The sequence below is a fragment of the Rana temporaria genome, chromosome 11 (assembly GCF_905171775.1).
Source record: "Rana temporaria chromosome 11, aRanTem1.1, whole genome shotgun sequence".
NCBI classification, from domain to species: domain Eukaryota; kingdom Metazoa; phylum Chordata; class Amphibia; order Anura; family Ranidae; genus Rana; species Rana temporaria.
The window spans coordinates 135631602-135757296 of NC_053499.1; the positions used below are offsets into that span (position 1 = coordinate 135631602).

Consider the following 125695-nt stretch of genomic DNA (forward strand, 5'->3'; position numbering starts at 1 on the left):
TTGCGTTCGGCTTTTTCTGGCGTATAGTTAAAGCTGCTATATGGTGGCGTACTCAATGTTAAGTATGGCCGTCCTTCCCGCGTAGAAATTTGAAATTTTTACGTTGTTTGCGTAAGTCGTTCGCGAATAGGGATTTGCCTAGAATGACGTCACCGTCGGAAGCATTGGCTTGTTCCAGGTTAATTTCGAGCATGCTCACTGGGATACCCCCACGGACGGCGCATGCGCAGTTAAAAAAAAAACGTTGTTTACGTCGGGTCACAATGTATTTACATAAACACGCCCCCATCACAGAGATTTGAATGGCGCGCCATTACGCCGCCAAAGATACACTATGCCACCGTAACTTACGGCCCAAATTCTTTGAGGATTAAAAAAACAAAAAAAAGTTACGGCGGCGTAGTGTGTCTTAGATACGCTGCGCCTGTCGTATTATTGCGCGCAGGTACGTGGATCTGCCCCTAAGTATTTTAGAGTGTTTTCTCCTTAAGGACTGAAAAGAAACATTATAAATATAAAAACATTATTGTTCAAGGAGAAGTGAATAAATCCTAAAGGCTTAGTTAAACAAGTATCTCTTTATTAAATCTGACAAAGGATAAAACCTTGAGGACAGTAGGGAGTGAAGTACACAGGACCTAAGATCATTTGTGTACTGGGGGGAAGGGGGGGTTAAGCCTTGGGTACATAGAGGAAATAATTGGGCTTTGCATGCAATGCAATCTGGCAAATTATGTATAGCAAAGGTGTGCAAACAGGGGGAGGTGCTTAAAATTTAGGCCTACTCATTATGTATTTTTGTACCCAAATAATATTCTTTAACCAGTTTCCACCTGGCCTATAAACAAAAGACGGCTGGGCGGGACTGCTCTAGTTCTGGATGGAGGTCGTATAACATCCTCCCCAGACCCCGCCTCACGTGAGCCCCATGGGCTGCGCTGCGGCACAATTTGTCCACTGGTCACAGCCGATGACAGATCACTGTACCAGGTCAGTGCCATGTGATCGCTGTGACCAATCGCAGCAGATCGTGTGACAATTGTACACAATGAATGGCTTCCATTTATGGCAATCATCGTGTACTATTGTGTTGCTCGCAGTGATTGGTCACAGTGATCACATGGTACAGACAGGGTTAATTACAGCCTATGTATACCATGTGATTATCTGTGGCCAATCATAGCTCATCACAAAATACACACTAAATTAATCGATTTCAGAAAAAAATGGTTGCTTATACCAGTGAATATCAGTGAAATGCTGAACGCCTCCCCAAAGTAGTACAGTGTTACTATGGTAACACACACTGTATAACTCTGGTCAAAGTATGTAAAAATAAAAATCTTAAAATATAAAGAAAAAAAATGAAAATATATATATATATATATATATATATATATATTTTTTTTTTTAAAAACATTGAAAATAGTTAAGTTTTCTTGATCAACCCCACGCCAGATATATGATGTCGCTGTACTGCAGTGGTAATAGTATGTAAATATATATATATATATATATATATAGAGAGAGAGAGAGAGAGAGAGAGAGAGAGAGAGAGAGAGATTTATATATAGATTTATATATTTAATTTAATGTTTGTTTAGATGTTTAATGTTATGCATTTTTTTTACAATTTTGGACTTTTTTTTGTTTATTTAGCAAAAAATGAAAAACTCAGTGATGAAAAAATATCACCAAAAGAAAGCTCTATATGTGGGGGGGGGGGGGGGTCCCATTTGTGGACCGTGCAATTGTCATCCAAAGTGTGACAGTTCTGAAAGCTGAAAATTGGCCTGGGCAGGAAGGGGGTGAAAGTTCCCGGTATTGAAGTGGCTAATTATGAGCAAGTTTGGGGTGGAGGAACTTGACTGGCCTGCACAGAGTCCTGGTCTCAAAGAATGTGAGCCAGGCCTTCTCGTCCAACATCAGTGCCTGACCTCACAAATGCGCTTCTGGAAGAATGAACATTTCCATAGACACACTCCTAAACCTTGTGGACAAGGGCCAACTCAATATTGAACCCTACAGACTAAAACTGGGATGGCATTAAAGTTCATTTGCGTGTAAAGGCAGGTGTCTCAATACTTTTGGTAATTGAGGGGGTTATCCACAAAGCCTTGGCGCAACGTAACTTTTCTGATTTAAGTTACTCCGCCGCAAAATTCCAAAGTTAGGTGCCGATCCACAAAGCACTTACCTGGAATTTTGCGGCGCTGTAACTTAAATCCGTCCGGCGCAAGGCGTTCCTATTCAAATGGGCGAGTCCCATTTAAATTAGGCGCGCTCCCGCGCCGGACGTACTGCGCATGCTCCGTCGGGTAAATTACCCGACGTGCATTGCGCTAACTGACGTCGCTCCGACGTCATTTGCTTAGACGTTACCGTAAATGGCGTCCAGCGCCATTCACGGACGTCTTACGCAAACGACGTAGAATTTAAAATTCGACGCGGGAACGACGGCCATACTTAACATGGCTTAGGACAACTAGGGCTTAGCCCTAGTTTTACGCGGCGGAACTCGACGTAAACGACGTAGATTTAGAGCGTCGGGCCCGTCGGAGCGTTCGTGGATCGCCGTAACTGGTCATTTGCATATTCTACGCCGGCCTCAATGGCCTCGCCACCTAGCGGCCGGCCTAGAATTGCATCCTTAAGATCCGACAGTGTAATTCAATTACACATGTCGGATCTTCGTCCTAACTATGGGAAACTGAGTCTGTGGATCAGTTCCATAGTTAGGACCAGGGATACGACGGCGTAACAGCAGTTACGCCGCCGTATCTCTTTTGAGGATCTGGCCCATAGTGTATATGTGAAATCGCAGTATTTCTGCCAACTTTATACAGATATGGGAGTTATAAATATGATTAGTGGCTCTTTCATGCCGTGGAACTTTGCTAATGATTTAGTTAATCTTGGCTCTTCTAAGTATGAATAGATCTTTTGGTCTGGGAAAATGACTTGACATGATTTTGTTTCACTTCTAATTTGATTTTTAAAACTAATTTTAGGGTTTAGGATTTGCTCTGTGAAGTCGGATCTCTCTGCTCATTTCCACAGTGGTAACATCAAAGCGGTGGAGAAGTCTGAGAAACATCATGCTATGTTGCTTTTAGCAAAATAAATATACAAAGATGCTGTTTATTGTAAGTAGAAGTAATGAGAAACAAAAGTAAACAGTTTTTCACTCAAAGCAGAACTTCACTCTACTTTTGTAGATTGCATTATCCAGGCCCCCAGTGGCGGCTGGTGCTCAAAATTGTTGGGGGGGGGCGCAAACAAACAAACAAAAAAAATACATCAATTTAAGCCTCACTGTGCCCATCAATTGTTGCCACTGTGCCGTCAAACGCTGCCACTGTGCCGTCAAACGCTGCCACTGTGCCATCAATTGTCGCCACTGTGCCATTAATTGTCGCCACTGTGCCATCAAACACAGCCACTGTGCCATCAATTGTTGCAACTGTGCCATCAATTGTCGCCACTGTGCCATCAAACGAAGCCACTGTGCCATCAATTGTCACCACTGTGCCATCAAACGCTGCCACTGTGCCATCAAACACTGCCACTGTGCCATCAATTGTCGCCACTGTGCCATCAATTGTCGCAACTGTGCCATCAATTGTCGCCACTGTGCCATCAAACGAAGCCACTGTGCCATCAATTGTCACCACTGTGCCATCAAACGCAGCCACTGTGCCATTTTCGCCACTGTGCCATTAATTGTCGCCACTGTGCCATTAATTGTCACCATTGTGCCATCAAACGCAGCCACTGTGCCCATCAATTGTCGCCACTGTGCCCATCAATTGTCGCCACTGTGCCCATCAATTGCCGCCAGTTTACCCCTTAAAATGCGGCCAGATTGCCCCCTAAAATGTCCCCCGCACAGCACTTACCTTTCTTGGGTCAACCATTCTCAGATCGATCCCTCGAAGTAGTCCTGCCCTCGATATCACTTCAGCCAATCAGGTTACCGGTAACCAGAAACGGTGAACCTGATTGGCTGAGACGCCTGTCAGTGCTTGGCCAGAGATCTACTGCAGAGTCAGCTGGGTGGAGCAAACTGAAACAATGGCAAGTATGTGCCGTTGCTTCAGTCCGTGTGGCATTACCGATGGCTCCCGCTCATTACTCATACTAGCTCATAATGCCTTTGTTCCACGACGGAGACGCGCTCTAACTCTGCCCGTTGTCTCTGCTCTTGATTGGATAGATTGATAGCAGTGCAGCCATTGGCTCTCGCTGCTGTCAATCAAATCCAATGACGCAGTCGAGGAGGGCAGGGCCGAATCCTACATTCTGAATGAACACAGAAGCAGGACTCGGGAGCGCACCTGCACTGGTGTCCACCTTAGGAGAGCCTTCTCCAACGCGAGCACTCAATTCGGGGAGGAGCTACCAGCATGTTTGGGGGTTCTAAGTAATTTTCTAGCAAAAAAAAAATTATTTTAACTTGTAAACAACAAGTTTAAAAAAATAGGCCCGGTCTTAAAGTGGTTAAGTACCATAGTTTGTCGCCATTCCACGAGTGTGTGCAATTTTAAAGCGTGACATCTTTGGTATCTATTTACTCGGCGTAACATCATCTTTCATATTATATAAAAAAATTGCGCTAACTTTACTGTTTTTTTTATTTTTTATTTTATTAATTAAAGTGTATTTAATACAAAAACATTGCATTTGAAAGACTGCTGTGCAAATACAGTGCGACATAAAATATTGCAACAACCGCTGTTTTATTCTCCATGATCTCTTCTAAAAAATATTTATAATGTTTGGGGGATTTAAGTTATTTTCTAGCAAAAAATACAGGGCCAGATTCACGAATATCTAGGGCGGCGTAACATATCCCCTTTACGTTACGCCGCCGCAAGTTTTCGGTGTAAGTGCTTGATTCACAAAGCACTTGCCTGTAAACTTGCGGCTTCGTAGCATAAAGCCGTCCGGCGCAAGCCCACCTAATTCAAATGGGGCGTGTACCATTTAAATTAGGCGCGTTCCCGCGCCGAACGTTCTGCGCATGCTCCGTTAGAAAATTTCCCGCCGTGCTTTGCGCGAAATTACGGCGCCCCTAAATGTTTTTTGAACGGCGACGTGCGTAACGTACTTTCATATTCCCGGACGTCTTACGCAAAAAAAAAAAATTTAAAATTTGACGCGGGAACGACGGCCATACTTTAACATGGATGGTGTAATTTAACACCATCTAAATAGCACTCTTAACTTTACGACGGGAAAAAACGACTAGCGACGACGTAAGAGATTGCGACGAACGCGCGTATCTTCGTGGATCGCCGTAATCAGCTAATTTGCATTCCCAATGCTGGAAAACGACGCAAACTCCACCCAGCGGCCGCCGGAAAATTACACCTAAGATCCGAAGGCGTACAAAGCCGTACGCCTGTCGGATCTTAGCCAAAAGCCGTCGTATCTTTGTTTGTGAAAGACAAATAAAGATACGACGCGGCAAATTTGAAAGTACGCCGGAGTATCAGCAGGTACTCCGGCGTACTTTTTCTGTGAATCTGGCCCACAGATCTTTACTTGTAAACAACACACATCAGAAAAAGGCGAAGTGGTGTTTTTAATCTTTTTATTGATGGGAATGTTTACTATTCATTTGATATGTAATATGATTTATGTTCTGTGCGTGACGCATTGCTTTTTATGTTTTTTTGTATACTGTGGGGAGTAGTTTTGAAATTTCCTTGTTAAATTAATTTTTTACAATGACAATGAATCATATCTAATCTTATCTTGTCATGCCATTTTGAAAATGTTAACACTTACAATATTACTGAGTCAATAAAGGATGTACATTTGAGTGATCTTCGTGTAATGGGTTTTATCAGAATATCAGAATGTCCCCAGGAAAACAGAATTGTTTATATGCTTCAATAGTGTAGTTGCTAGGCAACATGCAGGGAAAGTTGTCGGTGACCTTGCACTGCTTCCTGTGTTAGTATTTATATTCTTTTTAAGTGTTTATTATGTTCGTGTGATATTTTACAATTGGAACAAAGGTAGCTTTGTTCGCAAATGTGCCCACGCTCATTGTGAGTGCTTCAGAACAGAAGTGCATAGTTCAGACATCAGTGGTTGGATAGGGTAAGTATCAAGTATTTCTGATTTTGTATTTTTTTTCTTATGTGCTTGCTTGGTATTACTTGGTATTGTTGATGTTGCTGTCATTGGTGATCGTTTACTAGGTGTTGTTGAAGCAATTGCTTATACAGTAGCTGATTAAATGTTGGAGTGCTGGGTGTGTTCCAATTAGCATTAGACATGTGCACACTGAAATATTTTGTTTTGGAATTTTGTTTTCGTTCGAAAAATACATTTATTTAGTTACTCCCGAAATTAGTTTTTATTTATTTTGTTTCGTTAAAAAATGCATTCATCCGAAAATCCGAAGTTAATTAACCACTTCCATACAGGGCACTTACGCACCTTCCCGCCCAAGCCAATTTTCAGCTTTCAGCACTGTCGCACTTTGAATGGCAATTGTGCGGTCATGCTATATTGTACCCAAACAAAATTGGCGTCCTTTTTTCCCCACAAATAGAGCTTTCTTTTGGTGGTATTTGATCAACTCTGCGCAACAACTAAAAAAAGACAAAAAAATTTGAAAAAAATTACGTTTTTATTTTTTTCTGTTATTTTTTTTGTGAATAAGTAAGTTTTCTCTTTCAATTACGGGCACTGATATGGCGGCACTGATGAGATGGCACTGATGGACATCGATGAGGTAGTACTGATGGGCACAGATAAGGTGGCACTGATTGGCGGCGCTGGTATGCGGCACTGATGGGCACACACACTGATGGGCACACATAGGCGGCACTGATGGGCACATATAGGCGGCACTGATGGGCACACATGGGCGGCACTGATGGGCACTCATGGGCGGCACTGGGCACTCATAGGCGGCACAGATGGGCACTCATGGGTGGCACTTATGGGTGGCACTGATGGATACTTATGGGTTGCACAGATGGGCACTTAAAGGTGGGCACTGGGCATGGATGGGCACTGTGGGGTGGCACTGATGGACACTGTGGGGTGGCACTGATGGACACTGTGGGGTGGCACTGATGGACACTGTGGGGCGGCACCTATGTTGCCAGTCAGTGCCCATTTGTGGGCACTGATTGGCATCTTTTATGGGTTTTTTTTCCAGCCTTTTTATTTTTTTTAGCATTTTTTTTTTTTTTTTGGGGGGGGGGATTTTTTTCAGTTTGCCCTTCCCTGGTGGTCCAGGGTGGGCTTCCCTGGTGGTCCAGTGTGGCGATCCGAGGGGGGGCTGCGCTGATAAACAATCAGCGCGAACCCCCCCTGTCAGGAGAGCAGCCGTTCGGCTCTCCTCTACTCGCATCTGCCAGACGCGATTCATCAGCCGTGGTTGGACACGGCTGATCACGTGGTAAAGAGTCTTCGTGAGAGACTCTTTACCGAGATCGGTGTTGCGGGATGTCAGACTGACACCCCGCAACAACGATCGCCGCGATGCGCGCCCCCGGGGGCGCGCAGCGGCTCAGAATCCTGAGGACGTCATACTACAACCACTTTGCCGACGTCAATCTGTCATTGGCGGGCGGCAAGTGGTTAAGGTCGAATCTGTCATTAAAGGCTTATGGTGTCTGTCGAATGTTCTAAGAAGATTCGACGGAGCAGCTAAACTGTACGACGCCGCAATCGTACATTTCCGGTGGAATGTTCCTGCCTACAAGCTATAATAGAATTCTAATGTTGTATGACACTAGTAATAATTATATTTATAAATTCTTATTACTAGTCAACCAACATTCAAATTCTTCTATAGCCTATGGGCCGAGCATTTGACCGGAAATGTACGATTGCGGCTTCGTACAGTTTAGCTGCTTGTCGAATCTTCTTAGAACTTTCAACAGACACCATAAGCCTTCAATGACCGATTCAACATTTGTGTGTTTTTTGCTGCTTCGTCGATCATGTCGAATGGTCTACCCCAACACTGTCTCTATAATGAGATAGCAGAGGGACTCCAGGGACCCCAAAGGACCCAGAAGAACCCCAAAAAAACCCTAAGCAAAAGGGAGGAAAAGGAGCAATAGTCCTCCTTGCCCACTCCTTTTCCTCCCTTTTTGCTTAGGGGGTTTTTGGGGTTCTTCTGGGTCCTTTGGGGTCCCTGGAGTCCCTCTGCTATCTCACTAGATTTTAGACGATGGTACTGTTTTAAAATCTAATATTATTTAGCTCACCGTGAAGGGAGGCTTTACTACGGTGGTCAGTGATGTGCTCGCCCTCTCCTGGGAACTACATCTATGCGGTAGGACGCTCTCTACGTGTTAGGCCCCGTACACACGACCGAACATGTCTGCTGAAACTGGTCCCCGGACCAGTTTCAGCGGACATGTTCGGTCGCGTGTACGGCCTATCGGACAGGTTTCCAGCAGACATTTTTCCAGCCGATCGTTTTCCAGCGGACAAAAATTTCTTAGCATGCTAACAAACATGTCCGCTGGAAGCCTGTCCGTCTGACATGTTCGGTCGTCTGTACAGACTCACCGTACATGTCCGCTCGGCTGAAAGCACTCGCATGCGTCAAAGTGATTCGACGCATGCGTGGAAGCATTGACCTTCCAGGGCCGCGCACGTCGCTTACGTCGATTACGCGGCGACGGCGCGGCCACGTCACCGCATATCGTGTCCGCGCGGATTTCTGTTTGATGGTGTGTACAACCATCAGACAGAAATCGGGCAGCGGAGTGTCCGCTGAAAACGGTCCGGCGGACCTTTTTCAGCGGACAGTCCGTCTGTGTGTACAAGGCCTTCAAGGAGGTGTGAATTACTGGGCGTGCCGCAATGCATACTGGGAAATGTAGTTCTTACATGAACGAGCGCCGCAAACCAGGAAGTGAATGAGAGAACAGAAACTAGAACGCCGGAGGTGATACAGATGAAGGAATTTAATAGGTATTTACTTGTTTTTTAACAGAATCATTACACTATTCTGTCTGTCTACCTTGCAGACATTAATTTTAGGCAAACATTTTTTTTCCTTTACAACTCCTTTAACCTTCTTGAGGACATTTATTTATTATTTATTTGTTTACTTAGTTTACTACCACTTTACTATACTCCTCTTTCCACGTTGTATCTGCACAGTGCCACCTACAGGAAAGAAGAATGCCTGCACCTAACTACTGCTTACAGTATGTATCCATTGGGATATACTGTAAACACTTGCACAGTCCTTATCAGATTCAGGTGACACAATACACTGCTTACTATAAGCAGCCATGAACAAACATAGGGAGAGTGTCATCATTTTGAAACAAGAGGCCAAACAATAACCAGACAGAAGGTTTGTATAATGATCCTGAAAAGAAAGGACAATATTGACTCTGAAGATGGATAAGTCTGTGTTTACTATTGCACGCAATATTGCTTTTCACATTTTGTTATTACACTTGCCCTATATATTCATATTTTTCACCTTAAAAATGTGCATATGTAACCCTTTGATTGCCCCTTGTCTTAACCCTTTCCCAGCCAGTGTCATTAGTACAGTGACAGTGGCAGTTAGTGTATACAGTATAGACTCAAAAGATTGTAAGTGTAATTGCCATCATCCCAATGTGAAATGTAACTGCTTATCCACCGCCCGCCGGCCGGAGGCAGACCCTCTTGTTCTGGGTGGACGTCATGTGACGTTGCACTTTCTAAAGCCACTAGGGGGCGCGCACCTGCCTGCCGCGTCACTGGGGACCCAATGTTTCTTCTCCTTAACCATTGTGATTTTTCGCAGATGCTTTGCTACAGTACTGTGACTTGTGCAGATCCTCTAGCTATATATCTCTATTAGATTATTGATTTATTATGGATTGTATATGATCTCCCCTGTTCACCATCCCCCTTCTTCTTTTGTTATGTGGAAAAAATCAATAAAGATGGTTAATTAAAATAAAAGCCTTTAGAGGTTACCACTTTATATCTACATAAGAGGTCTAGTGCTAGAATTACTGCTCATGATCTGACGTTCGCGGCAATACCTCACATGTGTGAGACGATCGCTATTTGTGTGCGTGCGGGACGGACGCATTCGCTCGCCCTTGCGTGCTAGTATGTGGGGACGAGGGCACTTTACTTTTTTTATTATTATTAATTCAGATTTTTTTTTTACACGGTTGCTTTCAATTTTTTATTTCTTTTTTGTCACTTGTATTGCTGTTACAAGGAATATAAACATCCTTGGACATCAATAGGCAGTGACAGGTACTCTTTATGGAGGGATTTGGGGTCAATAAGATCCCAGATCCCTCCTTTGCACTTTAAAACTCCAATATCTTTCTTATTTGTGGCCCAAAAATATTTGTAAAATAAATGATCTATCTATTCTATAGCATTTCATTAGGTATTGATCTAATCAGTCTTAGGCCCCGTACACACGACCAGTTTCCTCGGCAGAATTCAGCTTCCAACCGAGTTTCTGGCTGAATTCTGCCGAGGAAACTGGTCGTGTGTACACTTTCGGCCGAGGAAGCCGACGAGGAGCTCGACGAGGAAATAGAGAACATGTTCTCTATTTCCTCGTTGTTCTATGGAAGCTCTCGTCCCGCCGAGCTCCTCGGCGGCTTCAGGGCTGAACTGGCCGAGGAACTCGATGTGTTTGGCACGTCGAGTTCCTCGGCCGTGTGTACGAGGCTTCACCTGGAGGTGATGAAGCCGTATCATTACTCTTACCTGGTGTCATGAGTGCTTCAGATATTTCACTCTCAACAGTGTAGTCCCCCCCCCCCCCCCATAGAAAAGATGCTTTCTACCATGGAGGATCTCTTCTCTGTCTCTGTTTGGAGTTCTGTTTTCACTTTTTATTTTTAAAATGATCCTCAATGGCAATAACGACTTTTTCTCTGTTTCCAACGGATGATTGTATATCCTCATCTACGATTTTTCTCCATCCCGCTGTTCTGCTAATCAGTTCTACAGTATGGCCCGGATTCTTAAAGCACTTATGCCGATGTATCTACTGATACGCCGCGTAAGTGCAGGGATGCGCCGTCGTATCTATGCGCCTGATTCTGCTATTAAGATACGCCTGAATTTTGGCTTCATACGACGGACGTAAGTTTCCTACCCCGTCGTATCTTGGGCGCATATTTATGCTGGCCGCAAGGGGCGCTTCCATTGATTTACGCGTCGAATATGCAAATGACCGAGATACGCCGAATGTGCTTGCGCCCTTCGCAGTAGTATACGCTGTTTACGTAAGGCGCACGTCCGGCGTAAAGTTATTCCACCTATAGGAGGTGCATCCCATGCAAAGGTTTGGACGACGGAACAGCCGTCAGATTTTACGTCGTTTACTTAAGTCGTACGTGAATGGGGCTGGGCGTAGGTTACGTTCACGTCGTAGGCATTTGTTATTGTTATTTTTTTTATTATTATTTTTTTTTTAAATGAGATTTTACAATATATTTAAGGCTTATTGCAAAGTTCCAGACTGAGCGAAGAAAGCTGTGTTTTTGGTTTTCTCTGGATTCTGTTGTTCCAGATTGGGGCCTAGAGCTTAAAGGTTTCAAAATGTCTTGGACGGGACAGAACCTTTAATCTTGTGTCTGGATTTTACTTCTGCGGCCTGTGTAAGTAAACAGGTATGCAGGGTCGTTATATACTCAAGCCTGAGTATAGCTCAGAGCTTCCAGTTTGGAGACAGCTACCATATTGGAGACAGGAGGTCTCATCCAGGAGTATGATCAGCCTCAGCCAAGAGTCAAGAGACAGGAGGTCTCATCCAGGAGTCAGAGGAGCCCCAGCCAAGAGTCAAGAGCGGGGCCGATCCCCCATACAGGCTCACTATGCAAGCCGCTTAGGGCCCCGCAAAGCTGCGGAGGGCCCCCCAAATTACTAGAGGCCCCGCCTGGTGAGAAATTATTTTCGGACCCTCACCCCCCTTCTCAACTCGCTGGCTGCATGGGAGAGGAGGTAAGAAGTGTCAGCCCCCCCTGCTTCTCACTTTAATGTAAGATGTCATTTCCGACAGCAGAACACCCCCTCCCCCCCGCTTCTCAACTTTAATCTTTAATGCGACATGTCATTTTTCGGCAGCCCCCCCATCCGCTTCTCAACTTCAATGTGACATGTCATTTTGCTTAGGGCCCCAGGGTGGTCAGGATCATCACTGGTCAAGAGACAGGAGGTCTCATCCAGGAGTCAGAGTAGCCCCAGACAAGACTCAAGAGACAGGAGGTCTCAATCAGGGGGTCAGCGGTGTCCCAACCAGTAGCCAGGAGACAAGAGGTTTCATTCCAGGGGTCAGTTCAGCTCTTATTAGGGTGTCAGGGGAACCCCTATCCAGAGGCCAGGAGTGGGCCATGCAGCAGGACGCTGTGACTAAAGGTTAAGTGGGTCAAGTAAACCAGGAGACAACACAGTCAGAGGGACTGGTAAGGGGAGCAGCGGTGCTGCGGACAAGGAAGCCAGCTGGTTTGGTACTTTCAGTTGACTTTTCATGTTGAGGGTGGGAACCCCTGCATGGGCATTAGGCAACTGATGTTTATGTGTGTTTTGTTCAATAAAAGTGGGCTGCCATACCCTAAAGTACAATTTGGACTTGTACAACTCATTGCTCTAATACAGATTTTTCTCTTATTTGGGCATTTAGTTGTAGATCAATTTTCTAATTCGTCTGTATAAATCATATAGTCTTCCAGCCAAATGTTTTCTTTGTATACACATGCCTGAAATTAAGTTATGAATATGCAGGTTGAATAAATTTAGTTTTCCTATTATGAGATTACTGTAAATTTAATATTGGATTATTGATTTACTGTTATTTAATAAAATATTATAGATTGTAATCCTTCAATCTTCCCTAAAGAAGTGGACTATATTTTTCACAAAGCACATTCAGTATCCAGTATAACCCCATCATCAAGGAATAATGGGCTAGATTCACAAAAGGGATACAACGGCCTTTCTCCTGATACGCCGTTGTACCTCTGTTTCTATCTATGCGACTGATTCATAGAATCAGTTACGCATAGATATCCCTAAGATCCGACAGGTGTAATAGTTTTACACTGTCGGATCTTAGGATGCAATACCGTGGCCGCCGCTAGGGGGAGTTTGCGTCGTAAACCAGCGTCGGGCATGCAAATTAGGAGTTACGGCGGATCCACAACGGTTTTTCGCGTTCGCTACGTCGCCGCTAGTCTAGTTTCCCGTCGCAAAGTTACACTTTTTTTTTGGTGCCTTAACTTTAGTTAGTAAGTGTATTGCTGTCTAAAGTATGGCCGTCGTTCCCGCGTCGAAATTCAAAATTTAACGTTGTTTGCATAAGCCGTCCGGGAATACGGAAGTACGCTACGCGCGTCGCCGTTCAAAAAAATGACGTCACGGCGCGCAAAGCACGGCGGGAGTTAGGAAACGGAGCATGCGCAGTAGGTCCGGCGCGGGAGCGCGCCTAATTTAAATGGCACACGCCCATTTGAATTGACCCGCCTTGCGCCGGAGGCCGCGGGAGTAGTTTTCATCGCAAGTGCTTGGTGAATCAGGCACTTGTAATGAAAAATTGCGGCGGTGTAACTTATCTAGGATAAGTTACGCCGCCACGATTCTACGTGAATCTGGCCCAATAACTATAAGGAAAAAATAGATGCATACTATGGGGCAGATCCACAGACGTAAGTCACGTCTATTGCATGAATCTATCTATTGTCGCCACTGGTGTTGGGCGCCAGGCATCTGAATTACAGCAGCGGGGGTGTTTTTCGGAAGTGCCTGATTAGAGCCGTCGGCTCTAATAGGCATCCTTTTTAGAGCCATGGGCTCTAATAGGGCTTCCAAATTGGTAAGCACCGGTCGTACTGCTGTGTGTTCCCTACTTACGTAGTGCTGTGTTAGGCTAGGGTGACCAGACATCCCCAGTTTCAGGGGACAGTCCCCTGATTGAGGACACTGTCCCCAGGCCAAGTCTGTCCCTGGTTTTGTCCCCAGATTGGATTTAATAGGGGAATGGGGCAATTTCAAAGACAGTCAGTGCAGAATTAAAATAAAAAAATTTGAATTGCACAGCCCGCTCTGCCGTGCCTACTAGCATAGGGGGGTTGTATTTTTCACATTATCTGTGCCCCCTTCTGATGATCATGTGCTGGTCGGAGCGGAGGGAATATTTCTTCAGTTTCGGGCGCATGCCCATTCAGCTCCACTCGCATGTTCTTCTGCCTTGGCTCAAATCCTGGCCAGCCACCTGCCTATCTCCTTGCCTTCCCTGGCGGAGTGATCTTCCTCCACTCCCCACCCAGTAGTAGCCGGGGCCCGAAGAGTAAGACTTGAGAGGCTGTGAGGTGGGCGGCTGATTGTTGCCATTACTAGTAAAATATGTCCCCGGATTTCATTTTAAAAATCTGGTCACCAATGTATTTGTTACCCTAACACTGACCCACCTCTCAGCCAATCAGGTGCACCCGGTCTGGTTGCCCACTGTCACCTGATTGGCTGAAGTGACAGGCGCTGTGATTGGACACCTATCAGGCATCCATTTATAGCAGAAGAGGATGGGAGAAGACATTGAGGACTCGGAGGGAGCGTGGAGGACAGCGCTGATCTGAGACAGATAAGTGCCGGCCCGGGGGGGGGGGGGGGGCACACTGCCAGCATTTGATTAGGGAAAACTGGTGGCAATTGATGGGGCAAACTTGCGGCAATTGATGGGGCACAATTGATGTTTACAGTAGCTGTGTTTGATGGCACAGTGGTGGTAATTCATGGGTACAGTGGCTGCATTTAAAGGGCACAGTGGTGGAATTTTTGGGCAGAGTGGCTGCGTTTGACGGCACAGTGGCTGCGTTTGATGGGCACAGTGGCTGCGTTTGATGGCACAGTGGTTGCATTTGATGGGCACAGTGACGGTAATTGATGGGCACAGTGAGGCTGCAATTGATGGGGGGTTTTTTCAGTTTGTTTGCGCCCCCCCCAAAAATTCTGAGCACCAGCCGCACTTGCCCTCTGTGGGGTAGATTCAGAGAGAAGATACGACGGCGTATCTCCAGATACGCCGTCGTATCTCTGAGTGTGCGTGGTCGTATCTATGCGCCTGATTCATAGAATCAGTTACGCATAGATCTCCCTAAGATCCGACGGGCGTAAGTGTCTTACACCGTCGTATCTTAGGCTGCATATTTACGCTGGCTGCTAGGTGGCGCTTCCGTATATTTACGCGAGGAATATGCAAATGAGCTAGATACGCCGATTCAGAAACGTACGTCCGGCCGGCGCATTTTTTTACGTCGTTTACGTTAGGCTTTTTTCGGCATATAGTTACCCCTGCTATATGAGGCGTATCTTATGTTAAGTATGGCCGTCGTTCCCACGTCGAGTTTTGAAAATTTTACGTTGTTTGCGTAAGTCGTTCGCGAATAGGGCTGGACATAATTTACGTTCACGTCTAAAGCAATGACGATTTGCGGCGGAATTTCGAGCATGCGCACTGGGATTTTTTCACGAACGGCGCATGCCGAATACGCGGGGTCACAGTTAATATACATAAAACACGCCCACATCATCCACATTTGAATTAGGCAGGCTTACGCCGACACAGATACGTTACGCCGCCGTAACTAAGGGCGCAAGTTGTTTCTGAATACAGAACTTTCGCCCTAAATTACGGCGGCGTTACGCCGGGCGGATAGATAGACCATTCTATCTGAATCCAGCCCTGTAGCTTTATGAAGGTCACACTTGCCTTCAATATTAAGGCAGAGCACGTCAACAGCCTGGTTGTTCTGGATCTCAGAACAGGTGCTTGCTTGTAATTGTATTGCTTTAAATAAAACACGTGTGAAAAGAGCACCCAGTTAAATCCCTGTAACAACTCGAGAATGTCTTGAAATTGCCTGCAGCTAATGCATGAATCTCATAGCAGTTAGATATCTGAGTAAACAAAGCATTGCTTGCATGATTCAGCAACTTATCCACAGAATTCTCCTGTACGGAAAAGGTTAAGGTCAGCAGATGATATTTTCTGAAGATCTGTTGCAGAAAACTGGCTCACAGAGGAGAAAGACTCATCCAGTGATTTATTTGTTGCCTGATCCAGACATATAAGCCACAAAGAGAGAGAGAGAGAGAGTGCGAGCAAGCGAGAGAGCGACAGAAATATAATGTATTCTGAAGCTGATGAACACCAACAGCCAATGGGAGGGAGTCAATTGTTAATCAGTAGGAGAGAGGTGGAGGGTATTCTTCAAGTGTGTAAGTGTTTTAAGCTACTGTAGTGGTGCATGATCGTAATCGACGTCTCTCCTTTTTTTCTGACAGTGTGGCCAGCTGATATGAAATCCGATTTTGGGAGACAGAAATATGACGTGATATGCTATATTAAGACGTTTGATTTTTGCCTCGTGCTACAAGATTTTAGCAGAAAGTATTTCACTATGATGCTGCATTGAATCAAAAGCTGTATGGTACAAGTTTGGACGACCAAGTCTTCGGGGAGCTGGCCACTTTTCCTTTCTCGTGTTGGAAATTATGGAGAAGGAGCAAGGCCACTTGGATAGTGGACAACAGATGCATGACCAACTTGCCGTTGACACAGCCTTAAGCACCTTGGTAGTTATTCTGGTATATATTGTAGTGAAGGTGAGCGTGGATGGAATTCGTCAATGGAGAGCCCGGGTGTCCATCCTAGTGGTAGGTGCCGGACCTGTTGGGTTGACGGCGGCACTGGTTGCTGTCCGCTCCAGGAAAGTGCTGAATTTAACCATCTTGGACGAGCGCACAAGGACTGCCCTGTTCTGCAGACCTCAACAGATCGCCTTGGACCCCCGAAGTGTTAAGTTTCTTTTGACTTTGGGAGTCGATTTTGACAATATTGAAGGATGTTGGGACAATGACCACTTCTTTACCAAGATTGGTGTTTTCCAGGAGCATCTTCTGAGTATTCTAGAACAGAGGAAACAAACCCTGGACATTAGAATTCTACTTGGAACCAAAGTAAGTGTTTGGCACAATTATATTTATGTCAAGTTATCTGTCAGTCAGTACAATTTTTATATATTACAGGTACTTACCGTATATACTCGAGTATAAGCTGACCCGAATATAAGCCAAGGCACCTAATTTTACCACAGAAAAATGGGAAAACTTATTGACTCGAGTATAAGCCTAGGGTGTCCATCTGCATGCCTCACCGTGCCTCACTTTGCCTCACTGTGTCCATGTGCATGCCTCACTGTGCCTCACTTTGCCTCACTGTGTCCTTGCCTCACTGTGCCTCACTATGCCCATGCCTCACTGTGTCCATGCCTCACTGTGCCCATGCCTCACTGTGCCTCAAGTACGGTACCTTGATCGGTGTTATCTCCTGGAGCTGGGCCCATCTTTAGTCTTATTATGTCCCAGCGCTGTGCCCATCTTTAGGCCCCATACACACGAGAGGATTTATCCGCGGATACGGTCCAGCGGACCGTATCCGCGGATAAATCCTCGAGAGGATTTGCGCGGATTTCCATGCGATGGAGTGTACTCACCATCAAATCGAAATCCGCGCCAAAATCCTCTGGCGATGACGTGTCGCGCCGCCGCCGCGATTATGACGCGGCGACGTGCGCGACGCTGTCATATAAGGAATTCCACGCATGCGTCGAATCATTACGACGCATGCGGGGGATCCCTTCGGACGGATGGATCCGGTGAGTCTGTACAGACCAGCGGATCCATCCGTTGGGATGGATTCCAGCGGATAGATTTGATAGCATGTCATCAAATATTTATCCGCTGGAAATCCATCCCAGGGGATAAATATCCGCGGAAACAGATCCGCTGGAGTGTACACACCATAGGATCTATCCGCTGAAACCCATTCGCTGGGATTTTTCAGCGGATGGATTCTATCGTGTGTATGGGGCCTCAGTCTTATTATCTCCCGGCGCTGTGCCCATCTTTAATCTTATTATGTCCCGGTGCTGTGATACATTCAGTGTAAGCCATGTAGTGTAACCAAGTGCCGCCTCCTCCTCTTCCTCCTCTGTGACGGAACACTGACTCGGTTTCCCAACAGTGAGTCAGCCTATCACAGACGAGGAGGAGGAGGTGGCGCTTGGTTAAACTACATGGCTTACACTGAATGCATCACAGCGCCGGAACATAATAAAATTAAAGATGGGCACAGCGCCGGGATATAATAAGACTGAAGATGGGCACAGCGCTGGGGGAGACAAGACTGAAGATGTTTCACAGCGCCGGGGGATTAGGCTGCAGATGGGTACAGCGCCAGGAGAGACTGGAGTATAAGCCGAAGGGGGCATTTTCAGCACAAAAAAATGTGCTGCAAAACTCGGCTTATACGGTACATAGCATCAATTTACGTAGCGATTTAAAGCGGGGGTTCACCCTTAGAGGGCACTTTTCCCCCTTAGATTCCTGCTCGTTATTACTAGGGGAATCGGCTATTTATTTTAAAATATGTGCAGTACTTACCCGTTTACGAGACGCATCCTCTCCGTCGCTTCCGGGTATGGGCTTCGGGAATGGGCGTTCCTTCTTGATTGACAGGTTTCCGAGAGGCTTCCGACGGTCGCATCCATCGCGTCACGATTTTCCGAAAGAAGCCGAACGTCGGTGCGCAGGCGCAGTATAGAGCCGCACCGACGTTCGGCTTCTTTCGGCTACGAGTGACGCGATGGATGCGACCGTCGGAAGCCTCTCGGAAGGTTGTCAATCAAGAAGGAACGCCGGCTCCCGAAGACCCATACCCGGAAGCGACGGAAGAAGATGCAGCTCGAAAACGGGTAAGTACTGCACATATTTTAATATAAATAGCCGATTCCCCTAGACCGAACGAGCAGGAAGCTAAGGGGAGATTTTTTTTTTTTTTTTAAATGGGTGAACTCCCGCTTTAAATATAGTATACATTCACATCAGTCCCTGCCCTCACAGAGTTTACAATCTAAGGTCCCTAACTCCCATTTACACATACACATACTAGCGACAGTTTAGACAGAAGCCAATTAACCTACCAGAATGTCTTTGGCGTGTGGGAGGAAACCCGTGCAGGCACAGGGAGAACATGCAAACTCCAGGCAGGTAGTGCCATGGTTGGGATTCAAACCGACAACGCTAGTGCTGCATAGCGTCAATATACGTAGCGCTTTAAATATAGTATACATTCACATCAGTCCCTGACCTCAAGGAGCTTACAATCTAAAGCCCCAAACTCCCATTTACACATACACATATTAGGGAAACTTTAGACATGAGCCAATTAACCTACCGGAATGTCTTTGGCGTGTGGGAGGAAACCCGTGCAGGCACAGGGAGAACATGCAAACTCCAGGCAGGTAGTGCCATGGTTGGGATTCAAACCGACAACGCTAGTGCTGCATAGCGTCAATATACGTAGCGCTTTAAATATAGTATATATTAACATCAGTTCCTGACCTCAAGGAGCTTACAATCTAAGGTCCCTAACTCCCATTTACACATACACATACTAGGAAAAGTTTAGACATGAGCCAATTAACCTACCAGAATGTTTTTGGCATGTGGGAGGAAACCGTGCAGGCACAGGGAGAACATGCAAACTCCAGGCAAGGTAGTGCCATGGTTGGGATTCAAACCGACAACCTTAGTGCTGCTATGCGGAAGTGTTAACCACTTAGGCCTCGTACACACGGCCGAGGAACTCGACGTGCCAAACACGTCGAGTTCCTCGGCCAGTTCAGCCCTGAAGCCGCCGAGGACCTCGGCGGGAGGAGAGCTCCCATAGAACAACGAGGAAATAGAGAACATGTTCTCTATTTCCTCGCCGAGGTCCTCGTCGGCTTCCTCGGCCGAAAGTGTACACACGGCCAGTTTCCTCGGCAGAATTCAGCCAGAAACTCGGTCGGAAGCTGAATTCTGCCGAGGAAACTGGTCGTGTGTACGGGGCCTGAGCCACTAAAGTGAATCTCTGCACAGCCAGTATATAGTCAAGTACCATTCCTAAGATAAACTATCCTTTCATCTCAGCACACTGCAGTCAGTTCAAGAAAACTGATGTAATTGAAAAATGTAGATATTATCAAATCAACCAGGCAGATTTTATGTTTCTAATCAATTACAGCCTGCTGTATGACCAATATTTAACAACCTAAATTTCAGGAATTACTAAGGACCATGTCAAATGGAATATTATAGCAAGTAAAAGTGACAAAATCACTAAACTTCAGTCTCATTATTCTGAAGTCACTTCCTAGCTCGCTCACTGCTTTCTCATTATCCTCATCCATGAATTAATTTCTAATTTAAATTTAGTTGATTTTGTGGGAGGTGAAGCATTGCCAGCAATATAATCCGCTGCCTGATCAGGCTCTAATATTGCATATTTCCTAAATTAATCTCTTTACAAAATCTCAAGTGAAATAATTGGTCTGGAACTCCTTAGAATGTTACTAATAAATATATATGTTCACCTATGAGTAGAAAACATACACTCTTGGTAATCTTTGGTAACTGTTTTAACTTACGTGATCATGATATAAGGCTTTCCATACGTCAAAAAGGGTCACGTGTGTCAAATAGACACACTAAACACTACACTGATTTACTAAAATTGGAGAGTGCAAAATCTGGTGCAGCTGTGCATAGAAACCAGTCAGCTTCCAGATTTTTTGCCAAAGCTCAGGAAGAACTTACACCTACAGGTAAGCCTAGGTAAGCCTAGATTAAGGCTTACCTGTAGGTGCTTTCAATATCTCCGAGACCTACATGGTCTCGGAGATATTTGCAATTTCCCCTAGCGACGTCTTTAACGGCACATGCGCTGTCTTGAAAGGGCACGATGTGCCCTTTCAAGCCGGGGTCATGTCATTAAAGGCGGCTCCTGCGCGAATGCGCGGAAGTGACGTCACACGACTCCGGCCAGTCACAGAGCCGGAGTTCGCAGCCCCCTGAGGAAGATTGGTGAAGAATGGATGCTCGCTGCCATGGAGGAAGACGGTGACATTGCGGGCTTCTCATGCAGGTAAGTGCTATGCATAGTAGCCCATTATGTTTTACCTTTGCAGGGAGACATAAACAGGTTGAAATTAGAAGCTGCTACCATGCAAAGCTGCACCAGATTTTGCACTCTCCAGTTTTTGCAAATCAATCCCTAAGGCCGGGTACACACGGGCAAACATGTACGATGAAACCGGTCCGTCGGACCGTTTTCACCGTACATGTCTGCCCGGGGACTTCTGTACGATGGCTGTACTAACCATCGTACAGAAGTCCGCGCGTAAACAATACGCGGGGCTTCTCAGAAAAGAAGAGGACACAGGAGACACTGCCAGATGCCCGCCGCAGCCTGATCCCCTACCCAATTTGCCAGCTAATCCCTGCTGATCCACGATGTGCCCGCCGATCCCCGCCGCTGATGAGGTAGATACCGGTGAACCGGCAGAGAGGGGGGGGAGCGTTTGAGGTGCAGCAGGTGGGGGGCTGGTTGTTTGCCACCCCCCCAAATAAAAAAAACACCAGCCGCCACTGCAATGTACATTAAACAGTGTGTGTTTAGCAGGGCTCAAATGTTCAAGTCCTGAGCTACTAGCCAGGCCTCAAGGGTTACTCACCACCAGTAGCCCCACCAACCCCACCCTTGCCCCGCATGCCACCCCTAAACTCGCCCTCATAAATTATCTCATGAAATGACACAAATGTTTTATGCAGAATTACGTTATAAAAATAAATATTACCAACAACTTTATCTGTGCCCAACAATGCAGCCTACCTGTGCCCAACAATGAAGCCTCACCTGTGTCCATCAATGCAGTTAGTGAGCATGAACAGCCAACATTTGTTGTCGTTAATTCAGCCAACAATTGTCTGATGGAGCGTACAAACGGTCCAATTATCTGACCCAACACGTCCATCAGACAATTAAGGCCATAAAATTTGATTGTGTGTACGAGGCTTTAGTATGCAAGACAAGATCCAGGCACACGCCCTTTTGACAAAAATCAGACGTTCGGTTGGCCAACAATCGTACCGTGTGTACTGACTGGCCTTTAGGGTAAGGAAAACACATGCAATTATTATTTTTTGGTACACAATAAAAAGAGTTTTTATTTTTATGAAATGTTAGAATTGTTCTTTTTATATTTGACTTTACAAAGCGGCTGTAACGTGAACACAAATCTCCCCATTCTAGGAGATGGGCAGTCATTTTCTATGACAACAAAAACAGGGACCCAGGACAGAATTATATAACCGTAAAAGATTGGCTAGCTTATATTTTATGGCAGCTGAACTGCAAATATTTGCCATTATGTTTGTTATAATCAATGACTGCTAACACTCCAAGGACGCTCCCCGGTTGCCCTCCGATCTCAACGATCCAGATATGTCACATTATCTGGAACAAGCTGACACATCACACGTTCTAATTGCCTTAATGATTCTATGTGTAAGCTCTATAGAGGGAGTGAGGGAAAAGCACTCTGGATTGTGTTAATTAAAGCTGAACGCCGAGCAAACATCTGAGGACACAGCAGAAATTACTATGTGCCCATTGTTTTAGGCTGCATTCACACCTAAGCGACAGGAGCGTTCGCGTGTAGCGGCAGATTTGCCGCGATTACAAATGTTTAATTTTAATTTTTTTTTTTCCTAAAGTATTCCCATTGCTGTCTATGGGAAAACGCGCCTGTCGCGTGAAAAAAAGGGTCCGGGACTTTTTTTCAGGCGACAGGCGTTGCGCGTCTATGAGATGTGAACCATCTCCATAGACGGCAATGGGAATTCTCCCCTCTAGCGACAGAAGCGTCCCGCGTCGGGTGTTTTGTCGCTTAGGTGTGAATGGGGTCTTACCTGTTATAGGGAATTTAATTCTGTAAAGGCAGTCATGTGATCTAGGCACCCCTGCTTGATGGCGCAATTTGTTTCTGGTGCTGCCTACAGTCTACTCTGCAGCTAGGTATTGGCTGACAAGGATCAACTCTAGCCTGTGATTGGATAATTATTTCCATGCTTATAGTATTAGACTATTAGCACTATGCAAAGTGGTAAAGCCCTGATTGGCCCCTAGTGCGGAACCCCCACTCCCACTCCCAGTATGAGTGCTGCTGTGCAGGGACCAGGGGCGGACTGACCATTGAGTTACTCGGGCACTGCCCGAGGGCCCCATGCCACTTTTTACATCTGTCCCTGATATGTCCGAAACTGACATGCTTTTGATGTGAAAATCCAGAGATTTTAGCTGCCCCGCCTCTGCACTGCCTCCTGGCGTGGTGGCCATCTGTAAGCCCGGGGGCCCCATAATCTTCTATTGCCCGGGGGCCCCGTGAGTTGTCAGTCCGCCCCTGACTGTATACAGTATATACTGACAGACACACAGTTGGGCAGTGTCAGTAGTCTTTAACCCTCCTGGCGGTAACCCCGAGCGTGACTCGGGTTGGATTTTTTCTGCTGCGATCGGTATCCCTGAGTCACGGTCGGGGTAGCTGTGCAGAGCCTGCAGCGTGCGCTGGCTTACCTTGTCCTGGATCCAGCGATGTCACCGCGCTGTGTGAGCGAGCGGGACCTCGCTCGATTCACACAGCGTCCTCCTGTGCCGCCGATCTCCGTTCCCTGCGACGTTACGACGCACGGGAGCGGAGATTGGCGCCAAATTCAAAAACGTAAACAAACACCTTACATACAGTATACTGTAATCTTATAGATTACAGTACTGTATGTAAAAAAAACACACACCCCCTTGTCCCTAGTGGTCTGCCCAGTGCCCTACATGTACTTTTATATAATAAAAACCTTTTTTTCTGCCTGGAAACTGGAGATTGTCCATAGCAACCAAAAGTGTCCCTTTATGTCAAAAATGGTTTTAGATCAGCTAGAAAACAGCGATAATAAATTATAATCACTTGCAGAATTGTGCGATAGCGATTTGTGGGGAAATTCGTCATAAAAAAAAAAAATAATAATGACAGCAACAATTCTGCAACTGAGAAAATTTCAGTGATTTTGAGTTGATTACATTATTGAATAATTTTTATTTTAATTATATTATTACTTGCTATAATTATTTATAATTATTTATTATGTTATAATTTAAAATTTTGTTTTTAAAAAAATGTCATACCCGGGATGCCTATTAGACTCTTGTTTGGTCAGATTTAAGTGAGTTATTCCTAAGAATTACAGGCCTACAGTATAAAACACCAAATTTCCTTGCAAATAATGGTACCGCTTTCGGTACGTAATTCCAGACAGAATCATACCGCCAGGGAGGTTAATTTTTTTTTTTTAAAACATTAGTTATTTTCTATTACAATCATTTTATTAAGATGTTATGAAAAAAGGGAGCGTATACAACTCAACAATAGAATCAAAATAGAGATAAGATAAGGTTTCACGGCGCAGGTGGGTGATATCAATATTTTCTAGTGGGAGGATTTCTTTAAATCAAATAAAGAGTCTTCCCTAGTGAGTTCAGATAAAGATCCAATTTTCTATCAAGCTGAAATTGTCAGAAGGACCCAAAATAATCTGGCAAGAGCCTCTGCTCTGAAATATCCCATTCCGGGGCCAATGTTGTTCCCCAACTGATGTCTCACTGCTGTTCTTAATTAGCCTTGGTTTCAAAACATTATTTATACTTTATGTGCCAGCATTAAACCTTCACTATTTTCTCTTCTCCATTCTGCATCTTGTAGAGAAAATTTCCAGTGTTTTTCAAGCATGCTGCTTAGAAGACAAATAGACTTTTATCCAAGCTTGTATAACTGGATCAACATATTCATGGAAAAATCCTGACCTGTGAGGCCGGCAATACACAAGCACCTGGAATGTCACTGACTCGAGACTTTTATGAGTCTTAGGTTATAAATTTACTTAAAGATACTCTGCAGTTAAAGTTCTAATTAAAGCTGTAAAATGCATAGAAGGAATAGCCGACCTGCCCAAGGTTTTTTTTTTTTTTTTTTTTTTTTCATCTGGGCGGTGCTAAAGGCAGTCAGGCCACAATGCTTGTGAAAAAAAAATACCTTTGTTACTGGTAACCTTGTGCTGGGAACTTGTGACTTCAGTGCTGGCTTCTCTAGATTAGGGTTGCCATCAAACCAAACCCAAATAGGTAGATTCAGGTACGTGAGCCTAAAGATGCGGCGGCGTAGCTTAGCCTGTTTAGGCTACGCCGCCGTAAATTAGCTAGGCTAGTAATGATTCTAAATCAACTTACCTGCTAATTTACGGCGGCGTAGCCTAAAACGAGCGGGCGTAAGGGCGCCTGATTCAAATTGTTTGGAGAAGGCCGTGTTGTATGGAAATGAGGCTTGACCTCACGTTTTTTGACGTTTTTATACACTGCGCATGCGCCGGGCGCCTACATTTCCCAGGGCGCATTGCGGCTAAGTACGCCGTACCGGCCTATTGATTTCGGCGTGGACGTAAACGACGTAACTCCCGATTCGCGGACGACTTACGCAAACGACGTAAAAAATTCGAACCTCGCGGCGGGAACGGCGGCCATACTTTAACATTGTTATTCCACCTCATAGGTGGAATAACGTTAGGCCGCCTAAGGCCTTACGGAAACGACGTAATTCGACTGCCGCGGCCTGGCGTACGTTCAGGAATCGGTGTACAAGCTCATTTACATAATCTACACCGGCCGCAATGGAAGCGCCACCTAGCGGCCATCCGAAAAATTGCAAGCTAAGATAGAACGGCGCAAGCCGTCCTATCTTAGCTTTGTTTAAGCGTATCTCTGTTTGAGCATACGCTTAAACATACGGCGGCGTAGATTCGGAGTTAGGTCGGCTTATCTACTGATAAGCCGGCCTAACTCTTTCTGAATCTACCTAAAACACTTTAACGGCACAGGGACAGTCAGCCTAATCACCACCTGCTCCTGAGCCAATCAAGTTTGATAAATACGGTATTCACATTTACTACTTCTTCTTTCTCAAGCTTTTCTTTGAACTTTACTTAAATAACAGGAGAATTACAAAAATCTGATAAATTGGTATTGCAATCCAATGTTAGGTGACCAGATTTTTAAAGTGAAATCCAGTGACATATTTTTTTTACTAGTAATAGCGGTAATCAGCGACTCTTTGCCCGTCACCGCCGTTGTCCGCCTCACAGCCTGTCAAGTCTTAGGCCTTGTACACACGAAAGGATCGCCAGAGGAGAACGGTCTGAAGGACCGTTTTCATCAGTCCAAACCGATCGTGTGTAGGCCCCATAGGTTATTTAACCTTCGGTCAAAAAAATGAGAACTTGCTTTAAAATTGAACCGATGGACGCCTAACCGATAGGTCAAAACCGATGGTTAGTATGCAAAAGCATTGGTTAAAAATGCTCAGAATCAAGCCGACGCATGCTTGGAAGCATTGAACTTCGTTTTTTTCAGCACGTCGTTGTGTTTTACGTCACCGCGTTCTGACACAATCGTTTTTTTAACTGATGGTGTGTACGCACGACGGACCATCAGTCAGCTTCATCGGTTAACTTAAGACAACTGTCCTTCAGACCGTTTTCATCGGATGGACTGATGGTGTGTACAAGGCTTTACTCTCTGAGCCCCGGCTACTACTGGGTGGGGAGCGGAGGAAGATCACTCCACCAGGGAAGACAAGAAGATAAGCAGGCAGGCGGCTGGCCAGGACTTGAGCCAAGGCAGAAGAACATGCGAGCAGAGCTCAATGGGCATGCACCCGAAACTGAAGAAATGGTCCCTCCGCTCCGACCAGCACATGATCATCAGAAAGGGGCACAGATAATGGAAAAAAAAATGTAATTCAGATTTATTTATTTTTTATTCTGCACTGACTGTCTTTGAAATTGCCCCAGCCCCTATTCAAATTCAATCCGGGGACAAAACTGGGGACAGACTTGGTCCAGGGACAGTGTCCTCAATCCGGGGATGGTCCCCGGAAACCAGGGATGTCTGGTCACCCTAATCCAATGTGCATGCCATGAACAGTTCCCAAACAGTGTAAGGAAGGTGCATAATATAATGCCCCGTACACACCATCACTTTATGTGATGAAAAAAAATGACGTTTTTAAAAACGTCACTTTAATTGACCGTGTGTGGGGGAAAACGTTGTTTTATGTCTTCTAAAAAACGACCAAAAAAAATTGAAGCATGCTTCAATTTTATGTGTCGTTTTTCAAAACGTCAACTTTTACTTCACAGAAATTGACCGTGTGTAGCAAAAACGTCGTTTAAAACGACGTTTTTTCACCCGCGCATGCCCAGAAGCTAGTTATGAAGCAAGCTTCAATGGAAAACGTGGTGGAACGTAACCTCGCTTTGCTAGAACATTGTGAGAAAAACGATGGTGTGTAGGCAACTTCGTCTTTGAAAATTGAAGTTTCAAAAACGTCATTTTTTACTTCACAGAAAATGTCGTGTTTTTTCATCACATAAAGTGATGGTGTGTACGGGGCAAAAGAGTATCCACATCCTGATTATATTAGCAATAAAGTCCCACAAGCTTGAAAGAAGGGAGTGCTGTGGCGCCACTTACTAAGAAATTATCTCATCATTTCCTCTCCAGGCCCTAGGCCTCACGGCTTTCCTCTCCCAGGCCCCGGGGAGGAGTTCTCCCACTTATTACTGAATCTTCTTCTCCTGCTGCAGACCGAAGCCTAACATTGGCTCCTGCTCCTACTATATAAAGGGACAGGGCAGGGCTGATACAGAGGACACACCTCCAAGGGGAGTAACCTCACATTAAAGGGGAACACCTGCCTACACTCCTCTCCTCTAAAATCAGGCACGTCCCCATACATGCAACTACCACATGACACATAAGATAACTACACAATGTACAATATGCATAAATAACTTGTTCTGGAACAAGCATTAACCATGAGCATACAGTATATACAGCACAAGCCAATAGCCAATAACTCTATAACATGAATCACATAGTCTTAGTAGTTATTTTCCCTTTACACATAACATAGAGCGTCTGGCATATGTTCAAGTTGTCTGGTAACGGGATGAGGCCTTTGAACATAAAATATCAAGTCCACTCCAATGTTGAAGAACAAGATCTCTTCCCCCACATCCATTTCCATCCAGAAGAAGGTGGAGGTTAAATGGGCTGATCCCCACTTTTTTACATTACAGGCAGCAGGTGGGAATTCGGACAACCGATTAGCCTCATTAGTTCAGTGGGTCCGTAAACAGTCTGGGTTCACCCCAAACCCATGTCTGACCCAAACTTCAATCTCATTCCTACTTCTGTCCTTTAGAAGCTGGTGGTGCAGATGATAAACCATGATGTGTGAGGTGTGTCTGTTCACAGGAGCCCAATAAATACAGTATGCACTAAGCAGTCGGTATGTTTATGTTAACATATAAAAAAAGTTTCAGCAGGAGTTCTGTGTTAAAGAAGTATCAATACCGTTAATAACCATTGTTAAATATCCCAGGGGATCAAGTGCACTTGCTCATGTTACTGATCCTAAATATGATTCTGCAAATAAAGAATATAGTATTGTTTTCTGTTTCTGCTGGCTGTCAGCTCCACCCCAGGCTGAAGTCCAATTTATGGGCGTTCCTATGGGTGGAACCACAGCACTGTAGCTACCTCACCCTCTCCTCTCTGTGCTGTGAGCTCATTGACCATCTCCTTGACCCTTGGAGGCTGCAAGCGAAGTCCTGTGGATCTGGCAGATGTAAACACTGTCGTTTTTTTTGCTGAAAAGCTTGAGATCTTTTTTTTTTTCTGATCTCAGGTTTTCCAGCATAGAGGAGACCCCAGATTTCTCCATAAAGAGGACCTGCCATGCCCTATTCCTATTACAAGGGATGTTTAAATTCCTTGCAATAGAAGTAAAAGTGATTACGGTACATTTTTTTTTAAAGGGAAAGTGTACAAATTGCACTAAAAATGTTTAAAGTGTCCCCGCATGCCCGCATGCAGAAGCAATCACATACATAGGTTGCGCCTGCATATGTAAATGGAGCTAAAACCACAGGTATCGGCTCAAACTTTGGAACGAGCACAATAATTCTAGTGTATGACCTCCTCTGTAAGTCTAAACTGGTAACCTGTAAAAATGTACAGAAGTTTGGCGCAATTTTAAAGCATGACTTGTTAGGTATCTATTTACTCGGTGTAACATTATCTTTCACGTTATACAAAAAACATGGGCTTCCTTTCGTGGTTTCTTTTTTTAATTCATGGGGAAAAAAAAATTCCAAAAGAATTGCATTTGAAAAATTGCTGTGCAAATACCGTATGACATAAAAAATTGCAATGACTGTCATTTTATTCTCTAGAGTCTCTGCTAAAATTATATATATAAAATAAAAAATAAAAAATTACGATCTTAAAGAGTAACTCCACTTTTGTTGAGAAAAAAACATACCCCTGTAAACATACAAAGTGTATAAATGATAATTTTTTTCCTAGAAAATTACTCAAAACCCCCAAACATATATATATAATGTTTGGGGGTTTTGAGTAATTTTCTAGCAAAAAAAAATTATCATTTATACACTTTGTTAAAAATCCCCAAAAAGTACATAGATCACCCAGAGGGGTATGTTTTTTTCTCAACAAAAGTGGAGTTACTCTTTAAGATCGTAATTTTTTCATGCAAAGCCACTTGTGAAAGATCCCATAAGGGTGTATTTGGTGTGTGCATATATACAAAATATTCTGAACATACTGGGGAAGATTCAGATAGATTAGCGGATCTTTAGATCCGCGTAATCTATCTGATTTACGATCCGCCGGCGCAATTTTGAGGCTAGTGCAGTATTCACAAAGCACTTACCTCGAAACTTGCGCCGGCGGATCGTAAATCCCCTGGCGGAATTTAAATTCCGCGGCTAGGGGGAGTGTAGTATTTAAATCAGGCGCGTCCCCACGCCAATTTAAATGCGCATGCGCCGCCGGCTAAATTTCCCAGCTTGCATTGCTCCCAATGACGTTGCTAGGACGTCATTGGTTTCGTCGTGAACGTAAATTACGTCCATCCGTATTTGCGACCGACTTACGCAAACGACGTTAAAATTCAAAACTTGGCGCGGGAACGACGGCCATACTTAACATTAGCTACCCCTCATATAGCAGGGGTAACTATCCGCCGGAAAAAGCCGAATGCAAACAACGTAAAAAAAAGCGACGGGCGGGCGTTTGTTTCTGAATCGGCGTATCTCCTCATTTGCATATTTGTCACAAGTTAAACACGAAATGCCACCTAGCGGCCAGCGGAAGATTGCAGCCTAAGATCCGACGGTGTAAGTCACTTACACCTGTCGGATCTAAGGGAGATCTATGCGTAACTGATTCTTATGAACCAGTCGCATAGATCCGACCATCGGATCTCAGCGATACGACGGCGTATCAGGAGATACGCCGTCGTATCTCTTTCTGAATCTACCCCACTGTCACTACGATACTTGTTAAGCATAAACTGCAAGAAAAAACAACATGTATACTGAACAAAAATCCATCGTGCAGTCAGACTGCATAAAGGAGAGATGCCCAGATCATGCATTATATGGAAGGCAATCCAGGCAAATATTTAAACAGTAACTTCATGTTCCGATTAACTGATGAGGCTAAAATCTCCCATGTAATTACCATGAAATAACCATCCAACAATGCATCCAGTCAGACCGGTCTTCCCAGCAGAGAACAATACGTTTATTAAAAACATGCCAACACAAAGCAAAATTAATGACTTTCAAAACATTTGTCAACCACGATAAGCTCTCCCAGAGTGTGGATCTGCAGTGTACAAATTAAAGTCCAACTTACTAACGCAAACAAAAGTTCCGCACGTGGAAAACAACAAAGGCAGCTTCCAATTTAAAGAAAAAAAAATCTATATTTAATTAGATATTTTTAGCTTTGTTTTTCCCTGTAGTCTGCTCAGAATGCTGGTTAGCTGCCATAGAGAAGGTTGTTTGGCCTCTCCATTAGTACAACAGGCAAACACATAAAAATGCAGTTTGAAAGCCAAGTGGTTTTCAAGTTATTTATTTTAATTACCAATAGCCATTTTGTTCAAATGTGTTGAAACACTGGAAGGATGGGAGCCAATGTGAAATGACTGGAGTTTTTTGAGAACTTCATGGCGTTGTAGAAAATTTAACAAGGAAAATATTTAGTGAAGAAATTCACTTGATTTACGAGGTCTTAAATTCAAGGTTTTCTTTACGATGTGAGGAAAAGAAAATAAATACAATCTTGCTTACTTTGATTGTGTAGCACAGTGGTTAATGCCACAGTCTGGTTCATGTTCTAACTGGGTTTTAAAGCCCGACTCCATGCACTACAAAAGAGAAAACCCCTTAAAGGCTAAGGCCTCGTACACACGACCGAGTTTCTCGGCAAAAAACAGCAAGAAACTTGCTGGGAGATATTTTTTTGCCGAGGAAACCGGTCGTGTGTACATTTTCATCGAGGAAACTGTCGAGAAACTCGACGAGCCAAAAAGAGAGCAAGTTCTCTATTTCCTTGACGGGAATGGAGAAAATTGGCTTGTCGAGTTCCTCGACAGCCTAACAAGGAACTCGATGAGGAAAACGATGCGTTTCACCCGTTGAGTTTCTCGGTCGTGTGTACGAGGCTTAAGTTCACCTTCTGTTCACCTTTTTTTTTCTAAATTACAGCTCCCCCCATGTACCAATATAGCATTAATGTACTTCTTTTGACTGGCTGTTTAAAAGCACTGCTCCATTACTTCTGCCTTACTTCCTAGACAGACTTTAGGTCATGACACAGAAAGGAGTGGACCAGCTGACCTCATTAGCACACACTCTACATCATCTACCCTCAGCTGGTCAACGCCTTCCTGTGTCATGACCTATAGTCTGTCCAGGAAGTAAGGCAGAAGTAATGGAGAGGTGTTTTTAAACAGCCATGAAGCCAACGAGGTAAGGGACTGTAGAATAAATGGAAAGCTGTTTTATTTTTGCAAAAGAAGTACATTAATGCTATATTGGTACATAGGGGAGCTGTAATTTGGGGTGGAAAAATGGATTTACCCCCTTAATAACCAGGTCATTTTTTGCGATACGGCACTGCGTCGTTTTAACTGACAATTGCATGCTTGTACGACCCAAACAAAAGTGATGTAATTTTCCCTCAAATAGAGCTTTCTTTTGGTGGTATATGATCACCTCTGCGGTTTTTATTCTTTGCACTATAGACAAAAGTCTATTGTGCGTTGAGACAGGAGCAGATGCATAGTAAGGCTGTATACTGGTGCTGATTTTGGGCCCAAATAAATGTCAGTGGGCATCCGCCTCTTCTCGGGTCCCATGCCAGCGTTCCTGGCCCCTCTCTTCTGCCGGGTGTCCCCACAGCAAGCAGCCAAGCAGGCACCCAAGCAGGCGATCTTCTGAGCCGTGGCTCTGTTTGTCCATTCACACATGGAGCCGCGGCTTGGCAGCCACACCAAACTGAGCATGTGTAGAGTGACTCAAAAGGCTCTGTCTTATCAGGAGATATATTGGTGATAGTGGAAGGGGAGGATCAGAGAATACAGGATCAAACAGCCTTTTTACACAATTCGCAGGATTAACCCCTTAGGTTCTTCAGTGAGTATAACAAGCATGCTTTATTGCATATACATTCATGAATAAGTGTTGAAGTCCCTCTTGGATATGTCTTTATGGAGCTCTAAAAACTTGACACATTTTCGAGCTTCTATCTATTATGCCGCGTACACACGATCGGACATTCCGACAACAAAACCGTGTTTTGTTTTTTTTTAGACGGAATGTTGGCTCAAACTTGTGTTGCATAAACACGGTCACAGAAATGTCGGAAATTCCGAACGTCAAGAACACGGTCACGTAGAACACTACGTCAAGCCAAGAAAAATGAAGTTCAATGATTTTTGTGCGTCGTAATTGGCTACAGACGATTGGAATTTCCGACAAGAACTTTTGTTGTCGGAAAAATTGAGAACCAGCTCTCAAAATTCCGACAGCAAATATCCGATGGAGCATACACACGGTCGGAATTTCCGACCAAAAGCTCACATCGAACATTTGTTGTCGGAAATTGTGTGTACGCGGCATTACACTCTGGTCTGTCCCCATTGGGGAATGTATTGCCAGCTGCAGGAGAAACCAGTTGAGCAAACAACATATAGTACTCTCAAAACTCACAGCCTGATTTCTGAAAACTAGAAATGATTTGATTGCATGTGTTTAGTTTACAGAGGAGTACATGAGGAAGATGTCACAAGATGCATGGCCCAGAATCCTTATAGTTGCTGATGGATCTTGTGGAGAGTCAAGTTTTCTGCTGGGTGTCAACTCAGAATACATTGTGGAATCCTGTAATGCATATGGGGCCAATGCAGCATTTGAAAGATTAGACCAGCGGCAGGTAAGGAGTTTAATATTATTAATTAACATTAAGCAGTTAAACTAAACTGATCTGGCCTTAAAGGGGTTGTAAAGGTACAATTTTTTCACTTACCTCATCCTTCCATTTTGCTTTTAATTGTCCTTATTTCATCTGAGAAATCCTGACTTCCTGTTCTTCTGTCTGTAACTCCACACAGTAATGTGAGGCTTTCTCCCTGGTGTGATGTTGTGCTTGCCCCCTCCCTTGGACTACAGGAGAGTCAGGACACTCTCTACATTGCAGATAGAGAAAGGAGCTGTGTGTTAGTGGGCATCCTGACTCTCCAGTAGTCCAAGGGAGGGGGCGAGCATGACACTCCACATCAGGGAGAAAGCCTTGCATTACTGTGTGTAGTTACAGACAGAAGAACAGGAAGTGAGGATTTCTCAGAAGAAATAAGGACATTTAAAAGCAAAATGGAAGGATGAGGTAAGTAAAGGAGGACTGTTAAATGAGTTTGAGTGAGAATTATGGGCACTTGGCAGTTGAATGATGGGGGAGCCTTATAACAGGGTGAGGAGAAAAATACCACAAGAAAGACAAACAACAAAGGTTGCATTGGCCTAGTGAATTATCCCACGGATACTTTATTACAAGTCAAATACAAAATATATACTCACAAACCATGCAAGTTCACAGCACATCACGCCACTAGGTTGTAGTACCGTGGTACGTAAAACCCTGAGTGTTCCAACATCAAAGAGACGCAAACCCTCTTCAGAGTCAAAATTATTATTTCTTGGCTCTAAAGAAGAGGGTTCGCCCTTGAAATGCGTAAGCTAATTTGGATCCTAGACGGCATCTCTTTGATTTTGGAACTCTCAAGCCCTGTACACATGCTCGGTTTTCATGGCGGTAAAAAGTCAGGCCTCGTACACATGACCGAGAATCTCGTCGTAAAAGAAACATCGTTTTCCTCGACGAGGTTCTTGGCAGGCTTGTCGAGAATCTTGTCAAGCTTTCTTTGCGTACACACTGTCAAGACAAAATCTCGACGTTCTCAAACGCGGTGACGTACAACACGTACAACTAAATGCTTTGACTAAAGTTCCTCTTTGGGCCCATTCATACCAGAAACTGTTTTTGCATGTGCGGTTGTAAAGCCTCGTACACACGGCCGAGGAACTCGACGGGCGAAACACATCGTTTTCCTCGTCGAGTTCCTTGTTAGGCTGTCGAGGAACTCGACAAGCCAATTTTCTCCATTCCCGTCAAGGAAATAGAGAACTTGCTCTCTTTTTGGCTCGTCGAGTTTCTCGACAGTTTCCTCGACGAAAATGTACACACGACCGGTTTCCTCGGCAAAAAAATATCTCCCAGCAAGTTTCTTGCTGGTTTTTGCCGAGAAACTCGGTCGTGTGTACGAGGCTTAAGACCTCTGCGCAAATACCGTGAGACAGAAAGTATTGAAACAGCTGCCATTTTATTCTCTAGGATGTTAGGAAAAAAATCTATAATGTTTGGGGGTTCTAAGTAATTTTCTAGCAAAAAAAAATTGTAAAAAAATTGTAAACAAGTTTGAAAAATAGGCCCAGTCTTAAAGAGGAAGTAAACCCTCTTTTTTTTCCCAAAGCACCCTGCAAGACAAAAGCCGCGTACACACGACCATTTTTAATGTCCTAGAAAAAACAACGTTTTTTCAGTCTGATTCTTGTCAAGCCTGCCTTGCATACACACGATCGTGAAAAAAAAAAAATGCTGGAGCAAAGCGTGGTGACGTACAACATGTACGACAGCACTATAAAGGGGAAGTTCCATTCAGATAGCGCCACCCTTTGGGCTGCTTTTGCTGATTTTGTATTAGTAAAAGTTTGGTGAGAGTCGATTCGTGCTTTTCAGTCTGTAACAGTGTGACGAATGTGTTATCTCCATTACAAATGCTAGTTTTACCAGAACGAGTGCTCCTGTCTCATAACTTGCTTCTGAGCATGCATGTTTTTTTTCACGTCGTTAACCCCCCTGGAGGTATTCCCGAGTCTGACTCGGGGTGAGATTTTTTGCTACGATCGGTAACCCCGAGTCAGACTCGGGCTCGCCGCGCTGTGTGAGCGAGCGGGACCTCGCTCGATTCACACAGTGTCCTCCTGTGCCGCCCGATCTCCATTCCCTGCGACGTTACGACGCACGGGGGCGGAGAACGGTGCCGAATTCAAAAAACAAACACAATACATACAGTATACTGTAATCTTATAGATTACAGTACTGTATGTAAAAAATACACACCCCCCTTGTCCCTAGTGGTCTGCCCAGTGTCCTGCATGTACTTTTATATAATAAAAACTGTTCTTTCTGCCTGCAAACTGTAGATTGTCCAAAAGTGTCCCTTTATGTCAAAAATGGTTTTAGAGCAGCTAGAAAACAGCGATAATAAATTATAATCACTTGCAGAATTGTGCGATAGCGATTTGTGGGGAAATTCGTCATAAAAAAATTTAAGCGAGTTATTCCTAAGAATTACAATCCTACAGTATAAAACGCCAAAGTTCCTTGCAAATAATGGTACCGCTTTCAGCAACTTTTTTTCTGAAAAAATCATACCGCCAGGGAGGTTAAAGCCTGCACACGTCGAGAAAAATGCTCTGGAGCCCACACACGATCGTTTTTAATGACCATTTAAAAACATTGCATTTTTCACTTTATGAAAAACGGTTGTGTGTACGCGGCAAAAGGCATAATGAGCTAGTATGCATAGCATACTAGCTCATTATGAAGTACTTACCTGAGATCGAAGCCCCTGCAGTGGTGCTCGTTCCTCTCCTCCGTCTGCGGCATCTCTCCAGTAATCGCGGCTCCGGCGCTGTGATTGCCCCGGAGCTGCATGCACGTGGGAGCTGTCAGTGACGGCACGCTCAGTGCGCCTGTGTGTATTACCACTTTAATGTTTAGGATGTTTCTTGACAATTATGGAGTTAGAAGGAAATCACACTCTCAAACATTTCCCCGTGCACAAATAATTGCTTGGTTAGACATTCAATTGTATTCAAATGCTTTCCTGAATGTATTAATTGCACACACAAACATCCTGCTTACAGGAAATTGGATTCTCTACAACACATATTTTCATAATGTCCAACTCCTATCATATTCTGTAGATATGCCCTTGTGTTTTTCAATCATCATAAAAATTCCATTAAAGCAATCCTCTGCTTTGCCAGTGTACCGTCTATTTGCCTTTAGTAAAGCGGCTTCAATGATGGCAAGAAAGAATGTCTGATGAGCATTGGGCGTGATTTACTAAAACTGGAGAGTGCAAAATCTGGTGCAGCTCTGCATAGGAACTAACCAGCTTCCATTTTTTTGTCAAAGCTTATTTGAACAAGCTGAAGTTAGAAGCTAATTGGCTACCATGTTCAGCTGCACCAGATGTTTCACTCTCCAGTTTTAGTAAATCAACCCCATAGTTTGAATGTTTGAACATAAATCGACCAAGTACGGCCATCTTGAATCTACAAATGCAGCCCATAGTGCTGGGTCTTCCAAGGTACACAACAGTTAATTTAAAAAGGAAGGGAGAAACACCTTGTAGTATCTGCTATTACCCAGCTTAGTAGATTTTATAATGACTGGTTCACTTAACCTGAAGTAGCACTCTCTTAGCTTTTGGGAAATTTAGTTTGTGGTTCCTCTGTAGCCAGTGGAGCAAGGTTCAATTGCTTTTGGCTGTTCTGGGTTCTGCTAGTTGCAGTCTCAGCTGCTTTTCCCTGGTTTCTGGAAGGTTCCAGAATTTAGTGGGTGGAAAAGGCAGGCCCTCACATGCATATTTATACAGCCTCATCCAATTCCTGGCAGGAGTGATTGGCCAGTAGGGGGCTGAGGTGTGTATAAATAGGCAGGGGCCTGGAACAACATGGTCTATGTTCCGATGGGAGAAGACACAGCCTGAAGCCTCGTACACACGACCGAGTTTCTCGGCAAAAACCAGCAAGAAACTTGCTGGTTTTTTTTTTTTGCCGAGGAAACCGGTCGTGTGTACACTTTTCGACGAGGAAACTGTCGAGGATCTTGTCGAGCCAAAAAGAGAGCATGTCTTCTTTTTTCTCGAAGGCAATGGAGAAATTTGGCTCGCCAAGATCCTTGACAGCCTAACAAGGAACTCGACGAGCAAAACGATGTGTTTCGCCCGTTGAGTTCCTCGTTCGTGTGTACGAGGCCTAAGGGCTGACGCTCTCTGGGCTGATAGCTGCAGCTTAGAAGAGGCTATCTGGATCCCAGCTCCAGCTAGATCTAGTTAACCTACGTCTAAAATTCCTGAATAGCAGTGCAGGAAGTCTGCATAGGATCTAACCTGGATACATCCAGTACAGAAGCTGATTGGTACTGAAAGAAAGCATTGAAGTACACAGGGCACATTGAGTACAAACCTAAAAGATCCTAGACTGTCCTTGCTACCTTATTGGAGAGTTCACTCCGGTTTACCTTCGCAATGGGGTCCCCTGAGTTCTAGTTCACTAGACACCGAGATTGTTTTTCAATGTTCAGGTCAGGATCAATGTAAACTGAATTTTTTCATGTTTTTGGTGTGCCACAACCAGCTATAATTTGTATTTTTGGTTATGTTAACATTTTTGTATAATTACAGTGAAACCTTGAATTTCAAGTAACACGGTTAACGAGCGTTTCGCAATGCAAGCATTTTTTTTTTAAATCCTGACTCAGTTTGCAAGTGTTGTCTCGCAAAATGAGCAGGATTCAAGCCACATGGGAGGCCGCGTCATTGGATTTGATTTATAGCAGCAGGAGCCAATGGCTGCGCTGCTATCTATCTATTCGATGAAGAGCTGAGAAGCCATGGAGAGAGCGACATGGGGTCGCACCCAGGGAAATTCGAGGCTCAGGTTAGTAAAACGGGGGGCTAGGGGACCGGACACAGCAAGGTGTTTTTTCACCGTAATGCATCCTATGCAAAAAACACAAAGGTTAACCCTTTAACATCTAATATGCTGACTGTACTGACTGAGTATCACAGGACTGAAGTTATGATCCTAAATCTTAGCTTTGAGGAAATGAGTCTTGAGTCGATTCAGTGATTCGAATTACTTCACTGAACTGATCCAAATGATTCAAATCACTAAAATGAATCACTCTGCCCAAGTCTACTTGCAGGGAATGAAATCTGGGATAATACAGCCAGCCCAGTCTGGGGTCTGTGCTACACTGATAATATGTAAGTTAAATGGTTATGTTTATCCTTACTGGAGTTCAACTGAAGTAGACACGCCAAGCTGAACACAGTATAAGTGGAATATGGGTTCTATAAAAGTGTCTTATAACAGACTCCAGTGACCTCTGTTATATCTTTGTTTAAACAAAGTGTGTGTTCGGTCTCCTTATTTGTCCATGCATTCAGGGAAGATTTATAGAAAAATGTAAAGAGAATAATGTTTAGTTCAGGCTCTTATAACAAGTCACATAATGGACACGATCATTGTAAAAATAAAACTCCTTCGACTTCTATTGCGAGCAAAGCCGATGTGGGATTACTCAGACAGCTTGACGTGTCAGCGTTTATTCATTGCTTGTTTTAATAGAATGCATGAATAGATCTTTGGGGTGCCACGGTTAAGACACTAAGGTGTTTGTGTTGGCAACATAGAAAGTACATCTTAGGAGAGAGAGAACAGCATGATAGGATTCCTCCAGGCAATGCAACGAGCAATGCTTTTACCAAAGTTCATCTTCTATCATTATAGGGCAGTAAGGATTATAAAACATAATGGTTGATAACCTAAAATTCATAGTCTCTTTTTTGATTAAAGAGTACCTGTCAGTAGAGAAATATTGGAGTTGACTTGTTTTTGAAGGACCTTTGTTAGGAAAACGTGAAAAACCGTGCTATTAGTCCTCACTGGTCCCCGCTGTGTTCTGGGAGCCGTGTGTTTCCCAGAACACATTGGGGGGTGAAGCGAAGGGAGTCTATACCCGGAAGTGGTGCAAATACCTGTATTATACAGGTATCTGCACCCCCTCCCTCCTGAAAGGTGCCAAATGTGACACCGGAGGGGGGGATGGTTCTGAAAAGCGGAGGTACACTTTTGGTTGAACCGCCGCTTTAACTCTAAATTGATGAGCTGTAAAAACTTTTAAGGTGTCGTCTAGGAACAATTTTGGGTACTGTGGTTTTTCAGTGTTTCACAGGCACTAGAAATTGTGAGTTTTTACATTATCGGTATCCCTTTACTTGATGCAACCTAATCTTTAAGATGTCACCTTATTGTGCTTGTGTGCATTAAAATTAATTGGAGTGTATTTTCTTATCTCTCTGGCTGTACTTAATTCATAAATCTCAACCATTGCTACTCTCTACTGGCGTGCCCCAGGGTTCTGTCTGATTATAATCTATCTTCTTACTCTTGGTCTCATATTTAGTACATTTTAAATCCACTTTCATTGCTATGGGTACGACACCCAGTTCTACCTGTCCACTAAACCTACTACCACCCTTCCACCCAAATGCCTTACCAATTGTTTTTTCAGGAAAACAAATCCTGGCTCTCTTCCAACTTTCTCAAATTGAACAGTGACAAAAGCGAGGTTCTCCTCTTTGGTACGAAATCCACCCTGACAAAGCTTCAGGCCTCGTACACACGATCGAGTTTCTCTGCAAAAACCAGCAAGAAACTTGCTGGGAGATATTTTTTGCAGAGGAAACCGGTCGTGTGTACATTTTTGTCGAGGAAACTGTCGAGAAACTCGATGAGCCAAAAAGAGAGCAAGTTCTCTATTTCCTTGACGGGAATGGAGAAAATTGGCTTGTCGAGTTTCTCAACAGCCTAACAAGGAACTCGACGAGGATAACGATGTGTCGTGTGTACGAGGCCAAAGTCTGTTAATTTTCACTGAACAATACAAGTGGATTGCTCAGAGCTAGATTAACTCTGTGTGGCAAGACTGGGCACAGATGATAGGAAATCTTATTCTCTACAATGTGACATAAAAAAAAAATATATATACTTTGGGTTTACATCCACTTTAAGGTCATTCCTAACCTCGCTCCTCCGTATCTTTATGAACTCCTGCATATCCACAGACCCTCCCGCACTCTCAGGTCGTCTTCTTCTATTCATCTCAATGTTCTATCTGCCCGCTTGATCACTATAGGATTGAGAGTCCTTAGCTTATTACAGGTGCTGGTATTTGAGTGTCTTGATTGGGGATGGCGTCACTCCCAAGCAAGAGTGGGAGCCATTCAAGTAAACAAGTAATTCATATTTTATTGCAGAAGAGACTTTGCACCAACAATATGTTATTATTTAGGGTGCTTAAACCCCTCCACTCTCTTTTCACCACAGTTTGACTCAGCTTTCCTTTATATTACACTATCAAGGGTACTGAAGTCCTATACAGTGCCTAGAAAAAGTATTCATATATTTTCCAAATTTTGTCATGTTACAACCATAAATGTATTTTATTGGGATTTTATGTGATAGACCAACACAAAGTGGCACATAATTGTGAAGTGGAAGAAAAATGATAAATGGTTTTCAACATTTTTTTACAAATAAATATCTGAAAAGTGTGGCGTGGATTTGTAATCAGCCCCCTTTACTCTGATACCCCTAAATCTATTGGAACCAATTGCCTTCAGAAGTGACCTAATTAGTAAATAGAGTCCACCTGTGTGTAATTTAATCTCAGTATAAATACGGCTATACTGTGAAGCCCTCAGAGTTTTTTTAGAGAGCCTTAGTGAACAAACATCAGGAAGGCCAAGGAACACACCAGTGAGGGCCAGAAATAAAGTTGTGGAGAAGTTTAAAGCAGGGTTAGGTTATTAAAAAATATCCCAAGTTTTGAACATCTCAGGCCCCGTACACACATCCGAGAAACTCGACGGGCAAAACACATCGTTTTGCTCGTCGAGTTCCTTGTATAGCCGCCGAGGATCTCGGCGAGCCAAGTTTCCTCATTGACTAACGAGGAAATAGAGAACATGTTCTCTATTTGGCTTGACAAGTTCCTCGTCGGTTTCCTCGGCCAAAAGTGTACACACGACCGGGTTTCTCGGCAGAATACGGCTCCGATCGAGTTTCTGGCTGAATTCTGCCGAGAAACTCGGTCGTGTGTACGGGGCCTCACAGAGCACTGTCCATCATCTAAAAATTAAAAGCGTATGGCACAACTGTAACCTACCAAGACATGGCCGTCCACCTAAACTGAAAGGCAGAGCAAGGAGAGCATTAATCAGAGAAGCAGCCAAGTGGTCCATTGTAACTCTGGACGAGCTGCAGAGATCCACAGCTCAGGTGGGAGAATCTGTCCACAGGACAACTATTAGAGTGCACTCCACAAATCTGGCCTTTATGGAAGAGTGGCAAGAAGAAAGCCATTGTTGAAAGAAAGATATGAAGTTCCGTTTGCAGTTTGTGAGAAGCCATGTGGGGGACCCAGAAAACATGTGGAAGAAGGTGCTCTGGTCAGATGAGACCAAATTTAACTTTTTGGCCAAAAAGGAAAAGCTATGTGTGGCGGAAAACTAACACTGCACATCACCCTGAGCACATCATCTGGACCTGACTGGACATACTGGATCAGGGGGTTCCAGAGAATGGGAGAGGCTCTGGGAAAGTCTTGGAGACGAGCATGGGAGGAGGTGACAAGGGAGCTAGAGAGCAGGAGGTCCTGGGAGGAGCGGAGAGGACAATTTGGGCAATATCTGCAGATGAGGTTGGTGATGTAGCTTGGGGAGATGTTATGGACAGGCTTGGAAGGTTGTGGTTAGTATTTGGTGGGGTAGGGGAAGCCAGTGAAGGGATTGGCAGAGAGGAGCAGCAGTCATGGATCGGCTAGTAAGGTGTATAAGTCTAACAGCAGCATTCATAATAGACTGAAGAAGGGAATAGCCTGTGTAAAGGTAGGCCAGTGAGGACAGAGTTGCAGTAGTCAAGGCGGGAAATAAGGTTGTTTTGTGATGTTATTAGTCAAGAATGGACAAATTCTGGAAATGTTAAGGTGGCAAGAGGTAGCTAGTGATTGGATGTGGGGGCTGTAAATGTCTTGTGTGCTGCTCCGGGTCCAGAGCATTGGCACTGTTCCTCCAAGTCACACTCCAGCAGCCGCGGGTTGCTGCGGTGAATGAGCCCTGAATGTTGCCAGCTCTCATCTTTTTCCAACAGGTAAAGCTACCTGCTAACACTTGAATACTACGACAGCTACAAGGCGCATACATCTGAGTAAAACTGTGTGCAGAGATGTTAATAATAAGCTCACAAACAATGCAGAGAGTCATTTTCAGCATAGGACTTTGTAAACAGTCATTAAATGAATGATATCCTGCCTATGTGAATAAAGACCTCTTGTTCAAACAATTCTTATTTTTCCCCTCAAGTCTATTGGAATAAATGCAACTGTGTAATTATTCTGTGAGCAAGTCATTTACATCATACATGTACTCTGCTCTCACCTGTGAGCATAATACCTTGCTGCAAATAGATGCTGTTTTAGGCTTCATTCACCGGGGCCAATGTGTAGTTTCTTCACGGAATGCCGGTTCTTGCTGGCAGAGCTAGCAGAAGATCCTACGCAAAATACGCATCTAAAGTACTTGCGTATAGAACATACAATTCTTCTAATGACTTTAGGGTTTATGACTATGTAAAGCAGGATAAACCGCCTATTGAGATATTAACAGAACTCTACCTCAACCGAGGAATAAACAGGCGACATCCATTTTGGAGTAAAATTGGCCTTAACGGCCATTTTATTAACGAATTAACCATAACAATATTAACCAAACATCTTGTTTTACACTACACAACACTGATGTAGGGGAAGGTGAAGGGGGCAGAGGAGGACACTGATGTAGGGGAAGGTGAAAGGGGCAGAGGAGGACACTGATGTAGGGGAGGGTGAAGGGGACAGAAAAGGACACAGATGTAGAGGAGGGTGAAGGGGTCATAGGAGGACACTGATGTAGGGGAAGGTGAAGGGGGCAGAGGAGGACACTGATGTAGGGGAGGGTGAAGGGGGCAGAGGAGGACACTGATGTAGAAAGGGGGGCAGATGAGGACATTGATGTGGTGGGAAGATGAAGGGGACAAAGATGGACACTGATGTAAGGGAGGGTGAAGGGGGCAGAGGAGGACACTGATGTAGGGGAGGGTGAAGGGGGCAGAGGAGGACACTGATGTAGGGGAGAGTGAAGGGGGCAGAGGAGGACAATGATGTAGGGGAAGGTTAAGGGGCCAGAGGAGGACACTGATGTAGGGGAGGGTGAAGGGGGCAGAGGAAGACACTGATGTTAGGGGATGAAGGGGGCAGAGGAGGAGACTGATGTAAGGGAGGGTGAAAGTGACAGAGGAGGACACTGATGTAGGGGAGGGTGAAGGGGGCAGAGGAGGACACTGATGTAGGGGAGGGTGAAGGGGGCAGAGGAAGACACTGATGTTAGGGGATGAAGGGGGCAGAGTAGGACACTGATGTAAGGGAGAGTGAAGGGGACAGAGGAGGACACTGATGTAAGGGAGGGTGAAGGGGCAGAGGAGGACACTGATGTAGGGGAGGGTGAAGGGGCAGAGGAGGACACTGATGTAGGGGAGGGTGAAGGGGGCAGAGGAGGACACTGATGTAGGGGAAGGTGAAGGGGGCAGAGGAGGACACTGATGTAGGGGAGGGTGAAGAGGACATTGGAAGACACTGATGTAGGGGGATAAGGTGGAAGAGGAGGTCACTACTGTGAAGGTAGGCAGAGGAGGGCACTCAGATAAAAAAAAATGCATCACATCTGCATTTTAGTGTTTTTTTGAGTCACATGTCCGTGTGTCACAGGTGTGTGCTGGGAGTCAGGGAACCAGAAAGAGCACCAAAATACATTAACCACTTAAGGTCCGCCCTATAGCAGTTTTACTGCTGCAGGGCGACACCTCTGTGCCGAATCATGTATATATAAGTCATTTGGTTCCTACGGGTAGGGGGCGCAGTGGCTTGCTCCTGCTGTGATCAACCTGCATTCATTTTACAGGATATTTTTGCGACCCATAGAGTGGAACGGTAGGTCAACAAACAACCAGCAGAGTTTTTTTATTTTTTTTTATGCAAGCCCATGCAAAATGAAAACAGTAAAATTCCGAAGTCGATGTTCAAAAAATGCAAGAAAATACATGCCCCAAACCGCATAAACAACAAGCAAAGCCGCATACATTCTCACAAGGCAAGGTGTGAATAGGGCCTGTGTTATGGTTCCCAGCAAGGCAAACAAAGGATGACTGTAGTGATTGACACCTTTAGAGAGCTTTGTAAATAGTAAAAACTCAAGTTCCAAAAATTTCAGTACACAATCCTGGCAACCGTAATGTTAACCATTACCGACCCGCTGCCAGTGTTTCATTTTAGCTCCAAAAGCTTGTTGGATAACACAGAGATAATAAAAGGGATCTTTTATCTACATCAACCAATCCGCTTTGAATTGCCCTTGTTTCTAGTGCCCCCTTCTGAAGATGCTAGCTGCCTGGCAGTCCATTCTTTCTGAGCCACTGATCTGGAACAAGAATGAAGCACTCTTGACCTTCATGCCTTTTTTGGGGCCAGAAGCAGTGCCGGCGGGAGAAAGTCATCTAGAGCCCAGGGCAAACATGCCAACTTGTGCCCCCCCCAAGATGTATTAAATACCAATCTCAGCCCTAAACATAACTTTTCCTCCTCCCAGTACAAATCCGCTCCCCTGCTGAAATCCATAGGGTGACCACATTTCCAAACTGCCATTCAGGGACAACCCCCTCCTTCACAAAAATGTGCAAATTTTTAAGTTTTTCAGGAGCAGTGATTCTAATTATGCTAAAGTGCAACAATAAAAATGAACAATTTCTCTAAATATAGTGCCTGGGGGGGGGGGGGGGGGGGCCTTAGTCTGCCTGTAAAGTGGGGCATGTGTACCATGTATAGAACATGCTGCAGCAAAAATGAAATTTCTAAAGAAAAAAAAAGAGTCAAATCACATTTAAATTGACTTAGGCCTCGTACACACGACCGAGAAACTCGACGGGCGAAACACATCGTTTTGCTCGTCGAGTTCCTTGTGAGGCCGTCGAGAAACTCGACAAGCCAATTTTCTCCATTCCCGTCAAGGAAATAGAGAACATGTGCCCCCCCGCCCCCCCCCCAAGTCCACACCAGCACCCACGGGCTCTACCCCCCCACCGAAAAGCATTACGTCCCCATCTTACCCTGGCTGGTGGTTGTGGTGACATGCAGGCAAGGGGGGTTATCAGAATCTGGAAGGCCCAAAAGGATCCAAAGGTTCTTCAATGGACTAGGGAAGGGGGACCGCACGCCGTGTTTTTTTACTTTTTTCTCCTGGCAGCTTTATTTTTTATTTAGCTGTCAGCGGGAAAGCCCATTGACAGCTGAAGACTCATCAGTTGTTAGGGACGCCGGCTTCCCAGCCCCGCTCTCTTATCGGGTGGCTGTGTCAGTTTAATTCCGGGACACTGTATTGTCCTGGAATGAAGGGACCCGGGCAATCCGGGACACGTGGTCACCCTACTCCCAGTACAAATCTTTACCCTCCCATCCCCCAAATCCAATTAGATTTTGTACATGTTTTTACTGGATATGTATTATAGCAGAAGTAAAAATATATATATATATTTTTTTTAATTGTCGCACTTTTTTTGTTCATATCGCAAAAAAATGAAACTGCAGAGGTAATCAAATATTACCAAAATAAATCTCTATTTGTGGGAAAAGAAGGACATACATTTTATTTGTGTACAGTGTCGCACGTCCGCACAATTGTCAGTTAGGCTCCATTCACACCTAGGCGTATTTACGCCCGACGCTCGATACGCTGGAGGGGAGAAATACCATTGCCCTCTATGGAGATGGTTCACATCTCCACGCCGAACGCCGAAACGCCGAACGCCTGAAGCTCAAAACAAGTCCCGGACCCTTTTTTTCAGGCGGCTTCGGCGTTCGGCATAGGAGATGTGGACCTGGGGGTTAATGGGGGTTAAAATCGCGGCGTTTTGTCACCGCAAATCGCTGCGATTAGGTGTGAATGCAGCCTTAAAGTAGCACAGTGCTGTATCGCAAAAATGGCCAGGTCATGAAGGGGGTAAAACCTTCCGGTTCTGAATAAATGTTTGTGTTCCCGGAGTTGATCTTTAAGGGAGCAGGCAGGAAATGTTCTTATGATTTGTTTGGGATCTTCTATTTATTTTCCAGTGTTTTTTTTCCTGTATAGTCAGTTAAATATTTACAGCGTATCCGTGTATGAATAACTGCGTACGCGTCTTGTATGCACTTATTATAATAAACTTTGTTTCACAGAAAAAAGGTCTCTGCACCAGAGGAGATTAGACATCGGCAAGCATAATGAGAAACATCGCTTTCTTCTTATAAATATTCAAATGTGCTGCCAATATAATTACTTGTCATCACATTGTAATTGGCGGATTGAATCACTTACTTCTTTTATTTTAAGTGATGGAGAGAATTAGCTTAAAGCCAAACTGCAGGAAAACAGCTAAATACGCCGTGTAATTACACCTATGTGTTCTGTCATATCTGCAAAATCATTTCTTATTCTCTCCAGCTACTGACCGGGTCTGAAGCTCCGTGACCGCGGACCCGATCGCCGCCGATGTCCCGCGATCGGTCACAGGTGCTGAAGAACGGGGAGAGGTGTGTGTAAACACACCTTCCCCATTCTTCACTGTGGCAGTGACACTGGCTATACACATGGTCGGTTTGGACCGATGAAACTGAACCTCAGTCCATTCTTATCGGTTTTGTCCGACCGTGTGTACGGGGCCTAAGCCGTAAAAATGTAAATAATATTTTTTCTTTTTCTTTGCAAGGGAAATATTAACTTTTGCATATGTTTACCAGGCTAAATGTAACTGATCTGCTAACTTTGTTTATAGAGCTGAATAGCAAAAAACGTAAAAGTATTTGAAGGTTGTAAATTAAATCTGTTTTGTTTGACTTTTATCAACACAGGTGCCGACTCCAGAGATCCGAGCCCACAATCTACATTTTGATCTGTCAGCCTATGGAATCGATGTTGCCAGTGGTGGCAAGGATACTTTAAACAAGCCAGGATTTCACCTGAAAATCTATGGGACTTTTCGCAATCGATATATGGCTTTAGCCTGCCCGGCTTCAGACGCCAAAGTTGTTCGGTTTCTGAGATACACTCCAAATTCTGCTGTAAGTAGAGAAACTTTATTTATATGAACAGAAAATAAATAGTGATAGTGGCGGGAGCATGTGTATAGGTTTCTAGAGGCTCTGGCATTAACTCAGCAACAGGGGGGACACAGGGGTTCGTACATGGCCATAGTACCATCTATAGTTGTGCTCATAAGTTTACATACCCTGGCAGAATTTATGATTTCTTGGCATCTTTCAGGGAATATGAATGATAACACAAAAACTTTGCTTTAACTCATGATTAGTGTTTGGCTGAAGCCATTTATTATCAATCAACTGTGTTTGTTACTCTTTTTAAATCAAAAGGAGAACAGAAACTACCCAAATCACCCTGATCAAAAGTTTACATACCCCAGTTCTTAATACCGTGTATTGCCCCCTTTAACATCAATGCCAGCTTGAAGTCTTTTGTGGTATTTGTGGATGAGGCTCTTTATCGTCTCAGATGGTAAAGCTGCCCATTCCTTTGGCAAAAAGCCTCCAGTTCCTGTAAATTATTGGGCTGTCTTGCATGAACGGCACGTTTGAGATCTCCCCAGAGTGGTTCAATGATATTAAGGTCAGGAGACTGAGGTGGCCACTCCAGAACCTTCACTTTATTCTGCTGTAGCCAATGGCGGGTCGACTTGGCCTTGTGTTTTGGATCATTGTCATGTTGGAATGTCTAAGTACATCCCATGCGCAGCTTCCTGGCTGATGAATGTAAACGTTCCTCCAGTATTTTTTGATAACATACTGCATTCATCTTGCCATCAATTTTGACCAAATCTCCTGTGCCTTTGTAGCTCACACATCCCTAAAACATCAGCGATCCACCTCCGTGTTTCACAGTAGGAATGGTGTCCCTTTCATCATAGGCCTTGTTGACTCCTCTCCAAATGTAGTGTTTATGGTTGTGGCCAAAAAGCTCAAATTTTGGTCTCATCACTTCAAATGACTTTGTGGCAGAAGGTTTGAGGCTTGTCTCTGTGCAGTTTGGTGTATTGTAAGCGGGATACTTTGTGGCATTTGCGCAGTAATGGCTTTCTTCTGGCAAATCGACGATGCAGTCCATCTTTCTTCAAGTGCCTCCTCACTGTGCATCTTTAAACAGCCACACCACATGTTTTCAGAGAGTCCTGTTTTTCACCTGAAGTTATTTGTGGGTTTTTCTGTGCATCCCGAACAATTTTCCTGGCAGTTGTGGCTGAAATTTAAGTTGGTCTACCTGACCGTTGTTTGGTTTCAACAGAACCCCTCATTTTCCTCTTGATTAGAGTTTGAACACTGCTAATTGGCATTCTCAATTCCTTGGATCCCTTTTCTGTTTTAGACAGTTTAACTACCTTTTCCCGCAGATCCTTTGCCAATTCTTTTGCTTTCCCCATGACTCAGAATCCAGAAACATCAGTGCAGCACTGGATGAAAACTGCAAGGGTCTGTCAGGAGTCCAGAAACTCATTGACCTTTTATACACACACACTAATTACATAGGAAACAGATCACAGGTGAGGATGGTTACCTTCAATAGCCATTTAAACCCCTTGTTGTCAACTTGTGTGCATGTTATCAGGCCAAAATCACCAGGGTATGTAACCTTTTGATCATTTTCTTTTGGGTAGTTTCTGTTCTCATTATGATTTAAAAGGAGTAAACACAGTTAATTGATAATAAATAGCTTCAGCCAAAGACTAACCATTTGCACAAGAATTGTCACAGCACATCCTGTCCTGTGACAAGGCTACAGGAAAAACATTTTTTTATAACCCTTCATCTCATTCTAAAACTGGAAAAAAATGTTTTGCTTGGAGTTCTATTTGAATGCATTTGCTCCTGTGACCTCAGTATGTTCTTGTTTCTTTAATCAGAATTTGCATAATCAGCTGGTAACAGTAATTGTATCATCAGTATGCATTTATGCATTGAGCCAATAAGATAAAAGAAAATTTATATTCTTATCAGGGCAGACGTTTTTAGAAAAACAAGTACCAATAGGCACAATTTAAATTCAAAATGTTTGATAAATGACCTTTTAGTCAAATAAAAATCTGGTCATAATTTAGAGATGAAATAGCAATGCTCACATCTACTAAGAAATTTTGCTTTTGTTTTCAATTTATTTTTATTGATCATTTTCCCCAAATACAATTTTTTTTTACATTTATACAAGATTCATTGGCAATATACATTGTTCCCGTTAATTATTCAATATACAGAATCTTGATGAATATATATTAGTTACGTTATCATTAAAACAAAGTACATTTCATAATTTATCTAAAAAAAAAAAAAGGAATTTACCCCTGTCTCCCCCTCATTTCTCTCCCATATTCTGCTTCATTTACATTTCCTCTTCATATTTCTCCTGTTTTTCATTTATATATATTCTTTCATCCATTCCGAGAGCCGAAATTTGTCCCATTTTCGCCATATTACTGGCGTTTGACTATTTATGTATCCTTCTTCTCTTATTGATTTTTCCATATATTGTATTTCATTCATTTCACATATCCAGTCTGCTATATTTGGGCTTCTACTTTCTCTCCATTTGCGAGCTATTATTGTTCTAGCTGCCATTGTCATGTAACGAAAAATATCCTTCTTGATACTCTGTGAAAAGCCTGGGGCACCAGTGGCGGACCTGACAATTCTGGTGTTCAATGGCAAATGCCAGTCGAGCTTCCTGGTTCCCGGGCAGTGAGCACAGAGCACACTAGAGACCCTCAGGCCACCCTCATGTTTCTGATAGTTTGGTCAGAGACATTTACACCAGTGGCCTGCTGGAGGTCATTTTGTGGGGCTCTGGCAGTGCTCATCCTGTTCCTTCTTGCACAACGGAGCAGATATCAGTCCTGCTGATGGGTTAATGACCTTCTATGGCTCTGTCCTGCTTTCCTAGAGTAACTGCCTGTCTCCTGGAATCTCCTCCATGCTCCTGAGACTGTGCTGTGAGACACGGCAAACCTTCTGGCACTGACACATATTAATGAGCCATGCTGGAGGAGTTGGACTGCCTGTGTAACCTCTATAGAGTCCAGGTATCACTGAGCCTAGCCAAATGCAAAACTAGTAAAAAAAAGTCAGAATAGATGAGTAGGGAGAAAAAATATCAGTGGCCTCCACCTGTAAAACCATTCCTGTTTTGGGGGTCGTCTCATTGTTGCCCATCTAGTGCACCTGTTGTTAATTTTATTAACACCAAAGCAGCTGAAACTGATTAACAACCCCCTCTGTATACACCCCTCCCCCTCTGCTACTTAACTGACCAGATCAATATCCCAGGAGTTTAATTGATTTGATGCTATACTCTGATTAAAAAGTGTGTCTTTAATCTTTTTGAACAGTGTACATGACATTTCACCCTCTCCTCATCTCCATAACAATATACCTTTGTTGATGAAGGGGCTGTAGAAGTGAGAACCCTCTACAGCTTTGAGGGATTACACAAACCTAGGTTTGTAGGGAAGTCAATCAGCTACAGCTCAAGGAACCTCTAGCAGCCCGTGAAGGAACCCTAACGTTCCACAGAACCCTGAAAGAGAATAGCAGGTCTGGTAGATCTCTCACTATGTCCATTAGAATGCATTGGAAGTAGATTGTGTCCTTCCCCGAAGTTCCACATAAATACCTTGCCAGAAGGTCATGACAGTATTGACTATTGGTTTTACAAGGCTTCATGTGATGAAACTTTCCATGCTAATGGAACAAATCTGATTGGCAAGGTTGTAAAGTGCTACATAAACTGTCAGCGCTATATAAATCCTGTATAATAATAATAATAATATTTATTCTGTCCAGTCAATATTGTGATTCACACGCTTCTGCCATACTGTACAGTAGAGACGGCAAGATAAACAGTAAGAAATAGTGACGCCATCTATTTGGCTTTGCAGTGGCAGACGTGTTCGAATCACTTGCTGAACTGAATTACAATTAGAAAGTATTACACCCAGAAAGTCATCTTTTACCATAGAGGCATGTACGCACGATCGGATATTCCGACAACAATTGTCCGATGAATGTGTTTTGTCGTATAATCCGACCTTCTGCATGCTCCATCGGACAATTGTTGTCAGATATTCCGACAACAAATGTTGGATGGTCATGCTCTCAAATTGTCCGACAACAAATGTGTTCCATCGGATTATCTGACCATGTGTACACAAGTCAGACGGACTAAAATCCAAAGTACAAACACGCATGCTCCAAACCAATGCTAACCATAAGACAACATTAGTAGAAGTTGCCCAAAGGGTGGCGCTAAAGAGCAGAAAAAACACATTGTTTTGTGAATGTTGGCTGAAAAAGTTCTGCCGCCTGTATGCAGAACAAGTTCACGGCCAACGCCCTTTGCACAAAATTCCACGGATTTGTCCGATGGAAATCCGATCGTGTGTATGAGGCTTAAGAGTGATGGATGCTTGGAACAGACTTCCAATCAGAGATATACAGTAATAACCTTGGTTTGAGAGTAACTTGGTTTGAGAGCGTTTGGCAAGACAAGCAACATTTTTCAATGATATACAAGCGATGTCTTGATATAAGAGTAGCGTCATGTCACAACTGAGTATAAAATAGAATAGAGGTGCCTCTAAGGGCCCTTTCAGACGTGCGACCGTATGTCCGCTTTTTCATCCATCCGTTTGCGGATGAAAAAGGGACATACATTGGTCCATATGCGATTGCGGGTGTCAGCGGAAACATCCGCTGACACCCGTAATCACCCGCCTCCTTAAAGATCTTTTCAGACGGATTAATGTCCTATTATTTCTTCCGTCTGCGGATCGGATCGGATGAACACGGACACACGGTCCGTGTTCATCCGATCCCCCCATACTCAAAAATATAATATCTATTTTGATTTTTTGCACACATATGAATGGTGATTTTGGCCCTGATTAAATGTAACCATATTGCTACACTTAGAGGCGCCTCTCTTCTCTTTTATGCTCTGTAGCTCCTGCTGGATTTTTCTTCTAATCCCCTTGTAGAGGCTTCTATTTGTGGATGGACATTTTATGGTTACACAACCGATCACATTGCTATAATCTTTGTATATGGACTATAATACACTATAGTACAGAAAAGCATCGGTTCAAAACCCGCGCATGCTCAGAATCAAGTCGACGCATGCTTGGAAGCATTGAACTTCGTTTTTTTCAGCACGTTGTGTGTTTTACGTCACCGCGTTCTGACCCGATCGGATTTTGAACTGATGGTGTGTACACACATCAGACCATCAGGCCACTTCAGCGGTGAACCGATGAAAACGGTCCGTCGGACCATTCTCATCGGTTTTGTCCGACCGTGTGTACGGGGCCTTGCCTCTCCCAGTTCTTCAGCTCTGTGACCCGATCGCGGGACACCAGCGGCGATCGGGTCCGCGGGTCCCGCGGGTGCGGTCACGGAGTACCCGACCGAGTCGCGAGCACGACCCACGGCTGTGCATATTAACCACTTCCCGACCGCCGCATGTACATATACGTCGGCAGAATGGCACGTACAGGCACATTGGCGTACCTGTACGTCCCTGCCTAGACGTGGGTTGGGGGTCCGATCGGGACCCCCCCCGCTACATGCGGCGGTCGGGTTCCCTCGGGGAGCGATCCGGGACGACGGCGCGGCTATTTGTTTATAGCCGCTCCGTCGCGATCGCTCCCCAGAGCTGAAGAACGGGGAGAGCCGTATGTAAACACGGCTTCCCCGTGCTTCACTGTGGCGGCTGCATCGATCGAGTGATCCCCTTTATAGGGGAGACTCGATCGATGACGTCATTCCTACAGCCACACCCCCCTACAGTTGTAAACACACACTAAGTGAACACTAAATCCTACAGCGCCACCTGTGGTTAACTCCCAAACTGCAACTGTCATTTTCACAATAAAGAATGCAATTGAAATGCATTTTTTGCTGTGAAAATGACAATGGTCCCAAAAATGTGTCAAACTTGTCTGAAGTGTCCGCCATAATGTCGCAGTCACGAAAAAAATCGCTGATCGCCGCCATTAGTAGTAAAAAAAAAAATAATTAATAAAAATGCAATAAAACTATCCCCTATTTTGTAAACGCTATAAATTTTGCGCAAACCAATCGATAAACGCTTATTGCGATTTTTTTTACCAAAAATAGGTAGAAGAATACGTATCGGCCTAAACTGAGGAAAAAAATATGTTTTATATATGTTTTTGGGGGATATTTATTATAGCAAAAAGTAAAAAATATTGCATTTTTTTCAAAATTGTCGCTCTATTTTTGTTTATAGCGCAAAAAATAAAAATCGGCGAGGTGATCAAATACCACCAAAAGAAAGCTCTATTTGTGGGGAAAAAAAGACGCCAATTTTGTTTGGGAGCCACGTCGCACGACCGCGCAATTGTCTGTTAAAGCGACGCAGTCCCGAACTGTAAAAACCCCTTGGGTCTTTAGGCAGCATGTTGGTCCGGGGCTTAAGTGGTTAAAGGGGACGTACCTGTCTGCCAATATGCACAGCCATGCCATTCTGCCGACGTACATCGGCGTGCGGTGGTCAGGAAGCGGTTAAACTAGAGGGGGTGAATAGTGCAATATCATAAAAGGCTGTCAGGAACACTGTAGAAAGCTTGCAGTGAATCTTTAGTGACGTTTAAATTGTTTGTAATTTTCCTTTAAACTTGAATTCCATCCGTATTTTGTATCCCTTGTCTTATTAATATCTTTTGAATGACCTCAAATGTTCCAGGGAAAAGGAATCTTCTCTGGTCTTAGCATCTGTCACAATGAACGTGTTTGTGCAGTTATGTTTATAAATTGTACTTGATTTGTGAGTTCTCTTTGCAATGTCTGATATTATTGCTCCTATCCACTCTGCTTAGTGAGAGTGATGAATTGCATGCTTCAAGAGATAACATCTGGGAGAACCAATTAGCTAAACACTGGTGTGATCTACCGCATACTAGCTGCTGAGCCATGGTGGTCAACCACACATAAGCTCATAGTTATCTTTAGGACTATTAATACAGTTTAAAGCATACATTCAGGTTAAATATAGTCTACTAGAGCTGAGTGTATTCCTGTTTAAATCCTAGGGGTCTATATATAAAAAAGCCCTCTTGAATAATCCCTGTAATTTGTGTAATATGTTTATTTCCTGTGATTGTCAGCTCCATCTAGTGGTCATAATTTCTGAAATACCTCAGTCAGGACAATACCGCATGATGATCACTAGATGGAGCTGACAACCATAGGAAATAAACAAACATATAATATTAACCACTTGCTTACTGGGCACATATACCCCCCTCCTGCCCAGGTGAAATTTCAGCTTCCGGCACTGCGTCGCTTTAACCACTTAAGCCCCGGACCATTTTGTTGCTAATTTTTATTTTTTATTTTTTTGTGCTATAAACAAATAGAGCGACAATTTTGAAAAAAATTCAATATTTTTAACTTTTTGCTATAATAAATATCCCCCAAAAACATATAAAAAATTTTTTTTTTCCTCAGTTTAGGCCGATACGTATTCTTCTACCTATTTTTGGTAAAAAAAATCGCAATAAGTGTTTATCGATTGGTTTGCGCAAAATTTATAGCGTTTTCAAAATAGGGGATAGTTTTATTGCATTTTTATTATTTTTATTTTTTTTTACTACTATTGGCGGCGATCATCGATTTTTTTCGTGACTGCGACATTATGGCGGACACTTCGGATAATTTTGACACATTTTTGGGACCATTGTCATTTTCACAGCAAAAAATGCATTTAAATTGCATTGTTTATTGTGAAAATGACAGTTGCAGTTTGGGAGTTAACCACAGGGGGCGCTGTAGGAGTTAGGGTTCACCTAGTGTGTGTTTACAACTGTAGGGGGGTGTGGCTGTAGGACTGACGTCATCGATCGAGTCTCCCTATAAAAGGGATCACTCGATCGATGCAGCCGCCACAGTGAAGCACGGGGAAGCCGTGTTTACATACGGCTCTCCCCGTTCTTCAGCTCCGGGGAGCGATCGCGACGGGGCGGCTATAAACGAATAGCCGCGCCGTCGTCCCGGATCGCTCCCCGAGGTAAGCCGCCCGCCGCACGCAGCGGAGGGGGTCCCGATCGGACCCCCGACCCGCTAGAAGGCAGGGACGTATATATACGCCCATCTGCCTGTACGTGCCATTCTGTGGACGTAAATAGGCATGCGGCGGGCGTTAAGTGGTTAACTAACAAGTGCGCAGTCGTGCGACGTGGCTCCCAAACAAAATTGATGTACTTTTTTCCCCACAAATAGAGCTTTCTTTTGGTGGGTTTTTTTTTTGCGCTATAAATGAAGAAAGAGCGAAACATTTTGAAAAAAAACACTATTTTTTTTTACTTGTTGCTATAATAAATATCCCAGTTTTTAAAAAAAAAAACATATTTTTTTCTCAGTTTAGGCCCATACGTATTCTTCTACATATTTTTGGTAAAAAAAAATCGCAATAAGCGACTGGTTTGCGCAAAAGTTATAGCGCCTACAAAATAGGGGACAGAATTATTATTATTTTTTATTATTATTTTTTTTACTAGTAATGGCGGCGATCTGCGATTTTTATTGGGACTGCGACATTATGGCGGACATATCGGACACTTTTGACTAGCAGGAAAGGGGTTAACACTAGGGGGTGAGGAAGGGGTTACATGTGTACCCTGCATAGTGTTTCTAACTGTGGGGGGAGGGAACTGACTGGGGGAGGTGACCGATCTGTGTCCCTATGTACAAGGGACACAGATCGGTCTCCTCTCTCCCTGACAGGACGTGGATCTGTGTGTTTACACACACAGATCCACATCCTTGTCTCTGTAACCGCCGATCGCGGGAGCCTGAAGGACATCACGGCCGCCAGGCACGCGCATCGGTATCTCAGTGATGCGGCGGGCACGCACGCGCCCCCCAGTGGCTGGAGGCCATGTATAGACGGCCTCCCGGCAATTGGCATCCACACTGCGGCCGTACAGCCGGCAGGAAGTGGTTAAAGTGTCGTTGCTCCAGAGATTAGTAAATGAGCAGAAGCTCTGCTGATTTCCATCATCCAATCATGTGCAAGCAAAAATGCCGGTCTTTTTATTTTCCTTGCATGTGATCGGGTAATCTTTGTAAAGTGCATTGTCTATTTGCCTTTAATAAATCAACCCCTATACCTTCCTCTAAATCATTGCATTTACAATATTGGTTTAAAGTGGTTGTAAACCCACAATAAAAACCTACAAGACACAGACATAATGAGCGAGTATGCACAGCATAGGTTTTAGAATCTCTGTTGGGGCGATTTCCTTTCACTTTTGTGTAAGAATACAGAGAGCAATCTCCAAAACCCAACAGACAAATGTTTGGCTTGTATTTTTAAGTTAGAAATGCTTGCAGTCAGATGCTAACAATGGATGTGATTCCTTTATTATTACAAAATATAAATAGAAGGATGTAGGAAGTGATCCAATGGGTTAATGTGACTGCAGCAGATGTACACTGAAAAGATTTATACCCTACTGTTATGTAAACTGATAGTTGCCTCATTGGCCTTTTGTCTTGGCAACTAGGGATGGGCTATCTGTTCTAGTCGAACATGAATTCGAACATAAACCCCCCACTCGCAGACCCCCACAGCCACCGGGCAAGGGTTGTGGGGATGAGGCCCTTGTCCCCATCAACATGGGGACATCCTCCCCATGTTAAGGGCATGTGGCCTGGTATGGTTCAGGAGAGGGGGGGCGCTCTTTCATCCCTCCTCTTTTCATGCTGTTTGCCAGGTTGCGTGCTTGGATAAAAGTCTGGTGTGGATTTTTGGGGGGAACCCCTCACCATTTTTTTTTAAATGACGCAGGGTTCCCCTTAATACCCATACCAGACCTGAAGGGCATAGTAAAGGACTGTTTTTTTTAAATGACTTTGATCTGTATTGCCGGGACCCGACAATTCATTATAGCCGTGAGTAGTGTTAAATGACTTTTTTTCCTTTAGAAATTTCATTTTGTGCAGGGACTTTTTTAAGCACGGGAAACATGCACTACTTTACAGGCATACTATAGACACCCCCCAGATACGAAATGTAAAGGAATATTTTACTTTTATTGTTTCACTTTAAGCATTATATAAATCACTGCTCCTGAAAAAATTGCATTTTTTAAACCTTTTTTTCGCATTGATACCTGACCCCTGGGGTTCCCAAACACTTTTTCTGACAATAACTTGCATATTAGCCTTTAAAATGAGCACTTTTGATTTTCCATGCTCGTGTCCCATACACTTTAACAGTGTTTGCGTGTTCGAACAAATGTTTTGCCTGTTCACATGTTCTGCTGCGAACTGAACCGGGGGGTGTTAGGCTCATCCCTTTTGGCAACATTGGGCATTTGTGCTGCAGCCCCCTTCTGAATCAGTGTTTTTTTTTTTTTTTTTAGTACTTTTATTACCATAGAAAATACAGTTGACAAACACCACAAATAGCAAATAAAAAATGATTGTAGTGCTACCCTCGTACAGTTTGATTACTCTTCAGGCTCATTAAGCAGGCTGGGGGTATACTTTTTCTGATGCTTTCTTGTAGAACTTGGATAGATAGTAGGTAATGGTAACAGATAGGGTTGTCCTGATACCGATACTAGTATCGGTATCGGGACCGATACCAAGCATTTCCCCGAGTTCTTGTACTCGGGCAAATGCTTCCGATGCTTCACCTGATACTTGTCCTGTCAGCGGTGATCAGTGCGTGGGGAAGTTACAAGCACCGATCATCGCTGTATAGATTTAAAAGTAATTTCTTCACTTCTCTCTCTCCCCCCCCCCCCCCCCCAGGTTTCAGCTGCTTTAAAATCAGCGGTGATCGGTGCTTGCAACTCCCCCACACACGATCACCGCAGACTGTCCCGTGTCCTCCTCCAGTCCCCCTCCGTTTTGCTGCAGTCTCCCTCCATGTCCCCCGCCGTGTTTCTCTCTCCCTCTGTGTCCCCCCGTGTTTCTCACTCCCTCCGTGTATCCCTCTGTGTCCCCCGCCGTGTTTCTCTCTCCCTCTGTGTCCCCCCGTGTTTCTCACTCCCTCCGTGTATCCCTCTGTGTCCCCCGCCGTGTTTCTCTCTCCCTCTATGTATCCCTCTGTGTCCCCCGCCGTGTTTCTCTCTCCCTCTATGTATCCCTCCGTGTCCCCCCCCATGTTTCTCTCTCCCTCCCTGTATCCCTCTGTGTCCCCCCCGTGTTTCTCTCTCCCTCCGTGTATCCCTCTGTGTCCCCCCGTGTTTCTCTCTCCCTCCGTTCTCCTCCTCCACCCCCTGGAACTGTCAGGATGGAGAGCGGGGTAGGAGCCGGTAAATCCGGCTCCTTACTGCTCCGAATGGACAGTCAGAGTCGGTTCACACTGGGGCGACTTGGGATCCGACTTGAGGTCGCCTCAAGTCGTCCCAAGTCGCGCTGTAGAGAAAAACAATGGAAGTGAATGGGAGCGGTGTTAATACACACTACTCAAGTCGCTCCAACTTCAGAAGAGGTTCCTGTACTACTTCAATCCGACTTGTAGGCGATTTGTACCCATTGATTTCAATAGAAGTCGCCTCCAAGTCTGATCACTGTCTTAACTGAAGCGACTTTCCAGGAAGATAACATACATTTCCCAGGCAAACCTTTGATTTGAAGTCATGCAATGCGAACTTGCTGCAATTGTGCAAAAAACAAGCCTAGCAATAGCTTAGCAATCATTTTCAAACTTGCAGCTCAATTGCTTGCTATCTGGGTGGAAGTTCAAGGTAGCTGGTGTTTGTTTGGGCTGTGATGTTCATTGGAAATGACGTCTTCGGAGCCTCCTCAGTGAATGTTATTTGAGAGAAGGTTCTTTAGCTTTTTAGAGGAAAAGACTCTACGATTCTTACCAAATCAGAGTATAAACAATGTGGAGACCTCCAGTAACCTTTTTATTCCAATCAATGGTCCATTGAGTAAAAGTAATGATGTTAATAGGTCTCTTCTTCCGTACATTAGCTCAATAAAGAGACAGTAACGTCTCACAATAAAATTTGTATCTTCCATATCCATCTTCAATTTTACCTTCTGCCTCACTGTACATGTTGCCTAGGTTGCTTTTCTGTATAGTGCCGCTTCCCATTTATAAACACAATGTTTAAAGGTCGTTTTTCTGGCTTTTTTGCTTTAGCGTAATGAGTCTCTTGGTTGTCAGCAGCTTCATTATTGTGCCTAGAAATGGTGAGTCACAGGCCTCTCTCTAGTCACTAGCCGCTCTTTTCATCCGGTTACCAAGTAACCAATGAAGAGGCACAACTGCACTTCCTCAATTAACTCCTGTATTGCCAAAGAAAATATTTCATAACTTTCTGTTAACAAATACCAGTTCCTTAATAGATAAGTAGATAGCTATGGGAAAATAGAGATAAAATTGGATCACGGGGATGATAATGCTGAAACTCATATCGTTTCATTAAAACTGTTATTGATTCGTTAATATATTGCGTCCACCTTGTAATTCTCTACGGAAATTATTTTTGGCACTGGCATATTTAACCTCAAAGCAGAATTTATATTTTCATTTTCAAAAGAACTGAGTGCTTACATCCAAGGCCACAACAACTTCCAATGGGCCCTGGCCAAAGAACTGCAAAAAGGGACTTCATACTAAATTTCAGTGAGTCATCTGCATGGATTTTAGAGCTGCACAATTAATCGTTAAAAAATCGTGATCTCCATTCAACCCCCCTGATGATCTCCAATGCAGAGTTTGCCGATTCTTTCATATAACAAGTGGAGAGACTTTATCTGTTCACTCAGCTGTCAAAGGAAAATATCTGGGCAGTCTGCCAAGTTTGTAACAGGAAACATTGTGAAGCCCTGTACACACAGCCCAGAATCTCGTCATGAAAAAATAAATTTTTTCCTGACGAGAATCTTGGCAAGAATCTCTTGCCGGCCGAGTGTACACACACTCAATTCAAAAGAACCGCCGTTCTTTTGAATGGCAAGAACGCGCTGACGTCATCAAGTAAGACGAGCATGCACTCGTCACATTTGATGCTGCCGCCGCCATCTTGCTTCACCCTACCTTCACCCTACCGGACTTGGAAGCTACCGCACATGCGTCAAAGTCATTTTGAGCATTCAAGGGTTTCCATGGAGAGGTAAGTATACACACGCTCGGGTTTCTCGGCAGGAAAACACTGCCGAGAATCTCACAACGAGAAAATAGAGAAAAGGCAGTTTTCTTGACGAGAAACCTCAAAGCCTTGTACACACGTATGGTGTACTCGGCAAGAAAGCTCTGCCAGCAGTTTTCTTGCCAAGAAAACCGTGCGTGTGTACGAGGCTTTACTAATGTTTCCTTCTTATGCCACGTACACATGACTGTTTTCATGATGAAAAAAAAGCAATTTTTTTAATTGGTCATTAAAAACGATCATGTGTAGGCTCCAGAGCATTTTTCTTGACGTGAAAAATGGGCATTAAAAATTTAGAACATGTTCTATTTTTTCTTGTTGTTTTTCACGTCGTCGTTTTTCATGTCTTGAAAACCGGTCGTGTGTAGGCTTTAACGATAGAGAAAAAAAACGTGCATGCTCAGAAGCAGGTAATGAGAAGGGAAATTTGTATAATAAGCCCAAAGGGTGTCGCCAATCGAATGGAAGTTCCCCTTTATAGTGCCGCTTTTTCCATGATCGTGTGTATGCATGGCAGGCTTGACAAGAATCACGTTGAAAAAACATATTTTTTTTCCATGACATAAAAAATGGTCGTGTGTACGCGGCTTTAGATCAAAGGGATAAACTTCTGTGTGTTCAAAGGAAAAATCTGGGCAGTCTGCCAAGTTTGTAACAACATGAAACATTGTAACTAACGTCCTTCTTAGCCAAACTTCTGTGTGTAAATGCAGGAAGTTTAACCGCTTAAAGACCAAATCTTTTTCTTGCACTTGTTTCTTAAAGGGACACTAAAGGTACATGTTTTTTCACCTTAATGCATCCTGTGCATTAAGGTGAAAAAACATCTGACAATACCGGCCCCCCCAGCCCCCCCATTTTACTTACTTGTCCGTTCACCTGTGGCGCTCGCCCCCGATGTCCTCTTTGGCGCTCAGCCTGGCCGTTTATTGGCTAGAGTGGATGGATTGAAAGCAGCGCAGCCATTGGCTCGCGCTGCTGTCAATCACATCCAATGACGCGAGTGATACAGTGAGCTGCTATAGCCGCCGGCTGTATCACAGGAGCGCGCCCGCAAGAACTTACCACCAAGTAAAAAAATAAAAATAAATAAAGTTAGCCCAATTTTTTTGTTTTAATGTGAAACATGATGTTACGCCATGAGAATTGTGAGAGAATCGTGATCTACCTTCTAAGCAAAAAAATCGTGATTCTCATTTTAGCCAGAATCGTGCAGCTCTGAATTGGATTCATGCCCATTTTTTTATACATTTGACCTTATATTTTCTTAAGCTGATGAGGAAAGTGATTCTTTACTTGCAAATAAAATAAAAATCGAAATAAAGAAGCATGAAAAAATAGACCAATAATACTTTTGAATCTCTCTGGGTGATGGAAAGCTCCCATTTTGCTGCCTTCAAGATATACAGCCTCCGGGCCAAACTTTTAGCCATCGTTTTGGGCTGTGTTGGTTGTCTGGCTCCCCACTGGCTCCACACTGAGCACTATGGTTTCTTCTGCTAACCAGTATATTTGTACTGTGATCAGTAGTAACGTAAGGGCCAGCAGATGAAACCACAGTGCAAGGAGACGTGAAGGCATCAGGGCTGCCATCAGGGGGTACAGGCATTACAGCTGTAAGGGGCCTGGCTGGCCTCCCTCCCGTTTTGTTTTTTTGCATTACACCTGTAAGGGGTTTGATGGTCCCCAATGCCCCTTACAGGCCTGGCTGGCCCCCCTCCCGTTTTTATTTTATTTATTTTTTGCATTACACCTGTAAGAGGCCCAATGGTCCCCAGGTCCCCTTACAGGCCCGGCTGGCCCCCCTCCCGTTTTTTTGCTGTACGACTGTAAGGAGCCCGATGGTCCCCAGGGCTTGTATGGTAGACTGGTCGTGAAAAAAGCGCGTTGACGTACAACACGTACAACGGCACTATAAGGCTTCATTCACACTTGGCGGACTCCGTCGCTACGGAGTCCGCCTGCTCCCGTCGGCTCAGCGGGAGATCAGTCCGCAGATCTCCGCTGAGCCGACGATGACAAGCTCCTCTCTGCTCACTGAGCGGGGAGGGGCTTGTCGGGCACCGCTGTGTCCCTATGGAGCGATCTGATGAAAACGGACAGCATGTCCGTTTTCATCAGATCTTACCCGATCTGATCCGCATGGACGGATGGGGACGTGGCCCCCATACGTCTGTTTTTAGCGGGTCGGATCGGGTCCGATGTCAGCGGACATGTCTCCGCTGACATCCGCCGCTCCATAGCGATGCATGGAGCGGCCGTTCAGGTCCGCCGACAGACGGATCCGAACGGCCAAGTGTGAATGAAGCCTAAAGGAGAAGCCACATCATGGTGGTGGCAGCATCATGCTGGCTGGCTGGTGTTCAATTTTTTTTTGAGGGGCACAAACAAACTAAAAGATTCTCTAATGGCTCAAATGGCTAATTGGGCCCAATTTGGACATTTTCACTTAGGGGTGTACTCACTTTTGTTGCCATCGGTTTAGACATTAATGGCTGAGAGTTGTTATTTTGAGTGAACAGCAAATTTACACTGTTATACAAGCTGTACACTCTCTACTTTACATTGTAGCAAAGTGTAATTTCTTCAGTGTTGTCACATGAAAATATATAATAAATTATTTATAAAAATGTGAGGGGTGTACTCACTTTTGTGAGATACTGTATATTCAAAATAAGCAAAAATGACAGTAATGGTCTACAGAGGAGTGGGGGTTGGAATGAGGGGGCAATTGGGACCAAGAGGATGAAATCTGGAGTTGGGCTTTAAATGCAAAAGAAAAATAATATACTCCAATTTTTGTGTCTTCGTTATATACTTTATGAATTGTGATGCGGAGTTCAGTTCACTTGTTTACCAAAATCTTGGTCTCAATTTTTTCTCCCACAGGTCATGAAGAACATCTTCCACCAGTCCTTCAATGCTTATAAAGCAGACATTGAGCCCAGAATGAGCGATTTATCCTTTTCTCGCCTGCAGTGCAGTCGCAGATTATTTGAGATCATGCTTTCACACAGGAGGGTAACATCTGCTTTCATTGAAGGCATTAATGTGGTGGTCACATTAGAGGGAGAAGCTGCCCGGGTTCTTAACTTTGATACAGGTAGGTCTTTTTTTGTTTTCTTAAAGGTATACAGCAAAATGTAACCATGAGATGCATACAGGGAACATAGCCTACCTGCTAATTAGTTCAGGCCTTTATCCAGGCATTGCTGTTCTGCACTATCCCAGCTCATATGCTTATTTCTGTACCCTGGTGATCCTGGAACATACCTGCTGGTGATGCTGGAACACCCTCCTTGCTGCCTCTGGCACACAGAAAAAATACATTCCAATGCTTAGAATTTTCTTTGATCATGGAAGTTTGAATATGCAAGGAGCAGTTCTTGCGGGGAGGATCAGAGACAGCCGCCGAGGGACCCCAGAAGACGTGGATCGGGGCCACTCTGTGCAAAACATGTTTGTTATTTTAAAGATTTTTTTCCCCCTATAGTAACCCTTTAAGTGTCCTTAACCACCAAAAAATGGTTTCATGAATTAAAAAATAACAAAACAGTAAAGTTAGCCTAATTTTTTTGTAAAACATGAAAGATTATGTTACACCGAGTAAATAGATACCTAACATGTCACGCTTTAAAATTGGGCACACTCATGGAATGGTGCCAAACTTCGGTACTTAAAAATCTCCATAGGCAACGCTTTGAAATTTTTTACAGGTTACCAATTTAGATTTACAGAGGAGGTCTAGTGCGAGAATTGTTTCTGGCACTCTGAGGCCCCGTACACACCATAGAATCCATCCGCAGATAAATCCCAGCAAATGGGTTTCAGCGGATAGATCCTATGGTGTGTACACGCCAGCGGATCTTTTTCCGCGGATAAATCTCCCCTGGGATGGATTCCAGCAGATCGAATATTTGCTGACATGCAGAACATATCCATCTGCTGGAGTCCATCCCAACGGATGGATCCGCTGGTCTGTACAGACTCACCGAATCCATCCGTCCGAAGGGATCCCCCGCATGCGTCGTAATGATTTGACGCATGCGTGGAATTCCTTATATGACAGCGTCGCGCACGTCGCCGCGTCATAATCGCGGCGACGGCGCGACACATCATCGCAAGAGGATTTCGGCGCGGATTTCAATGTGATGGTGTGTACACACCATCGCATGAAAATCCGCCGAAATCCACGAGAGGATTTATCCGCGGAAACGGTCCGCTGGACCGTATTCGCGGATAAATTCTATCGTGTGTATGGGGCCTGACGCACGCGGCGATACCTCACATGTGTGGTTTGAACGGCGTTTACATATGTGGGCGGGACTGTGTAATTGCTTCTGCGCGCGAGCTACCGGGGACAGGGGCATTTAAATTTTTTTTTATTATTATTATTATTATTTTACTTATTTATTTATTTTTTTACACTTTTAATGTAAACATCCCTTGTAATAGGAAATGTGTGTGACAGGTCCATTTTATGGAGAGATGTGGGGTCAATAAGACGCCGTATCTCTCCTCCAGGCTGGAAAGCATGAGATCGTAGCCGAAGCTACATACAGTATTACCGCACATCCAGCAGGCATCAGAGCAGCTGACCCGGCGTATAAGACGACCCCTGTTTTTTGGCCAGTTTTTTTAAGTGTAAAAGGTAGTCTTATATGCCAGCAAATACAGTAAATCTTTGCAACCCCACAATGCTCCAACCAGCTTCTGATAAACTCTACACTTATCCTCTCAAAAAACTGTATAATTTGCATCTTCTGTTTTGTTTTTTGTTTTTTCAGTACTCATCATCCCCCTTATTTTAAGGCCCACAAAATGTGTTGGCTCCATCCATTATTTTAGTTCATATTGGAATAAATGTATACTTGGACTTGGATAGTTTGTTCTCGGTTTGGTGCTTTAATCTCAGATGCACAAATAATAAATCCCCAACAAATTGGATGACCCCAACAAATACCAACCTCATATTTGTGTTGCTCTGTGCCTTACTACGGTACATTGCGTTATTTTTTATTATGAATTGAAATAAGTACATTTGTAATGAGAAATGTACAGGCATGGCAGATATAACTTTATTCACAGACATGTAACTTATAGAAGTAATAATTACAGGCCATCTCTATTTCTTTTAACTCTTCGGCCTCGTACACACGACCGAACATGTTTGCTGAAACTGGTCCGCGGACCAGTTTCCGCGGACATGTTCGGTCGTCTGTACGGCCGACCGGACCGGATTCCCGACGGAGCGGACAGGTTTCCAGCGGACAAATGTTTCTTAGCATGCTAAGAAACATGTCCGCTGGAAGCCTGTCCGTCGGACATGTTCGGTCGTCTGTATGGCCCTGTACACACGACCGAACATGTCTGCTGAAAATGGTCCGCGGACCAGTTTCAGCAGACATGTTCGGTCGCGTGTATGGCCGACCGGACAGGTTTCCAGCGGACATTTGTCCAGCCGACCGTTTTGCAGCGGACAAATGTTTCTTAGCATGCTAAAAAACATGTCCGCTGGAAACCTGTCCGTCGGACATGTTCGGTCGTCTGTACAGACTCACCGTACATGTCCGAGCGGCCGCCATCCCTCGCATGCGTGGAAGCATTGACCTTCCAGGGTCGCGCATGTCGCCGCGTAATCATCGACGGCGCGGACATGTCACCGCGATGTCTGTCCGTGCGGATTTCGGTTTGATGGTGTGTACAACCATCAGACCGAAATCTCCCAGCGGACATGTCCGATGAAAACGGTCCGCTGGTGTGTACGAGGCCTAAGACTCACCGGACATGTCCGCTCGGCCGAAAGCCCTCGCATGCGTCAAAGTGATTCGACACATGCGTGGAAGCATTGACCTTCCAGGGTCGTGCATGTCGCCGCCGTAATCATCGACGGCGCGGACATGTCACCGCGATGTCTGTCCGCGCGGATTTCGGTTTGATGGTGTGTACAACCATCAGACCGAAATCTCCCAGCGGACATGTCCGATGAAAACGGTCCGGCGGACCGATGTCCGATGAAAACTGTCTGCTGGTGTGTACGAGGCCTAAGACTCACTGGACATGTCCGCTCGGCCGAAAGCCCTCGCATGCGTCAAAGTGATTCGACACATGCGTGGAAGCATTGACCTTCCAGGGTCGCGCACGTCGCCGCGTCATCGTCGCGGCCACGGCGAGGCCACGTCACCGCGTATCCTGTCCGCGGGAAATTTGGTCTGATGGTGTGTACAGCCATCAGACCAAATGATCCCAGCGGACATGTCTGATGAAAACGGTCCGCGGACCGTTTTCATCGGACAGGTCCCGTCGTGTGTACGAGGCCTTCCTGTAGGCTGCAAACTACCACCTGCTCTGCCAGTATCTTATGTCTGTTATTTTTTTTTGTGCAAATAGAAACCCTGTGCAGCTATATACTGTATATACACTATGGAAAAACATACTAGGCAAATTGTTAGATGATGTAGATGTAGCCTCCCCTTTAAATGAGTCCAACAGACATTTGCTGTAACATAAAAATATATTGATATAAAAGCTTTTATTGCTAAATATTACTAACCATCAAACCCTTTGCCTTTTATTATGGCACTTTCCAAAGCACTTTCCTTCTCAAACGGCATAAGTCATTCAGATCAATAAACTTTGTCTAAACTAAGCATTTCAGGAAACCAGGATTGCTGGTCAATTTACAGCTTTATGGATTGCAATTCTGTGTTATGAGTTTGTAGTTTCCGCTGGCAAGCTAAGAATCTAATCTTTGTGAAGTCTAAATTTGTCTTTGCAATTGTATTAAATTTAAACAATGAATGTGGCGTTGTACAGCTCCCTCTTCTGGTTGAATTAAGATATGCAACACAGCATGTCACAACCAAGAAATGCATCCTTTATTCAGCTATTGAAAATCAATATAATCGGTAAAGTTTATTTAAATACAGATAAATTAGAGCCAAATTACCAGTGGCGGATGGTGCTCCATTTTTTGGGCTCCCCAATGATGTCATCCTTATCGTTGTGTTTAGTAGCGGGTTAAGTGTGTATGTATGTGTGTGCAGGGCCGCCATCAGGAATTATGGGGCCCCTTACACAGCTTCAGGCATGGGCTCCCTGGAGCACCGGGGGGGGTGTGCTACCGCCTGGAATTGAGAAGCGGGGGGGCCCTTTCCAAAAAAAAGAAGAAATAAACAAGAATATATATAAAAAAAAGGGGGGGTAGCCATCCAGGGCCCTTTAATAAAAATAAATAAATAAATAAAAAATATATGTTTATTTTTTTTTTTTAAAAGGGGGGTTGCCATCTGGGGCCCTGGGGACCTCTGGGCCCTTTAATAAAAGATATATATATATATATAAATATAGGTATATATATAAATATAGGTATATATATAAAAATAAATTACAAAAAAAGGGGGGTTGCCATCCAGGACCTCTGGGCCCGTTAATAAAAATAAAGAAAGCTCTGGGCAATTATTAAAAAAAAAAAATATATAAAAAAATAAAAATAAACATTTATAAAAAAAAAAAGAAAAGAAAAGAAAAGGGGGTTGCCATCCAGGGCCCTGGGGACCTCTGGGCCCTTTAATAAATAAAAATATATATATATATATATATATATATATATATATATATATATAAACAAAAATAAAAAAATAAACATTTATTAAAAAAAAAAAGGGGGGGGGTTGCCACATGGGGCCATGGGGACCTCTGAGCCATATATATATATAATAGAATAGGACAAAGAGGAGGAGGCCTGGCGGTGATTCATAAGTCTCATATTGCAATCACTAAACCGGTCCTTCAAAATCCTCTACCTTTTATGGAAACCCTTACGCTCCAACTTCAAGTTCACTCCCAGGAGACCGTTCACATTCTCCTCTGCTATAGGCCCCCTGGGCCAAAATCGCAGTTGCTTCCAGCATTAACGGAGTTCATATCCACTTACTCCCTTAACAGCAATCATCTTTTGCTGCTCGGGGATTTCAATCTGTGGGCCAACTCCTCACAGGATCCCATCGCGGAGGCCTGCATCGACCACCTGGAAGGGTTAGGACTACAGCAACTTATATGCGGACCCACGCATGCTTCAGGTCACACACTCGACCTAATTTTCAGACAAAATCTGAAAATAAACATTTTGGGTAATGAACCTTTGCCATGGACAGACCACCATGCAATTAGCTTCATAATTCCCAGAATTCCACTAGTTTTGAAAGTACCCAAGCCGGTGACAATACACTGGGCTAGATCTCAGAAGAAGCTCCACTCGGAACTCTTCAGATCTACCCTGGGAAACCGAATTGGGGTTATTCCTCCTCAGCTAGCAGCCTCTGATACATTGGATGCCATAAATGCAACTCTGCTACAGTCAGCCGACTTAGCAGCACCAAAGCGCAAAGTCCGCAGCCGGGCAAAAAAGTCCAGCTGGTTCAATAACCAGCTGTCGCTATTGAAGCAAGAGCGCAGAAGGGCGGAAGCCGCCTGGAAAAGAAGTCCTTCAGAAGACCGCCTCAACTTCTACAAAGCAGTAACAACACGATATCACAAGGAAATTTTCAAAGCCAAAAAACATCATTTTTCCATGGTGATTAACAACGCAATGAATCGCCCACGCGAACTCTTCAGGATGGTCACCCAGACCTTGAATCCGGGATGTCTTGAAGTCCCCACTTCAGACACCCAAGAGTTCTGCAATGAACTATCGGATTTCTTCATCAACAAAATTGAAAAAATTCTGGTAAGTATTCGGCAAAACAATACTCCACTCAGCCCCCTCTTCAATCAACTACAAAACACTGACAGAAAGCTTCTACAATCAACTAAGTTCACTCTGGAACCCATCTCCATCGATACCACCAAAAAATTCATTGGTGCGCTGCGGAACAGCACAGCACCCAATGAGATCATTCCCACCAAGCTACTGAAGGAATGTGCCGACATCCTGGCGCCTCCAATCACACAGCTTATAAATCAGTCATTTAAGGAAGGCATAGTGCCTTCCCTGCTGAAAGAGGGCACAATCCTGCCGATCTTGAAAAAACCTAATTTGGATCCTATGGACCCAACTCACCGCCGTCCCATAACAGGTCTAAATGCTCTGTCCAAGATAATGGAGAAAGTGGTGGTAAATCAGCTGCAACAGCATCTGGATACCCACAACCTACTTGATCCATTTCAATCCGGGTTCCGTCCCGGACACGGGACAGAAACGGCCTTATTGAAAATATGGGACGATGCGCTCGAGGCCGCAGACGAAGGAGAATCGTGTCTCCTGGTTCTGCTGGACCTAAGCGCAGCCTTCGACACAGTAGACCATAAATTGCTACTGAGACGACTAACAGAAGTCGCCGGAGTCACAGAAGATGCCTTACCATGGTTCTCCTCTTTTCTCGGAAACCGATCACAAACTGTGAAACTGGGATCTTTCACGTCAGAAAAACGCACGGTGCCATGTGGGGTCCCCCAAGGATCCCCCCTATCACCGGTGCTGTTTAATATCTATCTTCGTCCTCTTTTTGATATTATCAGTAGCCAAGAACTACTCTATCACTCTTATGCAGACGACACGCAGTTGTATTTTCGCATCTGCCACAAAAAGGATCATCATCTCAGATTAGAGAAATGTCTCTCTTCAATAGAAAACTGGATGACTAAGAGTTATCTCAAACTCAATAGCGCTAAAACAGAACTCTTTATGTTCAATGCCAGTCGGAAGAGACAACCGGCAACAAACTGGACACCATCGCCCATTCTGGGACAAATCATCTCCCCTAGCTCCAAAGTCAAAAGTCTAGGAGTCACGTTTGACACCTTCATGACAATGGACGCACAAATAGGGTCAGTAGTCAGCGGGGCGCACCATTTGATGCGCCTACTACGCAGACTTATTCCATTTATCCCCAAAGAAGACGTAGCAGTCGTGGTGGGAACAATCGTGAATTCCAGACTGGACTATGCAAATGCCCTTTACCTCGGGCTCCCCAAGTACCAAATCGCTCGTCTTCAAGTCGTACAGAATACGGCCGCTAGACTGGTGACTGGGAAAAAATCTTGGGAATCAATCTCACCTTCACTGAGATCCCTTCACTGGTTGCCAGTAAAAGACAGAATTGTATTTAAAGCACTCTGCCTGACACATAAGTGCATCCATGGGAAGGCTCCTAGATATCTATGCGACAAGATCAAACCGCATAATTGCAACCGCATTCTGCGTTCCACCGACCAAAATCTGGTCAAGGTTCCTAAAACCAAATACAAGTCCAAAGGAGAAAGAAGGTTTGCTTTCCAGGGCCCCAGGCTTTGGAATGCTTTACCAACCAGCATTCGGTTGGAGCAAAACCACCTGTCTTTCAGAAGGCAGATCAAAACCCTGCTTTTCTGAAGGCATGAGACACAAACAACTAGCGCCCAGAAGCGATTCAGTTCGCATGTGCCGCGCTATATAAATTTTTCATTCATTCATTCATTCTATATATATATATATATATATATATATATATATATATATATGTGAAAGAAAAAGAAAGAAAAAATAAATAAAATAATATATAAAACATTTTATTTTTTTATAAAAAAGGGGGGTTGCCATCTGGGGCCTTGGGGACCTCTGGGCCCTTTATTAATAATAATAATAATAATAATAATATATATATATATATATATATATATATATATATATATATATATATATATATATATATATATATATATATATATAAATATTTTTTTTTATATAAAATCCCTGGGGATCTCCGGGCCCCTGGGGACCTCTGGACCCCCCCCCCCCCCAAAAAAATGGCCCTTTAATAAAAAATAAAATAAAAACATATTAAAAAAATATATGTTTAAAAAAAAAAGAGGGGGTTTCCATCTGGGGCCCTGGGGACCTCTGGGCCCCTTACAGGTGTACTGCCTGTACCCCCCTCATGGTGGCCCTGTCTGTGTGTATTGGTATACGTACTGTATATACTTTTCTTTTTAGTTCACATAAGCAATGTTGTGTTCAAAATGTGATTGCGTCCACTGTCCCCCCATAGCCATTAGCTCCCCACCTCCACCCCTGATGCGGTGCTGGGCCGCTGAACTGATTTTCCTAGAACCAGAACAAGTAGAACGAGGCAGAAGGGGCACATGTGCAGTGTCTCCATGTAGAGGCATGGGTGCACTTGGAGCTCCAGCAGCTCTTTCCTCCCTCTTCTTGTAAGACTAGCCAAGCAAAAAGACACACTGAAGTAAAGTGTTGAATTAAAGAAAATCTTCTCACTTAATAACCGAATTTTCACTGCACATAGTCCTATTTACTGCTGGTCTGACTGTGTGTCTCAATCTCCAGTCTATGCTGACAGCTCTGGCAAGCAAGAGATGAGCATGCACTGCACATTCCGGCTCAGCCTTTTTACTGCCGGGCTAACTGTGTATCTCGATCTCCACCAGTGTCGGCCCATCTATTTGGAGCTTTTCCCCCTAATCTATATGAAGGGCGCCGGATGCATTGATTCCAAATGGGGGGTGTTTTTTTGAAGCACGTGATTAGAGCCAGAGGCTCTAATAGGCTTCTAAAAAGGGTTGGCTTGGGGCACAGAGCACCGCGCTCTGAGCCCACCTAGTTGTGTGACAATAGCGAATGAGAATTCCCTATTGTCACACTGATCCTCCTCCCAGCCAATCAGGAAGAAGGTCCTGAGACCCATCACCCGATTGGCTGAAAGGACAGGAGGGGGAGGAGGAGGGAGGAGACATGCTGCGGAAGACGCCGTGATACAGAGGAGAAGGCAACGCGATGGAAGCCGCTGCCCGTACCTATGAGAGCAGATAAGTTCAGTCTCAGCAACAGGTTTATAATAATAAAGGATCATGGGAAGTAATGCTGAAGGGTTAGATCCTCTGCCAATGTTATTGTTATCTGTGTCCTAGCTTGGCAGATTTACCCCTATAATTTACCTTATGACCAATATTACCAAGGGAGGAGACAGAGTTGTCACCAGACCTAGTGAGGGGAAATTATCTATTTAGGAAAATGTTCTGGGGACAACTGTCTGAGGCTGGCCATACAATGATCATTATTTCCATTCAACCAGAGGATTGAACAAAAAATAATTATCAGACTCCTCAATCGACTTAATGTGGAAGGGGTAAATCACTTCCGATGAGCTATTGTGTTTTGATGGTGGGGAGACTTCCCTGCCATTGGAATAAAATGATCAGTGCTGCTGGCTATAGCCAGCAGCACTGATCATTCAGGACAAAAAAAAATGGATAGGCTGGTGGTACACAAGTCGATCGTTAGATGGACTTGTGTACAGCTAGCCACTTGCCCATACATTGATTGAAGTTAAGCCCATCCCTGCTAAAGCGGAGGAACTTCAATCCATGTTTGACTGCCCTAAGACTGGAATTTCTTTCACTTTGGAGAGATTGCTTCTTAATTCCTGTGAGCAGAGGTGGCTCTTTAATTAGGCAAATTAGGCGGTCGCCTAAGGCCTCGCACTCACAGGGGCCTCACGGCTGCCTAACTTACCCAATGCATTACCCCAGGGGACCTTAATGCTGCTGTGCTCAGGCAGCGTTAAGAGCCCTGACTCAGGAGCGGGGCCGCCAGTGTCCCTAACAACCAGTGAATATCGGTCACCACCCCTTATGACGTCATGCCCCAGCATTCCCTCAGTCAATGATGTCACAAGGGGGCGGGTTCACCAGCAGACATCATCGGGTGGCCCCTGCCCCTTAGTTACTAAAGAGCAGGATTTGGGGGGCTTCCAGATTCCGATAAGCAGCCTGCCCGCAGACCCCCACAACCACCGGCCAGGGTTGTGGGGAAGAGGCTCTTGTCCTTGAATTATTTTTCCCATCATGGGCAAGAGTGGGGCCCCATGTCAAGTTTTGCCTAAGGCCTCACAAAGCTTAGAGCCGCCTCTGCCTGTAAGCATCTCCAGGGCAAGGAGTGAAAGGATGTCTCTTTAAAATATCCATGTAGTATTCTGTACAATAACCATTTATTGCTGCATTTTCCTAGCCTGTAAAAATAAATGAACGCAGACTTCTCTAACCCCCTGGAGGTGGCCTTCATTTGTCTAGGTTGTCCTTTTCCTCCTCCTTGGCAGTTGTCATGTCTCTAAGCAGGTTGGGTTTTCCAGAGAAGATGTGTGGCACGTATTTTCATTTGTTGTAAGGTTTATTTTCTACTTTGTTGCAGGTTGTGGCGTTAACCTGGGTTTACGAGGCTTGGAATCGTCAGAAGAGTTTATTTACAAAGTGGCCATAGCTGTGGACCAAAGGGACGTGTTCGAAGCCCTGTCAGCTAAAATAAAGCACTCCAAGCAAGTGGTAGAAGACTTCAAATTCAGTGGACTGGCTGTTTCAGTATTTGAATAAACAAGTGCAGAAATTCAACCAGGACTCTAAAGGTCAACATGCGCTCCTTACCAAGGAACACTGGAGGCAGCCATTTTGTGTTTTGACCCTGTTGTCAAAGCAACCAGTACAGTCTTTAGGACTGATTTTAATAAAAAAGGTATTTCCTACGATCATCAGCTCTATCTAGTGGCTGTAATGCAGTATTTCCCTGACTCACTTTCTACTGTATGAAAAATAACATTCAACCAGCAGAGAAAATATGCTAATATATAGTTTTACAGGATGAATAGCACTGCAATTTAATTTTTTTACAAATAATAGACATGTGCATTTGTTTTTGTCCGAATGCATTTTCATCCAAATTTCAGGTATTTTTTTATCGTTTTAACTAGGGTTGTCCCGATACCACTTTTTTAGGACCGAGTACAAGTACCGATACTTTTTTTCAAGTAGTCGCCGATACCGAATACCGATACTTTTTTTAAATGTGTCCCCAAATGCAGCCATGTCCCCCCCATATGCAGCCATGTCCCCCACATATGCAGCCATGTCCCTCTAGCCATGTCCCTCACATATGCAGCCATGTCCCTCTAGCCATGTCCCTCACATATGCAGCCATGTCCCTCTAGCCATGTCCCTCACATATGCAGCCATGTCCCTCTAGCCATGTCCCTCACATATGCAGCCATGTCCCTCTAGCCATGTCCCTCACATATGCAGCAATGTCCCTCTAGCCATGTCCCTCACATATGCAGCAATGTCCCTCTAGCCATGTCCCTCACATATGCAGCCATGTCCCTCTAGCCATGTCCCTCACATATGCAGCCATGTCCGTCACATATGCAGCAATGTCCCTCTAGCCATGTCCCTCACATATGCAGCAATGTCCCTCTAGCCATGTCCCTCGATGCGGCAGCGCGATGCGGCGGCAGCGGCGGGGGGGGAAAGTATTCTATTTAGGTATCGGGGGTATTTGCACGAGTACGAGTACTCCCGCAAATACTCGGTATCGGTCCCGATACCGATACTGGTATCGGTATCTGGACAACCCTAGTTTTAACAAACAAAAACGAACGCGCAGAATCCAAAATCGGAAAGATCCGACATAAAAAAATGCTTTATTTTCGTTTTCGTTGCTACAACAGTTCGATATGGATAGGAGATTCGACATGACGCTGACAATAACTATCTGTGTCTATTGAACCTGCGGCTGGATGTGCCTAACCTTAACTCTGTTAGTCCAAGATTATTCTACATAGAAAGGAAAGATTCGACATTAGAGACAGTGTTGGGGTAGACCATTCGACATGAATGACTAAGATTCGACGAAGCAGAGGAAAACATACAAATTTTAAATCTGTCATTAAAGGCTTATGGTGTCTGTTGATAGTTCTAAGAAGATTCGACAAGCAGCTAAACGGTAGGACGCCACAATCATACATTTCCGGTCAAATGCTCGGCCCATAGGCTATAGAAGAATTCGAATGTTGGTTGACTAGTAATAATAATGTATAAATATCATTATTACTAGTCATACAACATTAGAATTCTTCTATAGCTTGTGGGCGGAGCATTCGACCGGAAATGTACGATTGCGGCGTCGTACAGTTTAGCTGCTCCATCGAATCTTCTTAGAACATTCGACAGACACCATAAGCCTTCAATGACAGATTCAACCTTAATTAATTCGGATTTTCGGGCGAATGCATTTTTTAACAAAACAAAATAAATGAAAACAAATTTCAGGAGTAACTAAATAAATGTATTTTTCGGACGAAAACGAAATTCCGAAACAAAATATTTCAGTGTGCACATGTCTAATAAATAAACCCTTAAGGCCTCGTACACACGATACGTTAAACAGAGGACAACGGTCTGATGGACCGTTTTCATTGGTCAAAACCGATCGTGTGTGGGCCCCATAGGTTATTTAATCATCGGTTAAAAAAAAGCCAACTTGCTTTAAATTTTAACCGATGGATTCCTAATCGATAGGTCAAAACCGATCGTTAGTAGGCACAACCATTGGTGAAAAATCCATGCATGCTCAGAATCAAGTCGACGCATGCTTGGAACCATTGAACTTCGTTTTTTTCAGCACGTCGTTGTGTTTTACGTCACCGCGTTCTGACACGATCGTTTTTTTAACCGATGGTGTGTAGGCGCGACGGACCATCAGTCAGCTTCATCGGTTAACCGATAAAAACTGTCCATCGGTCGGATGGACTGATCGTGTGTACGCGGCATAAGTGTGTGAGTAAGCCATTCACCTACTATTAGCATACCTCTCAACTTTTTGAGATGGGAATGAGGGACACCTATCTGCAAAAGTATGCAGGCATAGGACACACCCCTTGCCACACCCCCTTAAAAGAGAATTGTACAAAAAACAAGATTGGTTAAACCCACAAGTGCTTTTTTTACCACTACTCTTCCTTTATATTGGCTTTTGGAATTTACAATTTAGAAATCTGATAAAAGGTTTAGCGCCGGAAACCACTTTTTGACTTTATATACACCTATGTAGATCAGACCAAAATGAGGGACAAATGAGGAGGAATGAGGGACAGAGGGACATTGCTCCAAATCAGGGACAGTCCCTCGAAATCAGGGACAGTTGGGAGCTATGCTATTAGATGGATTTGTATGCGCCATCATGGTGGATCCAGTATCATACTTATACAAAATGGCTGCCTTCACATTATGTTAAAACTGGATGAAGGGTTACAGAAAAAATGAAAACAATAATAATTGCAAAGGGCTAAGGCAGTTTTGGAAAGACAATCATGTTTGGTTTTATTTTGCTTTTTTCAACGTGAATAAAGTTTTTTATGTTTTCATTTTGCTAACTGTTGTTATTTTTAATTGCGCATAGTGTGGTAGTTTGTGTAGCAAGCCAGTTCAAGGTAATTGATATAAATGCATGATTAGCATAGCCGGCCAAAATCTTTTATGTTATAAACTATACTAAAAATAACTTTTTTTAAGTCATGTCTCTCTCGCCTGCTGTTGAAAGCACTTGCCTCTAAAGTTACAGTGGCGTAGCGTAAATCTGCCGGCGTATGGGCGAGGAATTCAAATATTAAAGATGTGGGCGTGTTTTATGTTAATTTTACTTAACCCGACGTAAATTAATTTTTTTCTGAACGGCGCATGCGCCGTCCGTGGGGGTATCCCAGTGCGCATGCTCGAAATTAACCCGCAACAAGCCAATGCTTACGACGTGAACGTCATTCTACGCAAAGCCCTATTCGCGAACGACTTACGCAAACAACGGAAACGACGTAAAAAAAATGCGCCGGCCGGACATACGTTTGTGGATTTGTGTATCTAGCTAATTTGCATACTCCATGCCGAATTCGAAGGAAGCGCCACCTAGCGGCCAGCGTAAATATGCACCTTAGATCCGACGGCGTACTAAGACGTACGCCAGTCGGATCTAGCCCATCTTCAGGCGTATCTTGTTTTGTGGATACAAAACAAAGATACGCCGGAGCAAAATAGAAGTTTCGCAGTGTATCAATAGATACGCCGTCGTAACTTCTTTGTGGATCTGCCCCTATGTTTTTTTCCTTAAACTTCCCTCCTAAACATGGGGTGCGGGTTATAAGCCGATAAATACGGTATTTACTGACTCACAGCCCTAGTATGTGGTCCACTAGTTGAGCAATATCTGCTTCCATCACAGTCTTCTGACTTAAATTGCTTCATGAATTAGTCACTTTAAATAAAGGATGGCGGATATGACTGCCCTTTGAAATAGTAATATGAGGGCGAATTAGAGTATTCATTTGATAACTGAAGTGAGGGATTTGTACTTGCAATGTGGTGGGCCAAGTCCACATAGCAGATGATTGGAACTGCGGGAGAGCTGGAACATGTTACACAGACAACTGTTGACACCTGGGGCTTTACTTTGGCTAGTCCACATACAACTTTATTTTTGTTGTGCTTTTGCCAAGAGCATTTGCAAATTACATTCATTTTGCAAATGTTTGAGTTTTTGTCTAGGGCAATAACAGGGTGGAATATTCACATTCTAATACGGAGGTTTCTCAGTTCTCAGCCATGTGTTCATCCTTCCATAATTACATAGTTAACCAGTCTGAAAACAGATGCAACTTTTAAGTTACGCCACCTAAAATCCAAAGGATATGTAACCCGGAGGAGAACATAACAAATGATCCTGGGCTAACTTTGCCTCAAGGGGGGAGAAAATATATGTTTTCATCCAACAACCACAATGAGATCAATTCCACAGACACCATGTGATAATTTGTAAAAAGGTACCGTATTTATTGGGGTATAGCGCGCTCCCGCGTATAGCGCGCACCCCTAAAGTTGCCCCGAAATTCTCTTCGTCGGGTCCGGCGCCCTTCTGTGGCGTCCTCCCCGCTCGTTTCCCGCTTTCCCGCGCCAAGTTTGAATACTGCGCCGGCATATACCGAGCGCAGTACACTCGGGCAGGCTCGGCTACTGTCGCCTCACGTCCTGTACCTTCCGACAGGCTTCTGACGGTCGCATACATTGCGTCACGAGTAGTCGAAAAGAGCCGAATGTCGGTGCGGGTCTATACGGCGCCTGCGCACCGACGTTCGGCTACTTTCGGAAAATCGTGACGCGATGTATGCGACCGTCGGAAGCCTACAGTTTTGGTGTCTTGCGCGGCGTCCATCGGCGGCCTCGTTGGGTCCGGCGTCCGTCTGCGGCTTTGGGTGTTCTCTTCGTCAGGTCCGGCGCCCTTCTGTGGCGTCCTCCACGCTCGTTTCCTGCTTTCCCGCGCCAAGTTTGAATACTGCGCCGGCATATACCGAGCGCAGTACACTCGGGCAGGCTCGGCTACTGTCGCGCTCACGTCCTGTACCTCCAGGACGTGAGCGCGGGAGGAGCCGAGACTGCCCGACTATACACGAGTGTACTGCGCTCGGTATATGCCGGCGCAGTATTCAAACTCGGCGCGGGAAAGCGGGTATCGGCGTATATCGCGCTCCCACGTTTTTGCCCTGATTTTCAGGGCAAAAAGGTGCGCGGTATACGCCGATAAATACGGTACTTAAAGCGGGGTTCCAACCACAATTAGCATTTTTTAAATGTATGTCCTTTCATCATGCGTTTTTATAATATAAATCCGCCGCCACTCCGCATAGTTATTCAAAAAAGATAGTTTAAAGATAGTTTATAAAACTATGTCCACACCGTTGTCATTTTGCTTGTGGGCATTGTGAAGCCCACAAGCACTTACTTCCTGGAAGTCTTGGATGGGGAGTGATAATTGGGTAGCGCACTGCATCCTGGGAAATGATGACACACATTTCCCATGAGCATTAGAGGGAGATGATGTCAGGATCCTAGGTGATTCCAAAGGCAGATTTCGTGGGACTGCATAGCAACAGGCATTTTCAGGTGAGTAAAAACTTTTTTTTCTCTTTTTTTCTTTTTTAGGTCTAATGAGCACAATAATGAAAAAAAAAATTTGGGATGGAAACTCCACTTTAACAAAATAAAAGAAAACCAATAAAATGCATTCTCACAAAAGTGAAAATGTTTACAGCACAGCCCTGAAGAAGGGGGTGCGCCCCCCAAAACGCGTCACCATGCTTAATGTGAGGCTGCAGAAGCACTTGCACTTTCTACCTCATGGCATCCTACCATTAATATGCTGCACTTTTGTGAGTACAGTATGTTTTTTATTGGTTTTCTTTTCTTTTAATAAATACCCTTTTACTCGGGTAATGCACCAGGGGCTTGCGCCTTCCCTTCTTTTGTTTTTGCAGTTCCGCACTGGATACCCATATCTGAGGAGGGCTGCATCCACCGGGCATTGGATTGTGTATGTGAGGCATTACTGTGTTAGCTGTCTCTCTGATGAGGACCACTGAGCGCTGGGAGTGTTTGGCTGTTTTTTCTTGTTGACACATAATCTAGGACAGGGGCGTCAAACTCAATTTCATTGTGGGCCGCATCAGAATTATGTTTGTCCTCAAAAGGGCCATTTGTATCTGTAAGATTAGAAGTCCAGCACATCCCCTCCCCTTTCATTAGATGTCAAGAGCCAACCCACCATCAGAAGTTGAGTCCCCCACTCTCCCTTACATCACAGTGCACCCCCTTTCCTTATGCTGCTGCTGGGAAGAAGCTGGATGCATTGCTTGAAAGCAGAAAGTAAGGGTCTGGAGTAGGACCAGAGGAGGGCTGGAGCTCTCCTGCAGCTGCAGGAGAGGTGCGAGGGCCACATGAAATGGCCTGGAGGGCCGGTTCGGCTCGCGGGCCTTGTGTTTGACACCTGTGATCTAAATGATCCATCACATGTTTAGCTATGTTGCAGGGCACATGTTTCAAACACAAGGCCTGTGGACCAAATCCGGACCACCACGCCATTTCATGTGGCCCTTGCACCCCTCCTACAGCTGCGGCACCCCCTCATCTCAACCCCCACCTTGTCTCAACATTCAGCAGCAGAGAGTAGGACAGGACAGATCCTTGGCCAGATCCTTGGTTCTCAGTCCCGCCCCCAGCTTCTTCCCAAAAGCAGTACAAGGTAAGGGGGGGTGCACTGTGATGTAAGGGAGAGGAGAGGATGGGAGACACTTAAAGTGGGAGTTCACCCAAATTTTTTTTTTAACATTAGATTGATGCTCATTTTGTCAAGGGGAATCGGGTAGTTTTTTTAAAATCGAAGCAGTACTTACCGTTTTAGAGAACGATCTTCTTCGCCGCTTCCGGGTATGGTCTTCGGGACTGGGCGTTCCTATTTGATTGACAGGCTTCCGACAGGCTTCCGACGGTCGCATAAATCGCGTCACGAGTAGCCGAAAGAAGCAGAACGTCGGTGCGGCTCTATACGGCGACTGCGCACCGACGTTCGGCTACTTTCGGAAAATCGTGACGCGATGGATGCGACTGTCGGAAGCCTGTCAGAAGCCTGTCAATCAAATAGGAACGCCCAGTGCCACAGACCATACCCGGAAGCGTCGGAGAAAATCGCTCTCTAAAACGGTAAGTACGGCTTCGATTTTAAAAAAACTACCCGATTCCCCTTGACAAAATGAGCATCAATCTAATGTTAAAAATTACGTTTTCGGGTGAACCTCCACTTTAACTTCTGATGGTGGAGTGGTTCTTGACATGTGATGTATAGGGTGACCACATTTCCAAATTACCATTCAGGGACAGGTCAGGGACATAGGCAGAAATTAAAAATAAATACATCTCTATAGATTATGTATTATTATTATAGATTATTACAGATTGTGGGCTAGATTCACGTAGAATGGCGTAACTTTGTGCGGGCGTAACGTATCCTATATACGTTACGCCTCTGCAACTTTTACAGGCAAGTGCCGTATTCTTAAAAAAAAGTTGTGGCGGCGTAGCGTAAATAGGCCGGCGTAAGCCCGCTTAATTCAAATTGTGAAGAGGTGGGCGTGTGTTAAGTAAATCAGGCTTGACCCGACGTGATTGACGTTTTTCCCGAACGGCGCATGCGCCGTCTGTGGAAATTTCCCAGTGTGCATTGCTCCAAAGTACGCCGCAAGGACGTCATTGGTTTCGACGTGAACGTAAATGACGTCCAGACCCATTCACGGACGACTTACGCAAATGACGTAACTTTTTCAAACTTTGACGCAGGAACGACGGCCATACTTAACATTGGTACGCCGCACTTACGCCACCATATAGCAGGGGTAACTATACGCCGGGAAAAGCCTAACGTAAACGGCGTAACTGTACTGCGTCGGCCGAGCGTACGTTTGTGAATTCGCGTATTTAGCTGATTTACATATTTTGACGCATTAATCAGCGTACACGCCCCTAGCGGCCAGCATAAATATGCAGTTACGATCCGACGGCGTAAGAGACTTACGCCTGTCGGATCTAAGGGAAATCTATGCGTAACTGATTCTAAGAATCAGGCGCATAGATACGACCGCGCAACTCAGAGATACGACGGCGTATCTGGAGATACGCCGTCGTATCTCCTCTGAGAATCTGGCCCTGTATTTTTTGACGTCTTTCATTTTTCATTTCATTTTTATACCATCTTTGTTTAATCCGTGTTCTCGATGCTTTTTTATTATTTAGGTTTTATTTCTCACAACACAAACTGTAACAACAAAAAAGCAAATTAAAATTGCAATCCATTTATAAACCATATTAAAAATAAATGCAGGTTAATAAAAACTGTAACAAGCTGCAGTCTTAAATATGGAAGGCACTGAAAATGAAATTCTAATGATGGTCTGGCGTATATCTGTACATTTCTTACAGACTCCTTCCTGTTTTTTTAAAAGATGAACCACATTAAAATGGATCACAAATCGCACATTTTGCCCTGACTATAGTTAACCCTCTATGGAATAATAAATTCACAGACGTATTTCTTTAGGCTACGACACACTTCATCGACCCATTTTCCTTGGGATGCCTGGGTAAGAAGAGCACAGTTTTTACGCTTGCCTCCATTGGGTGGGCGGTCCCAATTAAAATACGTTATAGCGATGCCATTAACATCCACAAATTTGCCCTCGTTGACCATATCAGTGATGCCCAACCAGAAATCTCCAGCCCCCGGGAGGCTCTTTTTTCCATAGTCGCGAAGGGCGCTGTTCTCATCCCCGTCTCTAGGTGTCGCCAAAGTTCCCCCTTTGGCTATACAGTCCTCGTTGGCTTCATGGAAGTGCTTGGTTTCTTCAAAGGCTAAGTAGCATTTTTTATGGATCTTGGTGCCCCGCAGGCAGACTGCAAATAAAAGCAATTCTTATCATTTATGATGGTATAGGAGGAGACATTCATAATTCAACATTCATAATGTGTTTGCCTGTAGGTGGCGGTACCACCACAGGCCACTGTTGGAACTAAGGCAGGTCATGGTGTATTGGGTGTCTTTCCTTAAGAACAGCCCATTGGGAGTGGTCTCTCTGCTGGGCATGCTGGGGAAGGATACTTAAAGCGGATGTGCCATGAAAAAAAAAAATTAAAAGCCAGCAGCTACAAATACTGCAGCTGCTGACATTTAATATTAGGACATTTACCTGTCCTGGAGTCCAGCGCCGTCCGCAGCAGAGGATGAGCGATCGCTCGTCACTCTGCTGCTCCCCCCGCCATCCACGGTGAGGGAACCAGGAAGTGAAGCGCTCCGGCTTTACTGATTGGTTCCCTACAGCGCATGCGCGAGTCACGCTGCGCCTGTCGATTGGCTCCCTCTGTGTACTGGGAGCCGAGTGTTCCCAGCACACAACGGGGGGGGGGGCGGCGGGAGGTGACGTCATGCCCGCAGTCTGCCCGAGACTGTTGTGGCCGAAAGTGGGTGCAAATACCTGTCTTTAGACAGGTATCTGCACCCCCAGCCCCCTGAAAGGTGTCAAATGTCAAATGTCACACTGGAGGGGGGGAGGGTTCCGATCAGCGCGAGTTCCACTTTAGGGTGGAACTCCGCTTTAAGGGGCAGACGCCATTTTTCGGGGCTCTTCGCCTCGTGGCCCTCCTGGCGCGAGGTATATGTCGTGTGATTTTTTAGCTGAAGACGGCGATATCTGAATGATGCCTGTAGCTGCACCTATCATTTAGATATCACCGCACAAAGTCGAGGACGTCATATGACGTCTTCGGTGGACAAGTGGTTAATGGCATCCCAGTCTTAGTCCGTAGGGTTCCATATTGAGTTGGAGCTTTAAACAGCTTCAACTGTTCTGGGAAGGTTTTTCACATTTCTCCACCTCAAACTCGCTTATCCATGTCTTTATGGACCTTGCTTTGTGCACTGGTGCGCAGTCATGTTGGAACAGGAAGGGGCCATCCCCAAACTTTTCCCACAAAGTTGGGCGCATGAAATTGTCCAAAATGTCTTGGTATTGTGACGCCTCAAGAGTTTTCTTCACATGAACTAAGGGGCCAGACCCAACCCCCTGAAAAACAACCCCACACCATAATCCCCCCTCCACCAAATGTTTTGGACCAGTGCACAAAGCAAGGTCTATAAAGACATGGATGAGTAACTTTGGGGGAGAGGAACTTGACTGGCCTGCACAGAGTCCTGACCTCAACCCAGCAGAACACCTTTGGGATGAACTAAAGCCCAGACTGTGAGCCAGGCTTCCTCTTCCAACATCAGTGCCTGACCTCACAAATGTACTTCTGGAAGAATGGTCAAACATTCCCATAGACACACTCCTAAACCTTGTGGACAGCCTTCCCAGAAGAGGTGAAGCTGTTATAGCTGCAAAGGGTGGACCAACTCAATATTGAATCCTACGGAGAAGGTTCCCTCTGGGGTTCCCCTCCTCCCACTTTTTACTGTCTCTATCTTCAGATATGCTAATTGCTGTGATGTTTTTATGAAAAAAATAATCTTTGCTAATGATTAAAGTAACATACAACCAATATTTCCAACCATTATTACTGATAAGCTTTGGAGATGAGATATTATATTTACCTGTCTGTAAAGCCTGCATTTCCTTTAATGAGTTCACTTCACGCCACAACTTTTCAAACTGTGTCTTCAAGTCTCCATCCTTTTCTTATAATAAAAAATCACACAAGGTTATTACAAAATGCATAACTAAAATCATCAAGTAAAATGTTATATATATATATATATATATATATATATATATATATATATATATATACACAGTGGGCTAGATTCAGATAGGAGATACGACGGCGTATCTCCTGAGTGCGGGCCGTCGCATCTATGCGCCTGATTCAGAGAATCAGTTACGCATAGATTTCCCTAAGATCCGACAGGTGTAAGTATCTTACGCCGTCGTATCTTAGGCTGCATATTCACGCTGACCGTTAGATAGTTACACAAGGAATATGCTAATTAGGTATTTACGTCGAATTCTGAAACGTACGCCCCCCCGCCGGCGCATTTTTTTACGTCGTTTACGTTAGGCTTTTTTCGGCGTATAGTTACCCCTGCTATATGAGGCGTAGCTAATGTTAAGTATGGCCGTCGTTCCCGCGCCGAGTTTTGAAAATTTTACGTCGTTTGCGTATAGGGCTGTACGTCATTTACGTTCACGTCGAATCCAATACGTCCTTGCGGCGTACTTTGGAGCAATGCACACTGGGATATTTTACGGACGGCGCATGCGCCATTCAAAAAAAAATTCAAAAACGCGGGGTCAAGTGAAATTTGAATATAACACGCCCCCAACATCCCCATTTGAATTAGGCGGGGTTACGCCGCCGCACATACGTTACGCCGCCGTAACTAAGGGCGCAAGTTATTTCTGAATACAGAACTTGCGCCCAAAGTTACAGCGTTACGCCCGCAGAAAGATGCGCTCATCTTTCTGAATCTAGCCCAGTATCTCACAAAAGTGAGTACACCCCTCACATTTTTGTAAATATTTTATTCTATCTTTTCATGTGACAACACTGAAGAAATTACACTTTGCTACAATGTAAAGTAGTGAGTACACAGCTTGTATAACAGTGTACAAGAAAATGTCCAAATTGGGCCCAATAAGCCATTTTCCCTCCCCGATGTCATGTGACTCGTTAGTGTTACAAGGTCTCAGGTGTGAATGGGGAGCAGGTGTGTTAAATTTGGTGTTATCGCTCTCACTCTCTCATACTGGTCGCTGGAAGTTCAGCATGGCACCTTATGGCAAATAACTCTCTGAGGATCTGAAAAAAAGAATTCTTTATCTACATAAAGATGGTCTAGGCTATAAGAAGATTGCCAAGACCCTGAAACTGAGCTGCAGTACAGTGGCCAAGACCATACAGGGGTTTAACAGGACAGGTTCCACTCAGAACAGGCCTCGCCATGGTCGATCAAAGAAGTTGAGTGCACGTAATCAGCGTTCAATATCCAGAGGTTGTCTTTGGGAGATAGACGTATGAGTACTGCCAGAATTGCTGCAGAGGTTGAAGGGGTCGGGGCTCAGCCTGTCAGTGCTCAGACCATACTCCGCACAATGCATAAAATTGGTCTGCATGGCTGTCGTCCCAGAAGGAAGCCTCTTCTAAAGATGATGCACAAGAAAGCCAGCAGTTTGCTGAAGACAAGCAGTCTAAGGACATGGATTACTGGAACCAAGTCCTGTGGTCTGATGAGACCAAGATAAACCTATTTGGTTCAGATGGTGTCAAGCATATGTGGCGGCAACCAGGTGAGGAGTACAAAGACAAGTGTGTCTTGCCTATAGTGAAGCATGGTGGTGGGAGTGTCCTGGTCTGGGGCTGCATGAGTGCTGCCGGCACTGGGGAGCTGCAGGGAACCATAAATGCCAACATGTACTGTGACATACTGAAGCAGAGCATGATCCCCTCCATTCAGAGACTGTGAGGCAGGGCAGTAGTCCAAGTTGATAACGACCCCAAACACACCTCCAAGACAACCAGTGCCTTGCTAAAGAAGCTGAGGGTAAAGGTGATGGACTGGCCAAGTATGTCTCCAGACCTAAACCCTATTGAGCATCTGTGGGACATTCTCAACTGAAGGTGGAGGAGCGCAAGGTCTCCAACATCCACCAGCTCTGTGAAATCATCATGGAGGAGTGGACGGGGACTCCAGTAGCAACCTGTGAAGCTCTGGTGACCTCCATGCCCAAGAGGGTTAAAGCAGTGCTGGAAAATAATGGTGGCCACACAAAATATTGACACTGATGTTGGCGATCAGCGATTTGTTTCGTGACTGCAACATTATGGCGGACACATCGGACAATTTTGACACATTTTTGGGACCATTGTCATTTTCACAGCGAAAAGTGCTACAAAAATGCATTGTTTACTGTGAAAATGACAATTGTCGTTTAGAAGTTAACCACTAGGGGGCACTGTAGGGGTTAAGTGTGACCTCATATGTGTTTCTAACTGTAGGGGGGTGGGGCTGGACGTGTGACATCATTGATCGTCTTTCCCTATATCAGGGAACCGACGATCAATGACACTGCCACAACGAAGAACAGGGAAGGTGTGTTTACACTTCTTCAGCTCCGGTGACCGATCGCGGGACACTGGCGGCGATCAGGTCACGGAGCTTCGGACCGGAGCGCGCCGCAAGGAATCACGTACGGGTACGTGATTGTGCCAAGCCATGCCATTCTGCCGACGTATATCGGCGTGAAGGGGTCCTTAAGTGGTTAATAAAGCTTGCCATATTTTGTAAGCACCACTTGGTAGCGCCATCTATTGGCAATGGAAAGCACTAAAACCAGCGCTCATGGCTCTCAAACATATATAAACTTATAGCCAGATTCAGGTAGAGTTACGCCGGCGTATCAGTAGATACGCCGTCGTAACTCCGAATCTGCGCCATCGTATATTTAAGCGTATTCTCAAATTGAGATACGCTTAAATGTTGCTAAGATACGACCGCCTGCGCCGTCGTATCTTAGTTACTATTTACGCTGGCCGCTAGGTGCGTGTACGCTGATTTACGCCTAGAATGCATAAATCAGCGAGATACGCCTATTCACGAACGTACGCTTGCCCGTCGCAGTAAAGATACGCCGTTTACGTAAGGCGTTTTCAGGCGTAAAGATAATCCACCAAAAAGTTAAGTATGAACGTCGGAACCGCGTCGAATTTTAACATTTTTACGTCGTTTGCCTAAGTCATCTATGAATGGGGCTGGCCGTAATTTACGTTCACGTCGAAACCAATGAGTCTTTGCGGTGTAATTTGGAGCATGCGCACTGGGTTATGTCAACGGACGGCGCATGCGCCGTACGTTCAAAACATCAATTACGTGGGGTCATGCCTTATTAACATAAAACACGCCCACCTGTTCCCAATTTGAATTAGGCGCGCTTACGCCGGCACATTTACGATACACCGCCGTAACTTAGGACGCAAGTGCTTTGTGAATACAGCACTTGCCTCTCTAACTTACGGCGGCGTAACGTATATGAGATACGCTATGCCTGCCTAACGTTAGGCACGTCTACGTGAATCTGGCTAATAGTTTGAGAGCTATGAGCGCTGATTTTAGTGCTTTCCTGTGTTTAATTGGTACTTCCGGGTACAATTTTTTCTTGCAGCTCTGGACTCTCCTATATACACTCTCCAAGGAGATATTGGTAACCTCCTGAAGTATTATAATTATTCTCGTTTATACTACCATTGTTTAGCGCTAGTGTTCTTGTTGTTTTTTCATCTATTGGCAATAATGCTCTTTCTTTCCTGATTGTAGTATTTAAAAAAAATATGTCATTATAACCACAAGATGGCGCTTATGATCATAGAATATAATTATTACACACATACTGTATTTATCGGCGTATACCGTGCACTATTTTGCCCTGAAAATCAGGGCAAAATCGCGGGTGACCGGTATACGCCGATACCCGCTTTCCCGCACTGAGTTTTGAATACTGCGCCGGCATATACCGAGTGCAGTACACTCGTGTATCTTCGGGCAGTCTCCGCGCCTCTCGTGCTGACGTCCTGGACGTACAGGACGTCAGCGCGAGAGTAGCCGAGCCTGCCCGACGATACACGAGTGTACTGCGCTCGGTATATGTCGGCGCAGTATTCAAACTCGGCGCGGGAAACGACCGCTCGGACGCCGCAGAAGGACGCCGGACCCGAGGAAGAGGACACCCGAAGCCGCAGATGGACACCGGACCCGACGAGGCCGCCGCCCAAGACACCAAAACTGTAACTACAAAAAAACTTTGTTTCCACAGGAATGGGGGCAACTTTAGGGGTGCGCGCTATACGCGGGAGCGCGCTATACCCCGATAAATACGGTATATGCCAAGTTTCACAGAGGTGTTTTTATACATAGACCTCCCTGTTGGAGAGACTTCCCATTATGTCCCATTTGATTGACATTTGTTGGAGAAAACAGGAAATGAAGGGGATTCTCCTCAACAGGGACACAGACACGACATAAACTCTCCACAGGGTCCAAACAGTAATTAAAAAAAATGTGACAGAACTATTTCTAGGTAATTATTTTTATTTTGAATAGAGTAGGGAAGGGTTAAAACCTATGTCAAAAATGTGAGAGAAAATCCAAGAATTTTAGAGTTGTCCCCAAATAAAGAGGCGGGGCAAATATTCTCTTCGGGGAGAGCTGTCTAAGAGGGTAGTTTTCCTCACTAAGCAGTTTTATAAACTAATCCGCAAACCACAGTAATCAAAAAGGTGAAAAAATATGAGCATCAGCCAACATTCAAATGTGTTCCCACATGAAGGTAAATGAAAATAAATAAATCCACCAGGAGTGTGCCCCAGCAGCTCATCTTAATAAAAGGCCACAATGGGCCATTTAAAACCGTTAAAGTGGAGGTTCACCCAAAAAATTTATTTTTAACATTACATTTAGCCGAGTTGTCCTAATGACAATCGGCTGTTCTTGTTTTTTTTCCCCGTACATACCGACTTTCACCGCCACATCAGCCTATCTGATTGACAGGCTTCCGACCGTCGCATACAGCGCGTCACGAGTTGCCGAAAGAAGCCGAACATCGGTGCGCAGGCGCCGTGAAGAGCCGCACCGACGTTCAGCTTCTTACGGCAACTCGTGACACACTGTATGCGACGGTCGGAAGCCTGTCAATCAGATAGGAACGCCCAGTCCCGAAGAAGATATACCCGGAAGCGGCGGTGAAAGTCGGTATGTACGGGGAAAAAAAATCAAAAACAGCCGATTGTCATTAGGACAACACGGCTGAATGTAATGTTAAAACTGTATTTTTGGGTGAACCCCCGCTTTAATAAGGAACATCATTTAATCAACAATACTGCATATAATTATTATATATATCGAGTTTGACCTCAATTGTTTTATTTCTGATTTCTGATCATTTATTTTATACTACTTTTTTTTATTGATTGGTTTACTATATGATTTACTATTATCCTTGTCCAATATTTCTATGACATATTTCTTTTTGACCACTAGATGTCGCACTATAGATTATCATGGTCTCTTGAAGTTTAGTAGTGGCTTGTTTCAGTTTATTCCAAATAAATCCTTCAATTTTATTTTATTTTTATGGAATATTTTATCTGCATTCTAAGAGTGTTCCCTTAGAAATAGGATTAATTTTTCAGATTTTTTATTGGGTAAATTATGTTTGATAAATAAATATATATATATATATATATATATATATATATATATATATATATTAATGTGCATTATTGTTGATTCAATAATTCTTTTATTAACCGTTTTAAATGGCCACTGTCAGGGTAGAATGATTTTAGGCAACATTCAGAATATGTATGGTATTTTTGTTTTTTTTATCTGCATTCTAAGCGTTTTCCATTAGAAATAGGATTAATTTTTTTGGGGTTCAATTTTGTTATATATATATATATATATATATATATATATATATATATATATATATATATATATATATATATACATATATATATATATATACATATATATATATATACATACACACACACACACATATATATATATATTGTGACAGGAAGTCAGGTAAATCTGTGGGTGTTGTCACAGACGGGACATACATTTCTGCCTTGTTTAGACAATACACCAATTGTTATTAGGCGTCGGCTGCAAACGTAGCCAGAAAATGCTAAAAACTGTTGGAAAACTTCAGCTGTTCAGAATGAGGCAATTAGGGCCTCTATAAGTAGTCCAGAGGATTACCACTAATTTGCTGCATCCTGAGTCTTTGTGAGTAAGGAGAGCAGTGCCAGAAAGTCTTCTGAGGAGGTGAGGAGAGGATTGATTTTTCTGTGTGATAAAAATCAAAAGACTATTGTTTTTCTGCTGTATGACCAGCAGTGTCTGCCCAGCACTAGGCTGTACCAGACTTCATTAGATAGGTTCCTGTGTGGTGAAGATAGACGCCCCAAGTGGCCAGGGTTTATTTTATGTTTGATTTTGTTTATGCTGTTTTGGATGCTTGCACTTGTTTTCGGCAAGATGGAGGAAGAAACCAAAATCTTTGTTTTCAACCGTCTTCGACTGCCTGTCTGTATAAATTCAGTGTGTAGTGAACCCATCCAAGGGGTCATACACCCCGCTACCGAGCTAACCCCTTACACTATATATATATATATATATATATATATATATATATATATATATATATTAATGCACATTATTGTTGATTCAATTATGTTCTTATTAACGGTTTTAGATGGCCACTGTCAGGGTAGAATGACTTTAGGCAACATTCAAAATATGTCTTTTAACTTTTTATAGAGTATTTTATTAGCTAATCATGTCATTGTTGTGCTTGTTGTTGGTGAATATATGCTTTTCAAAGTCCAAATGTTTTTAAAATAGCTACCATGTTGGTTGCAATGACATCAGGAAAGACATTTAACACTGGCTACGCTCACCCAACTCCAGCCCTTGAGAAAGTCACGTGTTCTTTGACGCAACATGTCGGGCGGAGCTGGGTGAGGTCACTTCCGGTAGTGGCTGAGACAGGAAGAAATTTTTTTTTCAGCGGACATCCGCTTTAAGACAGCCCTGAAGTCAACCCATGATAATATTAATGGCATTGTGGAAATTGTAGATTGTTCCAGTGGCACCACACAGTCATTGTAAGTGAGGGCGCCACTCGTTTAACTCCTCCCTTTGCCAGGGCATAGCTTCATTTTGGGAATGAATACGATGAAGTCACCAATTACAAAAAGGTACCTAGGGCCAGATCCACAAATTTCGGGCGTAACTTAACTTTTCCCATTTAAGTTACACTGCCGCAAATTGGCCAAGTTAGTGCCCGATCCACAAAGCACTTACCTTGAAATTTGCGGCGGTGTAACTTAAATGTGTCCGGCGCAAGGCGTGCCGAATCTAATGGGGCGAGTCCCATTTAAATTAGGCGCGCTCCCGCGCCGGACGTACTGCACATGCTCCATCGGGTAACTTACCCGACGTGCATTGCGCTAACAAACGTCGCTCAGACGTCATTTTCTTAGACGGTAACGTAAATGGCGTCCAGCGCCATTCACGGACGTTTTACGCAAACGACGTAGAGTTTGAATTTTCGACGCGGGAACGACGGCCATACTTAATAGGGCTTAGTCAAATAGGACTCAGCCCTATTTTTACACGGCGTAACTCGACGTAAACGACGTAGATTTAGAGCGACGGGGCCCGTCGGAGCGTTCGTGGATCGCCGTAAGTGTTCATTTGCATATTCTACGCCGGCCGCAATGGCCTCGCCACCTAGCGGCCGGCCTAGAATTGCATCCTTAAGATCCGACAGTGTAATTCAATTACACATGTCGGATCTTCTGTCTATCTCTTGGAAACTGATTCTGTGGATCAGTTCCAAAGATAGAAACAGGGATACGACGGCGTATCAGTAGATATGCCGTTGTATCTCTTTGGTGAATCTGGCCCCTAGTTTCTCATAAGCTGGGAAGTTTTGGACTCCTTTATAAAAGGGGCTCAATGGAATGTACTAAGCTTGTTTCAGAATATAACTCATTTACAACAGGGATTCTAATAGCGAAGCTCTCAATATATTGTCAGATGTCACCGTGTTCTTAAGAGCTATTTGAATATCCTTCCTGCTGTTTACCAGAGCACAGTGTCCTTGTATTTAGGACGCGGCGATCTTCTTTTTTTACATCTTCTACTCCAAATATTCTTTTCATGCCTTTTTTTTTTTTCCAGAGAATCCGCAGCACATTTCCTGTCTGAGTTGGGTAAACACTGAAATGGGCCCAGTGTACTTGCAGGGACTTACTTGGGAGATTTAACAATTTTATTAGACTGTATTTGTTAAAGTCTTTTCAGATAAACACATAGCTCCCAACTGTTTCTCATCTGGGCTAAATCCCTCCATCCCTCTTTCCTCCACAGCTGCCCTTTTTCATCTGATGTATAGACCTCTATTAAAAAAAAAGACTTACCATATAACTAATAAAGGAGTCTATTTATAAAATATTTGTTGGATGAATTTCCCCTGAATTTTCTCTACTTTGACTTCCTACGACTGTCAGCTCCATCTATTGGCCAGAATTCAGAATATTTTTCTGAAATATCCTAATCAGAAAATATACTGCATTCCGGCCACTAGATGTCGCTGATAATCATAAGAAGTCATAGGGCCAGATTCAGAAAGAATGGCGTAACTTTCGGCGGGCGCAGCGCATCTCATATAGGCTACGCCGCCGTAACTTAGGGCCCTTTCACACCAGCGGACGAACGGTGCGCTTTTCATAAGTCCGTTTACGGACTTACAATGGTTCCCTATGGGATCACGGCCGTTAGCGGATGGAGCATCCGCTAACGTCCGTTTTCACCCGCCTCCGTCAGGATCCGGTTTTTCAGACGAAAAAAAAAACCCCAGCCAGATTCAGGTATAGTTACGCCGGCGTATCAGTAGATACGCCGTCTTAACTCTGAATCTACGCCGTCGTATATTTAAGTGTATTCTCAAATTGAGATACACTTAAATCTAGCTAAGATACGACCTCCAGCGCCGTCGTATCTTAGCTGTCTATTTACGCCGGCCGCCAGGGGCGTGTACGCTGATTTACGCCTAGAATGCGTAAATCAGCGAGATACGCCTATTCACGAACGTACGCTTGCCCGTCGCAGTAAAGATACGCCGTTTACGTAAGGCGTTTTCAGGCCTAAAGTTATTCCACCAAAAAGACGGCGCAGCCAATGTTAAGTATGGACGTCTGAACCGCGTCAAATTTTTAAATTTTTACGTCGTTTGCGTAAGTCGTCCGTGAATGGGGCTGGGTGTAATTTACGTTCACGTCGAAACCAATAAGTCTTTGCGGCGTAATTTGGAGAACGCGCACTGGGATACGTCCATGGACGGCGCATGCGCTGTTCGTTCAAAACGTCATTTACGTGGGGTCATGCTTTATTTACATAAAACACGCCCACCTCTTCACAATTTGAATTAGGCGTGCTTACGCCGGCACATTTACGCTATGCCGCCGTAACTTAGGGCGCAAGTGCTTTGTGAATACAGCACTTGCCTCTCTAACTTACGGCGGCGTAGCGTATATGAGATACGCTACGCCTGCCTAACGTTAGGCACTTCTTTCTGAATCCAGCTAACTGTATACACACACACACACACACATACAGTATACATACACAGTACACACACACACACACAGTATACATACACAGTACACACACACATACAGTATACATACACAGTATACACACACACATACAGTATAAATACACAGTATACACACACATACACATACAGTATACACAGTATACACACAGACACACAATGTACACACACAGTATACATACACAGTATACACACACACATACAGTATACATACACAGTATACACACACATACAGTATACATACACAGTATACACACACACACATATACAATATACACACACTGTATACACACACACACATACAGTATACATACACAGTACACACACACATACATATACAATATACACACACTGTATACACACACATACAGTATACATACACAGTACACACACACATACAATATACACATACAGTATACACACACACAGTATACACACAGACACACAATATACACACACAGTATACATACACACAGAATACACGTATACACACTGAAAAGGTACTGGAGAGGCAGGGCAGCTATAAACTTGTGATTTAAAAAAAAACACAGATTTTTACATACTGTTCCAGGTTTTACTGAGGCTGGCAACCCTGATGGGGCCCCCTAGTGGCATGGGGCCCTCGGGCAGTGCCCGAATGGTCAGTCCGCCCCTGCCTATACCCACAGCTGACCCAGAGGGAGGCAAAAAAACTCAGCAAAGCATGATCCAATTTACTCCTGCGGGGAAAAAAATCCTTCCTGATCCCCCAAATATCTATTTTTCTTTTCTTTCACAAAATGTACTTAACCTTTAATAAAGAAAACTAACACGACCACCACATCCCAGGACTGGTAAGCTGCAGTATGTTATATGTTTGTTCTTATTGTTTAGATATGCTTTGTGTTGGCCCTAAGTCCCCTCATATCGTTGTTCTGAGACCCCAAAGTGTTAATAATCCGGATGCCCCCGCATAAATTTTTTTGACCATGCTTGAGCTTCTGAGCCATACATTGTGCAACTAAAACTTGATAAATCGACACGTTTTTTTAAATAAAAAGTTTGTAAACATAAAATAATTTGATAAATCAGATTAACAAAATTCTCACGTCTCACCTTTCTCCTTGGAGCGACGGTCCTTCTTGTTTTTTACGCTAGAAGCCTGTCCACTGATCTGGCCCAAGAGCAATACGGTAATAACAAGGATAACGGTAAATCCTACTCGACCCATCATGCTAGCTACTGTATAAGCGATCGTCCCGGATCAGGAGCAAGATTTCATTACCTTCCACTCACTTGGAGCAGGAATTCTGTATACAAGCACTCCTTGCTTACCGACGTGCTAAATGCTTCACTTGGCTGGCGCATAAGGTGCTTCCTTGTTCTCCTTTCCAATGCCCACATTTTACACGTGTCGTCTTTTCTGCCTCTACAGGAATGAATACTCCTCTGTTGAACCCGCAGAACACATGAAAGAACTGACAGTTTAAAGGACCTGTTCATCCTACAACTAGGGGAAGCTTCTATAGGAGGATATAGGAAGGAACGGTAATCTGTCAATGACCTCTCTGTTATGCATTCATGTTTATATGTAGGTACCGTACCTGTACCTTCTTGTTGGAAATAGAGGTACATTATGGGCCTGATTCAATAAGAAAACCAACAAATATTTATATTCTCAAAAAAGTTCATTTACGTTTCCTCCGAAATCCTGTTCTGTATACACTGGGCTAGATTCATAGAGAGTTACGCCGGCGTATCAGTAGATACGCCGGTGTAACTCTGAATCTACGCCGTCGTAAATTTAAGCGTATTCTGGAAACCAGATACGCTTAAATTAGGCTAAGATATGAGCGGCCTAAGTCTCCTACGCTGTCGTATCTTAGGGTGCATGCGTATTTGTACTTCGGACTAAAGTCCGATGGATTTCTGTACACACGGCAGGACTTTGCACCGTAGGAATTTTGTTGCCGAAAAGTTTGTCCGTTTGCAGAGCGAACTTTTGTCCGATGAAAACTGAAAAAGTTTGTCCGATGGAGCGTACACAGGCTCAGATTTTTTTGAAAACCTGCTCATTTTGAAGTTTGTTGTCAAAAAGTCAGATCGTGTATATGGGCCTTAGGTGTACTCCGTTATAATAGATTGTTTTATTAAGAGAAAGTTCACAAACAATACAATGGTGGTTGGCAGTAATATGAAAGCTAATTAAGCCATACGAAAGCCGAACCAACTGGTGCTAAAAAGCTGGCGCTGAAAATCCACAGTTTAAAACAAGCAGTGTTGGCTGCGGGTGACGTCCGCTCGATAGCTCCTCCCCGTACGCGTTACGTCCTTACGGGACTTCTTCAGCGTGGGGCCTGTTCTGTATATGTCCCCGAAGCCTGGAGTTGCTCAGTCAAGAAAACAAAAAATGAATGTACAGACGTGACCAAAAGTTTTGAGAATGACACAAATATTATGTAGCGCTCACCCCCGAAGGAGCCGCTGAATACAATTGGGATGGCGTGTTACCTCTGTGAGCGTCTAGGGGTAGATGATGATGAGAGCAGCAATGATGGAATGTCCAAACAGCAGGTGTCTTTTCTTGTACTTTTTTTTTACCCAACACGGTAAAACAGTAAACTTGAGGTAGATAGTAGAGGTGTAGAAAAAAGGAGAAGTAGCAGATTCAGGCTCAACAGTATGGATGCAGTCATGCTTCTAACAACACTTTAATTTTGTCGCCACTCCAGCCGGAGTGGGTATAGTGTACCTGGACAGGCCTCTTACACCGACCTGGCAGCCAGGATATCACTCGGAACTTTGAGAGGGACAGGTCTCTACCACAGACCTGGCCTCAGAACTTCTCCTCAGTAGACTTCTTCTTGCCTGGATCTTGCTCAGGTAGTTTCAATTAGGTTACCGACTGACAGGCGGCTAACTTTCACTCCCTCAGTGTCCGGTTACCCCGATCCCCGGTGTATTGTCTAGGCCCTGTTGGACCGCCAGCCTCTCATTGGCGCTCCTCAGATGAACTCCCCACAAACAGCTATCTCGCTTGGGATCTCCTCAGAATTGGGGCCCAGTCGATTACTGGAGCCCCGCCACAGCTTTAAATGTTCTGGGCCAACATGGTCCCGGAACCAGGAACACCGCGTGGCATGTGCACCCCGGCCTGGTAGGCCATCTCGCCGGGGAGCCGTGATGTGTGGTCATCCTAAAGGTGGGTGCCACACCAGGAACAAGACCCCGCCTAATGGCGTCTGCTCCAGAAGTACCCTTCCCCAGCATGCCCCGCAAGGGAAAACTCCTCCTGATTGGCTGCTGGCAAGAGGCACCCCAGCCTGGACTCCACTGCTGCCATCTACTGCCCTGGGGTGGAACAACACCCCAGCAATAACAGAATGAGCCCACAGTACAGCCCAGCTGAAGCAGAGACCCAATTTAGATAAATCAACTGGATGAGAGCTAACTAACTCTCTCATCCCCCTTAAATTTAATATAGCACCTGTACCTGAAAGTACACAGGCGCTACAATTGATTTTCACAAAGTTTGCTGCTTTAGTGTTTTTAGATCTTTTTGTCAGATGTTTCTATGATATACTGAAGTATAATTACAAGCATTTCATAAGTGTCAACGACTTTTATTGAGAATTACATTACTCTTTATGCAAAGAGTCAAAGGGCCAGATCCTCAAAAGGGATAGGCCGGTGTATCTACTGATACGCCGTCGTATCCCTGTTTCTATCTTTGGAACTGATCCACAGAATCAGTTTCCAAAAGATAGGCAGAAGATCCGACATGTGTAAGGGACTTACACTGCCGGATCTTAGGATGCAGTACCGCATCCGCCGCTGGGGGCATTTCGAGTCGAAATGCCGCTTCGGGTATGCAAATTAGCACTTACGGAGATCCACAAAGCTTTTACGCTTAGTTTTTTCTCCGTAAGTATTAAGTTGCATGTGTAAAATTAGGGCTGCTTTTACAAAGTGTAAACTGTTTACACCTTGTAAAAGTAGACCCTTCTTACCCGCGACGCTGTTATTTTTTTTTTCCCGCCGTATCTTTTTTTTTTCCCGACGCAACTTTTTTTACCCGGCGCGATTCACAAAACTCGGTGTAACGTAAAACCGCGCTATGCACGTCGGGAAAATAACGTCGTGAGCATGCGCACTACGTCCGGCGCGGGAGCGCGCCTAATTTAAATGGAACTCGCCGAAAATTTCTAGGTAAGTGCTTTGTGGATCGGGCACTTAGGTAGAAATTTTGCGGCAGTGTAACTTAAATCAGAATATTTAAGTTACGGCGGCTCTTTGTGGATCTGGCCTAATATTTGCAGTGTTGACCCTTCTTTTTCAAGACCTTTGCAATTTGCCCTGGCATGCTGTCAAACAACTTCTGGGCCACATCCTGACTGATGGCAGCCCATTCTTGCCTAATCAATGCTTGGAGTTTGTCAGAATTTGTGGAGTGTTTTTTTGTTCACCCGCCTCTTGAGGATTGACCACAAGTTCTCAATGGGATAAAGGTCTGGGGAGTTTCCTGGCCATGAACCCAAAATTTCAATGTTTTGTTCCCCAAGCCTCTTATGCCCTGTGCACACGATCAGTTTGTCTGATGAAAACGGACCGATGGACCGTTTTCATTGGATGAACCGATCGTGTGTGGGCCCCATCAGTTTTTTTCCCATCTGTGAAAAAAAATAGAACCTGTTTTAAAATGTTCGTATGGTTAAAAAAACGATAGAAAAAAACGATCGTCTGTGGGGAAATCCATCGGTCAAAAAAACACACATGCTCAGAATCAAGTCGACGCATGCTCGGAAGCATTGAACTTAATTTTTCTCTGCACGTCGTTGTGTTTTACGTCAGCGCGTTGGACACGATTGGATTTTTAACCGATGGTGTGTAGGCAAGACTGATGAAAGTCAGCTTCATCGGATATCTGATGAAAAAATCCATCGGTTCGTTTTCATCAGACGAACCGATCGTGTGTACAGGGCATTAGTTATCACTGTTGCCCTATGGTGAGGTGCTCCATCAAGCTGGAAAAGGCATTGTTCATCACCAAACTGTTATTGAATAGTTGGGAGAAGTTGCTCTCGGAGGATGTTTTTGTACCATTCTTTATTCTTGGTCACTCCACTCCCACTGCCTTCTGGGAAACACACTGGTCCCAGGATACAGCGGGAACGCACCGTGCTACTCGCGCAAGCGTAGTAGGGAACCGGGCAGTGAAGCCGCAAAGCTTCACTTCCTGATTCCCTCACCGAGGATGGTGGCGGGGGCAGCAGAGAGACCAGCGATTGCTCATCTTCTGCTGCCGACATCACGGTCGTGCTGGACAGGTAAGCAGTGGCGTAGCGTGGGTTGTCAGCGCCTGGGGCAAGGCAAGTAATTATCGCCCCCCTGACCCATGGACTTGCCTATTTTCAGCTAGCTCCAGTCTGGTCACATGATCCACTGTGTGAGACAGAGGTGGCTGTAGGGAAGAGGAGAGCGTGCTTGATAATGACTGGTAAAGCCTGGAGTGGTGGCATCATGCATATGTTCCTATGTCCCATCTGTTGTTGGCGCTCCCTCCTCTCCACACTCATGAAAGCGCCCCTCTAAATTTTGCGCCCGGGGCGGTGGTCCCCCTTGCACCCCCCACGCTACGCCACTGCAGGTAAGTGTCCATTTATAAAAAAATAAATACATTTGAAAGCCAGCAACTACAAATACTACAGCTGCTAGCTTTCAATTTTTTTTTTCTGGGACCTCCAAAAATTAGAGGCTCAATTGGCTAAGCTTTTATGATCATTATTTGCAGGGCCGGCCTTTGCGGTGTGCGAGCTGTGCGACCGCACAGAGCACCCTGGGCAACATAGGGCGCCGTGCGGCCATCACAGCTCGCAGCAAGCTCTGCCACCAGCACAGCGCCCGGCCGCGAGTGGGACAGATCAGCAGGGAGATCGGAGCTCATTGAGAGCTCCAGAGAGAGAGAGATGAGCTGGGCGTATCACAGCCAGCTCTGACATCTCTCCCCTCCCCTTGCTGCCCGCACAGCCAGTTAGAGGAGAGGAGCTGCTTTTACTCCTCCCCCTCCTCTCCTCCTTTCCTTGTGTCTGCCCCGCCCACTCTCCCCGGCATACAGGGGATGTGGGCGGGAATTTTCAAGCACAGCAAACAGAAGGGAAAGATGGAGGAGGTGATATCCATCCAGTCCCTCCTGCCGAGTGAGTACACTGATGTAGGGGTGGCCTTCATATATATATATATCTCTCTCTCTCTCTCTCTCTCTCTCGCCTTTGTTTCCATCTATCTTTTTATCTATCTATCCATCCATCCATCTATCTTTTTATCTATCTATCTTTTTATCTATCTATCTATCTATCCATCCATCCATCTATCTTTTTATCTATCTATCTTTTTATCTATCTATCTATCTATCTATCCATCCATCCATCTATCTTTTTATCTATCTATCTTTTTATCTATCTATCTATCCATCCATCCATCTATCTTTTTATCTATCTATCTTTTTATCTATCTATCTATCTATCTATCTATCTATCTATCTATCCATCCATCCATCCATCTATCTTTTTATCTATCTATCTTTTTATCTATCTATCTATCTATCTATCTATCCATTCATCCATCTATCTTTTTATCTATCTATCTTTTTATCTATCTATCCATCCATCCATCTATCTTTTTATCTATCTATCTTTTTATCTATCTATCCATCCATCCATCTATCTTTTTATCTATCTATCTATTATCTATCTATCTTTTTATCTATCTATCCATCCATCCATCCATTTATCTTTTATCTATCTATCTATCTATCTATCTATCTATTATCTATCTATCTTTTTATCTATCTATCTATTATCTATCTATCTATCTTTTTATCTATCTAGCCATCCATCCATCCATCTATCATTTTTTCTTTCTTTCTCCTCCATTTCTTTCTTTCTTTCTTTCTTTTTCCTCCCTTTCTTTCTTTCTCCTCTCTCTCTTTCTTTCTTTCTTTCTCCTCCCTTTCTTTCTTTCTTCTCCCTTTCTTTCTTTCTTCTCCCTTTCTTTCTTTCTTTCTTTCTTTCTTTCTTTCTTTCTTTCTTTCTTTCTCCTTCCTTTCTTTCTTTCTTTCTCCTCCCTTTCTTTCTTTCTTTCTTTCTCCTTCCTTTCTTTCTTTCTCCTCCCTTTCTTTCTTTCTACTCCCTTTCTTTCTTTCTCCTCCCTTCCTTTCTTTCTTCTCCCTTTCTTTCTCTTTCTTTCTATCTCCTCCCTTTCTTTCTCCTCCCTTTCTTTCTTTCTCCTCCATTTCTTTCTTTCTCCTCCCTTTCTTTCTCTTTCTTTCTATCTTTCTTTCTTTCTTTCTCCTCCCTTTCTTTCTTTCTCTTTCTTTCTTTCTTTCTTTCTTTCTTTCTCCTCCCTTTCTTTCTTTCTTTCTTTCTCCTCTCTTTCTTTCTCCTCCCTTTCTTTCTTTTTCTTTCTTTCTTTCTTTCTTTCTTTCTTTCTTTCTTTCTTTCTTTCTTTCTTTCTTTCTTTCTCATTTTTTAAATCTATCTATCTATCTATCTATCTATCTATCTATCTATCTATCTATCTATCTATCTATCTATCTATCTATCTATCTATCTGTGAAGATGGGGGGGGGGGGGCACAGGATTTGCTCGCACAGGGCGCCTGAACACCTAAGGCCGGCCCTGATTATTTGACAATAGTTATTATCAGCAATGAAAGATAATGAAAGCTGAAAATGACAGTCACTGAAAACTATTATTATAGCAAAAAAACAAACAAAAGCCTCATAGTAATTGAGTTAAATGTCATTTATTGTTAGTGGCTCCTTTTTTTCTCCATTTTAAAATGCTGTTTGACTAATCCTTGATGTCAGTTCAGGCCAGTGTTACATCAGTGTTACATAGCTGTCAGTAAATCCCTTCATAACAGCTTTGACAGATTTAGAATATAAATTTCTAATTCCGTTTCTGCATACAATTACACCTACTGTAGACTAATTTGATCATGTATGTTTATGTGCAAGCGCTGTGTATCATGTAATTCTGTTCTTAGTGAATTGTCTTAGTAAATACCGCTGTTTGATCATGTACTGCATAACACGCACATACAAGCCTCACTGCTGAGTGTAAGCCACAATTTAGATCATTTCTATCTACTGAAATTGTTAGTTATTTTAGAATTGTGCTTTGCAGAAGAGCATACCTAGAAATCACAAGGACCCATAGCAACCTTTTAATGGGGTTTTCACCAGTAACGGGTAACATATAATGTATATCTCATTATTACTCGCTACTTAAAGGGGACGTACCTTACGCCCAGCCATTGTGCCGGCATATATAGTCGTGCGCTGGTTGGCAAGTGGTTAAAGAACACATTTAGGGTTCTGGTTTCATGCATAGTTGAGTCAGTTAGCCTTGTTTTCATGTCCCGTGCATTAAAACATAGAACTGGGGTGCATAAAAATGGCAGCAGGTGCTTTAGTAGGGATAAAGATTTTACATAATGCAAAAACAGGAAAGACACATATTGGAGAGATACGGATGCTGCACACCCCAAAAATGGACAATGTAGGGAAATTACCCCTTTGCTTTGTAACAGCAATATAATGAATAAAAGAATAAATAAAGTAAATATGTAAAAAAGGAAAGGTTCTTTATAGGTATAATTACAATGTCATATTGTGAATAAAAAAGATGTACTGGCTATATATTACAACACATATTCAGTAGTGCAGTATGCAAACACAGATAATGAGGATGATAGGAAACAGTCCTCCTCCCAAACGTAACACTCCTTTTCACCACTCCCGCTGGAGTGGGTTTAGTGTACCCGGACAGGCCTCTCTCACTGACCTGGCAGCCGGAGTATCACTTGGACAATTGTAGGATAAAGTCTCTGCCACAGACCCTCCTTGGTGAACTTGAACTTGGGAGAAAGTCTCTGCCACAGACCCCTCTTAACCACTTCCCGACCGCCGCATGTATATGTACGTCCACAGAATGGCACGTACAGGCAGATGGGCGTACATGTACGTCCTTGCCTTCTAGCGGGTGGGGGGTCCGATCGCGACCCCCCCCCGCTACATGCGGCAGTCGGATTCCCGCGGGGAGCGATCCGGGACGACGGCGTGGCTATTCGTTTATAGCCGCTCCGTCGCGATCGCTCCCCGGAGCTGAAGAACGGGGAGAGCCGTATGTAAACACGGCTTCCCTGTGCTTCACTATGGCGCTGCATCGATCGAGTCATCCCTTTTATAGGGAGACTCGATCGATGACGTCAGTCCTACAGCCACACCCCCCTACAGTTGTAAACACACACTAAGTGAACACTAACTCCTACAGCGCCCCCTGTGGTTAACTCCCAAACTGCAACTGTCATTTTCACAATAAACAATGCAATTTAAATGCATTTTTTGCTGTGAAAATTACAATGGTCCCAAAAATGTGTCAAAATTGTCCGAAGTGTCCGCCATAATGTCGCAGTCACGAAAAAAATCGCTGATCGCCGCCATTAGTAGTAAAAAAAAAAAAATTTATAAAAATGCAATAAAACTATCTCCTATTTTGTAAACGCTATAAATCTTGCGCAAACCAATCGATAAACGCCTATTGCGATTTTTTACCAAAAATAGGTAGAAGAATACGTATCGGCCTAAACTGAGGAAAAAGAAAAATTATATATGTTTTTGGGGGATATTTATTATAGCAAAAAGTAGAAAATATTGAATTTTTTTCAAAATTGGCGCTCTATTTTTGTTTATAACGCAAAAAATAAAAACCGCAGAGGTGATCAAATACCACCAAAAGAAAGCTCTATTTGTGGGGGAAAAAGGACGCCAATTTTGTTTGGGAGCCACGTCGCACGACCGCGCAATTGTCTGTTAAAGCGACGCAGTGCCAAATCGCAAAACCTGGCCTAGGCATTTAGCTGCCTAAAGGTCCGGGGCTTAAGTGGTTAATGAGCCTCAGAAGATACCTCTGCCACAGGTCCCCTCTGGGTTGGATTCTGGAGATATGCCTCCTTAATTGAGTTACGTCTGGATCTCCTTCAACTTGTCGCCCAGGTACCAACTGACAGGTGATCAATCCCTCGGTGTCCGGCTAACTTGATCCCCGGAGTTTTATCCAGGCCCTTTTGGACCGCCAGCCTCTCAATGGCGCTCCCGACTGAACAGCAGTACAGCTTGGGATCTTCAAAGGTGGTAACCCAGTCACTCACTGGGTCCCCGTCGCTGTTCAGATGCTCCGGGTCAGCATGGCCCCCGGAACCAGGAGCACCGTGTGGCACGCACGCCCTGGCCAGGTAGGCCATAGCGCCGTTGTGTGGCCACCCTAAAGGTGGGTGCCACACTCGATGAAGAAGAACCCAGAACCAATGGTGTCTGCCCCATAAATACCCCTCCCCAGCATGCACAGTGGGGACAAACTCCCGTGATTGGCTGCTGGGAAGAGCACCCAAACCTTGACTCCACTGCTGCCACCTGCAGCACTGGGCTGAAAGAACACCCAAGCACAGCAGAATGGACTCACAGCACAGCCAAGCTGAGACAGAGACCGCATTTTGCTACTAACAATCTGGATCAGAGTTTAACTACACTCTGATCTACACATCAATTTAGATAGCAGCGGTACTGTAAAGTACATAGGCGCTGCAGAGACGATTTCATTTTTATCCGTCGTTAAAAGCCTTGCCATTTAATATAAATCGACAATTGGCCTTTTCATTTGACTAAAGGACCCAGAACTGAAAATAAAATGTCAGTCCACATTTATGGCCGATACTGAGAAGACGAGAAATAGTAATAAAATAATATATGGAATGGAATTCCTATCCTTCCCTTCTGCTTTGGCTAACAGATGTCTATCAAGATTAACCAGTCTCCATCTTCCCTTAATATCAAAGGAGTTATTAAAAAAAGCTCGATACACAGGATATGGAATCAAAAGATTGTGGTAGGCTGTTGCTTAGCAACAGATGCAATAATGGACTTGAATGCATCTGTGCTGAAGCCGGCAGTAATCATACTTACATTCATAAAGAATGTGGAAGCTTAGGAGTGCATCATGGGGTTTAAAAAGATCTGCAATTTATTCTAAAATCAATCATTTCATTGTAAGTAAAATGATCTACGAGAGGTGTAGATCTCAAGCGACTGCTAATGAGTTCAGGAATGGTTGCCGAGCAAATTGAGACTAATGCCGCGTACACACGATAATTTTTCGGCTTGTAAAAAACCATGGGCCAGATTCACGTATAATCGCCGCATCTCTGCGGCGGCGTAACGTATCTCAAGTTTTACGGACAAGTGCTTGATTCACAAAGCACTTGCCTGTAAAAGTTGCGGCGGCGTAGCGTAAATCCTCCGGCGCAAGCCCGCCTAATTCAAATGATCCGGGTAGGGGGCGTGGATCATTTAAATTAGGCGCGTTCCCGCGCCGATCGTACTGCGCATGTGCCGTCCCTAAAATTTCCCGACGTGCATTGCGCTAAATGACGTCGCAAGGACGTCATTGGTTTCGACGTTAACGTAAATGGCGTCCAGCGCCATTCACGGACGACTTACGTAAACGACGTTAAATTTTCAAATTTCGACGCGGGAACGACGGCCATACTTAACATTGGCTACGCCACCTAGGGGGCAGCTTTAACTTTACGCCGCGTATCTCTTACGGAAACGGCGTAAATTTACTGCGACGGGCAAGCGTACGTTCGTGAATCGGCGTAACGACTCATTTTCATATTCTACGCCGACCGCAATGGAATCGCCACCTAGCGGCCGGCCTAGAATTGCAGCCTAAGATCTGTCGGATCTTAGGGATATCTATGCGTAACCTGATTCTATGAATCAGGCGCATAGATACGACCGTCGGAACTCAGAGATACGACGGCGTATCAGGAGTTACGCCGTCGTATCTCTTTATGAATCCGGCCCAAAGGTTTTTTTTATGTCATTAAAAACGATCGTGTGTGGGCTTCAGTGCATCTTTTGGGTTCTGAAAAACGGGCACATTTTTTTTTGAACAAGCTCTATTTCTTCACGACGTTTTAAACGTTGTCGTTTTTCGGGTTGTAAAAAATGGTCGTGTGTGGGCTTTAACGACGCGAAAAATCCGCGCATGCTCAGAAGCAAGTTATGAGACGGGATCGCTCGTTCTGGTAAAACTAGCGTTCGTAATGGAGTAAGCACATTCATCACGCTGTGACAGACAGAAAAGCGCAAATCGTCTTTTACTAACACGGAATCAGCTAAAGCAGCCCAAAGGGTGGCGCCATCCGAATGGAACTTCCCCTTTATAGTGCCGTCGTATGTGTTGTACGTCACCGCGCTTTGCTAGAGCATTTTTTTTTTCACGATCGTGTGTAGGTAAGGCCGTTTTAATGATCAAGTTGGAAAAAACATTGGGCCAGATTCACAGTACAAGTACGCCGGAGTATCTACTGATACACCGGCGTACTTTCAAATTTGCCGCGTCGTATCTTTAGTTTGAATCCTCAAACCAAGATACGACGGCTTTTGGCTTCGATCCGACAGGCGTACGGCTTCGTACGCCTTCGGATCGTAGGTGTAATACTTTGGCACCCGCTGGGTGGAGTTTGCGTCGTTTTCCACGTCGGGTATGCTAATTAGCTTTTCCGGCGATTCACAAAGGTACGCGCGGCCGTCGCATTCTCTTACGTCTTCGCTAGTCGGCTTTTCCCGGCGTATAGTTAAAGCTGCTATTTCGTGGCGTATAGATAGACCTGCCATGTTAAAGTAGGGCCGTCGTTCCCGCATCGAATTTTGAATTTTTATTTTTTTTGCGTAAGTCGTCTGTGAATAGAAAGGACGTAACTCACGTCTACGTTCAAAAAATCACGTCGGTGCGACGTCATTTCACGCAAAGCACGGTGGGAAATTTCAAAACGGAGCATGCGCATTTCAATGGGCGCGGGGACACACTTCATTTAAATGAATCACGCCCCCTACCCGCCCAATTTGAAATACGCGCCAAGAAATACACTACGCAGCCGTAACTTACGGCGCAAAATCCGAAATTCCGCCAGGTAAGATATGGCGGCGTAGCGTATCTCTGATACGCTGCACCAGGGCAAATCTCTCTGAATCTGGGCCATTGTTTTTTCTAGAGCCTGAAAAATTATCGTGTGTACAAGGCATACAGACTGACCATTTGATACTAAAAGAGGTCTCTAAGAACCCCAAAATGTCATCAAATTGATCAGCAGATAAATCTTACAACAATCGGGGTCAAAGTGCATGCACCCGCTGTCATAAAAACATTGCACCAATTTAACCTGCATTGGACGTGTGCCATGAAAAGCCTTTTCTGTCCAAAAAGAACATTAGAACAAGACTATCAGGACCAGGCCAGGATGTGCTGTGGATTGATGAATCCATAATAGGGTTGTTTGGTCACAATGCATATTTTATCCCTAATCAGTTGCGCTGAAAGAACATTTGAAACCCCTTTTCTAGATATAAAATATTCAACTATAAATATCTGCTGGGTAATTTATAAACCATAACAATTAAAGTGTTTAGTAAAACATCAAACATCACAGTGCACGTTTGTGCAAACTAAAGAAACCGCATTTTAGGAAAAGAAACTCATACCAATTGTGAATAAGGGTGGTGGAAATGCTATGGTTTGGGGTTACTAGAGCTGAGTAAACCTGCAGTCATTGAATCAACTATAAATTCTGCATCATATTAAAGTGTGCTTGATGAAAATGAGAGTTTTATGGGCTGGCCTAGTCAAAGTCCTTGTTTCGAATCCCATTGAAATGCTGTAGGAGGATTCGAAAACCAGAAGTTCCTGCATGAAAATCTGAAAATATTGTTTTTTTGGGAATGTATTACACTATATACATCTTTTTTGTTTTATGAATCTGATTTTGTTACCTTTGGGACGTATATAAACACTGTGAGGGAGAGTGCAAGTGGATGAGACAAAAAAGAAGACACACTTGAAAAGCTTTGAAATTCAGCTTTATTCAGACCCGTATGCATAAAGGATTATTATATCTGGCGAGAGTTCAAGCATCTTATTGGAACTTAATGTTGAGTGCTGTGGAATATATTAAACATCGGGACAGATTATCTGAGTGCTGGTTTTTATACTAAAAATATGCATTGCCACTGTATTAATGAAACTGTCTGGGAAGGGGTTAACATCAGGGGTGATCAAAGGGTTAAATGTGTGCCTAGGGAGTGCTTACTATATGTGGGGGAGGTGCTTTTACTACAGGGACACAGGATCCTTGTCTTCTGTAACTGATACAAAGACAGAGCTGTGCTGATCCAGGTGGGAATAATTGCTCCCTTCAACCTTGTGGTGCAGTACCAGTCCCGATGCCCGCCTGGACCCGCCGCTCGTTTGGTACTCTGACAGAATGACAGTCTACCTATGTAAACAAGGCAGACTGTCATTCTGTGAGTACAGAAGACATGGAACCAATGGTTCAAGAAGGGTTGACCGCACTCCTAGGTATGAAGCAGTGATGAATACCTTATTGAAGATAAAAATTCATCAAGATTCATCATAAGACATCATGAGACCTCTATGCAGGCATGGCAAGATAGATCTTGATTCATGAAACGCGTTAATCTTGCAATGCCTGCATAGAGTTCTCATGATGTCTTATGATGTATCTTGATGGTATTTTTATCTTCAATAAAGTAATCATCACTGCTTCATACCTGGGAGTGAGGCCAACCTTTCTTGAACCATTGGTTCCATGTCTTCTGTACTCACAGAATGACAGTCTGCCTTTTTACATAGGCAGACTGTCAGAGTACCAAACGAACGGCGGGTCCAGGCGGACATCGGGTAAGCAGGACCGGCTGATCAGATCATGCTGTGTAAAATAACAGTGGGAGCAAGCCGCTGCCGGCGCACGCTTACGCCCAAAGCCCGGAAGTGCAGAATCACATATACAGTATATATAGTTATACTGTATTTATTGGCGTATAACACTCACTTTTTACCCTGAAAATAGAGGGTAAACTGTGCCTGCGTGTTATACGCATGGGGCTGTCGAAAGTTTTTTTCCTGAAACTTCCCTCTTAGGCCTTGTACACACGACGGAACATGTCCGCTGAAACTGGTCCGCTGACCAGTTTCCGCGGACATGTCCGACCGTGTGTAGGGCCTAGTGGACAGTTTTCCGGCCTAGCGGACAGGTTTCCAGCGGACAAAAATTTCTTAGCATGCTAAGAAACTTGTCCGCTGGAAACCTGTCCGTCGGACATGTCCGCTGGTTAGTACGTCTAACCAGCGGACCGAAATCCCGCGCATGTGTCGAATTGATTCGACGCATGCGTGGAAGCGTTGAACTTCCGTGTTAGAGAACGTCGGTGTCTTCTACGTCACCGCGTTCTCTGTCCGCGGGGATTTTGGTCTGATGGTGTGTACACACATCAGAACAAAAGCTCCCAGCAGACATGTCCGATGAAAATGGTCCGTGGACCGTTTTCATCGGACATGTCTGCTCGTGTGTACAAGGCCTTAAAGTTAGGGTGTGTGTTATATGCCGATAAATACGGTATATACGTGATTCTGCACAGAGTGGCTAGCCTGTCGCAGAAAATCTGCTATAGGGCCAGTGCTGATCTGCCCTATAGGCTCACTATGCAAGCCGCTTAAGGCCCCCAGGGAGGTCAGGATCGGCACTGTATAGGGCGGTCGTAAAGCAGTTAAGACAAAAGTGAAACAAATTATTTAAAAACTAGAACAGCATGGACATTTGTAAATGACTGCGACAAAAGACACAGGTTGCTATGCTGATCTTTTTTTATTTATATAGGTTACTTTTTCATGTAAACAATTTCGTAGGCACAAGGTAACAAAAGCTCTATAGCAACAAACACAATCAAACAATATGTCGCTCCATCTTACATTGGCTTCAGTTGCAGACTGTGGAATAATAAAAGAGGATCTCTGAGAAACAAAAAAGTGTAGTTCTTCCACCCAAAGAGGGGTCTGCTCATTGATTTACAGTTCAACAAAACCAATAGCTGCGTAAGATGTATTTTAATCAGCAGTGCTGAGACAGATGGGTTGGGTTTAGATTTACACAACAGAACAGATATGCATGGAGGCATCTCCTCTTGCACCCTACCTGCATCAACACAGCCTTTCAGATCCGAACTCCTTTGGATCTCCATTATATGTTAAAGTGTATGTTTGTGCAAAAGAAAAAAAATCAGTACAACTCTGCAATACATGTATATTGCCCAATGCTTTTTTTCCTTTAAAATGCTACAAGTACAGAAAAACACCTTTCGATATGCTAGAAATGCAGTCCAGTTTGAGCTGACTGTTTGTCTTTTAAAACTGCATGTAACTGTTCTGTACAAATGAAGCAAAACTGAACGTTCTCCAGCTACATCCTCAGCAAATTGAATGTTTCAATTCCGAAAATACCACATTATGGCCACTTGATGGTGCTGATGAGCATAACTATTCCCTATTATCGTCAGTGCCATCTAGTGGTCATAATGCTGCTATTTCCACATTCACATTGAATTGCACAAAATACAGTTTGGGAATATTTGATTTTGCCTTGTTCATACAGAATGAAGTTACATGCAAGAAGCCATGTAGGAGACAAAACATGATGAAATGTGCATGTATTTTAAAGATGTACTTTTTTTGCTAGAAATACACTTTAATCTGCTGAGAACTGTAAATGACTAAACAGACCCACTCTGTCTAAGTGGAGATTAGCACTTCCCTGGAAAACCCATTTAAGGTAAACTGAAGAATAATGTGTGAATAGAATCCAAAAGGTGAAGTTCACAAAAAAGAAGAAAAAACATTTAAAACATGCAATCTAAAAACATTTGGTTCAGAAAAATCATTGTTTTAAGATGATATTTAATTTTGATAGGAACCCCCTTCACAGCAACAGGGTGGATTTCCTTTACGCCCACAAAAATACAGTGGGAACTGACATTTTGTTGATAATTTTAAGCGGACTTCATAGCAACCATTCAGATATATTGGCTCTTATGAAGCAGTGGCTTTAAAGCAGTGGTATTATACCCCATGGTTGAAATAGGAAATTTTGGCAGTGGTATCTTTCAGCGCAGAAATGTGAGTCTTCCTTACAAAGGATGCTGGCACATACTACATACTGTACATACCTAATTGGTGAGTATGTAAATCAGTGAGTTAACAAAGGAGAGTTACACGAAGGGTTAAAGTTATAGTTAAAGGAAGGGGTAGGGTAAGTATTTGTGTTAAGGTTACAGAGAGGGTTAATGTTATAGTTAAAAAAAAAGGGGTAGTGTGAGGGTTAGTATTAAGGTTACAGAGAGGGTTAGTGTTATAGGTAAAGGAAGGAATAGGGTAAGGATAAGTATTAAGGTTACAGGGAGGGTTAATGTTCTAATTAAAGAAAGGGTTAGGGTAAGGGTTAGTGTTATAGGTAAAGAAAGGGGTAGGGTAAGGGTTAGTGTTAAGGCTACAGGGAGGGTTAATGTTCTAACTAAAGAAAGGGGTAGTGTAAGGATTAGTGTTAAGGTTACAGGGAGAGTTAATGGTATAGTTAAAGAAAGGGGTAGGGTAAGGATTAGTACTATGGTTACAGAGACTGTTAATGTTATAGTTAAAGAAAGGGATAGGGTAAGGGTTAGTGTTAAGGTTACAGGGAGGGTTAGCGGTATAGTTAAAGAAAGGGGTAGGGTAAGGGTTAGTTTTACGGTTACAGGGAGGGTTAATGGTATAGTTAAAGAAAGGGGTAGGGTAAGGGTTAGTGTTAAGGTTACAGGGAAGGTTAGCGGTATAGTTAAAGGAAGGGGTAGGGTAAGGGTTAGTTTTACGGTTACAGGGAGGGTTATTGGTATAGTTAAAGAAAGGGGTAGGGTAAGGGTTAGTGTTAAGGTTACAGGGAAGGTTAGCGGTATAGTTAAAGGAAGGGGTAGGGTAAGGATTAGTGTTCAGGTTACAGTAATTGTTAGTGTTAGAGTTAATGAAAGGGATAGGGTAAGGGTTAGTGTTAAGGTTACAGGGAAGGTTAGCGGTATAGTTAAAGAAAGGGGTAGGGTAAGGGTTCGTTTTACGTTTACAGGGAGGGTTAATGGTATAGTTAAAGAAAGGGGTAGGGTAAGGGTTAGTTTTATGGTTACAGGGAGGGTTAATGGTATAGTTAAAGAAAGGGGTAGGGTAAGGATTGGTGTTAAGGTTACAGGAAAGGTTAGTGTTATAATTAAAGGAAGGGGTAGGGTAAGGATTAGTGTTCGGGTTACAGTAATTGTTAGAGTTAAAGAAAGGGGTAGGGTAAAGATTAGTGTTAATGTTACAGGGAGGGTTGGTGTGAACATTAACGTTGGGGTTACATGAAGGGCGAGTGTGAGGATAAGTGTTAGAGTCGAGTAACAGGGAGAGTTAAGCTGGCTATAGATGGATCAAAGCTCAGCCGGTCTTTGCCGAAGCAGCTAAATTTTGATACATTAATGGGCACCCTGGTTGTACAGAATTCGATCTACTGATAGACTTCTGTATAACCAGCCTGTCGGGTCTTTCCTGATCGATCAAGACTCCCCGCTGCCAGAACATAATAGCACAGCGAGAGTAAACCGCTGGTTGAAAGAACAAAAAAAAGATGACTGTATGGGCAACTTTGATGTGTGGGCTAGGGTTACAGGAACGATAAGTGTTAGGGTTGAGAGTATAGGAAGGGTAATGTGAGGATTAGTGTGGTGTCACAGGGAGGGTTAGTGTAGATTGGGGTTACTAAGAATAATTGTAGAGGTACAGGGAGAATTAGCATGAGGATTAGTGTTAGAGTTACTGGGTGAATTAATATTAGGGTTGCAGGAAAGGTTAGCATGGGGGTTACGGATTAGCGTTAGGATTGAGGTTATATAAAAGACTAAGGTATGAATAAGTGTTGGTGTTGCCTGGAGGGTTAGTGTAAAGTTTGAGGTTAGGAACTAGTTTAGATTGCAAGGTTGCAGTTTCTAAGATCAATGCTAGCGTTACGGGGTGAATTAGTGTTAGGGTTAAAAGTAAGCTTAGCTCAGGGAGGCTGTTTAAATAGGACATCGTACTCTGTGCTGAAAATTATCGGCGCCAGTCTCCAGCACTGAAAGCTAACATATCTCTGTAAATTTATAATATCGATCCGAATGTTTCACAAACATTTTTTTTTTCTAAGATTTAAATAGGTTGCTTAGGTTGATAAAAACAGAAGTACTCAATTAGTGGTCACAGACAATTAATGTGTACATGCCAATGGGTACTTGAGATAGACTGACTTACACCAAAAAGTTGCGAAACAGTGTTATATAGATATCTAATGTTTTACGCCCATAGCTAACCAATACTGTATACCACGGGTCTTATATGTATGGATATGAAGCCATCTTTATTTGGAGGTGAGCATCTAAGTACAGACACTACACAAAGCAGACATAATTTGTCAGCCATCCATAGTAGAGAACATAAGAATCCTGCAAGTGCCCCATGTGCAAATAACCAGTCTGTATCAGTACACCTAAAACTGACAACTGGAAGAGTATGGAAAACTGTGGACCTCCTCTGCTTTCAGTTTGGTTCTTGGTGTATAGACCATGAGTTTGGAACCTTTTGTTATACAAGGAATTTGACCATCGTTGGCCAAAGTGTGAGTGGCTTGGTGCCCCTAACAACACCTTCCCCTAGGCTATGGCCTATGTTTACTAAGCAAAAACATGGCTCTGATTGAAGTCCTGTGGTCGGTTTACAAGTATCTCGGTATCTGAAAACTCCCCAAAGTACTAAGACACAGCTGGGTAAAGATTTGTACATGCTTAACTGTGGATTCCAAATGTCAACTGCATTGGGACTTAGAAATAAAAATGTCATTCTTTTTTTCCCCTTAATTTATTTAAAATATTTTGAGTCTCTAAGCAATGTTCAGATCTCATCCTGCAGTGGAAAAAACTAGTTACCCCAGACTTGCTCATCCATGCTAGCAATAAATACCTAATAAATTCTTCATTTTAGAGTCATTGGAGCTATGTATACTTTCCACCCCAACCATCCCTCCCGCCACAGGATTAACAATGGCCTTTGGTGGAGTCAGTCATAGGAGCTGATCAGAGCACCAAGTATTCTTAGCTAGTTTTAACTTTGACCACAGCCATCCCTCCCATCACAGGATTAACCATAGCCTTTGGTGAAGTCCGTCATTGGAGCTGATCAGAGCACCAAGTATACGTAGCTGGGCATAATTTCAATCCTAACCTTCCTTCCCACCACAGGATTAACCATAGCCTTTGGTGGAGTCAGTCATTGGAGCTGATCAGAACACCAAGTATTCTTAGGTGGGTATAATTTCGACCACAACTATCCCGGCTCTAACCACAGAATTACCCATGGCCTTTGGTGAAGTCAGTCATTGGAGCTGATAAGAGGACCAAGTATTCTTAGCTGGCTTTAAATTCGACCACAACCACCCCTCCCTCCACCGGATTAACCATAGCCTTTGGTAGGTTCAGTCATTGGAGCTGGTCAGAGCACCAAGTATACTTAGCTGAACATAATTTCAATCACAACCTTCCTTTCCACCACAGGATTAACCATAGCCTTTGGTGGAGCCAGTCATTGGAGCTGGTCAGAGCACCAAGTATACTTAGCTGAACATAATTTCAATCACAAACTTCCTTTCCACCACAGGATTAACCATAGCCTTTGGTGGAGTCAGTCATTGGAACTGATCAGAACACCAAGTATTCTTAGGTGGGTATCATTTCGACCACAACTATCCCGGCTCCCACCACAGGATTTTCCATGGCCTTTGGTGAAGTCAGTCATTGGAGCTGATAAGAGCACCAAGTATTCTAAGCTGGTTTTAAATTCAACCACAACCGTCTCTCACTCCACCGGATTAACCATAGCCTTTGGTAGGTTTAGTCATTGGAGCTGGTCAGAGCACCAAGTATACTTAGCTGAACATAATTTCAATCACAACCTTCCTTTCCACCACAGGATTAACCATAGCCTTTGGTGGAGCCAGTCATTGGAACTGATCAGAACACCAAGTATTCTTAGGTGGGTATAATTTCGACCACAACTATCCCTCCCACCACAGGATTACCCATGGCCTTTGGTGAAGTCAGTTACTGGAGCTGATAAGAGCACCGAGTATTCTTAGCTGGTTTAAATTTCGACCACAACCATCCCTCCCTCCACCGGATTAACCACAGCCTTTGGTGAAGTTAGTCATTGGAGATGATCAGAGCACCAAGTATACTTAGTTGGCTATAATTTCAACCACAACCTCTACCTACTATACTTGAGGGGAGAGAAAACATTTACCAATACCAAATAACACTTTTTCATGGAACTGGATACCCCATACATACACATAATACTAGAGTTTTTCAGTTTTCCTGGAGCAGTTTTAGATTATACAGATTTAGCAGTAACCGACTATAACACAAATTCCTGGCCATGTACAGACCTTACCAAAAATACTGATAGTATACTGATGTAATCAGTAGACAAAAACTACAGCAAAAAAACATTACAACAAACATAAACAGAATTGCTATAACAGCAATTTCACAGCTACAAATTCAGCTTTTACTGAGTTTATGAAGACATGTGGTTGTTATATAAACCTTATATATACGCAGAGCTCAGTTTTGACAGCAGTAAAGGTGATGGCATATATGTGCTTCACATGACGTGTAGCTTAATCATTTGCTTGTGCCGGACCCATGTGAGTGAAGGAGAATCCCATGCATAATTTCAGAGCTTAAAGGGCAAGTCCACATAATGCATATAGTTTGGTAATGGATAAAAGTTGGTTTGTTCAATTACGTTCTTAATCCCCCCAATTTTTTTTTCCTCCCACCAGATTTCCCGGCTTGACCTCCAACACCCTACTCCTGTTAAAATGGTAGAAATGTTCATATTCCTCCTGCTCCATAAGGTAAAATGAATTATAACTTGGAGAAGGAACTTGAACCCTGTCTTCCCTTCCTCCTGCAACATGAGAGTGACAGATGTGCCCAACCTTGGAAGTCAGGAGCAAAAAAAGAGAGCAAGACGTTTTTGTGTGAATCAACCCTCTAGCATCTCTTTTAAAACCAATGAATATACATTTTTAACAGACTAAACTCTTAAAATGGACCAAACTCATGTCTTGACTAAACCACCTATTGCTCTTCTTATTTTCTCACTATTGCAGTTCTACAAAAACACTCAATCTGTAAATACTAATGTCATCAGCTACTGGAACTAGATGACACAGGGCCAGGCTAAGGGAGTCTTTCATAGTCACCTTCAGGCAGTGGCTTATCTAGGGTATGGCAGCTATGGCAAGTGCCATGGGTGCCATATGAAAGGGGCGCTGTTGAGTGGCTGGGCACTTATCAGGGTCTGAGGATGTCTACTTCCCTCCTGCCGAGCATAGGCAGGATCTCCTTTTCAGCACCTTTGCTAATGGACAATGGCAGCGCTATCCCTGCTGCATTCAGCCCCAGCCCCCCCCCTGTTCTCCCATTCCATCTGGTCAGATTGGCAGCGCACAAAGAAGAAGGAAAAACATCAGTTTCTCCCTCTCCTCTGTGAAAACTGAGGCCTTAAGTGATGAAGATTTCATCACTTCCAGTATTGTTTCTGCATTTACCTGGCCTTGGAGGGCAGAGGAGGGATCAGGGGTCTAATAAACCCCAGATTTATCCATAAAGAGGATATGTCACTACCCAAGGTATCACAATGGATGATAAATATCACTAGTTTTGTTAACTGTTTTTTTTGTTAAGGTTATCCGAAAGATGGGTTTCAAGTGTTTTGACAGGGGCTCAGTTTCAGTGCTTGCCATAGGCGCCATTTTCACTAGATATGCCTCTGCCTTCAGGATCTTTATTGCATGCTGTTTCACTCTATACATACAGTATTTATACATACTGTATATACAATATAACACCCATCAATGATGGAAGAAAAATTCAATGGGAAATGTCGCACCAGTCAATGGGGTATATAGATATATCTCTATACAGTATATATATCAATATATACACTATGGAAGAAAGGTGCAGTGAAAAGGGGCTACTAATGCACTTCCATTATATACACTATATTAACAAACGTATTGAGACGCCTGCCTTTACACGCACATGAACTTTAATGGCATCCCATTCTTAGTCCATAGAGTGTAATATTGAGTTGGCCCACCCTTTGCAGCTATAACAGCTTCAACTCTTTTGGGAAGGCCGTCCACAAGGTTTAGAAGTGTGTCTATGGGAATGTCTGTCCATTATTCCAGAAATGCTTTTGTGAGGTCAGGCAATGCTGTTGGAGTGAAGGCCTGGCTCACAGTCTCTGCTCTAATTCATTCCAAAGGTGTCCTATGTTGAGGTCAGGGCTTTGTGCGGGCCACCCCAAATTTGCTCATCAATGGGTTTATGGACCTTGTTTGTTCACTGGTGTGCAGTCATGTTAGAACAGGAAGGGACCAACCCCAAACTGTTCCAACAAAGTTGGGAGCATTAAATTGTCCAAAATGTCTTGGTATGCTGACGCCTTAAGAGTTCCCTTCACTGGAACTAAGTGGCCAAGCCCAACTCCTAAAAAACAACCCCACACCATAATATCCCTCCACCAAATGATTTGGACCAGTGCACAAGGTCCATAAAGACATGGATGAGCAAGTTTGGGGTGGAGTAACTTGACTGGCCTGAGTCATGACCTCAACCCCAATAGAACACCTATGGGATAAATCAGAGTGGAGACTGTGAGCCAGGCCTCCTCGTCCAACAACAGTGCCAGACTTCACAAATGCACTTTTGGAAGAATGGTCAAACATTGCAATAGACACACTCCTAAACCTTGTGGACAGCCTTCCCAGAAGAGTTGAAGCTGTTATAGCTGCAAAGGGTGGGCCAACTCAATATTGAACCCTACGGACTAAGACTGGGATGCCATTAAAGTTCATGTGTGTGTGTAAAGGCAGGCGTCCCAATACGTTTGGTAATATAGTGTATATATACCGTATATATATATATATATATATATATATATATATATATATATAGTCAATTTTGTTTGCAACGTTCCTTTATGAAAGAATAATGGCGGTCCCACAGACAACTGTGCCTCATATGGTCACAAAAGAGGATTGGACACTGTTATGATCTTTATTTACCCCAAATCGGAAGCACATGGCAGGTATCTTGATGTATGTGTGTCCATCAGTATTTGTAGACTAGATATTGTTGTAGCACTGCAATATATGTTTCTGGATTTAGACACATGGAGAATCAAGGCTTGCAGTAATGTGGCGGTGGACAATCACAATTCTGCAATACATCAATACTGCTTCTTGTCACTTCCATTGCCTATTTTCTTTCTACCAATCCATCATCATGACCCCTTCACTCACCCAAGTCAAAGCACAGGCAGAGGAACGTAAGCCAGTGAACATAAAGCTCATAAGTGCCACTAAATACAAGCAAATGGTGCAGCTAATCCAATATAACGGAACACTGTACAAGTAAAACAATTGCTAAACAAATAATATTAATTATAATAAAGCTTTGACTTGTTAGCTTCTAATACAGGTTTATGAAATGAGGTATCTACTGGCAGGATATCTAAAAACATCATAAACCAGTTTACGCCTTTAATCTACCTTCTCTGGATAATGAATTCAATAGTGATGGTCCACAAACACTCATACTTTGGGTTTTAGCTTTTTTTTTAATGGTGCGTTCCAGGCTAAATTAACATTTACTTGTAGCTTCTTAGCACCTCCCTGTTTCGCTGTCAGCATTTTCAGATTTTATTGCCAGAACCTCCTACAGAAAAAAAAACCTGTTGAGGCAGCCCAGCAATTTCATGTTTTGTATGGCTATTATGCCGCGTACACACGACCGTGTTTTGGTTTCTAAAAAATTAAGTTTTTAAGGGTCTGGAAAAAACTCATATGCGCTACGCCGACGTAACCTGGATGGAGAGTGTGATGAGGCTGAAGCATTATGGGTGGAACTGCATACAGATGTGCGTAGTTCAAAATTAATCATTGGAGTTTGTTATAAACCACCCAATGTTAATGAGGAGGTGGAGACTCAGCTCCTTGCACAGATGGAAAGGGCTGCAAGGTCTGGGACGGTGATAATAATGGGGGATTTTAACTACCCAGAAATTGACTGGATTAATGGCACTTCTGGGACAGTTAAAGGACAAAAATTTAAAAACCTATTGCAGGACAATTTTATGGTGCAGTTTATTGAGGCCCCAACTAGGAATGATGCCCTGTTGGACCTGATAATCTCAAACCATGCAGAGCTTATTACTAATGTTCAGATAAAGGAACACCTGGGTAGCAGTGATCATAACATGATTTCATTTAATGTTAACTATAAGCAAGAAATACATACAGGAAATATTAAAACACTAAATTTTAAGAGAGCAAATTTTCCAAGGATGAGGGCTGCTCTCCAGGACTTGGACTGGGAGGGACTATTGGCACAGATGAACACAGAACAAAAATGGGAATTCTTCAAAAAGACTGTGTGGAACCTCACTGCAAAGTATGTTCCCATGGGCAATAAGTTTAAAAGGCTAAAAATAAAACCTATGTGGCTCACGGTCAAAGTTAAAAAAGCTATAAACAATAAGAAAGTAGCTTTTAAAAAATATAAAAATGAAGGAACACTAGTGTTGTTTAAATGTTACAAAGAATATAACAGGATATGCAAAAAGGAAATCAAGGATGCAAAAATTCAAAACGAACGACAGATTGCAAAAGATAGTAGGACAAACCCCAAAAAATTCTTTAAATATATTAATAGTAAAAAGGTGAAGTCTGAGCATGTAGGCCCCTTACAAAATAATCTAGAGTGGGTGACTGGGGACAAAGAGAAGGCAAATTTATTAAATGTTTTCTTCAGCTCTGTGTATACAATGGAGCATGGGGGAGCTCATGTCCAAAATGGGAGTGGGAGTGACACAGCCCCAAATCCACAATGGCTCAAAAGTGATATGGTCCAGAAATATTTAGACAGAATAAAGGTGGATAAAGCACCTGGACCTGATGGCATCCATCCACGGATCCTAGGTGAGTTGAGCTCTGTCATTTCAAAGCCACTGTATCTAATATTTAGGGACTCATTAAAGACAGGAATAGTACCACTGGATTGGCGCAGGGCCAATGTGGTGCCCATATTTAAAAAGGGAACAAAGTCTTTACCAAGTAACTATAGACCTGTTAGTTTAACTTCTATAGTTGGGAAGATACTGGAACGTTTAATAAAAGACCACATGGATGAGTTCTTGCAGGAAAAAAACTATTTAAGCAGCAGACAACATGGATTCATGAAAGACAGAAGTTGTTAGACAAACCTGATTTCCTTTTATGAAGAGGTAAGTAAAACCCTGGACAGAGGAGTGGCTGTGGACGTGATATATTTGGATTTTGCAAAAGCGTTCGATACAGTTCCGCACACACGGCTCATGTGTAAGGTAAGGTCTACAGGATTGGATATATCAGTTTGTAAATGGATAGAAAACTGGCTGAAAGACAGAATTCAGAGAGTCGTGGTTAATGATTCTTACTCTGAATGGTCCAATGTTATCAGTGGTGTACCCCAAGGTTCAGTGCTGGGACCCTTACTTTTCAATATATTTATAAATGATGTTGGGTCTGAGATCAAAAGTAACATTTCTGTCTTTGCAGATGACACCAAGCTATGCAGTGGAATAACGTCCTTACAGGATGTCTCCAATTTACAAGCCGACCTCAATGCCCTGTCTAATTGGGCGACTGAGTGGCAGATGAGGTTTAATGTTGATAAATGTAAAGTTATGCACTTGGGGGCTAAGAATATGCATGCATCATACATACTAGGGGGAGTACAACTGGGGGGATCTGTAGTGGAGAAGGATCTGGGGGTCTTGGTAGATCATGAGCTCAATAATGGCATGCAATGCCAAGCTGCGGTTTCCAAAGCGAGCAAAGTCCTTTCTTGTATTAAGAGAGGTATGGACTCCAGAGACAGAGATATAATTTTGCCCCCCCCTGTACAAATCATTAGTAAGACCTCATCTGGAATATGCAGTTCAGTTTTGGGCACCAGTTCTCAAAAAGGATATCGGGGAACTGGAGAAAGTGCAGAGAAGGGCAACCAAACTGATAAGAGGCATGGAGGAGCTCAGCTATGAGGAAAGATTAGAGGAACTACATTTATTCACTCTTGAGAAGAGGAGAATAAGGGGGGATATGATCAACATGTACAAATATATAAGAGGTCCATACAGTGAGCTTGGTGTTGAGTTATTCACTTTACGGTCATCACTGAGGACAAGGGGGCACTCTTTACGTCTAGAGGAAAAGAGATTTCACCTCCAAATACGGAAAGGTTTTTTCACAGTAAGAGCTGTGAAAATGTGGAACAGACTCCCTCCAGAGGTGGTTCTGGCCAGCTCAGTAGATTGTTTTAAGAAAGGTCTGGATTCTTTCCTAAATGTACAGAATATAACTGAGTACTAAGATTTGTAGGTATAGTTGATCCAGGGTAAATCCGATTGCCTCTCGGGGGATCAGGAAGGAATTTTTTACCCTGCTGTAGCAAATTGGATCATGCTCCGCTGGTTTTTTTTGCCTTCCTCTGGATCAACTGTGGGTATGGAGTTGGGTGTATAGGATTTTACTGTGTTTTTTATTTTGTTTTTTTGTTTTTTGTGGTTGAACTGGATGGACTTGTGTCTTTTTTCAACCTGACTAACTATGTAACTATGTAACTATGTAACTATGTAACCTAGAGAGGCAAGTACAGTGGCCCGGATTCAGATAGAATTGCGCAATTTTTACGGAGGCGCAGGGCAACGTTTTTGCCCTGCGCCCCCGCAATTTTTTGGCGCTGCCCTCGATTCACAGAGCAGAAGCTCCGTAAATTGCGCGGGCGCGCCGGCAAAATGCCCGGCGCAAGCGCGCGCAATTTAAATGATCCCGTAGGGGGCGGGAATCATTTAAATTAGGCGCGTTCCCGCGCCGATCGTAGAGCGCATGCTCCGTCGGGAAACTTTCCTGACGTGCATTGCGGCAAATGACGTCGCAAAGACGTCATTTGCTTCAAAGTGAACGTGAATGGCGTCCAGCGCAAACTACGTAAAATTCAAATTTCGCGACGCGGGAACGACGGGTATACGTAACATTGGCTGCCCCTGCTAATAGCAGGGGCAGCCTTACGCAAAAACCGCCGTACGGAAACTACGTAAATTGCGTACGCAGGGCTCGCGCAACGTTGTGAATCGGTGTTAGTATGCAATTTGCATACTATACGCTGAGCACAACGGGAACGCCACCTAGCGGCCATCGCAAGAATGCAGCCTAAGATATGCGGGCATAAGAGCCTTATGCCGCGCAGATCTTAGGCTGCAGTCGGCGTAACGAGGTTCCTGAATCAGGAGCATTCGTTACGCCGGGGCAAGTAAGCAATTGCGCTGTGTAACCTATGGTTACACAGGCGCAATTGCTTCTTGAATCCAGGCCAGTATTCACAAAGCACTTGCTCCCTATGTTACGTCGGCGTAGCGTAAATGGGCCGGCGTAAGCCCGCCTAATTCAAAGTAGGCTGGTAGTGGGCGTGTTGTATTGAAATGTATCGTGACCCCACGTAAATTAAGCGCCGAATGAACTGCGCATGCGCAGATTCACGTCGAATTTACGCCATAGGATACGACGGCTCAATGGCAACGATGTGAACGCAACCTACGCCCAGCCCCATTCACGTACGACTTACGTAAACAATGTAAAAATATACGTTTGTTCCGACGTCCATACTTTGCATTACCTGCGCCTCATATAGCAGAGGTAACTTTACGCCGGACGTAAGCCTTACGTAAACGGCGTAGCTAAATCAGACGGGCGCAAGTACGTTCGTGAATCGGCGTATCTAGGTCATTTGCATATTCAACGCGTCAATCTACGGAAGCGCCCCTTGCGGCCAGCGTAAATATGCACCCAATATACAACGGCGTACGGCAACTTACGTTGGTCGACTGAAGCCATATTTGGATCTGGACGATCTGAAGATACGCCAGCGTAAGTGTTCTCTGAATCTGGCCCATAACGTTTATCAATCTACAGAGTTGATTTTCATAAAGTGACTACACAACCCTGATAAACATTTGATGCAGGGGCAGAAACCTATATGAAGTAAAAATCTTAATTTAGCCCAGAAAACACCTTTAAAAGATGAAATGGAGGAATGAAAATATGGGTCATTCATTGGGAATAATCCCTTGGGCACTTTCCTGTGTCTTTAGTTCTTTTAGGGTAAAACTCGCTATAAAAGAGTGCAGCGGGTCATTTTATGGCACCAAAACACAACATATTAATACTGAAAAAGGGTTGGCACTTGAGTTAAGGTGGCAGTTTTGCTGATTGGCAGCTTTTAGTCTCGATATCTGACGTGTTCTGTTGAAGGAGTTGTCAGAAGTGTCTCTGCTACATGCATAAAATAAAGGCAGCTATTTTGTACTAAATTAAAAATATTCATTAAAAAGTACCAAAATACTGAGGCAACTTCAGCCGCGGAACTCGGAGCTCCTGCCATGTTGCCGGTTGCTAGTGAACTGTTTAGACTGTGTTCTCATGCAAATTCATTCAATCTACGCAATGCCTTTTACGTGCTGCTTTTTTATGCAGTTTTTGTCTCTAAAATTAATCGAAATACCGAAAACAGAATACAAACACTATTTTATAATAATGCATAAAACTGAATAATAAAACTAAATGCAAACGATATTGATAAAAAAACAAATTTTAGATGAAATAAATTAAATTAAATTTCAAAGAACACTAAAGGTAAAAAATGGCCCCGAACCTGGTCTTCGTGGGTCCCTCGGCGGCTCCCTCGGCTCCTCCTCGCAAGAACTCATCACCTTCATGCGAGCAAGCTTGCATGGTGATGAGTTCTTGCTGGCGCACTTCCCTGATAGGCCCCGTACACACAACCGAACATGTCCGCTGAAACTGGTCCGCGGACCAGTTTCAGCAGACATGTTCGGTCGTCTGTACGTCCGACCGGACAATTTTCCGGCGGATCGGACAGGTTTCCAGCGGACAAATGTTTCTTAGCATGCTAAGAAACATGTCCGCTGGAAGCCTGTCCGTCGGACATGTTCGGTCGTCTGTACGACTCACCGGACATGTCCGCTCGGCCGAAAACCCATCGTGGAAGCATTGACCTTCCAGGGCCGTGCACGTCCCCGCATCATCGTCGCGGCCACGTCACTGCGTATCGTGTCCCCGCGGATTTCAGTTTGATGGTGTGTACAGCCATCAGACAGAAATCCGGCAGCGGACATGTCCGATGAAAACGGTCCGGCGGACCGTTTTCATCGGACAGTCCGTCCGTGTGTACGAGGCCATACAGCCGACGGCTATAGCCACTCACTGTATCACTCGGCCCCGCCCCCGGCGCACCACAAACATTGGATGTGATTGACAGCAGCGCGATCCAAAGGCTGCGCTGCTTTCAATCAACCAATGAATGAGCCGAGAAGCCTGCGCGTTCACGGCGCGGAACTTTCGAGGGGTCAGGTAAGTAAAGCGGGGGCTTGAGGGGGGGCGCTAAATCGCAGATTTTTTTATCACCTTAATGCATAGAATGCATTAAGATGAAAAAACTTGTACCTTTACAACCCCTTTAATTGTTCATTTGCCAGAGAACACCAAACCATAAATGTTTTAAACGCTAAAACACAACATTCTTGACGTTTTTGTGGACTTTGATAGGTTAAATAGACAAAACAGTTTATGTACTGTGTAGAGTCTCCTGGCACTTTGTTCATTTGGGAGGGGGGGGGGGGGGGGGGGGCAGGTCAGTAAAATTCAGCACGGGCCAGGGACAATTCACAGGGTGCTACCAGAGATCCAACCATAATCAGCCAGATCAGTAGACTTATGCCCCGTACACACGACCGGGTTTCCCAATGGGAAAACTGCGAGGAGAGCTTTTGGCCGGGAATCCCAGCCGTGTGTGTGCTCCTCGCAGTTTTTCCGATGGGAAAACTGCCCAAAAACCGCCAGACAAAAAAAGAGAACCTGCTCTCTTTTTTCCCGCCGGGATTACCGGCTGACTTTTTCCCGGCGGAAAATGGCAATTTTTGGCCGTTTTCATGTGGGGAAAAACTCTAACACGGTCGGGATTCCCAAGGAAAAGCTCTCATCAGAGTTTTCCAGACGGGAAAACCGAACGTCTGTACGGGAGAAAAGTAGAGAGCCGGTTCTCGGTTCCCCTCTGGATTTCCGACGGACCTTTTTCCGTCGGGAATCCCGGTCATGTGTACTAGGCATCTTAGATATCATCTCTGATTGAGCCATCATTCAGTGATAAAATGCTCCTGGTCTGCTGCTCATTTGATAAATGATATCAGTAATCATTTTCTTCCTGGATAAGAACTTTTTGTCTGTGTACCTGAAAACTCAGGAGTCTTTACTGCAGGGGTCTCAAACTGGCAGTGTTCTGTCATATTATCCAACTTGTCAGAAACTCCAACCACTTAACTTCCGGTTTCTTTAAACCATAAGTAATTGGAGTTTTTGCCCAGTTCCTGTTTGGACACAACACCGGGAAACCGTATAGAGTCCGGTGCACGCTATTATGAGCGGAGATTGTTACTCTGCACCGATACTAGCCAACAAAATGGCGGCCTGCATGGCGGGCGACAACTTTGTCTTTGTTACCGGATTCGGTTGCCGGTGTTGCGTCCAAACAGAAATTCGTAAAAATA

At 44.0% G+C, this 125695-nt stretch overlaps 3 protein-coding genes across 5 annotated transcripts; 1 reads left to right on the forward strand and 2 right to left on the reverse strand.

Annotated features, from left to right (window-relative positions):
• Nucleotides 1–5972: 5972 nt before the first annotated feature.
• Nucleotides 5973–74133, forward strand: LOC120917715. 3 transcript variants are annotated; one of them, XM_040329191.1, is made up of 6 exons: nucleotides 5973–6111; nucleotides 16306–16980; nucleotides 33143–33319; nucleotides 47276–47485; nucleotides 63508–63721; nucleotides 73802–74133. In XM_040329191.1, the coding sequence occupies exons 2-6, from the start codon at nucleotides 16516–16518 to the stop codon at nucleotides 73978–73980; spliced, it is 1245 nt and encodes a 414-aa protein (XP_040185125.1). In that variant the 5' UTR covers nucleotides 5973–6111; nucleotides 16306–16515; the 3' UTR covers nucleotides 73981–74133. The 3 variants fall into 3 exon arrangements, with proteins under 3 accessions (XP_040185125.1, XP_040185126.1, XP_040185124.1); XM_040329190.1 differs by lacking the exon at nucleotides 5973–6111 and having other exon boundaries at nucleotides 15921–16980; XM_040329192.1 differs by lacking the exons at nucleotides 5973–6111; nucleotides 33143–33319 and having other exon boundaries at nucleotides 15912–16980.
• A 7884-nt stretch (nucleotides 74134–82017) lies between these two features.
• CLEC3A (C-type lectin domain family 3 member A) lies at nucleotides 82018–95327 on the reverse strand. Its single transcript, XM_040327960.1, has 3 exons — nucleotides 95079–95327; nucleotides 84395–84478; nucleotides 82018–82701 (listed from the first exon to the last, which is right to left on the reverse strand). The coding sequence occupies exons 1-3, from the start codon at nucleotides 95194–95196 to the stop codon at nucleotides 82313–82315; spliced, it is 591 nt and encodes a 196-aa protein (XP_040183894.1). The 5' UTR covers nucleotides 95197–95327; the 3' UTR covers nucleotides 82018–82312.
• Nucleotides 95328–110276: 14949 nt separating this feature from the next.
• On the reverse strand, nucleotides 110277–116277 carry LOC120917716 (putative uncharacterized membrane protein YMR173W-A). The gene is made up of 2 exons (XM_040329193.1): nucleotides 111952–116277; nucleotides 110277–111825 (listed from the first exon to the last, which is right to left on the reverse strand). Exons 1-2 carry the CDS (start codon nucleotides 112279–112281, stop codon nucleotides 111229–111231), a joined length of 927 nt encoding a protein of 308 aa, XP_040185127.1. The 5' UTR covers nucleotides 112282–116277; the 3' UTR covers nucleotides 110277–111228.
• Between the last annotated feature and the right edge of the window lie 9418 nt (nucleotides 116278–125695).

Excerpts from the sequence above, each read along its gene's own strand:
- LOC120917715 (XM_040329191.1), top strand. The coding sequence starts at position 16,516 with ATGGAGAAGGAGCAAGGCCACTTGGATAGTGGACAACAGATGCATGAC. Across the intron at positions 16,981-33,142 it reads GAATTCTACTTGGAACCAAA|TTTACAGAGGAGTACATGAG; the intron begins GTAAGTGTTTGG and ends GCATGTGTTTAG. Across the intron at positions 47,486-63,507 it reads GATACACTCCAAATTCTGCT|GTCATGAAGAACATCTTCCA; the intron begins GTAAGTAGAGAA and ends TTTCTCCCACAG.
- CLEC3A (XM_040327960.1), bottom strand. The coding sequence starts at position 95,196 with ATGATGGGTCGAGTAGGATTTACCGTTATCCTTGTTATTACCGTATTG. Across the intron at positions 84,479-95,078 it reads CCGTCGCTCCAAGGAGAAAG|AAAAGGATGGAGACTTGAAG; the intron begins GTGAGACGTGAG and ends TTTTATTATAAG. Across the intron at positions 82,702-84,394 it reads AATGCAGGCTTTACAGACAG|TCTGCCTGCGGGGCACCAAG; the intron begins GTAAATATAATA and ends TTTTATTTGCAG.
- LOC120917716 (XM_040329193.1), bottom strand. The coding sequence starts at position 112,281 with ATGTTCACACCAACCCTCCCTGTAACATTAACACTAATCTTTACCCTA. Across the intron at positions 111,826-111,951 it reads TCCCTGTAACCTTAACACTA|ACCCTACCCCTTTCTTTAAC; the intron begins ACCCTTACCCTA and ends ACACTAACCCTT.